Consider the following 144179-nt stretch of genomic DNA (forward strand, 5'->3'; position numbering starts at 1 on the left):
TTCTAAAGAACAAAATTGGGCTAGTTTTTCCTAAAAAAATCAAACCCAACTCATTTCCATATTTTTCATTTTTTTCTCTCTCTTGTTTTCCTTCATCCAACGGGTCCCACAACTCGATTTTGAGTCCAAAGGACCTAATGGTGGTTCAAGCATCAATTGGAGCTTCAAACGTAAGTTTTTCCTAAAAACCCTAATTTTAACCTTTTTTCGGTTTTAGGGTTATTTTGTTAATTAATTACAATTAGAGTAATTATTCAATCCTATTTCCGTTGAATTTGTATGCTTTTCTATCATTTTTTTGGAAAAAGAGAAAAGTTGATGTGATAGAGTTTAATGAGGAAAGAGAAGGAATGAAATTTATTTAAAAGTATTAAGAAAAGGAAATAATAATAATGATAATGATAATAATATTATTATTTACAATTATTATTACTACTACTACTAGAGTTTAATGAGGAAAGAGAATGAATGAAATTTATTTAAAAGTATTAAGAAAAGGAAATAATAATAATGATAATGATAATAATATTATTATTTACAATTACTACTACTGCTACTGCTACTACTATTGCTGCTGCTGCTGCTACTGCTGCTGGCTGCTGCTGCTGTGCTGTGCTGCTGTTGCTGCTGCTTGCTACTACTACTACTACTACTACTACTGGACCTCATAAGTAAGAGATTATACTACTGGGCCTCAAACATGAATTTAAAAGCTTGGATGTATTTAATATTATGCATCGAGGTAGAAAAAATGTATAATGTGATGATGTAGTATAATCTGGACCTCAAACATGAATTTAAAAGCTTGGATGTATTTAATATTATGCATCGAGGTAGAAAAAATGTATAATGTGATGATGTAGTTGATGGTTGATATATTTATGATGATGATTATGCATGATACATTAATTACATGATTATGGACTTTATAATTGATATTTCATGTCATTATTATGATATTTGCTACGCGTTGGATTGCGGTGTCTCTGTTAACTTTGGCTGTTAGGATGTGTACCTACATATATGGTGTCCTTGAAATCACCACTTTTTACAAATTTATGATTGTGTACGTTTGATGGGACCACTTACAGCATGATATCATGTGTGTTCCTCCAAGTTCATCGACTGATGAGAGTGTTCCTACATGATCACTAGATTGCGTGTGTTCCATCAGACACACAATAGTTTTTAGTACCTTCTAATGGGAAGTTAACAGCCACTTAGCGGGACTAGTAGTAGGTCCCATACTAAATATATGTTATACTCACTCTTTTCTATGTTTAATATTTCAGGCAAAGTTAGAGGTTCAGAAAAGCTAGCGAGAGACAGAAATGACCCATGACATGCCACTAAATTGTTTAGTTAATTATTTAAATTAAAATTAATTTTTAAATTAATTTAATTTTTTAAAAAGATGAAAGTTCGAATTTGGAAAATTTTCAAAACGTCAAAAGGTTGATTTTTTGGTCAAACTTTGATCAAGTCAACAAAAAAGGTCAAAATGTTGACCTTTGGCTTATTTGGTGGAGAACTCCCTTAATTAGTGAGGTTACATGACTAAGCTAAAAACTTGTTGAATCAAGTTTGTCGTTCTTGCTAAATCAAGCCACCAAATAACTTTTTTTTTTTTGTATATGTTAAATGTCAAATTAAAATGCAAATTGGATTTGCATGAGACTAAACGATCGTGTTAAGTATGGTAAACGATCGTGTTAATAATAGTAAATGATCGTGTTCATCATTTAAACGATTTTGATATTCTCGAATATGAGGAAGATAAAGAAAAATATTGAAACAATCGTGAAATAGCTTCAAAGAATCTTGTCAAAAATGAAGATTTAAACAGAAAAATAAATCGTTTAAAAATATAATAAAGAAAATTTGGAAGAGGAGGAGAAAAAATCTAGAAGAGAAAAAATAACAAAGAAGAAAGAAGAAGAAAGAGAAGTGATAGAACTATTCGCAATATTCAAGGGCGAATATGGAAATTATGAAAGTATTATACCGGATTCACAAACTTTTGTTTTTTTGTTACATAGGCCGTAAATAAGTCTATGTTTTGTTACATTTATGTTAATTAACTCCAAAATTGTAATATTTTAAAACCTAAAAACTAAAGGGGTCTTTTAAAAAATATAACAAAGCGGCAAAATATTTACACCATATAGAACAATTCCCAAAATGGAAAAAGCCCACAGGCCCACTGTGAAAAATACCAAAAAATGTTCTGTCAACCACGTCATCAATAACACGCGCGTAATATATTTGATATACGATCGTTTAGATTTGACCACAATTTATTTTTTCAATTCTGTCGTTTAATTTGGCTACGTTTAAATTTGGTTACACATTGTTTAGATTTGGCCCTAAACGATGTGTAACCAAATTTAAATGTAGCCAAATTAAACGACAGAATTGAAAAAATAAATTGTAGCCAAATCTAAACGAATTTTTTTTCAAAATTTGGTACACGATCGTTTAAATTTAGTTGAACGAATTTTTTCAAGATTCTTTTGGTACACGATCGTTTATTTTTTTTTACATGATCGTTTACCTTTTTTACACGATCGTTTACATTTGACTACTCTAATCTAAATGATTTTCTTCAATATTATTTATACACTATCTTTTAAATTTTTGCAATTTTTTGTACATGGTCGTTTAGATTTGGTTACCCAAATTTAAACGATATAAAAAAAAAAGAAAAGAAGAAAGACGATGAAAAGAAATCACAGCAGAAAAAAAAAGGAGAAGAGAAAAAGAAGAAAAATGATGGAAAGATTAAACAACGTAAAAATAAGAAGAAGAAAAGAAGAAAAACGATGGAAAGAAATTGCAGTGAAAAAAAAGAAAGAAAAAGAAGAAAGACGATGAAAGAAATCACAGAGGAACACGATGAAAGAAATCACAGAGAAGAAAGACGGAGGGTAAACCTACGATATTTAAAAAATGGTAATTTTATAGGTTTTATTACACGACCGTAAATATTTTGATATTTTTTTACATTTATGAAAATTAACCCAAACTAAATAGATACAATATCCAAAATTTAAGGAGCAACTAAGTTATTTTTCTTAAAAAAACTAACAGTTTAATAACTACCTTAAGAGATTTTTGAACATTTTTAAGTAGTATTAAATAGAACTATTGACACTTTAAAAATAATTTTGAACAAAAGTACAAAATTCATAAATATTTTCAATATTTGGTATTAAGTGGTTACGGTTATAGTTATAAATAGCGAATAAATTAATAAATCATTTGATTAGATGTCAAATATAAATTGATAAATGTCCAAAAAAAACCTACTAATTTATTCTATAATTTTTTTTGTTTATACAAAAACATAATCAACACATTTGAATTAAATAAATCAAAATATTAATTTTGTTATTTTTTTTCTTAAAAACTCTCGCTTCTCCTCCGAGCTTCCACCCTTTATTTTTGTTTTTAAATTAGAATCTTGAGGCAAATCAAGAAAACATTAAGTATAATAACAAAAAAAATGAACATATCAAAATAAAATCCGTGAGATAAACTTAAAAAAAGAACAACCCATATAGAAAACAAACTTTACAGATAAATATTCTTACAATAAATAAATTTAACTAATATGATAAATTTAGAACTAGTCATCCAAATATATAGGTGACATCTAAGAGGCTAACTAAATATTAGAATTAAAGTAGGCTCTTTTCAAAAGTTAAAAAATGAAGTAGAACAAAAATTATAGAAAGAAATAGAGCGCGTGTGTGACAATCGCCAGACATGAAAACAGACTGTTGAGGAGGGAATCGAAAGATGTGTAATGTAATCCAATTTGTCGTATCGCATCGCATTTAACTCCGGGTGTTTCGTTTGTATGGTCTCAAACTCAAATGGCTGCTTCTGCTTCTTCTTCTCTCCAGATAGGAATCTCCCCTTCCATTTCCTCCCACCATTTCTCCTCCGCCATGCCCAATGCTCTTCTTCCTCATCGCCTCTTCCTCCTCCCCCGCCGCTCTCCTTCTTCTCCCAGCCGCTCCACCGGCTTCTCCTCCTCTCGTTCTCCTCTTCTTATTCGCCCTCGCGCCTCCTCCTCCTCCTCCGACCTTCCTCCCTCTCCAGGTTTCTTCCTTTTTTTTTTTTTTTTTCCTTTTTCACTCCACTCTCTTTATCTCTCTTCATCTCTGTATTTCTTTTGTTTGTAAGTTGTGTGACTGTGTTTTCAAGTCGAGCTCAAGTTTCGTGCGCCTTATCTCGATTTTGACGATATTCGACATATGAATTTTAATTTTATGTTCATGTTTTCAAATGTGAAATCCTACGAGTTTTCCAGCTTTTGGATGTATTATATTATACTCAATGGCGCATGTGTTTATTAGATTATTTGTACAATGTGTTTATTTGTGCTCTACTTCTGTTTGTAAGTTCGTATTTTCATATTTCCGGTGTTGTGTGTTTCTTTTGTACTGTCTGCTGCTGTGGAAGCTTCTTGAGCATATCTTGTCTAAATTTTCTGTCATTTTGAAGAGAATCGAGTTAGGACTTATTTCTTTTTTCCTTTCTATTGCTCGAATTTGATATTGAAATTTTCTGATGTGAAGTCCGTGGTTTCCTCTTGTCCAACAGAAAGTATGTAGCACGATTTAGCATAGGAACGAAGGTGGCTTGAGTCCCTTCAACTTTATGTACTTTATGTTATATATATATAACTGAAATAATACCAATTTTAGAAGTTAGCCTGGTGGTAAAACTGTTCCCAGCCCCCTTCAAACATAGGTTCAAGCATACTACTTGCATTTTTTTCCAGATTATTTTTACTAGTCTATAAAGCCCCCGTAAATAAGATTTCTGGATCCGTTGCTGGTATGTAAGCTGATGTATGTAACTTAGTTGTTGAGTAGTTTGGATAGTTGTTCTTTTCTAGCTGAAATGAGTTGTTGTTCTAGACTTACCTGTGCTTGTTTATTTTATATATCTCAATGCCTGTACCGAAGGTGCCCGAAAGCTGACTCCAAGACACATAGATATCAAAATTATTTTATTCATACCAGCATTTGATTTAGCTTTCTCTTCGTAGTTGTAATGTAGACATTGTAGTTGCAATTTAGTTGGTTGACATATAAACTTAATAACTATCATACATATGATATTGCAATTCTACGTAATATTTTGGTTGGAATTGTTCTACTTTGCAAGGTTTTTCTTCAATCACTTTGCATAATATAATTACTCGATTGAAATAAGAGAGAAAAAAAAGATGTTGAGGAGTTGGAAGTTCGAATTCTGAGGTGTAATTGGCATAAGGTAGTGAGAGTGACCATGTGTTTCTTATAACAGGAGTTGAGAATCTGGTAATCATAGGTTCTGGTCCTGCTGGATATACTGCAGCCATATATGCAGCTCGTGCAAATTTAAAACCTGTAGTGTTTGAGGGTTTCCAAGCAGGTGGTGTTCCTGGAGGGCAGCTAATGACTACTACAGAAGTCGAGAATTTTCCTGGGTTTCCGGATGGAATTACTGGTCCAGATCTGATGGACAGGTAAAGTAATATGAAGTATGGGAAATACTTCGGTCCTCTTTGTCTTCTATCAAAATGGAAGAGACTTTGGGTATACCCATGGGTAGAGGTTTTATTGGTATAATTTTCATATTATATTTGATAGGATGCGGAAACAAGCAGAACGATGGGGAGCCGAATTATTTCAGGAAGATGTGGAGTCTATTGATTTAAAGAATAGACCGTTTACTGTGCAAAGTAGTGAACGCAAGGTGATGGATTATTTTCTATCAAAATGTATGAATAAACTCTGAATTCTTGACTTTCTCTTCAAGATGTTTTATGTTTATTTTATTTTGAATCATCAGCTCATTCTTTATCTATTACTTTTCCTCCACTTTTTCATATTGTTACCAAAGAATCAAAGAATAATTTCAACTTCAGTCTTTTTCCTGTTTGGATGCATTTCATTAATTATTTCATGTCATTAATCTGTGTTGGTGTTAAAAAAATGCACGGTGTTCCTTTTCTTTCTGATTTTCTTCTTTGGCTTTTCCTCCTTAAACATTTCAGGTTAAGTGCCATAGTGTAATATATGCAACAGGAGCAACAGCAAAACGACTTAGGTTACCTCGTGAAGATGAATTTTGGAGTAGGGGAATTAGTGCTTGTGCGATTTGTGATGGAGCATCACCCTTGTTTAAAGGGCAGGTACTTGCTGTTGTTGGAGGAGGTGATACAGCAACTGAGGAAGCCTTGTACCTGACTAAGTATGCTCGTCATGTTCATTTACTTGTACGGAAGGATCAACTTAGGGCTTCTAAAGCAATGCAAGATAGGTATGTCTATTAAATATTTTGGCAATGGATCATTTTTATTTTGTAGTAGTTGGTTAACGTGTACTTTTAGGGTAGGAATTTCTTATCTTTTGAGTTTCGACATTTTCTCTGCATGTCTGTCTTATTATAACGTGTCTCTGGAAAGAGAAAAACCAAAAGTGTTTAGAAATTATTATGGGGTTTCCTTGTGGCTACTACTCCATGCTAGTGGATTGTAGTTACTGGTCACTTCAAACTTTAAATTTTCAAAATAGCATAACCATTTCCTGTAGCCTGTGTAATGTTTCCTTTTAATAAATATTTATAGATGCTGCACATATTCAAGTTTGAATTACAAGTTCAATTCCCAAGTTTTCAAGTTTGTGTCTATTTGGTCTCTAAAGTTTAAAAAAATATTTAATAGGTCTTTGACTGTTCTTCAATTTTGTGTCTAATTAACGGATGTCCTATTTGAGACTTTCTAAAATAAATGGGCACGCTAATGAGAGGTATCAAGCTTATTAAGAGGAAATGGATCGACAATTACAAACCCTAGACATCAATCACAGGAGATTGCCTGTGCCCTCAACCTCTCACTCTCGAGAAGGTTTCTACCAAAGAACTCACTAACTGCTGCATTCCCTAAAACTCTCTATTTATACTCTTCCCTATTCTCATTTCTGGTGGTCCCCTCCCTCAACAACTTCTTTCCCCAAAACACCCTTACCTCTCCTATGATATTGATGCACAATTGGGGGCCTAATGGCTAGACACCAAATTTAAAATTTAGGATACTACGAGACAAAAATTCAATTTTATGTTTAAAAGATGAGTTAATTTTTAAAGATTTCAAGTAAGTCTGAGACTTATTAGTATTAAATTGGAAGTTCAGGGTATTAATAAATACTTTAAAGTTTAGAGAACTACTAGACAGAAAATTGAAAGTTTAGGGATCTATTAGATACTTTTTAAAGCTCATAGATCTATTTGATACAAGCTTAAAAGTTGAAAGTCTAAAGACCAAACTTGTAATTTTACTATAATTAAAAAACACGATGAAATATTCATAATTGAAGGATGATGGTGTGTTTAGTTATTTGTACAACTGGTTTGTATTGACTTGGTTTTTATTACTTCTATATGGCTTATTTGGTTATGAATGAGGATGGGTCAATTTGACATTTTTTTAGATTATCAAGTGTCTATGGAAACAATGTATCATGTACGTTAGAATGGGTGACTTTTTGAGCTATAGGAAGTCCTACGATTACACCTATTAAGTGATCTGATAAGCAAAGAGAAGAAAATCAAACTTTATTGGCCAACTCTGTGCAGAGTCTTTGGAGGATAGTGAAAATCTTGGAAACTCATTAGGTTGGGTACGTGTTAGAGTGTCTTTAAAACGTAACTTTTGATTCCTCTTCACAGTTCTATAACAATAATTTCATTGTTTTGTAGGCTCTTCTTTCTAATATAAATTAAACTCGTAATAGTCTCGCCTTGTACTTGGACTTACAAGTTACAGCCTTTTTTATTGACTCCCAACTGTCTCTAGGTTTACCAATAAACAATTTGTATGTGAGTTTTCAACTCCCTGAATGTTTGTTTAACAGGTTGATTATCGCGAATGTTTCAGAGTGTTCAACTGCCCAAATGTTACCTTGCACTTTAACACGGAGGCTGTGGACATTGTCAGCAATACAAAAGGGCAAATGTCTGGTGTTTTAGTTCGAAAAGCTGACACTGGGGAAGAATCTGTGCTTGAGGCAAAGGGTTTATTTTATGGAATAGGTCATCTGCCGAACAGCCAGTTACTGAAAGGCCAGGTTGAGCTTGATAGCTCTGGGTATGTGTTAGTGCAAGATGGTACTGCAAAAACTTCTGTGGAAGGTGTATTTGCAGCTGGAGATGTGCAGGTATTCTCCTCCTGGAAGTGCATTCTTGATTTTATTGCTATTGCTTATACAAGGGTTCTTTAAGACTCTTGTTTGTGTCAGAATTGTCTCCAGAGGCATATGGGTATATTTGATGTTTTGTAGTACCCAATGGCAGTTTTTGATAGAACAAAAATTGAGGAAGTTTCTTTTTTGAAAATGAAAGAGACTTTTCACCGATATGGTGAAAATAGTTTAATGCTCAAAGATACACAAGGATAAAACTTAAAAATAAAGAAAAAGAGTACATAATTAAACTGGAAAAAAAAAAAAACGCTCCAACTTGAACAAATATCTTAAATAGAATAATTAATCAGCAAAAGACTTGGATATAGAACACCAGGAAGAGTCAAGAAGACTGGTTAAACCCAAACAACCAAACCAAGAAAATGCCGATTAATTTAAACATGAAATTGAAAGTAAAAACATATATATCTGCAAAAACAAATATAGTTTACATGGAAATCGTAGTAAAAATTCAATTTATTTTGGAAGAGGAAGAACTATTCATTGAAGGTTGAGAGGAAAGAATACAAGTTGATAATCAATTTAACCTTTTCATAAAATAGAGTTGATTATTTTAGTTTTAAGATCCACATATAACTCTTGCTTTCATAGACAATGTGAACTTTCTGTTCTTTCTGTTCAATTAATCATTTATGCAATTAAATCAATATGGCTTAGCTTGTGACATGGATTTTGAGAAGAATGAACGTGTCACTTTTATTGAGTTTCCAGGGAAACTCAAAACTTCTCCAGGTAGTAGATTTGCATGCTCTTGGAATAAATATATTAGTTTCAGGATCACTTCGTCTTAATGTATTGTGGTGTGCATTAGCTTTTGATGTTTGAAAATCAACTAAAGAGGTAAGGATAACATTTCTTGGAGAACTGTGTCAGCAACTTGAGCATTTTCATATTGTCTCTTGTTCGGAAAAAAAAAAAAAAAAAAAGGGAAAATTGAGCATGTTCATATAGTGTTAGTCATGATGTGAGATAGTGGCACAAAAACTGTTTTCTAGTTAAGTTCATCGAATTTCAATCGATCTTTTTTCTTTGAAAAATGAGATTCACACTTACTTGTATCTGTCTTTTGACTTTGTTTCTATGTAACTTCTCAGGATCATGAGTGGAGGCAAGCTATAACTGCTGCTGGTTCAGGATGCGTAGCTGCTTTATCAGTTGAACGCTATCTTGTGAACGAGAATCTTCTTATTGAGTTCCACCAGGTATTGAAACCTTTTGAAGTGGCTTGGTTGGTCGATTTCTTCTCAAACCTTTTTGACCTTTGAGTGACTTAACATGTGACGAAGTTTTGTTCTTGTGCATATTGGGGAAGGCATTCTGTTCTGCAGGTTTATCACAAATAGCTATTGACACTATTCCACTGACATGATCCTCCATGTATTGGCTTTTGCAGCCACTAACTGAAGAGGTTCAGAAGAAGGAACCAACGGACAGAGACGTTCAAGAAGGTTTTGACATCACTCTTACAAAGCATAAAGGACAGGTATGCATTTTTTTATCTCCTGTTTTGGCAATTATGTTTCAAATCTTTTGATATATAACATTTTATTCTTCTACGGTTGAGGCTTTCAATGTGTTATTTGTCATTAACTCAGAATTTTTAATCTCTTTTACGTCCTGTTTTAACAGTATGCTCTTCGGAAACTATACCATGAAAGCCCCAGGCTTATATGTGTACTATACACATCACCAACGTGTGGCCCATGTAGGACTCTGAAGCCAATTCTCAGCAAGGTAGAAAATGCCCAACTGCTCATTGTCTGAGTGTAGGATCAATCCATCCAGCCCACATTATTATTTGAGTGACTGCTATAGGAAATAATTTTTTCATTTTTGTGCTATAGGATAAATTCAAATGCATATCATGTTCTGATTGTCATAAATTAATCTTCTACATAATTTCACCATTTCATGTTTTAAGATAAATTGAGGATCTTCACAACTAAATTTTGTTGGATTTGTGGATCTCGCATGAGATTGGTCAAGGTGGGCATAAGCGAGTATTCATACTTTTAGAGGTTAGAGAAAAAAGGAGAAAGAAGCTTGTATTGTAGGTAGAAACATTCCCATAAAGTTGAAGAAGCTTGTATCATAAATCTTCTTCATTGAACAGTATCTGGCTATGTAGCTCAAATAACGGCTGTTAAACTGAGAAAAGCTACCAATTGGTTCGGGTGGGTTAGTGTAGTTTTAAAAATTTGTGACTTTAAGAACGTAGGTTCATTCATTTTTTTTTTTTTTTTTTGGTATTTCTTACAGCAATCAGCAATAAGTTGAATGAGTATCCCCATTTAATTAAAAGAGCTGTCTCTAACTGAAATAAACAAAAGAGATCTGTTATGATTTTACATGTGTAGCAGTAGCATCTATTGATGTTTTTTTTTTCTTTTTCCTTTTCTTTTTATTTCTATTTTTGTGTCTAATCGATCAATGAGCCTTTTGCAAACAATGATCTTCATTCTAGTTCATGTACTGGTATAATGACCTAAATTTGCAATTAAAGTGAAAAGTTGGTGACTGGGTACCTCTCAAGTAAAATTTGAAGACCAGACAGCTACTGCATTTGATACTTTCCAATTTTCTGGAAAATGATATGGTTAATTCTGAAAGACTAGTTGCTGTAGTATAATGAGGGTTTGAGAGAGTGTGTAGTTGATAAAGTTTGCACATGTAGAGAGAATGAGCAGTTGATAAACTGCTGATTATTTGTTTCGACATGCTTGGCAATAAAATTTATGGTTCTATATTGGAGAGATTTCTTGTAATCACCTATAAAAGAGTGGGTTTTCCCTGTTTCATTCATTCAATGAAATCGTTCTTTATTCTAAAAAAGACAATAAATTGCACTGATATCTGTTTTATTATTCTGAGGATGTTCATGGCAAATTATTGATGCTTGGTAGCCTTCCTCACGAATGTGATCTTCCAGGTGATAGATGAATTTGATCAAAGTGTGCATTTTGTTGAAATTGATATTGAGGAAGACCAAGAAATAGCAGAAGCAGCTGGGATTATGGGTACTCCATGCGTGCAGTTCTTCAAAAATAAGGAGATGATCAGGTCTGTTATGAATATATATAATACATATATGTTAATTATATACATATGCATGTACACACAAACAGATTTATATGCATGTATATATACATATCATATCTGATGCATAAATGGTGCCATTATATGATGAACTCCACATGTGGATTCACATTGCCTTTCTCTTGACCATTTTTTTAATGTAGAATGAGATCATGTTGGTGGTCACTTTTAGATTTTACTGCCCTATAAAATTTACTGTTCACACTCGTTTATGCCCTTTTATCGTATCTTTTCACTGAATATATACTTCATCATTTATTCATCCTCTAGATGTGAGGCATCTGTGCTCCTTTTACATTTTTCTTTTCTTCTTTTTCTTTCTTACTTTGTCCTCCAGTTTTCACTTCTTGAATATGACATCTGAGACTTAGTTTAGGTTTTTTTTTATTATTATTTTTAATATTAAAAAAATATATTGAACTTTTCATTAAGAAAATGACATCTTTATTCTTTAGGAAGCAGGGTCGTGCACTATTCTGTGGGTGTTGTGGTGAGAGAAATAAAAGAGTATTTAGAGATTTGGAGATGGACCCTAGTGACCGTGAAGTTTTATGTCTCCGTTTGGACTTGGATTTCAAAGTCTCTCGTGACTATTCGTTAGGATATATCTTAGTTAGCTCAGCTGAACCCTGTTTCTTTGAGGGTCCTTTTAGTATGCTTGTGTTCTTTCATTTTCTCTCGGTGAAAGTTGGGTTTTTTAGCAAAAAGAAGAAAATAAAAGCAACTGAACATCAGAAACTTCTGAAAATAGGGTTAGAGAAAGTACCCAAGAAGAGAACAACTCAAAAGAAACAATAAAACTCCCCCCCATTCAAGTCTTGGATGGAATAACCCTTTAACTTCTGGATAATGAGTATCGTGATGGAGATATTAGCTGGGCTGAATCAAAACACTCAAAACCTCAGCGTGATGAATTTGCTTAGTTCTAAAAACATATTTGAAAGTAGATTGTGAATAAAAAAATTTTGTTTGGTAAACAGTAACACTAATTCTTTAGTTTTTTGTTTTTTGTTTCTAAATGTAAAATACTACTTAACAATTTAAACTAGAAAAAGTGTATGTCTGTGTGTATGTATAGATGTTTGACAACATATAAACTTCTCAGTGGTATTATGAAAAGATATAAAACTGTTCAAAAGGAAAGAGACCCTGGAAGTGGAGTTAAAAAATGTTGGATGATCCAATATTAAATTTACCTTCACCCCTAAGTTTAAGTTTTTGGTGGATTGGTGATTTAAGATAGTATCAGGAACTTGAACACAGGACCAACCACTTACTCTGGTATCATTTTAAATCACCGGTTAACCCAAAAGCTTAATCTGATAGGTGAAGGTAAGCTCAAGTAACAAAAGAAATAAGGGAAAATGAAATCATCACAAATTATTAAAACCAAAAAGATAAGTGTTAAAATTTTCTCTTTTGCTTTTGCTAAAACGCAAATTATTTTTTTTTTAACAAGAGTGAAAATATCAAAGAAATTATGAGGAGGCAAGTATAATGTTTAAAAGCAAATTCCATATCGAACATAGTACATGATTTGAAAATCTTAGGCTGTAAGGATTCAAGGACTTTATTACAAAAATAGCGATAACTTCTTTACAATTATATGACTTGTAGATATTTAATTATCACATAGTGGTCTAGCTCTAACCGATGTTCCGTTTTAATGGTTGGTTATGTAGGAATATTCCTGGAGTCAAAATGAAGAGCGAGTACAGAGAATTTATCGAGTCAAACAAATGAGGTTATTAAGTTCATTGCCCTTCTTCTTCTGCCTTCAATTTTGTTTCATTTGTATTAATTAATAAGCCAAGTGGAAAAAAAATTTCTTTTAGAATATTTCATGTCCTGTAACATTCAAATTTTACACTGTAGATTTTAGATACAGAGTTGAAAAAAGGGCAACCAAAAAAAAAAAAAAAAAAAAAAGAAGAAAAAAAAAGAACTCTCTTCATGTGCAGATACAGGCATTCATTGGAGGGGATGACTTTGTGACTGATATGTTTCATCCTCATATTCCTTTTGATTGTAGATTTTGGATGAATAAGGTTCGATTCCTTCAATTATACATGAGAAATTCATTCTTCTATTTGGCTCTTGATCATTAAAGTTAAACCTGTTAAAATATAATGCTCATTCACATGCATAAACATTGTTGTAGAATACATAAAAGGTGTTACGTATAAGCTTTTTTGGTATTGTTTAGTTTATTGTAGGTTTAAATATTACTTTGCTCCCTATTATTGTAGTTCTGGTTTATCTTTTACTCGCATAGTTTTGGTTTATCGTAGGTTTAAATGTTTACCTTGATTTGTATATTTTCAACTTTGATTCATTTTAGTCCTTGAACTTTTAAAGATTGATTTTTTCTAATTTTTTAAAAATAAAAATGAAAGGACGAAAATGATTTGAAACCAAAAGTACAGCCACCAAAGTGGTATTTAAATCTTTATTCAACTAATAGCTGTCTGCTTAATGCAATCCTTTACTCATCAAGCTTTCGGTCTTGTTTCGCTGGATTTGGGGCTCATTCTTGTTATTTTGCCTCTTTTATAGGCTTTGTTTCTGTGTTTGTATATTCCTGAGAAAGTTTTGTCATTCATTTTAAGTGTTGAATTGCAGGCTTAACTTTCATATTCGTGTAGTTTTATGCATTTTTAGTTGTGTATTTTATAGGTTCTTGATTGATTTAATATGTTTTAAACTTCAGACACACATACACATACAAGGTTGTATTACACAAAGAGTTTTAACTCATGTAACCTAAATATATAGGTTAAATTATATAAAAAGTTTAAAATAACAATTTTTTACATAAAAGAGAATGGACTTCTATTTTATACAAAAGTTAAGTCTAGATGGCTATTATAATCTCGCTAATTTTAGTTGTTTTTTAAATTTTATTTTAAAAAATAAGAAATTCGTAATGACACAAATATAAGAAAAAAATGAAAATAATTTTGTTATTTAGTTAATTTTAAATTTGATTGAGCATTCTATAGGGATCTTTTAAAAAATATAACAAAGCAGCAAAATATTTATGCTGTATATAATAATTTTAAAAACGAAAAAAGTCTATAGGCTCATAATGGAAAATATAAGAAGTGAACTATCAATCATGTACATAATATATTTGGTATATGATCGTTTATATTTGGTTATTGTTTGGTACAAGATTGTTAGTTAAATCTAAATGATTTATTTTTTTTTAACTATATCGTCTAATTTGGTTACACAATCGTTTAGATTTTTTGTTTGGATTTGGCTACACAATCGCTTAGGATCATTTAGATTTGGAGTCAAATTTAAACGGTTTGTTTTAAAAATTTGGTACATGATTGTTTAGATTCGACTGAACGTAATTTTTTGTATTTTTTTGGTACATGATCGTTTAGATTTGTTTACAAGATTGTTTATTTTTTTAAGATTTTTTTGTACACAATCATTTAGATTTGGTTAAATTTTTTTTAATTCTTTTGGTATACGATCGTTTATTTTTTTTACACGATCGTTTAGATTTTGTTATTTCAATTTAAACGATTTTTTTAACATTCTTTATACACGATTTTTCTATTTTGTACTCATTTTAGTTTGGAGCATTTAATGTGAAATAATACACATTTTTTTTAATTGTATGAGATTCAATTTATTTAATGTGAAACAATACATATTATTTTTCTTGTAAATATTTGGTTTATTTTTTTCATATAAATTCCATTTGTTTTTATTTTTTGTTGTCATTGTTATATACTTTTTTACATGATTTTTTCCTCTTTTTTCTCGTCGGTATGTTTTTCTGTTACTCGAGTTTTGTACTAATTTAAGTACGTTTTTACCATTTTTGTTTTCTTATTCTACCAATTCTATAGTTTTTCAAAAATATACAATAGTTTTTTTTTTTGGTGTTGAGAAACATATTAAAAAAAGGAAAATATATCTGTATATAAGATGATATACTATAAAATTGTTATATCGTGCACTTATTTTGTTTAGTTAATAATTTCAAATATATACCATGTTTATATCAAATATAATTATAATAATTATATATTTTTAGCAAGTTACATAATAGTAAAATATATATTTTACGTACTTTCTCATATATACAAATAGATATTAATTATTTTGCATGTATATATATCATATTATACAATAAACAACTGTAATAATGTTATATATAAAACTTGGTATATTTTGAAGACCCAATTAATCTGATCCAATAATATATGATGTAATAAAACTAGTTGTTAATGATCATAAGATATTTGTTTTGAATATATCACTACAAGAAATCTGGCCTTTAATGTCGGTTTAAAACCGACATTAAAGGCCTTTAATGTCACTTGGCGACCGACATCTTTGCGAGCGTTATTAAAGGGCTTTAATGTCGGTTGGGCTTTCATGTCGGTTTATAACCGACATTAAAGACATCTTTAATGTCGGTTATAGGCCTTCAATGTCGGTTATAAACCGACATCTTTGAAGGTGTTATTGAAGGCCTTTAATGTCGGTTCATCTTTAATGTCGGTGGATAACCGACATTAAATATGTCTTTAATGTCGTTTATGATACATCTTTAATGTCGTTTTTCCACCGACATTAAAGATGTCTTTAATTTTTTTAACCGACATTAAAGTTGTCTTTAATGTCGTTTTGAAACCGACATTAACGATGTCTTTAATGTCGTTTTTTCAAATTTATTTTTATTAAATCCTTGCATTATTGTCCATTTTGTATGACACCAAATAGTTAAAAATGAAATCTTTTACTTGTACATATACAAAATGAAATCTTAATAATGTGTACATTTATATACAACATGGATCCAAACACAGAAATTATGAAGCTTAATTATTACACTGATCATCCTTTGAAAAAAAAAAAAAAGAAAAAGAATATATTGAGAGAGCAATAACTAAAACTGCAACTAATAGCAAACTAGAACGCTTCTCAAATGACTAACTTCAAGATCTTGTCACAAAGATGAGGGTCTGGCTAATTTTACTCACTTGCAACCATTTCTTCTATTGCAGTCATTTGTTTAGTGATAACTCCCTGTAAAAGACATCAAAACAGAAAAACCTTGTAATCCAAAACTGAAGAAACAAAACACAGAAAGGGAAAAGGAAACAAACAACACAAATGAAGCAAGATTCAGATCATGTAAGGAAAACAATTGAACTTCATCGACTTCTTAATGGCGTAACAAGTATTCTTACATTGTACTTCAGGATATAAAATGATGTATCACTGGCTATTGCCACCAAATCACCACTATCAGCCCAATAAAGGTTCTGAAAATAGTCAATTAATCGTAAAAAAAATTAGAACCATATTGTAAAAGAAATGGAAAACCAGCTAACAACTGCAAAATGTACCAACCTTCACATTTACATCAATACGGCGGATCAGTCTGCTCTCTGCTCAATCATAGAAACATATAAAATCATTGGTACACATGGCTAACAGAGTTCCTCCATAGATGTGCTCGGCTAACAATGGAACAACATAAAATAATGATAGTTCCTTACTTTTCATGGATGTACAGACCACCTAAGTAGAACATAAGTTAGTAAATAGAAAATATAGGAAGAATCCACTAATAAATACATGATTCAACATCAGCTTTAGCATAAACAATATGCACATTCATGGGGGTTCAAAGTAGAAACAATGAAGTTGCATTACAACACAGTTAAATAAAAGATACCCCACATTATAGGAATGTTTACATTAGCATATGATTCCAACACATTACAAGTAAGTCATTGTCCATACTGCAGCAGGCCCTAAGTTGCAAAAAAAAAAAAAAAAACCATACAAGATGCTCAGAACTTTATAGGTAAGTTCTATATTTTAGAATTCAGAATATATTAGAATAACAACCAATATTTAGAATATTCATTGAACTACCATAGCCATGTATTGAGTAAAAATTGTATTCACATAATTACAAGGAAATGAATTGAGCAAGAACCTCATCTTGGTTGGCAGGATTCCACCGTACAAAGTCGAGCTGTTCATTTAGGGAAAGGTGCAGTAATTGTTTGTTCTCATCTTCACTCAAGCCTATTAATAGAAGGAAGGTACTTTAGCAATCAAAATACTCAAATGTTCTCTGTTTAGAGATATATATGTACTGTGTAAAAACATGCATACTATTTTTCCTATGAAGCATAGAACAAAAAGAAAAGAAACGTAGACAAACTAACTGAAGAACAGAACATGAAGTACAATAGTCACCTGTTTCAATAGTCTGCAAATAAAGACTCTCAAAGTCGTGTACTGTTAGACAACCTGTTTTTGTTGCTGAAACCAACTATATTCCCTCAAGACCTTTTTCAATCAGGAATACTTTGATGACAAGTGTGGGATCTCGTTGGAATGTTGTAGAGCAAAAGAAAATAAGCTACAGCTGCCTCTCATTATAGTGTCCAAATTAGCCATTTAACGGTTTCTTTTGTTGCTTTTGCTCTAAACTCGTTCAAGGCCATAATTTAATGTATTTTCAAGCCTGTAAATCAGAAATAATTACAACTAGTGGAAATGCCAATGAAGCAGACAGAATTCCACAAAATATAGATACAAAAAGTAACAAAATATATTAACGAAAAGCAACTGACAGCCCATAACAGACCAAGTCGTCTGTCTCAAAAAGAAAAACAAGCAGACCTGCGTAGTGGCAGGTGCTGTTTTGGATTCTTCCTTTGCGGATTTATTCATCTCACTGCCACCCATGATTCTATATCAAGTAGATGCCACCTTCCAATAAAAGTTCAAAACATCCTACATTAAGAAGAAATACATCATATCAGTTGTTTTTATCCCTCACTTCACACTAACCAAACTATTGAAGTCTTACTTTCCTTTGATGCATGAAAGTATGATAATTCTTTACATCGGAATATTATATTTAAGCTCCTCCACCATATCCTCAAAATTTCTACTCAAATTGAATCATACATTAAAAAAAATCTGGAAAAATTTCCCACAAACCGTCATAGCAAATGAGCACAAGACTGCTTCCTCAGTAAAATTAACATTTGATTTTAAAAAAGCGAAGGTGGGTGGAACACGTCTGGAATCCTTACTAGAGAAAGATACAGATAAGCCAAATGGCCGGAATAAAATGGCAAAATGAATGAAGCAAAACTACATTTTTTTTCTATCAAGTAGTTTTGGCTGGATGGAATTAGACAAAGACCCAAAAGTAAATTGGTAGGTAGAAGATAGAATCCCACGTAGATTCACTCCAGAGGTAAAAGGATCAGTTGCATTTCAAGGGATATGTTAACTTTTATTGTTGCATTAACGAAACTCGGTGGGAAATTTCCTTTGATTGATTCCTGTAAATCAAAACAAATAAAAACAATTACAAAACCAAAATGTTCAATTCCTAGAATTTGTGCATACATGACACAAATAAACATGATTACAAGCGATAAAGTAAAACAAACATCACAAATTCATTGCAAGTAGGCATGAAAGTTCAATTACAAAACACAACAATTTGTTTCTACTACTGCCAGCAACTTTAACACCAAATCTGCTATTGCCACCAAATCACCACTATCAGCCCAATAAATAATGATAGTTCTTTAAAGAAGCACAATAGTTGTTTGAAATTCAAACACATTAAATAGTTTTTATAAAAAAAAATAGACTTATTTTACTGAGTAATTTAGTATCCTTGCAGTTGAATGCTATAAACTCAGATGTTGCAGTAAAACCTATAGTACATTTCTAACCACATTCTCTATGAGAACTTCGCAGCTCCATCGGAACCCCCAATCTCCTCATCTGGTACATATGATATATGAATCGTACGGACAGGGATGAAATCCCGGTTTCTGAGATTCCGAATGGAAAAATGATCCATACCAAGTCACAAGAAGAAGAGGCTTACTTGGACCGAACTCGAGTACCTGCGTATGGAGACTGATTTCTTGTGCTTGAGATCTGAGAAAGGCGACGGCGGAGGCGTAATCGGGATCTGGATGTGCGGTTTAGATTCTGAGGTAGCGTTGAAAGCGAGAGACCAGAGAATCTTGATCGGATTCATCATCAACGTATTGCGAATGGCTGAAAGAGAGAGAAAATGAAAGGAGAAGAAGATAAAGAGTAACTGAAAAGAAGCGATAGTGAAGACGGAAGTTCGACATGGGCTGTGCCGGTGGTTGCGGTGGTCAAGTAGTTCAAGTAAGTGGTAGAGCCGGTCGGAAAGTGATGAGATTGAGCAGCTATCGAAGAAGAGAGGGAAGAAAGTGATCGAGATTGAGAAGGGTGAAAGAAATTTGAGGAAGATGAAAAATAGTGTGGGGGAGGGTTTGAGAAAAGAGTAAAGTAAGAGAGAGAAAGTTGAATTTTTACAAAATTAAAAAATAAAAATAAAAATAAAATAAAAATGGGCTTTAATGTCAGTTCTAAAAAAGCAGGGTGTTTAATGTCGGTTTTAAACCGACATTAAAGCTCTATCTTTAATGTCGGTTTAAAACCGACATTAAACATCCGCCTTTTGAAAAACGACATTAAAGCCCATTTTTCATTTTTTTCACCCGACATTAAAGGCTAGATTTCTTCTAGTGTATCGAGTTTTTCATATGCTAGTGTATATTGAATGTGTAGTTTCAGATTGACTTCAACAAATAGTATGAAAAATATAATGTGTTAATTTAGAAACAAAACTTTAAATATAAGAATAATACTGCCCCATAAATGTAATATATTTAGCTACAATTCAACGAAAATTAGGAACAATATACATTGTTGATTTCAAAAACATAATTTTTACTAAAAAAAAATAATATTGACATATAACAGAAAATAAATTGAAAAAACAAAATACCCATGTATAGCTCTAATATAAAATGAGCAGAATATATATAGAACGAAAAAAAAAAGTAGAAACTCACTAGAAGAAATAAAAGAGATGAACAATACAATAAAATGTCATTTGACTGATAGAAAAAGAATAAGAAAAATTGGACAAGTGAAATGAAATGGAACGTAGAGAGATATTTTGAAATTATGATTTATTAATGTAACAGAAAATCAATTGAAAAACTTAAAAAATCATAATAAATATGATTTTAAAAACATATATAAAATGAAAAATGGGCACGATATATAACATGCAAAAATTTTAAATTCTCTAGAAAAATTGAAAGAGATGAACGATAAAAGAAAATGAGTTTGATCGACAAAAAAAAAAAAAAAAAGTCTTTACATGGAGTGTGGAGAGATTGGAGATATATTTGTTAATTAAATTTAATTAACTACCTTAATTGTATGCTATATATACCACAATTAGTTAGTTAGGATCATTAATAAATGCAATCAAATAAATTAAATAAAAAAATAAAATATTACATAATTAGTAGTTCATATATGTCCGTTTTAATGTAAAAAACTATTGATTGCATATTCATTGGTTATGCTAGCAACAATTGTGCATATCGATTTCTAATTCATTAATCAGATATCTCAGATATACATGTTGATACGATCATGGAATCAAGGAATGCAACATTCTTTGAGAATGTTTTTCTACATAAAATGTCTTGTGAAACACAGTTACAAAAACGTTCTTTTGATGCTATAACGAGTGAATCTCAAAATAGATCAAATGATGAGTTAAACAAGAATGAGAAACTCAAAGGAAGTAAAAGGATGAGGATCTCAAAATCATTTGAGCCTGATTTTTTAACATATTTGTTAGAAAACAAACCTCAAACATTTAAAGAGGCCATGTCTTCTCCAGAAGCTCCATATTGGAAAGAGGTTGTGAATAATGAAATTGAGTCAATTATGCATAATCATACTTGGGAGCTAGTTGATCTTCCAATAGGAAGTAAACTACTTGGTTGCAAATGGACTTTCAAACGAAAAATGAAGACCAATGGGTCAAATAGATAAATATAAGGCAAGACTTGTCGCTAAAGGTTACAAGCAACAAGAAGGACTTGACTATTTTGATACATACTCACCAGTTACTAGAATTACTTCGATTCTCATGCTCATAGCAATATCAACTTTGCATGGATTTGAGATACATCAGATGGATGTCAACAATATTTTTAAATGGTCATTTAGATTAAAAGATCTACATGCAACAACCTGGAGGGTTTGTTTCCCTTGGTTAAGAAAAGAAAGTTTGCAAATTAATTAGGTCTCTTTATGGACTAAAACAAGCACCAAAACAATGACATGAAAAATTTGACAGTGTAATGATGGTCGATGAATTTAAAATCAATGAATGTGACAAATGTGTATATGTCAAAAGCAATGAGAATGACCATGTCATTGTGTGCCTATATGTTGATGATATGCTAATTATAGGTAGCAATATCAACATTATTAAGACTACCAAACAAATGTTGGCCAATAAATTTGAGATGAAAGACATGGGTGTCGCACATGTTATTCTAGGTATTAAAATTTCTAGAACCTCACAAGGGTTAGTTCTGTCTCAATGACATTATGTTGATACAATATTGAAGAAATATAGAAAACATAACATTGTGATTGCAAAGACCCCAAATGATGCTAGTCTCCATTTAAGTAAAAATAATAGACATAGTATAACACAATTAGAATACTCTCGCATCATTGGTAGTTTAATGTACATCATGAGTTGTACATGTCCTGATATAGTGTATGTTGTAAGCAAGTTAAGTCGCTATACAAGTAATCCAGGTCAAGATCATTGAAAAACTATCTTGAGAATTTTGGGATACTTAAAGCACACTAAAAATTATGGATTACACTATACTCGCTATCCTGCTATACTTGAAGGTTATAGTGATGCCAACTGGATATCGAGTACTAAAGACTCCAAATCCACAAGTGGTTACATTTTTATCCTTAGTGGTGATGTTGTATCTTGGAAATCTTTCAAACAAACATGTATAGCATGATCCACAATGGAATTTGAATTTATAGCTTTAGACAAAGCTGGAGAAGAAGCAGAATGACTTTGTAATTTTTTGGAAGATATTCCAAATTAGTCTAAACCGGTGCCTGCAATATGTATACATAGTGATAGCCAGTTAGCTATTGGAAGGGCACGAAATATTATGTATAATGGTAAGTCTCGACATATATGACGGAGACATAATACAATCAGGCAACTGCTCTCTAGTGGAATTATCACAATTGACTTTGTGAGGTCAAAAGATAATATTGCAGATCTACTTACTAAAGGCCTAACTAGGAAGTTGGTTGAAAGTTCATAAAAAAGAATGAGATTAAAGCCTTTAATATGAAGTTACCCAGAGAGGCAACCCAACCTAGTTGATTGGAGATCCCAAGATCTAGGTTCAATGGGAAAACCGATCTCTAGATAACATAATGAGTACTGCATTAAACTCTTTCACCCATTCTACAAATGATGAAGTAGAGCTAGTATGATTTCAGGGTAAGCATCATGCTTTTAATGATTTCTGTAAGTGATAATTAATAATAATAATAATAATAATAATAATAATAATAATAATAATAATAATAATAATAATAATAATAAGAATAATAAAAAAAGCATATACGATGAAAAAAATTGAAGAACCCTCGACTGAAAATGTGCAAAAGCACGACCGAAATGTGGGAGATGAAAACGAAGAACCTCAGACTACGATTGGAGTTGTGATCTGAATGTGCGAAGGTCGTCGAAATGTGAAGGCCGCCAGAATCTGAATGCCGAAGGGATTGTGAAATGCGAAGTTGCGATGCTGAAGGGTGGATGGGGTTGAGTTGTGTGCAGGCCAAAATGAAAATAAAATATGTTAATTTAGGTTATGTATATATATATATATATATATATACTCCTAAACCGGGTTGGGTTGGATTAACCTAAACTTTAATTCCCCAACCCGGCAACCTTTACGGTTTGGGTTAGGTAGTTCGGATTGGTTGGGTTACGGGGTTTTTTGAACGCTCCCACCTAGGTGATAAAACTAGTGTTATTCATATGTGTTTGGAGGAAGAATTATGATAGGCAGTGTTATGAAAATATTTGTTTGGAGGAAGGATTATGATAGTAGTATTATGATAATATGTGTTTGTGTGTTATGACAATATGCATTGGGGTAAGGATTACGATAATAGTGTTATGCTAATTTTTTTATTATATAAAATAAATAAATTAATATATATAATTTAAATAAATCATATTGTTTTTGGTAAATATGTTTTGCATTATTTTTCTTACATACCCTGTTTATTTGATAATTTGGCTTTTAAATCGTTATGTTGCACCCTGTTTCTTATTTTTTTCTTGTGTCGTTCACACGTAAGACGTAAACCTGTTAAAGAAATGCAAATATAAATTTGAAGACGACATTCGCGAAAGAACTGGATTACAAGAAATTTTCACTCACATAACAGCAGAATAACAATATGTATGAAAAGTAGAAAAACAATAAACAAAGAAAATGAAGCAACAGACACACAAGACAAACAAAGGAAATGGAGAAGCACTCAAGAGTTTTCTTGGAGAATGTCCGTGTAGAAGTTGAACTTAAGCTCATCAGGTACATCCATGAATGCTTTCATGTTGTCGACATTGTGCATCAGTATACACATACAATGACACCTATCGATTCTAGTTAGTTTGGGGATGGCCTGTAATCGTCGAATGACCTCTTATCGTGTTGTGCTTACATCTTGCCATTGTACGATTGGCTAGTCTATAATGTGGTAAAGCTGGTCATTGGTGTACTCTATGGAATTGTAAATTATTTTCACAGTTTCTACCGTTTGGCCGACCCACTTCCTCTTGGACCTGCTTGAAGCATTCCTACCGTCACTTGCTTGCCTGGGTCGTGTGCCCATTATGTCATCAGACGACATGTCTAGTCCCTGACTGTACATACTAGGGATCTCTATATCGTTGCCATCATTACCGATAAATCCCTCGTACCCTCCAATCACATTTGACCCGACATTAACGAATGTCTCTACGTGCCCTCCCGTTCCATGATCTCTCCCAAAGACATAGCAAAGTTCGTCGTAATGGGAAAATGATCTGTTTAGGAGGCCCTTCGCAGCAAGATGACTCTGTTCAAGTGTTGCATTAAAGTGTTTGTTTATTTTTTATTATAAAAGAATAACGGTTGACATAAGGAATAACGTACCTTCACTCAATCGTCGACCACATCCTTCTCCACAATGATGCACTTTAGTTCATCGTTCCATCTGAACCCACTGCACAACGGGCCCTATATCTTGGCTATAACATGGAATGTTCTCTTCAGCATTTTTATCCGACTATCGATAGTCGTAGCTTGGATGTTACGCCTTGACATCTTTTGAGCCATCATTCTTACAAAGCTGACTATGAGATCAACTCCACCAGGCACTCGACAAGGGTGGCCTCCTCCTCTTAGTTCATAAGTCCTTCAGGGCCCTTGAAGAACATGTCATACAAAAAAAAATGCAATCATATTAGTTAATTGAGTTTCGCTAGAAAAAACCACATAATAACATAATACATTGTACTTCCAGTCAACTACTAGTATGTCATTCATATCGTTGGTAAACAAATACATTCACTAAAAGAAACACTGAACCGTATGGAAAAACAAGTAAATGAGGTATCATTAACAATTAAATTGAATGTAAACACTAAACTACAACTACATTAGCCGTACTACTGATTACGCAACTCCCAATCCTTGAACATTTCTTCAGTATCAACTTCCAGAGCTTATAGTTTTTTATCTTACCATTAAGATGAAAAAGTTCCTTCTTCAATCTTTCTTAGAATTGTCTTAACTAGCTTTTTCAAATTTTAGCTTCAAATTCGGAGTGATGCACTATGTAGCCTTCAAGAAGTCTACATTGCTTAGAAATCCTTTGAAAATGGTCTTTCTTCCTTCCTTCAATTTTGAAGAACACCTTCCTCACGCTACACTCTTTTAGTGTTCTTTTGAGAAAAATTTAAGAGAAAATGAATGAGTAATTCGAGACTCTTTATTTGAAACTGACCTATTTATAATTAAAAATCCCTCATAGGATTACCATAAATCTCTGAATATTTCAAGTATAGATTAAAACATGCAAAAAAAAAAAAAAAAAAAAAAGAAAAAAAAGAAAAAAAAAAAGAAAGAAAAGAAAATCTCATGCCTAAAACATTATCTCAAACTAAAAAATATGTTATATAAATCTCTTGTATTCAACAAGTCTCAAATTTGTAAATCAAACTTTGCTTAAACAACATTTAACTTAAATGCTTTCAGAAACTTAACATACATATGTTTTCTCATAAATCTCATATGTAAAGAAGCGTTCTCAATAAACTTATTAGTCAAACAATGACTTTTACAACTCTTTTTAAACTTGAAACTCATGCTTTAAAAATCAACTATATAAATCAAGTATAACTCAAATATTTTAACTCAAAACATGCTTTAAGCATAAACTTAGTAAATCATAGTAAATCATGTTTATAAATCAACTTTAAATTCATTTCTGTCACTTACAGGTGGTAGCTAAAGCCTTGGCTTATAAATTTTTCCATTCGTCTCTTGCCTTGAAATTAGAGAATTTAACTCTAATTTAATCTTCTAATCTTCTAAGATCAGAAAAGATCCAAACTTAACTAAAAAATTCCCAAAAAATACCTAAATTGCTAAAAAATGGTGTTAAGGCATGGTTGACCACTAGGCATGGGCGACAAGTAGCACACATGCGTTTACAGGCCCCTCAAGTGCCTTGCTGAATGCTAGCCCCATGCTTACCATGTCGTGCGTGCCCTTAGCCTCTACGCATACATGGCTTGTCGCACTGTCTTAGCATGTGCCTCATCCCAAGCTTATTAATCTGTGTAGCTCAAATTCTCTTACCATCAAAACGGGCGCAGCTCAAGACCTCTCTTCCTTCACCCTTGCCTAATAATCTATGAAATTCTAGAAAACATCAATCACCTTCCCAAGCTTATAACTTTTAATCCAGCCATCAAAATGGAAAAATTCCTTCTTTAAACTTTCTTAGCATTGTCTTAACTAGCTTACCTCTAAATTTCACTTCAAATTCGAAGCTTTATGTTATGTAGCTTTCAAGAACTCCACACTACTTAGAATTCCTTCGAAAATGACCTTTGTTGCTTTTCTTCAAGCTTTGAACTTCTTCCTTGCGTTCGTTTTGTCCGGTAGCCATACCTCACAAACTAAACTCCTTTAGGGTTCTTTTAAGACAAATTTGAGAGCACTTTTTGTTTGAAATTGACCTATTTATAGAGCTCTTACGAGGCCAAGAGTGACATCTCATGTTTGCCATTTTTTGAGTTTGCATGCCTTAAAACACTTTTTCTCCACTCCACCAACCTCCTTTGGATGCTTAGGGTCACCCTGTTCGCACAACACATCCTCTTGGCTCTAAAAAAACCTTCACAAGCAATGTTGCATGCCTTAATCCCGCTTGCCGCCTAGCTAACCTCACGAGTCTTGACTTGCTGTTGGCCGCATGGCTTCTCACTTGCCTTTGTCATGACACCTAGCCTTGCTTTGCTTGCTTCCAAAACACATAGAGGTTCCCTTAAAAATCTTTGACCGCAACACACATGAAGCTTGTCTTGGCGCCTAGGCACTTGGCCGCCTAGGACATGCCATTGGTGGTTCACAAGGCATCCTTGGCCGCCTAGCACTATGTCAAAACATCTAGCTCACCAACATTTAGCAAAAATTCCACTTAACTTCCTTTCTTTCCTTTTATTGGCCACCAACCTTAAGCTTTAACACTTAGGCAAACATTTCTTCAACTTTTCCTTAACAAAGTCACCTAAGCCACAAAACAACTATAGGTTTCTTTCTAACTTAGAAATTCTAAGGGAATAATAAGTTTAGGGTTTACATGTGCTAACCTCTTTGGCTGTGTCACAAGCCCTATTCTAGGTTGTGCACCAATTTTCCTTTGCCATGCCTCACTTAGCATGTCTAACATCACCTTGGCTACCTAACCACACCCAACTAACCTTTTAAGTGCCTTGTTGCATGCACACGCTTTATGTTACATGCTTCAACCTGTACATACATCACATATAGTGATGCTCCTTGCTCGTGTGCTAACCTCTGAACACATTTGAGTGCTTGAGATATACCTCACCTTGCCTAGTGTTAGGATGCCTACCAAACACTTACTATCCGTCCTTAGCTTGCAGCTACTTGCTTATTCAAAGTTTCCATATTTCACTTCTGACTTGAATAACTAAAAATCCATTCATCAAATTGAAAAATTATTTTACAAACTTACTCTAAATCCTCTCAACTTACTACCTCAAAATTTCAGTTTCACATTCCATTAAAAACTCCAGATATGCTTAAATATTCAAGTGTTGCTTGAATTGATCCAACATCTATGTAATTTAGAGTTTCTTTAGGTTTTATGTACTCTCCTCGAACTATCTCTCCACAACAGCCCTCGCTCGAATTCTACACTCAATTTTTTGTGCTCTTGGGTATGGAGTGTTGAGGCAACACAACTGTTCTACCTTGTTAGTTTAAGCAACTTCACTTTTTCTCTCATTTTCTTGGTAATATTGACCCAATTTTGACACAGGTTGGTTATTTTGCTTTCTAACACTCAATTTCATAAAAATGTCTTCGAATACACTAGCAAACATATCAAATCTAATAAAAATAACTCCAAATATAAGGTTAAATACACACAATTTAAGGGTGTATCACCTTCTCGCATTCTCATACGATTTTAATATTTTCCTTTTATTTTTGCATTGCAATTGTTTGTGCAAAATTCCTTATCAATACTAAGAGAAGGCTTCTAGGTCCCAACAGTTGACTTCTGCTTTTTTTTTTGTTTAGTTGTTTGGATATCATAGTAAGCTATTAGCTGACGATGAGTCAATATCTGGTTCTTCATTTGTCTTTCATTTGCCCTTGATTAAGGTTCGTCTCGATCTTCTCCTAAAAGTAACTAATGATAAAGCTATAATCGAAAGAGATTGGAAACTTTAATTGAAAACAATTGAAACAAAGATCTTTTTTTCGAGCTTGGTTTCTGGTAACATTGTATATAGTAGCATTCTCTTCAAAGTTCTTTGGTTGATCCCTTAAATCACACTCACATTCTTCATCTAGTTGAAACTTTATACTACGAGGGTGAGCCTGATGGCCCATGCCATTTTTTTTTTCTTTTTCCTTTTTCATTCATCCATACGTTAACGTTGTTTATGCCAATTTATCCAAAATTACCCATAACACAAATTGTGTTGACATTTTAACCAAAGAAATTATAAAGAATTGAGAATTGTTTAAGCAAATCAAAACTCTCTAGAATTCAAAAATTAAATTGAATACCATCATTCTCTCAAAATTCAAACACAAACTTTTGTTTAACCTTGAAGAAATTCTTTAGTTTCACAACCCTCCAACTCACACTTTTGACAAAGATGTTTAGTCAAACACAAACAATATGAATGAGTCAAATATATATATATATATATATATATATATATATATATATATATATATATATATATATATATATATATATATATATAACAGCAGAAATAAATTCCATTTTCTTACTTAAACTAATCAACACGCATCAAAATCAATAAAATTATACATCTATTCCCAAAGCTTTAACAACACACGTCATCAAAAACCAACCATACCTTTTTTATTTCTAATTGTTTTTAAAGATTTTACAAAAACAAGCAAAATGCATTATTTTTCAACACTCAACAACAAATAAATGAATAAATAAATAGGTAAGCACCCCCAAATTAAAATTTTACTTTTGATTTTTGCTCTTGAACTCTTTAATTATTGATCTTTTGTTTTCAAATATATAAAAGTGTTAACTTATTTATAAATATAACAAAATATTTTGTTATATTTAATTATTCTTAGTGTTTCTATCCTTTAAAATAATTATTTTTTTTTTGAAAATGAGGCCTATGCACCTTTTTACTTTTAAATTTTTTTTGTTCCACTTGAATCAATAACTTTTGAAAAGAAATATTTCTTATCTTTATTTTTTAAATTTGGTTAATTGAACAAATTTATTTAAGCTCCAAAATGATGGTAAGAAATGTGCATTTTCATAAATAAAAAACAACAAATCAAGTGGTTATTAAATTCAATTTTTATTTTTTATAAAAAAGAAAAATGAATTCTTCCACTCAATCACATGATAGAAAATTAGTTTACATAGTAAAGTACTGTTGATCAGCGAAGAATTTCTGACTATAGAAACATAGAAATGGTCATCCATTTCTTCAGAGAGAGAAACACAAGAGAGAGAGAGAGAGAGAGAGAGAGAGAGAGAGAGAGAGAGAGAGATTCTTCATCTACCAAAAGCATAAAAATTAAAAATCCATTTTCTTTTCATTCATATATATATCTCAGCTGTGTGTATTGAGTATTGAATGGAGGCTGGAGTGAGTGATAATAATAATAATAGAAATGAGGAGAAGAAGTTGGAATCATGGCCGCCGTGGACGGCGGAGAGTGAGATTAGAATGAGAAAGTCAACGACGGCGCCGTTTCTGATGAAGACTTACCGGATGGTGGAGGATCCAGGGACGGACGACGTGATATCGTGGAACAGCGACGGCACGGCGTTTGTGGTTTGGCAGACGGCGGAATTTGCTAAAGATATTTTGCCAAAGCTCTTTAAGCATTCCAATTTCTCTAGCTTTGTTCGCCAACTTAATACCTATGTACGTTTTTCTTTTTGTCTTTTTCTTATTTACCTATTTCATACAACTTTATTTATTTATTTATTTGTTTTTGTTGTTGAAATTACACATATGAGGTGGAAATTTGTAGTTATGATCTATAATTAGAATTAAAAGAGCAGTACAAATAAGGAAAAAGGATGAAGAACTTGTAGCAAGTTCACTTTTTATCTTGGTTGTTCAAATTATCAAAATTTAAAGATTATGTAATGTAAAATTGGGCAACTTAATTTGGTTGTGTTTAATGGGTTTGTTCCCAGTTGAACTAATCAATTTGTTACATAGAAAAGCAAAGACACTATTGGACACACAAAAAAATAAAAAAATAATAAAAATAAATAAAAAAAAAAAAATAGAGGAGTAATTACAATGGGTAGTTCTTTTAGACCTAATAAGTATTAACGAGAAAAAAAAACCCTTAGAAGTAAATCCCAACCTATACGTTTGTGTCTAATTGAATCTACTAAAATTAATTTATAAAAAGATAAGAATATGAATTTAGTAGACATATATATTAAATTATATATATAAAAGAAATCTTCTGAACTTTTTTCTTTAGAGTTTAGTCGTTAATTTTGACATTCCTAAGATTCTATGAAAGATCGTAGATAATATAGCTTTGGTCATGGACGTAGAAAATACCATGACGCATCAATTTCTCATGGTTGTATATTGCCTAATTATAAATCACCACCCATTTATTTGAATATATTAATACTTTCAAAAGGCTTTTAAGAAAACTAAAATAAACAAATAATATCTTCTTAAAATTCAATCTTATTTAAAAATGCAAGAAAAAAACACTTCGTTTCAATACAAAATTCAACTCAAACTTAATCTTAAATCATATGTGTTTAATTGTTTTATTCAATTTTGAATCATATGTGTTTAATTGTTTTATTCAATTTTGTTTTAATTTCTTTTCTTGTGATGACCCCAATATATGTCTATTACAATATATCATTGATAGAAAATAAAATATTTATAAATATTTTAAACAATTTTATCCTCTAACAAAATTTCTTTCATTTTTCACTTTTTAATTAAAACTTAACAAAACCTAAACCCCTTTTCCAAAATTGTATTTTATTTTATCTCAATCATATAATTGTTTTTCCCTGGTATTTTTTTAAACAAAAACAGAAAACAAGTAAATATACTTATTGAAAAAAGAAAGGTTGCATATATATTTTAACAAAATAACACAGGACTTTGATAATTATTAGTTTTAATTAAAGTAAATTAATACTTAATTTGTCAGGTTCAAAATAAATTGAGAATTTTTTTCTTATCTTTTTGATTTTGACAAAATTCATATTTCTGGTCCTACTTGAGACTTTAGGTGAGATTTTGACATCCACAAATTTAGTTTGCTAATTAAGTTTGATTTGCATTCATATTTCAGACCCAAAAAAAGATTAAGTTGTAGTTGTCTGACCTAACTTGATTTGAATTTGCATCATAAATTTTTTTTATTTGACACGTTTAATTAGCTTTTTCACAAATAAATTAATGAATCATATTTGTTACCCATCCAAAAGAATTAGAACAAAAGAAGACAAACTTCAAAGCCTTAAAAAATCCCTATTAAGTATTAATTGAGCATTCTCATATATATATATATATATATATATATTGTTCTTTTTTAGTTATCCAAATTATTCTTCATTGAATAAGGGATTTGTATATTCTTCCTTCTTTATGCAAAGTTCCATTTTTTAGTCGTCCTTTTGTATTCAAAAGTTAGGTGATAAGAATTTTAATTATTATTTAATTTTTCAAAATATAGTATCTTTTACTTGTACAATGTTGTTGTAATAAAATGTACAACATTTCAAACAAAATAATATTTTTTTTCTCACAAAAACTTGTTTAATGTGTGATATACATTTAAAACTTGTTTACTACGTAATAATTTTTTTTCAACTCTAATACCAGAAGTTAGCCTAATGATAATATCGTTTCTCAATACTCTCTAAATCAATGTTCAAGCCCCACTTTACATTTTTTTCCAAATTATTTTTACTAAACTATAAAGCCTCCGTCAACGAAACATATGGATCCGCATTACTAGCAAGAATAGTTGGCTAAATAAAATCCACTAAGCTGATCTCTTTATTTAGACTCTTGAGTTATCAGATTTGTAAAACATACTAAGCAACCAAGATTTCAAACCATTTCTAGGAGGTTGAAAATTAAACTAGGCATAAATCTTATTCATTCAAAATAGAGATTCATTTGTTTTTTTTTTCTTCTGAAAAATAAATCTATAAATTGTTCAAGCCTTTTCTCATCAAGTTGTAATTTTTTTTGTTTGTGCTTTTCTTTTTTGTTGAAGGGATTTCGGAAAGTGACGACAAAAAGGTGGGAGTTTTGCAATGAGAAATTTCAAAAGGGTGAAAAGAAAAAGCTTTGTGAAATACAAAGAAGAAAGAAATGGTCGAACAAGCAACAACATGGGGTAGATGAAGATCAAAGATCCACCTCATCAAACTCATCATCTTCACAGTACAATACTCTGATGGATGAGAACAAGAGGTTGAAGAAGGAAAATGGGGCCTTAAGTTCAGAACTTGCAAGCATGAAAAACAAATGCAAAGAGCTCTTTGATTTGGTGGCTACGTATGAAAATATTTCAAAGAAAGATGAAGATGAGAGGCCAAAGCTGTTTGGAGTAAGGTTGGAAGGAGAGAGAGAGGAAGAGAAAAAGGGGAGAAGAGATTAGTGAAACTACAACTATTTTGCTATCTCAATCATGCAAATGAAGGTCAAAGTGGAGAAAATTGGCAATATTATTATTATTCTTAATATTATAGTTTAAAAAGGCCACTAAAAAGTAATGTGGCTGATAGAATTATTAAGCCGGACAATAGTGCATTATGAAGAAGTATACATCTCGTGAAAAAAAAAAAAAAAGCTAATAAAGATGAATGACTAAGATGTAAAAATGATGGGCACAAGCTGCATCTACCAATTTATATGATTGTAGTTAAAACTTCTTTCTATAAAGGTTAAAAAAAATAATATTATCTTTAACATTATTTTCATATCATCTAAGTAGAAATACACTCATTTACCACCTACTATGTCTGTGTCTTACACGTCTATATGTTAAACTTGCACGTCACTTAGTAAACTAAAAAGACATCCAAGACAATAATAATAAATATTGAGAGTGAATATTTATTATTATTTTTCTTTTTCTTTTAAATGAAATGTGGCTATGTCTATTGCTGGCATGGATGTATCTATTTATGCTTCTTAGGTGGTGAATTAAAACAATACAATGCGACAATATGCAGAAAATAGGAAGATCAGTGAAATAAACAGTAGATTTGACTTAAAAATGAAACATCCAAACAATTTTTGCATGGACCTTAAAGCAATAACATGCATTTTTTCATTAACATAAGTAATCGTCAACAGTGAAACATCCAAAGCAATCTCATATAACATTGTTACATTTACTCAAGCTATGACGCATGAAAATTTCCTGTATTCGAGGAGATATGCCCATCATGTAATGTAAGTATGAAATGACATCTTTACTTTTTTGGATTAAGAATCCGATGCAAAGTGATTAAAAATCGTCTCTAACGTTGATTGGCTGAGACTGTATTCGGCAATTCCAAGCTGCTTTCTGGAGCAAAGAAAACATCACAACAGAAAAAAGATCAGATTGGTAGACGAGGGAAGTGAGATTAAGAACAATCAAGGAGGAAAAATGAGATAATGAAATGAAAAGATTTTACCGGTTTCTCTCTATGTGTCCAAAAGCATCTGCAAGCGAGAGGCCATCCTCCCCATAAGGCAACTGTATTTGAGAAATTTTGCAACTTAAGTTTATTTATACATAAGAAACCGAGCTTCATTTAAGAATGAACATATGACATCTTATGAGTTATGAATATCTTATATGAAAAGGCCATGAAAAAAGAAAAATCATGCTTGTTAATGTTATTGATTTAGCATGGTTGGGTAGGCAAGAGAACAATATAATAGGCCAAATGGTGATTTAGCGAAAACATGAAATGCAAGGAACAAAAGAACGTGCAAATTACCATCTTTCAAGGGAACCCTCTATTTTACTTGCACTAAATCCTACACCTGTTTTTAATAAAATAATTTTCACAAGTGTTACTTCCTTTGAGGAGATTATTGTTGAGTTTTTTTAGGCAAACAATGAAAGAAGTACTGAAATATGTACAAGTTTTAATCCTCTAAAATCTATATACACGTGGGCACTTGCGACTGCGAATGCCTGCAGATGGAGACTTCAAGATGTTTTGGTATTAAGCTCACTTGAAGGTTCAAATTTCTGATGGAGAGGTCAAGATGCTTTGTTATTAAGCTCACTCGAAGATTCAAATTTGGATAACGATGGTTCAAAAATCTCATGCTTGTGATCTAATTTTATCAAGGGGATAGAAAATTGAAGATGATGGTTATATAAACAAGTTCCAATATTCAGAAAGGCACCACTGGTCATACCTGATATTTCATACTTAATCCATTGCACCCATGGAATGTTGCACCCGAAAATGAAGAGAGAATAAACGAGTTAATCTCCGAGAACTTCTCTGTCGCTAACCACCATTCGGAAAATATAGGCAACGGTATGCTGCCTACGAAATCCATAGAGAGACATTCATAAGCTTCAATACCATAAATGAGTGAAAAAGACAGCTGATTTTTTCTCGTAATAAGCTATAAAATTTATTAGATTATCCTCAATTAGCTTTTTAATTAACTTAAACTCTTCAATGATTTTGATGCGAATAAGAATACAAACAATGATTTTGTACCATCTCGAAACAATTTCTCTGTTAACTGTTCACCAAAAACTCCAGGAGCAGTAGACGAGGATACAAGTGTTTTTATCCTTTCTTCATTTCCAAGCCAACGTCCGATTATGGTTAACATTTGCCTAGACAAAGTAATCTCTGACACTGATTGGTTTTCTGGTGTGATGGGTTCAATAGCTCCGATACAAACTTCAATGTCATTCAATAAGCTTCTCGGGTGTGAAGGAAAATCAAAAAACCCCTCACGAATATGTTGGCAAAAGTTATACAGGTCCTCTGAGTGGATTTCATGAGGTTTGACCTGTAGAAAGTTGAACGAAATCAAACTATTGATGACATCCAAGAATTAGTATGGCCTGAAGTACCTCTAGCTCAAGATGATTGCCAAATCGTGTTTTCAAGTGTTGGGGACTTCCTATGCAGCGTAGCCGTCCTCCAACCTTCAAATGAAAATATGCAAAAGTATGAATGCTGGTCAAACCAATAATTGATTTAGATTGTAGGAAAAAATCTCCTTCTACCATTATCCCAATACGAGTGCAAAGTGCTTGAGCTTCATTCATGCTATGTGTGGTGAGGATAACAGCTGTCTTTCCTCTCCTGGTAGATATTCGGGATATAACATCCCACATGAATCGTTTGGCAATAGGATCCATCCCTAGAATATCATCATAAAAAAAATGGCAGTGATTGATTTGTGTCGACGATATTATAGAGCAATAAAAAAAGAAGAATAATATGCTAAGAAATTGTTTTCTGATTTATATACCAAGAATGCATATGGAGAAATGAGAGCCATTCTAATTTCATTTTACTAATGTTGTCTTAACATGCTTAAAAGTATTGTTATCCCCGGCCTCAAACTGAATTTTTTCTGGCTTATATCAATGGTAGCAAGAGGATAAGTAGGATTACAACGATTCAAACAAAATTTTGAATGGGCACCCCACAGAACCTTTCCACTTCTATATTTCCTGGCTTTCAATTGTAATTGCATAATAGTATTTTTGAAAACTTATACAATTATTTTAATAGTATTAATGGGACACCTATAAAAGAGCAAACACTATCGGAAGAATCGTTCTATTTTAGCTTTGAAGTTTTAAATGATCTAATAATGTAACCAACAATTAGAAGAAAAAAAAGTACCTGTGGATGGCTCATCAAGAATAACGACAGGTGGATCTCCAATCATTGCAATTGCAACGGAGAGTTTACGTTTGTTTCCACCACTGAGTGAATAAGATGGTTTATTGGCATGCTTCAGCAAGTCAAAGTCCACCAATTTTTCCAAAACGACCTACCCAGAAGGTTATACAATTTTAATTTTAGTCTTACGTATCTATTTGTAGGAAAATTAGTTAAACTTCACTTAAGCTTGATTCTTAAACGGAACAATAAAGGAAATCACGTAATCCTGTTGTCAATTTATTAGTTCGTTTCTAATAGTGGTACATATTTAAAGAAGTTGAACTCTTTACTGGTCTATTTTATTCCTTTTTTTTTCCTTCTTTGCTTTTTTTAATTGAGATGTTACCCTAGAGTAAATTCATGGCATCAAAATTAAAAATTACCTAGATGTAAGACATAATATATTCACATCTTAAAAATTCGAATCTAAGTAGTTGATGTTGACTAGGGAAGATAAAGGAATTTGCATTAAATTCCTGATATAAATGCATCAACAATTTAGAAAAAAGACTATACTAAAAATTAAACTAAAATACGTACATCATCTATCTGCAACTCTGGAACACCTTTTATTCTAGCATAAAGTTCTAGGTGTTCCTTTGCAGTAAGGAACTCTAATAAAGCATCAAACTGTGGGCAATATCCAATCTGATCACAGGTAGAACAATGATAGTTAGGTGTAATATACATTGACCACTGCAAAAACAATTGAAGTGTAGTAACAGACAACAGTTCAAACTAATAGAAAAACAAATTCTTTTTACATACATCACAACGAGCAGCCTTAGGATTGGTTCGTATATCTTTTCCAAAAATGAAAGCAGTTCCCTCACTGGGAGATTCTTCTCCTGAAAAACATTAAGGTTGTTAGTGATACAGTTCAATAAACAATGAAGCTACATTTGATATTAAAAGACTTTGAACCACAAATATTGATAACAAGGATAGAAAACTAAAATGACCACTTAAGGCGAAAATTTCTTTTATACGCAATTAGCTAAAGTTATATGCATTTAGATAAGTGTTGGACTTGTTGATCAACGGGAACTTTCATAGGTTGAAGACTTGTTGTTCATCCTAAGGTTTTTTGCACTTAGATAAGCGTTGAACTCAGAGAGAAGCCTAAAATTTTTCTTTGGCAGGGGCACAATGGCAGCAAGATTAACCATTTGGTAAAACGGTCAATTGTTAACAAATCTACAATGGATGGGGGACTCTGCTTAAGTGGTCTAAAGAGAAAAAAATTTGACTCTCCTTGCAAAATGGGGCTGGCGCCATCTGGAAGAAGATTCTATTTGGCATAAGGTAGTCAGCAGCATAAATGGTAAAGGGACCTTTAGTTTGTACACAGCTTAAAAAAAAAGTTGAATTGGGTTCTCACTACGAGAAAGAAATAGCGATAATTTAAAAAAAAGAAAGAAAGAAGAAGAATTGGGGCTATGAAATCTGAAGGAAATCTCAAAAAGTAAAAAAATAAAAGTCATGCAATGCTTTCATGTAAAGAGGAGAAGCGAATGCTTTCATGGAAAGAAATCAAGCTTTCGAGAAAGCGTTTTGTTAGGGTTTCCATAAATTGGAAACTTTGAGAAATGGGACCAAAAGAGTGGAAAGTTACGAGAAAATGTTGTTATTACTTGAGGGTTTGGAAGAAATGGTATATTTGCCATCAAGATGGAACGAAAACTCCAAAGGAAATCTTTAAAGTACACTAAACCTAAGTTCAACTACAATGCCATCACAATAGTGGAAAAGGTTAGTTTATCTACCATACCTGCGGAAGAAGGTGAGAAGTAGTAAAGAGACGATTAATAATATGGTATCAATGCATGATCATTGTACTCAACGGTGGAGGGCATGAGTCTAAAGGTTGCTGTGGAGGATGCTTGGATTAGACAAGACGAATAGGTGAGCCTGAGGGAAGAGACATAGGGGAAGGTGGAGAAGAGGATGATGTGGAAGAGGTAATCTAATAGATAAAAAGATCTTTATTCTCCCCCTGACTTGGACTTGACAATGGTTGACTAAAGGGCAAAGTTTCGAAAAATATAATAACACAAGGTACGAGATACTTGTTTAGAGTAGGACAATAACAATGGTACCCCTTTTGAACATGCGAATAACCTAAGAAAATGCATTTCAAAAACTTTGGATCCAACTTAGTACGATGAGGACGAATATCCCAAACAAAACAGACACAACCAAAGATCTTAGAGACTATGGGAAACAAAGATTCCGTAGAAAAGAGAAGACGATCAGGAATCTTACCATTGAGGACAGAGGAAGTTATTCAATTAATTAGGAAGCAAGCAGTGGAAACAGCATCAGCCCATAAGGGCTTCGGAACATTCATCTGAAATGGTAAAGTGCGAGCTGTTTCAAGTAGGTGCCTGTTCTTTCTTTCAACAATTTCATTTTGGGATGGAGTATCTACACGAGAGAATTGTTGAATGATGCATGATCATGTAAGTAAGAGCCAAGCACATGAGAGAAATATTCACCAGCATTATCAGTGCACAAGGTTTTGAGAGAGACCTTAAATTGAGTTCGAATTTCAGCACGAAAAGCAAAAAAATAAGACAACTTTGAACGATTTTTCATTAAATATAGTGAAATTACACGAGAAGTAATCATCAACAAAAGTAACAAAATAACAAAAACTTGTTTGAAACACAACTGGACAAGGACCCCAAATATCGAAATGAAAAAACTCAAAAGGAGCATTGGCTCGTTTATGGACTCTAGGACTAGTACTAAGATGATGAAATTTAGCAAACCGACCTGAATCACAATTCAAAGATGAGAAGGAACAAATTTTCTTCAACATGAACAAAGATGGATGGTCCAAACGATAATGAACTTCAAACGAAGATGTAACTCTAGAGCAAGCCACAACTTTCGGTATTGAGTGAAAAGAAAATGTAAAGGCCCCGAGACTCATGTCCTCTACCAATAATCTCCCTTGTCATATGATTCTAAAACAAGCAATAACTAGGAAAAAACGAGACAAAATAGTTAAGATCGCGAGCAAGCTGGCTAATAGAAATTAAATTGAAGGACAATTCAGGCAAGTGTAATACAAAGGACAAAGAAAGGAATGGGGTAAGAGTAATGGTGCCAGATACAAGCATAGAGGAGGTTGACCCATCTGCCAAGGTGATAGATGGGGATAAGGTAGGGAGTCAATGACCCCTTTTGGTGGATGATGTAAGAAGACATTTCGTATTACCTATTTTGGCAACGGTGGCAACAAAACTTGACGAGGAAAATGACTACAAGGACTCTTGGAATACATGAAATTTAGCAAAGTCGTCGGTAGAAATGGTAATGGAGAGCAAAGCTGTTAAACGAGTATTTTCATAGGCACCTCGTAGTCCTAACGAAGATCATACAACACCTTCTGGAGAAAAATTTCCTCACAGATTCCCAAACTCATAGTCCTTTATTCGACTTTAGAGCTCCTTCGAGCCACAACTCCTTGCTTCTTACTTCTCCAAGTAACAATATTGCCCCACACAAAGGTGCAGTATCTCGAGGTGGATTGTCTAACAATAGACCCCACCCAGTTAGAGTCAGTATAGGCCTCAATACACCTTCTGTCAATCTTTCTAAACCTTAACCCTTTAGCAAGAGTTGCTTTTAAATACCTCATAATTTTGTTAACTGCCTCCACGTGGTCTTTATAAGAAGCCTGTATGAACTGACTGGCAATACTCATAGTATGCATAGGAGATGTCAAGTCTAGTGCGAGACAAGTAAATCAGCTTTCCCATAAGGCAGTAATATTTCTCTTTATCAACCGAAATCCTGTCACCTGAATTTCCGAGTTTGGCATTGAACTCAATGGCCGTATCAGCTGGACGACATCCCATCATACCTGTTTCAACTAATAAATCATGGTTGTACTTTCTTTGGGACATGGAGATGACTCTGGACTTAGCAACCTCCACATCCCAAGGAAGTACTTCATATTCCCCAGGTTTTTAATTTCAAACTAATCCCCCATTTTCTTTTTTAGTTGGATGATATCAATGGTATCATTTCCAGATAGCACAATGTCATCAACATAGACAATCAATACTGTAATTTTCTCAGTTTTGGAGACTTTTGTGAACAAAGTGTGATTGAAGTGCCCTTGATTGTATCCTTGAGACTTGACGAAAGTGGTAAACCTATCAAACCAAGCTCTTGATGACTGTTTCAACCCGTACAAAGATTACCAAAGCTTGTAAACCTAATTATCAAACTGAGCTTCAAATTCTGGAGGATGACTCATATACACTTCCTTTTTAAATCTCCATTCAGGAATGCATTCTTAACATGAAGTTGATATTAGGGGCTAATCTTTATTTACAACAACTGACAACAAGACTCTAACTGTGTTTAACTTTGCAATAGGGGAAAATGTCTTAGAATAGTCAACCCCATAAGCCTGAGTGAACCCTATAGTAACTAACCTTGCTTTTTCTCTGTTAGGGGTACCATCTACTTTGTACTTGAGTGCAAACACCCATTTGCATCCCTCAATCTTGTGTCCCTTGGGGGGTGTGCAGAGATCCTAGGTTTTGTTCTTTTCTAGGGCTCTCATTTCTTCTATGATAGCAATCTTTCACTTTAGACACTCTAAGGCAAGGTGAATATTCTTGGGTATCGTAGTAGAGTCAAGGCTGACAGTGAAGGCTCTAAACTGGGGTGAAAGGTTCTCGTACGAACCATAATTAGAAATAGAGTAATTTGTACAAGACCTAGTACCTTTCCTCAGCGCAATAGAAAGATCCAGAGAAGGATCATACTTACTGATGTTTCCTGGATGGTCCAGCTTGGTTTAGTTTTCACTAGATTCTACAACCTTATTCTCATCAACTCTGTCCACTCTATCTGTAATAACCTCATTAGCACTGCCCTTCTCAACCATATCTTTAGGGACAACTGTTTTGGACTTTTGTTATTTTCAGACCTGTCATTTGCAACCACCTTTCTGTGGTATGTATGTTAGTGGAATTCGTCTCTGTCCTGTCATTCTCACCCATTCTATTATTAATATGTGAGTCAATGTAGTCAGTCATACCTTGATCTTGTAAAGGTTCAGAATCTTGGACCGGAGCCGGCTAAATAGCAAAAGACCCAACTTCCTTTTTGAAATTCCTCTTATAGTAGATTTTCCAGAGAACTCGGTTTGTATGTAGATCTATAGTGTGAGAATTTTGGTCAGGTAAGGTAACCAGAGTAGGATATGTAGATTCTAAGAGAACCACATAGTTAGACTCTTCACTCACACTCTCCCCCTGAAGTAGGCCTAGGTAAGAAGAGACGATTCTTAAGAAAGTTGACATCCATGGAGACAAAGTATTTACGTGAGGATGGGAGAAAGAATATATAGCTTTGTTGGTGCAGAGAGTATCCAACAAACACGCAAGCTTGAGCCTAAGGGGTGAATTTAGTTTGGTTAAGACCATGGCGATGAACATAGGCTGTGTACCTGAACACCCAAAGGGGGTCTGATAGAACTCTACCTTGATATCTATCTTTTATTTATTTACTCAAGATGTTACAAACTGAATTGATAAGGAATCAATTCAAGAGGCTCATTGTTGATCTTCTCTCAAGTTTCAACAACTAATTTCTTACAGAATATGAATACGGGGTTTGTTTCAACTATTAAAGCATCAGTGCACTGCCACTCTTTTTTTTGGTCATTTGTAACTTCCATTACTCTACATTCAACTAAATAGCCTTCATCCTGTTCTCCCCATGATCATACTTTTCAGACTAATCCGGGATTTAGTTAAGCTAGGGTCTCCCTTGATACTTACTTGTTTTCCTTCAGCAATGAAAGTGAGCATCAAATTCTTCCAATCTACTACTGTTATGCCAAGTGAATGTAACCACTGCATACCAAGTACGACATCAACTCTCCTAGCTCAAGAGGTAGGAACTCCTCCTTCAGTTTCCAGTTTTCTAACTGAATTTCCACACCTTCACAGACTCCCTTCCCTTGAATGGCTGTGCCCGATCCCAGGATAACCCCGTAGTGAGTTGTTTCTTTGGTCGGTATTTCAAATTTTTCAACTAATTTTTCCAATAGGAAGTTGTGAGTCGCTCCACAATCAATCAATATGATTATGTCCTCATCGTGTAGTTTTCCTTTAACTTTCATTGTGCCCGGATCGTCCAACCCTATGACAGAATTGATGGACAATTCGGCATACCCCTTGTTATTCTCTTTTACTACCATCATAGCCAGCTCCTTCTCCTCGCCTTCCTTCTCTTCGATTATTTCGTACTCTTCATTCTCATTCACTACCACAAACATCCGTAACTCACATAACTCCTTCATCTTACATTTATGATCAGCAGAATATTTTTCATTGCATCGGAAGCAAAGTCCCTTCTCCCTCCGAGCCTGAAACTCAGCATTCGGTAACCTTCTGGTGTTAGTTTCTCTGTGAACTTCATTGGCATTCGAGCTTCTAAGTGTAATGGTTTGAATAGGAAACGTAGTATTTCCTTTGCTCTCTGCCACCGTCATAGATGTTGTTGCTTTATTACTGACAGTTGGGTGTGGAGAATATTTCCCGCTCATCAAACTATTTAAATTTGCTTCGTTTCTGATCAGCTCTCTATTTTCGACTAATTGCACAACCTGCATCATTTCGGCTAATCCTTTCGGTCTACAAAAGGCAACTTCGGCTCTTATCCACGGAATTAGTCCGTTCATAAAAGTGTCTTCGACTACTTCTTCTTGAACATCAGACAGTGGTGTGACCAATTTATCGAAAAGGTTGCGATATTCCTCCATTGTGTTCTCTTGTTTAATTCGTAAAAACTTTCCTAAGATTGTTCCATCTCTACTTGATCTGAATCTAAAACTAGCAGCCTTTCTTTTAGGTTCGTCCAGCTGAGGAACTTATTTCTTTCCTCTTGGGATCGGTACCAATTTAACGCTGGTCCGTCGAAACTTATTGTCGAAACTAGCATTTTTTCCGATTCATTAGCTTATGGATTTGGAAATACCTTTCTGCACGGAACAACCATGAATCCAGATCATCTCCGACGAACACCAACATTTCAACCTTTTAAAATTTGCTCCGATCGTTTAGAGTTTCTTCGATCTCCGATTTCTTTTCATTTAGGTCTTGCCCGATATTTCGGTCCGATTCGGCAGCTTTACGCGATGTCGCTTCGCCTTCTTTTCTTTTAGCTATTGCAAACTCTCGTGCAACGGATTCCGTCATTCGTTCAGCTACTGCGGTTCTATCCTTCGCGATCATTTCCATCATCATCGTTAACATTTGCTGCTGTTTTTCGAGATTCTTCGCGATATCGTTTAGGCTCGATTCAATCGCTGGCATTTTCCCGATTTCTTTCTTCATTCCGGCAATTTCTTGATCGATCAATTCTAATCTTTCCTCTCTCCTCGTTTGAACCATTTTTTCAAGATCATGGCTCTGATACCAATTTGATAGAACTCTACCTTGATATCTATCTTTTATTTATTTACTCAAGATGTTACAAACTGAATTGATAAGGAATCAATTCAAGAGACTCACTTGTTGATCTTCTCTCAAGTTTCAACAACTAATTTCTTACAGAATATGAATACTTCTTCCTGCCTAGCAACCAGCTATTTATACTAGAAACTAACCAACGTAACTAATTATGCCTACTGCACGTGTGGCTAACTGACTCAACTAACCAGGCTAATTACCTTAACTGTCTTAACTAATCCTGCCTTCTTTATTCTTCCTTCTGCTATAGACATACCTAATGGGAGGTCTAACAGGGTCGTAAAAAATGAGACGGATGGAGGGATGCTATTGACTTTTTCTTATTTTTCTCTTAGTATAATACTCTTGTACTTTGAGTATTAGTCTCATTTATTATTAATAAAGAGGCTTGTCTCCGTTTCAAAAAATATATTAGCCATTCATTTCATGTGTTTGCCTTTGGTGGCCAAGGTTGTTTAGATTTTGCTTGGTCTATTTAGTTCTATTAGAAAATCGTGGATATGATGATGACACTCTTGGGGTATCGACCTAATTGAGATACCCAAGTGTGCCTCTTGATCCATTTATTTTGTATTGCTCATTGTATAACTGTCTTGTACTATGAGCTTTAGTCTCATAATTGATATCTATCTTAATAAAGAGACTTGTTTCCTCTTAAAAGAAAATAAGTGTCGAAATCCGTAACAAATGTTGGTAAGTATGGTTTTCAAATAGCTTCTTTATAAGCACGGAAGTTTCTGATCTTCCTCGGTTTGGTTGTTATCTTTCAGTTGTTTCAAGGTTAATGATTTCCATGGAAAGCACTTTTGCTCATGGTTGTGTAAGAGAGCCAGAACGTTCAGGTTTTTATCTTATTTATTTATTTTCGTTACTGGCTTTGTAGACCGATTTTGTTTAGTTTTGAAGACTTAATTGGTGATTTAGTCCATGTAAGTTGATCACGAGTTAGTTCAGGCACGTTGGATTGATTAGTTTTCTCAGGCAAATGGGATTGTTTCTCAGCCTAATTGTATGGCATTTGTTTCCTATTAAGTTTTTTCTCATTATTTAGGTGGCTTGTAGTTTGTTTCAAGCTTTCAGCCTGCGTGGTCCCGGTTTTCCATCAATGAAAAATTACATTTTTTTTAAATAAATAAAAAAAATCCCAATACTTTTGTCCAATACTTATCTAAATGAAAGCTTGGACTCTCATATCAAGTTTGTTACAGTTCCATAAAAAGAGAAAGGGCAGTGACGTTATACCAGTAAGCATTGACAGAGTTGTTGTCTTCCCCGCACCATTTGTGCCTAAAAACCCAAAGCATTCTCCCTCTTGAACTGAAAAAGTTAAAGAATCCACCGCAATTTTCTTGTGGAGATAATTTTCTCCAGGATATACCTGAAAATGGATTTAAAGGGCCAAAATACCACAATGATGTTTAATTCTCATTGCCACTAACCCTCAGGGAAAGGAAAAGGAAAAGAAAAAGAAAAAGAAAAGTAAAGTAGAAAAGTGTTCAAGCAATGACTTTAATGCTTCTAATAATCTCAAGTTCTCCAAATCAAACTACCCATCCCTCCTCAGTCTGGCTTGCTCTAAGCACTTCTGTGGTTCAACAACAATATTTTTGTGGGAATTAATTGTTGTGGTCACGTTTGATGTTTCTTAGCTTGATTTTGATATTTAATTGTTAACTTTGAGTAATTAAAGTCAGTTACACGATGAGTATTTTCATAGTTCAATTTGGACACTTCTATGATTTCATTTAGAGTATTTTATTCCTTGAATTTTACTGTATTTATTGACTGAGATGACACTAATTTCTTATGTAATTTTGAAAAGATATTAATTGATTATTGATCTTTGATGAAGTTGAAAATTCTAAGTTAAATTGCAGAACTAAGCCAAGTATTGAGACAAATAAAAATTTCCCTATAAAAACTATACAAAAGAGCATGCATAAAGTAGCTGCCTTTTTTTATTTTTGAAATGTTGGGAGGAACACCAAGAAACACAAATTAATGTTGTTGAAGTTGAAGTATTGATATAAAATTAAACATACTAGATCAGTCTGCTGTAAATCTCTAAGCCCATGAGTAAGAGGAAGTGTTGAAGTAAGGATAACAAATTAAATTTATTGTACCATCAACTTAAAAATTTGGGTTCCGTTTTTTTTTTCTTTTTTCCTTTTTTTTTTTAATAAAAAGGGTTCTGTGGTGATTTAACAAATTTGATGAGTAACAAAAGGTACTATGATTTAAGATTAACACATAAGATTTTCATTAATCTAATCAAGAACAATACATCATTGCAGCTTCGTACAAAAAACCAAGGATCAAGATAGAAATATTCTAACAACAAAAATTCTATCATAATTAGAATAGAAAAGCGATGGTACCTTCCGAAGATTACTCAAGTAGATAATGGCATTGTCAATAGAGCCTGATAGGACTCTATTTCTTTCTGCTGCCACGTCTACATCGAGATCAAAGTCAGGAATAACATAATTCGAAGAAGGTGCAAGAAAAGGTTCCAAGCTGGGAGATGAAGTTTCAGCTTTAAGATTTATGAGATTGTTCCTCCAACACTTCATCCACCATTCCTTGACTGTAATGGCAGTCAATTTATGGAGAGGCAACAGTTCGAGACCAAGGGTTAAGAGAAAGTAACACAGGAACTGTCAAAAGAAACAAAAAAAGAAGAAAAAAGAACCAAATAAGATCAAATCTATTGCATACACGAGATTTAGTTGTTGTAAATTAACAACTGAGATAACATTTAACACCATATCTGTTAGATTGTAAGCCAAACCTTGTCAAAATATCAACCAGCCAAAAGTAAACGCAATTGAATTATGAATCAAATCTTTCTTGATACTCAAAGGGAAATCTTCTGGATTTAATATCGAGGGCATTTCTGCCACATTAATTTGCAACTACATATTCCATAATTTTTCTATACTCATGGGCATCTATCTTTATCATTTTTCCATTCTATAGAAATTTAATTATCCTCGATTTAGCCATTTGGAAGAACTTCCTAAATTATCCAAGTCATCCGTACTTCCCTAAAATTAGTTGTGAGGGCAGTTCAATAAATTGTCACATAACCTTCAATTGAAGACAGACATTACAAACCTGTATACCGAGATAACAAATTGAGGCACCGGTAACATTCCAATCATAAACCCCCTCACTTGTTTTATCTTTCATCCCCTGCCGAAGAAGAGCCAATGAAGCAAGTCCATCAGCGAAACAAAACCCAGGTGATATTCTGAAAAAATTCTGCACCAACGCCAATACGGGCAAAGTCAGAAAAAATAAATGATAAATCGATGCTTGCTGATTACAGAACAAAATTCCAGAGAACAGAGAACAGAGAACAGAGATAAGCAGATGTGCATCATGATGTCTAGACTATGTACTAGTTACTAATGCCACCGTTGCACGCAGACGTGAAATCAGCGTTAATGAAAGGGAAGTTCATAATTCTTATTGAAAATAGTTCACATTTATGCACAACATACAGATAAGAAAGTTGTGGTGATGATATAGTTGGTTAATTAAATAGAGCAAGAGATAGTCTAAACTTTTCTTTCCTGTCAATGAGTCAAGACTATGTGGTCTCTGTAGCAGACAGTAAATAAATCCTTCTCTTATTTATGAAATTAAACCTCAAATCTGTAGATTTGTCTGAAGTATTATTAAGTTCAGATTAGATTCTTTTCTTTTTTAATTTTTACTAATTATTTAATATTTGATAATCATGGGTTCCATCTCCATCTCATAACCAATTGACTACAAGGAGATACTCACGTATGTATCTTATTTGTTTCCTTAGTTATAATCAATTGCATTTTGGTCCTTTGTTTAATGAGAAAAATTATTCGATGAGCGTTGAGAGTTAGTTTATGATCTCACCTACAGGGAACATTGGGATGCTGTACAACTAATTCTATGTTACCTTACGAATTGACGTGGGATCTTATATAAAGATCATGGTCATATGAGCATTAAATTTTCTTCAGATGTTGATTAGGCATGATCAAATGAAGACAAAAGATCGACTTTTAGGAATTGTGTTTTCGTGGGAGGCAATTTGGTTTCGTGGAAGAGTAAGAAGCAAAATGTAGTTTTATGTTCAAGTACTTAGTCAAAATATAGAGCAATGGCACAATCAGTGTGTGAAATAATGTGGTTACATCAACTCTCAATTGAGTTGGGTTTTAATACTACAATTACAACTAAGTTGTGGTGTGACAATTAAGTTGCTCTTCATATTACATCTCACCCGATATTTCATGAGCATTAGTAACATCTCATTATTTCAATGAAGAGACTTCTTAAGAAGAATTTCTTTTAACCAATTCAGGCCCAAGCTTAAATTCTACTTACAATTTAGCTTAGGGTGCGGGCAAACTTGTTCATTATTGTTGTGTTTTGATTAGATACTAGTATCATTTTAGTCCTCTTTTTTAAAGAAATTTAGTACGTCAGCAAGATAAAACTTGTTGAGTTGGTCAAATGCGGTGAAGGCTTTACCTGATGAAATTTGGTTTGAACGCAATCAAAGGTTGTTTCATGGTAAAAAACTTGGATGGATGGAATGATTTGAAGCGGCAAGGATGAATGTCTCCACTTGGTGCACTTTATCCAAGCCATTTGAAGACTTCTCCACTCAAGATTTATGTTTAAATTAGCGGGCTTTTATTTTTCCAGCTTAAGTTTTCCCCTATTTACTTTGTATATTCTGCTGGTGCGACTTATATGTGTAACTTTCCTTTTTGGTTTCAAACTGTTTTTGCTGTGTATCTTTGGATGTATTGCTCAAGTTGTTGTGGTTGTATTTTGTGGTGGTGAAACATTGTTAGGCTTGCTTTAGTTTGCTTTGGATATGATGAGAGTGCTAAGAAGGTGTCAACTTAATTCATATGTCTGGGTGCACTTACTGATCTCTGGGATTTATTTGCTGTTTCTTACCATTGTATTGATCTCTAGGATTTAAATCAATGAAAAGGCTTGGTTCCTTTTATTTATTTTTTTTTAAGGAAAAGAAACATTTAAATAAATATGAAAATTTTCAAACATTAATTTTTTTAACAACTAATAACCCACATTCACCACATGATTTCTGTAGATGTATTGACAACCAAAATAGAATATAGGAGATCTGAAAAACAAACCATTTAAAAGAATATTCATTATAAACAAATGCGTAAAGAGAACCAACCTTAAGAAAAGAATTTGTTTTTGCCATAGTTTCAATAAGCCCCATAATGAATGAAATAACCATAAGAATAAGTCCAGTGAAAAAGTGCACCGACAAAACCACATTCTGCACGAAAAATGAGACAATATTTTGATAAATAATGATGGTTGATACAATGTGTTTCTAGGTACGGTTAAGAAGGTGATTTTTCTTCTACCTGAGCCACAGTATGGTCCAAAAAGAAAAATGTAAGGCAATATGTTGATGATGCAATGGCCAGTCCATATTCCAAAAATATAATAGCCGTTGCAAGAAATCTACCTTTACCAATGAATTGATCCATACCTGCACACATTTTTTTCAAATAAGAAAATGTGAGAAGAATAAATATAAGATCCCAAAGCCCTCCACAAAAGTTAATTGAAGTAACCGACACCAATTTTGAAGAAAAAGGAAGCGGGAGAAAGAGATGCAAAATAATGGAACAAACTTACTGGAATAATAAAAACTTATAATAGTCAAAAGTCTGGAAAATGAATAATTAGAAGAGAATGGATGTACCAAAGATGTAAAAGAGTACAAGTGCTAAACAAGTAGGAACCAAGAAACTGATTGCATCCCATAGGTAAGTAGATATCCAGTATGAAAGCATTGAAACCTGGTAACATAATGTCGTTTGAAGACCAGTCAGGCTTATAGATTTTACAAATATGGAAAAAAAAAAGAGATGTCTTACCCCACTGATCATTTGCTGGTGTTTAGCTTTTGTTTCACGTTCCTGCATAAGTTTAGATATTTTTATCATGTGGTATATTAAAATAACAACTAGTCTATTTGACAAATAAGTTAAATGTGAATTTTTTTAATATACTTTATCTCTATTGAAATGATTTTTTCTAATGCAATTTGAGCATGTCCCAAACAAGATAATCATTCAATCAAATAACAAATCCTTTACAACAAAATAAATTAGTTCAAATGCATTTATATAGATTTTTGTTATCATTTTCTATAATTTTTGTTCCCGTACCAAGTCTTTTTTGCTGACAATTTTTGCCATTTCCCTATTGGTCAAAGCATGCTGGAGATACAACAAAGGAAGGACACAAACTAAGACCACACAATCGCTACCAAATGGTTCCTCATTGGGGATAATTTGAACAAATGAGGAAATAAAAACTAGACGGCTTTGTTCATCCCATCCCCAAGATGTTAAAGAATGCTTAATGTGGCATCTTAAGCACTCTGATAGTTGTTGGATCATTCCTAGATGTTCTTTTGGTTTCTGTTTAGCTATTTAACCTTTATCTCGCAATAAAGGTTCATTTAGATAATATTTTGTTAAACCACCAGTTGACCGAAAAGTTTAAGTTGATGGTTGAAGACAAATTTAGTATTATATCATCTAATATTCTAAGAATAAAAAGTGGAAATCAATGTTATATTAAATGAACCTTTATTGCGAGATAAAAAGTGGAAATCAATATTATATTATATCATTTAATATTCTCCGTTACTTGTGGACTTGACATATGAAAAATAATATTTTTGTTAAACCACCAGTTGACCGAAAAGTTTAAGTTGATGGTTGAAGACAAATTTAGTATTATATCATCTAATATTCCCCGTCACTTGTGGGCTTGAAATATGAAGAATAAAAAGTGGAAATCAATATTAATTGGTGAAGAAATACCATTGCAGAAGTTTGAACATAGAACACATATTTGGATTACCTGTTTTTATACCATGATAAATCACCAATTGACTCAAGGTTAAACTAATGGGTGACAAGATTTAATATTATATCATCTAACTATTTCTTTACGGCTTTTCTATTTTAGCTTTTACCCTTCAGATAAAGGGTTAACTCATTTTGCAATTCTTACTTCCATCCCATAAATATGGCTGATGCTTTTGAGGCTGACAAGAAACTCAGTAGCGTTCTGAAAACTTAGTGCACCAATGCAAAGAAAAATAATCTGAGTCCACCACCAAAATTTATATGGTCTCAAACAATCTCCAAGAGCTTAGTTTGAATAATTTGAAAAAGTAATCACTGACTACTGATGGGTTTACTTGGTTGTTGGACAATATGAATTCGTACCAACCCTAATATGAAGTTGCAAAATGGCAAAACCAAAGGACAAAGACCAAGATCAAAAGCTAGTGCATAGACTGATCTATCTATCTTGCCCACTCATTTTAAAGCTGTGTATAAAATCATCAGATGTTTGAAAGAAACATCAGATTTTGTTCTATATATGTATTTGATTAAAAATGTGAATAAAACCCTAGATCAATGAGAATCATTGAATCAAACGAAAGGAAACAAATAATGGTTTGAATGATTTGAAATGCATACATTAGTCCCTGCTGACCCAACCTTGATTTACCAAATAGATATACTACCTCTAATTGCATATGCTTTCATACTGAGATTTGCACATCATCTACTCACTTGAAAATTTGACATATTTTCTGAAATTTTGTACTCCACCTTAAACCATAATACTCCCTAATAGAGCAAACAAATAAATTTAGCCAAATTATAACATTAGCTTATTCTCACGAAAAATTCTTTATGGTTGGAACAATATTTGATGTTTGACTACATCACCACACCATAGGAACCGAATTGGGACTTGTACAATTACACATATAGAGCAAATGGAAATTGGAAACCAAGCTCAAAGAATAAAGATTAAATTGAAGATTGGCCATTGAGAGTCGAGACTAAAATGGAACTGTCAAACCATGACGAATAATATGTAATTTTTTAATTAAAAACAATATTCTATAATTAAAAGGGATCTATAATTATTGCATTACCTTCACAAGAGAGACAGCAAACGATGCAGGAATGAAACAGAATGCTATATTAATGATGATAGCAGCAGAAAAAGCATCCAGATCCTACAAAATGATAACATTCTTCTTGATTGAAGCGTATACAGACACTGACATAAATAACTGGAAAGGATAATACAGCACATCGTTCTCACACAGAATTTAATAGATACTGTAAGATTTGCAAAAGACCCCAGTGTTCAGTACATTCCACAAGCTAGGGCAAGTTAGTATTCGAGAAAGATGCATGTAGGAGCAATGAAACAATCGATAGTAAATATATTTTCTTTAATTTACCACACACCACATGACAAGTGTGTTTGGAACTTTGAACCATCGACAGAATTTTACTGTATGTGTGAACAGAACAAGCAATCTCTATAAAAGAGATGTAACCTGCCATCATCTATAAACAAATTCGGATTTATAAATTCGAAACATGCAATATTCAGAAAAGGTCTGGAAGAGGAATTCAAGATGAATCTATGATCCAAGTTATTTTTAATAAGAGCCTGTTCCAGAAACCTCAAGTGTATGAGAAAGAAACATAATATCAATCAAGTTACAGAATAGTAAATAACTCATCCCAATTTACCAAACACAGGTTAAATGAATGCCCTTCTGTGAAAATCATTTCTGTGATGGACAAATATTCCGGTCCGTCTAGAGCACGGGGCCAGAAGACACGATTCAGGACTCAAAGACCGTTTTAAGATTTTATTTATATACTGTTATTTTGCTAAAATAACATAGGACTTATTTTTTTTGTTTTAAACAAAACCAACACTTTCATGAAATGAAAAGACTCATGTTCAAATTACAATGAGACATAATAAACAAGGAAACTAGAAGACTAAAGACTCGGGATCACCATGTAGACCCAAATAATTCAACTAGGTTGACACACCGAAAGCACCCTCATCACCCGGATATCTCAATAGGATTTTCTATTAAAATTTTGAAAAGTATAAGGGATGAATTGGGCAGAACATCTAATCACAAGGTTAATTTATTTATTTTTGTTCTTGCTAAGAAACTAATAAAGAACTTTCCATTATGATTCTGGAAACTACAGGAAATGGATGCACAGGACCAAGGACTAGCAGAACATACTAATATATTGTCATCCTTATCTGAGTATTAAAGCAAATGTACACATACTCATATCCAGAGGAAGAAATCACATACATGTCGCTGCAACCGCTGGCTTTTTGTCATGGGGAGAGGGTGATTTCGTGTTTGAATAGTCATATTCTGGTCACCAGTAGCAAGCCTTAGAATTGCAGCATTCACTATATTGATAAAGGTTGGAGCAGAATGCTGACAAGAACAATTGTGCAGTACTGTATATCCTATACTGCCATCACTATTCTGATCATCCATTACAATCGCTCCATACCTAAAAGACACAAGAGGAATCATAAATGGAAGGTGGAACAAAAGGTGCTGCTTTTGAGGAACCGTGTACACAAACACAGCACATGTTACGATGTTCTATGCTAGGATAGACGTAATGGTAAGACATTTATTTAAATATATAATAGGGAAACTAGAAAACTAAACTCCCATGTAAAAGACTTAAACAATAGACTTAGCAAACAATAATTAAAATTTTCCATATTTGTATTTTTCCTTTATTAGTATTTTGGTCTCTATTTATTCACAAATGTCAACCTATATATTGATTTATTCAACAATAAATAAAATTATCTATTGAAAGCAATAAAACACGAAACACCAACTTACGTGGAAATCCCAATATTGGAAGAAAAACCACGATTTTTATGTTCTTATTATTTTCTAATAAATTACAATAGGTACAATGTGGGAGAATAAATAGAATACACAATGAGATAAAAACGGAAAAAGATTTAGGGTAAATCTCCCACAATCTCCCTATAGGCCGATCCCACTAATTCTAACACTCCCCCTCAAGTTCGAACATAAATATCAACGAGAAGCCCATGGGTGAGAACATCAGCAACCCGTTGGCTCCAAGGGATGTACGGAATGCATATGCTCCCACTGTCAAGTCTTTCTTTGATAAAATGTCGACCAATCTCAACATCTTTAGTTCTATCAAGTTGAACTAGGTTGTTAGCAATACTAATGACAGCTTTACCATCATAAAATAGCGTCATTGGTGTCTCATACTCCTGATGAAGATTTAACAATTCTTTCTGGAGCCAAATTTCCTCACATATTCCCATACTCATAGTCCGGTATTCGGCCACAGCACGACTCCTAGCCACAACATTCTGCTTTTTACTCCTCCAAATTACAAAATTGCCTCATACAAAGGTATAATAACCAGAGGTAGATTTCCTATCAACAACAAATCATGCCCAGTTTAAGTTAGTATATGCCTCGATGGTCTTTCTAAACATAAACCCTTTACTAGGTGTAGTTTTCAAGTATCTTAATATTCTGTTGACAACTTCCATGTGTTCTTCATAGGGAGTCTGCATAAATGGGCTAACAACACTCACAACAAAGGAAATACTATGACGAGTATGGGATAAGTAAATCAATTTACTTGTTAAAAGGAAAGTTAGGGTTTATGAATTATTAGTATTTTCCATTATTATTTTACTTTTTGGTATTTTCCATTTATGAATTTTCCTTTAGTGGTTTCTTTAAGGTCTATATATATTCTTATGTAAAACATCATTATATACTTTGAATTATGAATTATTATGATTTATTCAATAATATAGAAATTTCACATGGTATCAGAGCTCTAGGGTTTTATCTTATTGAAATTTAGTTGACGTTACCCCACTAGCCTCGTTCGACCTCTGCCTCCGTCAATGAGAGGTTATCAGATGAGAAGGTCCAGGCGTTCTGAAAGTAGGGAACCTAGCATAGTGAGTGATTTTTTCTAAAGTTAAATTGCTTTAAAGCTTTTCTTCTAAACTTCATGTTGTCTGTAATGTTGGTTTACACCTAAATGTTGATGAACTTGGTGATTTCTAAAGAAAGCTTATAAAGTTTATGTTTAACGATTGTATGTTATGTTTGTGAGTAAATTATTAGTCTTATTCCTATCAATGAGCTAACTATTATGCACATATAATGATTAAAGACAACCATGTAGAAAAGATCTGCATGGTGGAGCGAAGCTGGCAAATGCATAAAAGATCCGTATTGAGCTTAACGGCCTGAGCAACTGGTAATGAACCAGGAAATTCTCCTAAGGAATGTTGATGAAAAGGCTATCACAGTAGTCTATGCGTGAGAATGGTTCATGTTCCTGACGAAGGAATAACGAAAGGCTAATGTGTAATTTATGATTTATTGAAATGAGGCATTGAAGCGTGTTTTATGAAAATGGTTTTACGTATTGTATGCCCAAAAAGATTTTCAAAACTATCATTCACTAAGTATTTGACTTACGTGTTAAGTTTCCCTCCCCCAAGATATCAGGCGTTGAGACAAAGTAAGAAAGAAAGGTGAGCAGGCTAGGCGTTTAGAGTTTGGAAGCTGTTGAAGGCGTTTAAGCGTTTTTTTTTTAAATTCTTGTATTTAAGTGTATTGTTGGAACACATGCTTTAAAATTAATAAAGAAAAGTGTTTATTGTATTCTGTTGCTTGTGTGCTACGTTGCCTTATCGCTTAGTAAGTAAGGATTTAAGTTTGAACTGGGCGATAAAGCCAAATTGAAGGACTTAAGTTGAGTTTTCTGGCATTTCATCTTGAGGCAGGACTGCTCAAATCGCATCGCGTACCGCATAAAGAGGTTGGAACACATGCGGGGCGGGCATGACAAGGTGGGATCCTAAAAATTGGTATCAGAGCCTTAACATCCTGGGGGTGACATGGGATATGGTGCAGAAACAAATGGAGGAGAGGTTGGAAACAAATGAGAAAGACATTGAGGAACTAAAAGATATAGTTCTAGGGTTGTCCAAAAGCAAGGAAAGGCTAGAAGAGGAATTAAGAGAAACCAGTGTTAGTCTCCAACATGAAGAATGTGGTACGTCAGAGGGATTTGCGAAAGGGACTAGGGCGCAATTGAGAAAGGAAAAATGGAAGAAGAATAGGGTGCGATTGAGAAAGGGACTAGGGAGCAAGTGCTTAAATGGGTTGCCGATTGCAAAAGTGAGGCGCTTGAGAAAGAAGAGACGCCGTGGACATAGGAGAAGATGCAGAAATGGATTGCAGATTGCAAGAGGGAAAGAATTGAAAGAGAAGTGTGGACAGAGGGAGAAGCCCAAAAGTCACAAGAAACAGAGGGGGAAACTCAAAATGAACGACTAATAAAATACAAAGGAATGTTTGATCAATGCATCAAAAGCTTTCTGAATGGCTACAAAGAGATAAAGAAAGAGAGGAGAAGAAACTAGCAGAAATCAAAATTGGAGAACAAGCACCAGAAAAGAAAATATCAGAAAAACTGGAAACCATGGTAGTGAAAGTTAAATATGAAACTGCTAGTGAGCTTCCACTGGGAGTTCATTTGTGAAAGGAGCCTTCCGAACGTCCAAAAGCATCATGGGAGAAGGGATGGGGTTTATTCCAACAAACTCCATTAAGAGGAAACTGATTGAGAAGAACGTAGGGAGGGAAGGCGAATCAAACAAAAATCGTGAGATTGCTAGGGAGGTAAAATTTATGAAACAAACCAAAACAAAAGAGATGAGGAGGGGCACCACAATGGTGGAGAAAAAGAGAAACGGAACAATGACTTAAAGATGAAGGAATCGAAGAGCGGCCATGAAAAAGATGGAGGGAAGAGGAAGCCAAATCTAATCGTGCATGCCTATGGCCGACGACAAAAGGCGAGATGGTCGGAGACAAATATTTAGTGGAAACAGATACGCTGAACTGAGGAGGCAGAATCATGGGAGAGGAGATGAACATTATTGACGAGAAGTGGAAGAGGCTGAGAGACAAAGAAACGGTGGAGAAAGCTATCATTAACAGCTAGTGGTAGTGAAGGATACAAAAAGAAGAGTCAAACATCAATGCCTATGTGGAACAAGTCGACCAAGATATGGTCGATGAAGGTAGAAACGGATCATTGGAGTGGCACTGTTGAGAGGTTGATCGTGTACATGGGCTATCAGTTTTTTGAGTTACATACTTTATTCGCTATTCTTTTATGTCGTTCGAGCTATATCAAATTAGGGAAGGGACGAGGAGGTTATGCAACAGAGAAGATGAACGAATAAATCTTTACGGTCAAGGTTATCGGAGGAAGATAGAAGGGGTGATGATAAGGAAGAAAGAGGCGCTGGAATTAGTAGAGAGATCACGAAAAGACTGGCAAATGGAATCGTTTAGGGTCATTACGGAAAATCGAGGTGGTGAACAACAGAAGCCGCAACAGAAGAAAGAAACTGAGGCGTTCATCGGTGGTCGAAGAAAGAAGAAGATTGGTTTCCGAAAAGCCCAGTTGTGGGAAAAGGAGATGGAGATAGGGTGCGTTGGCGGTAGTCGATTTAAGGCACGAATGGGTTTGTCGAAATTCGGATAGCGACGAAGCCACAAGTGAGACCAGAAACCTTCATGAAGGCTGTTTTTGAAATTTGCGAGGGAGGGGGAAGTTTTTGTGAAGAAGGAAAAAATCTTCTAATCCATGTGAAGTGTCAGAAGGTGGGGCTAGGAATTAGAGACAGCTGCACAATTCTGGTTTATGAAAAGGCCCTAAATGAAAAGTGAGACAGCTGGAACTAAATGAAAAGGCCCAGATTTCCTCAAATGAACTAGGCTACGTGGAGAAGTTGGGGCTCAAATTTCTCGTGAAGGTCGGATTTGTTAATAAATGGCTGGAAAAAAAAATTATAGGCTGGGAGAAGGATTGACACAAGCAAACCACAGGGTGAGAATAGTTAAATCATATCATATTGAACAACAATTGGGAAAAGAATCTAATCAAAACTGGACCAAAAAGATGCTTAATGGGCTGAGTGCAAAATTGAAAGATGAGGCCCATTATATCTCAAAGGAAAAGAAGTTGATGGCTTTATCTAAGGAAGTTAAATCCATATTGGAAAATGGGTGGTGTGCAAGACATGAGATGCTGAAAACAAGGAAATGCAGCCTTCATAAAGAAAGAAGAAAGGGAATTAATAGGCTTAAATTTGCTAAATTCATTGAGACCCATTTGTTAGAGTGGCAGAAAAGGAATTTGAAAATGGACTGGATATCCTACAAGTTTTTTGATAGTGAGCCAAAAAAGAAACTTGTTTGGGATATCATACGAGTGGGTGTCCAAGGGTAATTGTAGGGAAGATGAGTAACTTTGCACTTTAGTTTGGTAGCCTCTTCAACAACCTTGTTTTCTTCAACATCGATGCCACAAAGTGCTGATTTTTCCCAATTAACCTTTTTCCTGGAGCACGACTCAAAAATTCAATTGTCTTTCTTATATTTTCCAGGATACCATCTTCATATTTGCACAATATTAAAATACCGTTTGCAAATTGCAATATATGAAAGTGAATTTTATCTCTTTCCACCAGCAGCCCTTCAAACTTTACTTTCTCATAAAGCCTATTCAATATGGCACATAATAGCTTAGTGATTAGTAAGAAAAGAAAGGAGGTCAGTGGGTCCCCTTGTCTAATGCCCCTGAAGCTTTGATCCTCCCCCTTGGCCTTCTATTTATAATATTGAGAATTTTGGGCTACACACAAGCCAAGATCCATGAAACCCCACCTAGTATCGAAGCCTCTTTCTTAGTAAGGATTTATTAAAAGAATCCTAATCTACTGTATCAAAAGCCTTTCCAAATCCAATTTTAGAACCCTTTCTTCTATTTAGACCAATAATCCTCCACAACTTCGTTTGTATAAGGATTGGGTCTAATATTTGCCTTCCTCTGATAACAGCACATTGTGTGAGGGCAATTATACTTGGCATGACTTTTTCAAGGCGTTCAGTTAACACCTTTGCAATTAGCTTGTAAGTCAGAGTAGTTAAACTAATTGGTCTAAAATTTCAAATGCAGACTGCTTCTTCTTTTTTCTGGATTAAGCATATGAAATTTTCTTTAACACTTGAGCCTCCCATTTGTGTAAAATTCCTCCAACATTTTTTGATGTTTTCTTTGAAGTAATCCCAAAGTTCCGGTAGGAATTCCACCGTGAAACTGCCAGGTCCTGGCGCCTTGTTTCTTCCCAATAAGTTTAGAGCATTCTTAATCTCCTCACGCTTAAAACGAGCTATTAGGAACTCGTTTTTATGCCAATTCACTGAATGCCGCTGCAAGTTGAGGGGAATTACTCTACAACCCAGTACCTTACTATATAATGACCTATAGAATTCTAGAATAAGGTCTTTAGGTGTTCCTTGATCGCCAATTAACTCCCTAATCAAATTTTTCCTCTTCTTTGCTGTCAAGAACAGATGAAAAAATCTGAAATTTTCGTCTCCCAGACTAAGACAATTAAGTTTACTTTTTAGTCTCAAATTCCTGTCCTCAAATGCGGAAGAGTGAAAAAAGATCTGCTTTCAGCAACATTCTTTCATCTCTATCCATGATAATATTTTCATATGATTCCACTTGAATATCAAATTTCTCTATTTCCTTGAGCAATTCTTCCTCATCTTTCTTCCTTTACTTTTCGAAATCCGCCTTCCTCTGCTTCAATGCCATCTTGATGCTTCTTAGTTTGTGGAAAAGATAAAACCAGCCCAGCCCTGCTGATCATTAATGCTCAATGACCTTTCAATGCCCTGACAACTTTCTTTAATATAACCAGCTATTGCAGAATCCGAATGGAGGTGGACCCCACTTAAAGGATCCTGCTTCAAGCAAAATAGAGAAATGATCTGACACTGCCCTCGCTTGGCGAGAGACTCTTGAATTCGCAAATAAATAATCCCCAGTGTTGGACATTAAGAATCTATCAAGGAGTGTGAAACAGTAGTTCCTTCTTCAGACCAAGTGAAACGGCCATTGTTAAGTGGAATCTCCATCACTTGGCTGCTGCAATGCAATTATTGAATCTCCTCATGCCCTTTGTAACTCTCCCAATTGGAAATTTTTCCTGGACTCCTCTGTAATATTAAAATCTCCTCCAATTTTTTGGACTCGTCACTTACCCTCTTAAATTCCACGATAAATTCTTCATGCTAATGTGGTAGCATATCAATCTTAATCATCAACCAAGGATTAATTCACAATCATCTACCACCGACTTTTACTTCTGAATTTGGAGATTTTGACCCTTCCGTTCTTGACTTTTTCTTTCTTGTAGAAATAAACTTCTTTAGAAATCCGATTGAATTCTTTTACTGATTCAATGAACCACCTAAGTTGAAAGATCGATAATGACATAAAAAAATTAACTTCAGCGTCTTCTATGTGAAAAGCTTCGTCTGCATGCCAAATGCAGAAAAATAAATTGTCAATTTTGCAGCTTTTTACTTCCATCTCTGTAATTTAAGAATGGCTGCCAGGTGGGCCAAACCTTCTTTAGAAAGACGAGGAGGATTGTCTGGATGAAATTTGACGTACAGCAGTGTCTACAGGGAGAGGAGAAGGGGCCGGTGATACGTTGACAGGAAGGAGGAGGAGAGAGGAGAGAGAGAACTTACCTGGATGCTTTTGATTACTTGAGGGTTATGATGGAACACCACCTTTTGGTATGAATTTCCTCTTCTATTTAGATTCTGATAAGGGGTACATTCTGGAATTGAGTGACTCAATTCCTTTCTCTCTCTACTGCCTTTCTCTCTTTCAAGAAATTACAGTAAATCTTCTTACAAAATTCTCATATCCTTCCTCCTGAATTCTATTAGTATTTATACTAATCTTGCCAGCCTCTAACTAACTCACATGTGAGTGTTATTACAACTAATATAACAAACTAATATAACAAACTAATGTAACAAACTCCAGCTGGTATAACTAACTTTTCCTTCTGCTGTAAACAAATCTAATTGGGGGTCTATCAGGTTACTTATCATTTGGTATCAGATTTTCACTTCTTTTCATTCACCTACTATCGTAGGACAAGTCCTTGGTTAAACACTATGGATTACTGGTTTGCTCAAGGACATTAGAAATGAAGAAGCAAAATAAATAGCATAATCACATAGGAATAAAATATTACTGAGGTCAAACAAGAATAAGAAAAAAGAGACCTGCAAAGCTTTCTTTTTATTTTTTATTTTTTATAAAAAGAGATCTGTTGAAAACCAGAAACGGAAGAAACAGAGCAAAATCTTACACTGAAAACAAGTATATAACTAGACTCGACGACAAAAACCCTAAACATCATCATGCTTACTTCATATATTTCATAAAACCTGGATATATTGAAATATAAACGATAATGAAAATACAAGATAAACCAAGTGTTTGAGGTATTTGGACCCTCCCAATCTCGAGATAACTCTTAAGCCTAATTTACTCACCCAATATTGTCCATCTTTCCTATTCCCAACTACCTGTTGATTACACTGCATTTATAATCAACTTCCCCATCAAATTATTTAACTAATTATTAATATACCCTCAATTCTCCAAGGCCATCTATTAAAATTCTCTCCACGACTGACAAAACCCCATGTCATAATCTCAAAAAAAAAAAAAAAAAAAAAAAAAAGAAAAAAAAAAAAAAGGGAAGAAGAAAGAAAAAAGAAAGATAGCCATTTAAGTAACTTAAGCTGAAATTTCTTAGCAAACTATTAGCAAAAAAACAAACGATCTAAAGTGCAGTAAGCATTGAAACTGGATACACACACGGAGTAATAGAGAAGTAGATAATTTAAAGAGTCAATCTCAAGTAAGAAGAACAAGACCATTAACATAGGATCCCCATTGTCAAGCTTAATCCAAAAGCTACACGAAGAATAAGCCAGAATTAAAAAAACTTATAGATATGTGTCAGCACACCTTGATTGGTAGGATTTGTTGAAGCTAGACATCAGATATTCGCTCATGGATAGTAGAGTTGGTCCAAGCGTTTCTCCTGCTGCTTCTATTGCATTGGACAATGCTTTTTCAGTATCAGGAAACTTATAAGCACTAGGTTTATATTTTTGAATCCAACCACCTTCAATATAATGTGCAACCTGTGCCATCAAATGCCAGAGAGAAGTATCAGTTTCACATGCAAAACCCATGAATGAAGTTTAGCCCAGAAGTATTTAATGCTGTTGAGCGAGATAACCTTATACACAGAGCAAAGAAAATAATAGGTTAGCATGATAACTGATAACCTGCTTGGAAATATGCCACTGCAGATCAAAAGGAATTGGACCACCACCACCACCACCAATTAATTCTGGATTAAATTCTGAAGTTGTCAAAGTCACCGACTGCTGGTCTGGATGTGGCTTGAGTTTAAGAAAGAGAAGACCAACAAACAAGAACAGAACAGGAATCAAAAGTTGGAATACAACTGTTCTGCGGTCTCTACGAGCAGTTATGGCCCTCTTAATAAATAATGCTTTTGTATGTTGCCAGAACTTTGATCTCCATAGCAAATCACACTCACAGCATCCTAAATTCAGAAAGTTAATAATACTGAAAACTGTTGAAAATATCAAACCACACGCTCTTTTTACTGCAAGAGCCAAGAAACCAGACTTTTCAGATTTCCAAAAATGCTGGGACCCAGAGATTTTGCTAGGCACGTGATGAACAGAAATATCTGTAACCACAGAACCCGTAAGGAGGGAGCTTTCTTTCTGCTCACAGGGTGCAACATCCAAATCACATCCAGCAACTCTTAGGAATACTTCCTCAAGAGTGGTAACAGATATACCGTAACTATCAATTCCAAGATGGTCTTTTTGAACATCAGTACTAGTCTCCAAAGAATAATTAATTGCAGAATTAGAAACTGATCTTCGCATGTAATTTTCAATTTCCCGAAACATGCTCTCAAATGAAGAAGAGGATGATATTGGAAGCTTAAAGGAGACCTCGGTCCCAACCTGAGAAGCACGGTAAACAATCATATAGGATGTAAAATTAAAAAGTATAAAGAAGGGTCAAGTTTGCTTTAAATGAAACTACGAACTTCACAAAAGAAGTCTGTGCCCATCAATTTTCCTTTTCACCTACCTATTTTGTCTGTGCATTCAACAAACTTTCAACACATGTTCTTTATGGCCAAGGCATAATATGCACTAAAATAATACACCAATCCTTGAAGTAAAGCATGCTCTCTGGAAGCAGGGTTGCTGAAACCTCAAGTACTTTTTTTTTCTTTTAAGAAAAAGGGAGAGAGAGGGAAAAAATACTTGGGAATAGAAAACTAATCAGTAAATAAGAATCAAGAAAGCACGCTCATAAGTTCACAAGTGAACTGCCAACACCTTATTTTGAACATTTTTCACTAGTGCTCTCGGTGAACAAGGAAAACAACGAATAGTTCTTGCATGAATCTTCCTTCTTCAAACGATGTCAACAAGAAGGGATGTTGTAGCATCTAAATACAAGAGCCGCTATATACAGCTCAAGTAAAAGATCTGATCAATCGCAAAAATCCTTAAAATGCTTTTTAAAAGATCATTACGAATAATTGGATAAAAAGCAATCAAAAAGCTGCGAATTGATTACCTCACTCACACAAACTGCTGATGGAATGTGGCGATAGATGATATCTGCAGCAACAGAGACAGTAGGTGCAGACTGAAAGACGTTGAGAATGAATGAGAGGCAAAGGTTACAAGTTAGGAAAACAATCATTAACTAACTTCAGAAAGAGAAGCAGAAGTTGGTGGAAACCTTCACCTTCACTAGAGTAAGAGTATAACCGACTCCATACTGATGCTTTAAGAAAAGAGAACTGTCAAAAAGAAAAAAATGAAAAAAAAGAAAAAAAGAAAAAGAGCAAAAAGAAATGAATAAATAAGAAGTGTAACATTTAAGGTTGTGTAAAATTTGTAGGTCAATAATTGATTCCAAGACCTTTGTAATTTATAGTTGAACCCAATGGTCGTATGATAAACACACTATTATATTAAGAAAAAGTGTAAGATAATTATAGATGAAGATTTGCAAATACGATGCTACTCATTACATATTTAACTCTGTTTCTACAGCTGAAACTTTAGTGGTTCATGATTTTATACCCTTGGACATTTAAAAGTGTTAAAATCATCAACTGACCCAAAAAACTTAAGCTTATGGGTGGAGGTAAATTAAATATTAGAACCCCCCTCGCTTGTGGAGAACTCATATGGGGCTCCTTTCCAGCCAAGTGTGAACACGAATAAAACATTATTGAGGAAAGAGAATGTGGATGGAAATTATTCTCTGCAAAGTAACCTTTCAGCTTACATCCATAACGGCATGAAAAAGAAATTTTAAAAAGAGGCTGTTGCAGTTCCTCTGTTAGTCTCCCCAAAGGACAGCTCAGCAGCAGTAACTAATCACTCAAGAACCCTTCCATCTTCCAGTTGTGAGCTCTTATCTTCTTTGGCCTCGGAATCCGATTCTTCCTTGCCATTTTCCAACCAATCAAACAGTAAAGTGAAAATAGCATTCCATTTGTCCAAGGATAATACAAGTAAGGTTGAAATACCTCAGAAGTTTCTGGCTAACATTTCCATGCATCAACAAAGGAAGAGAAACAAGAAGTGCATGATTTCTAAAATGTCTTGAAGAAGTTCTTATTTGTTTAAGCCTTTTCGGAAACACTTCGCCAGGAAAAGGACTTCTTTCAACAATTCCTGGACAAAAATCACAAACCCCGACTTGCTTGAGGCGAGTTGTGTCAAGATCCAAGTTCCTGGACTAGAACAAAATAGGTCAACTTCTTTACCTTTATTGAATAAACTCATCTTCCATTCCGAGTGTAATTCTCACGAGTCTTACAATTCTTCTGTGCGAGGAATACATTGCATTTTTCAGACAGCTTCTCAGTTCTCATAAAGCTCCAAAAGACTTCGATGAAGAGTCATTGGTGTTATAACATATATTTATATTATATGTGTCCTTTATTGTAATTGTACGTATTGTCTAGGTTCTCTCTATATATATATAACTTTATTCTCTCTCTCTCTATATATATATACTTTTTTCTCCAATTCCCTTTACTCCATTGGAAAAGAAAGACATACCTCAAAATTTGCATTCCATATTGGAAGCCTGTGAAATTTCCTTAGCTTAATCCAAAGGAAAATAGGTCATTCAATGGATATCCTTCAGGGCTGAAAAATGAAGATTAGCTATTGAATTACTTGAGGCTTGGACAAAAATCAATGTGGCTGATTCTTAAAAGATTTCTAAAGAAATTAAGCCGGACATTGTACTAATTCAATAAACTAGAAGAGATAGCTTCGATAAACCATTCATAAAAAGCATCTAGTGCTCAAAATTTGTTGGCTGGACTTTTGTTGGAAGCTTTAAGAAGTGTCAGGGGCATTCTTACTAGGTGGATTGAAGGTTTTTTCAGAGACTGACATTGCTAAAGCATATTTCTCTTTGACATTTAAGTATTTGAATATTTGCAAAAAGCAATGCAAAGGATCCAAAGCTTAAGAATATTTAGCATTTTCCCAAAGGCTGGAGTAATGCATTGAAGGCAGTGCTGACAATATTTTGTGGATTGGAAGATTGTGTGAGGATTCTCACTTCTTTCTTATATTCTTTTACTAACTCAAGGGCAAAAACAGAGGCAGCACTCTGTGTTTATATATTTATATTGCCAAAAACAGTAGATACAAGATATATGATAGAAATAACTAGGAAATAAAACAAGGAAAACAGTAAAGAACCAACCAACCTATTCTCCTAGGCTAAGGTAGGGTTCCCCAGCCGCCAATCTCTCTTCCTTCTCAAAACATTCTTCATAAATCTCTCATACCTAGAATGCTACCCTCCCCTTGCTATTTATAAGACATTTGGCCGAATAGGACAAACAATATGATCCTGTAGGGCCCACTTGCTGCTCCACTAACCCACTATTTCATTTCCATTCTCTCTTTCCTCCTTGCTGTCATGTAACTTTCCTTTCTTACCCCTCCTCTTATACACATTAATAATAGGAGGTCTTACAATACCCCGGGGTTCCAAAATCACCTTGTCCTCAAGGTGGAATGAAGGAAACTGTTGATTCATTGAGTAAACTGATTCCCAGGTGGCTTCACTGTCTGGCAGTCCTTTCCATTTCACCAGCCATTCATTGGCTCCCAATTCAGGACTCCAACGTATGCCTAAGACTGTCTCCGGCCAAAGTTGTAATTCGAACTCTGCTGTGAGCTGTGGTTGTTGGATTTGGACGTTGTGTTGGTTGCCTAGTTTCAGTTTGAGCTGTGATATGTGGAAAACATTATGAATTGATGCTTCGGGTGGTAAATCAAGTCGGTATGCCACTTCTCCTATGGTCTCAGTGATGCGATATGGGCCATAATATTTAGGAGCTAGCTTTTCTGCTCTTTTTCTTGCTAAGGAGCGCTGCCGGTAGGGTCTTAACTTCAGATAGACTTCATCTCCTACTTTAAACTTAAGTTCTCTCCTCTTTGAGTCCGCAAACTTCTTCATTCTGTTTTGAGCGATCGTGAGGTTTTCCTTGAGCGCACTAATAGCCAAATCTCTTTCTTTCAGCAATGTTTCAACTTCATCATTAGGTGTCTTCTTATCTCCATAGGATATCAGGGGTGGTGGGGGTCTACCATACACAGTCTGAAAAGGAGTTGTGCGTGTTGACGAATGGAATGTGGTGTTGTACCATAACTCTGCCCATGGAATGAACCGATGCCATTTGTTTGGTTGCTCATTACAAAAGCACCTTAAGTAGGTTTCTAAACACTGATTGACCCGTTCTGTTTGGCCATCCGTTTGAGGATGAAAGGCAGTGCTTCGTTTAAGGATGGTATCCATGGCATAAAATAGTTCTTTCCAAAAATTGCTTACAAATATTTTGTCCCTATCTGATATAATTGACTTAGGGATGCCGTGTCTTCGAACTATCTTATCAATGAATTCCATGGCAACTTGCTTTGCTGAAAACTGATGCTTCATGGTGACAAAGTAAGCATATTTACTCAGCCGGTCTACAACCACCATAATCACGTTCATACCACCTGCTTTAGGCAATCCTTCGATGAAGTCCATAGTCCAATCTTCCAATATGCGGTCGGGTATGGGTAATGGTTGTAGAACCCCTGCCGGTTTGGTTGCTTCACTCTTATTTCTTTGGCAGATTTCACACTGTTCAACATACTTCTTGATGTCTTCTTTCATACCTTTCCAAAACAGCTCACCACTCATTCGCTTGTAAGTCCTCAAAAATCCTGAATGGCCCCCCAAAATCGAATCATGGAAGGTGTGTAAGAGGCTGGGTATAATTGAAGACGATTTAGACAGCACCACCCTTCCTTTATACATTAGCGTGCCATTTGTTAAAGAGTATTTTCCCTCCAATGTTGGGTTATTCTGCAACTGTTGGATTAGGAGTTGAAGTTCTTCATCTTTCTCGACTTCCTTTGTAACTACTTCCATGTCTACAATCCCTGTTGTTGACAACGCCTTCAATTCGATTGAATGATCCATCCTTGAAAGTGCATCTGCTGCCTTATTTTGAAGTCCCGGTTGGTACAAAATTTCAAAGTCATATCCCAATAACTTGGTTAACCACTTTTGGAATTGTGGTTGTACCTCTCTCTGCTCCAATAAAAACTTTAGAGCTTTTTGGTCTGACATAATGGTGAATCTCCTTCCTAAAAGATAATGCCGCCACTTTTGCACGGATAATACTACAGCCATCAATTCTCTCTCGTATATGGACTTGGCTTGAGCCCTTGTAGACAATTTCTGACTGAAGAATGCTATGGGATGGCTGTTCTGGGATAGTACTGCTCCCAATCCACTGCCTGAGGCATCAGTTTCTATCATAAAGGGTAAAGACCAATCGGGTAATGCCAGTACTGGTATGGTAGACATTGCCGATTTCAGACTTTCAAATGCAAGGGTGGCATTATCATCCCATTTGAAAGCGTTCTTCTGCAGTAGTTTAGTCAGGGGTGCTGCAATCTCACCATAACTTTTGACAAAACGCCTATAGTAGCCCGTCAGCCCCAAAAAACCCCTTAAACCTGTCACATCTTTGGGTTTTGGCCACTGTAGCATACATTTAACTTTATCCTGATCTGCCTCTACTCCATGTTTTGAAATAACATGGCCTAAGTAATGTATTTGTGAGTGAGCGAAAACGCATTTCTTGCGATTAGCATACAACTGGTTGTCTCTTAGTGTTGCAAACACCATTCCTAAGTGTTTCTCATGTTCTGTTATGTCCGAACTATAGACTAGTATATCATCAAAGAAAACCAAAACACAACGTCGGAGAAAAGGCTTAAATACCTGATTCATTAGGGATTGAAAAGTGGCAGGTGCGTTGGTTAGACCAAATGGCATCACCACGAATTCGTAATGGCCTTCATGCGTCCTAAACGCAGTCTTCTCGATATCTTCTTCTTTCATTCGTATTTGATGGTAACCTGACTTTAAATCTAATTTGGAAAACACCGTGGCCCCATGTAACTCATCCAAGAGTTCTTCAATAACCGGAATGGGAACTTATCAGCTATTGTAATCTTATTTAGCTTCCTGTAATCGACGCAAAACCTCCAGCCCCCATCTTTTTTCTTGACTAATAGCACTGGACTTGAGAAAGGGCTGTGACTTGGTCTAATGATTCCGGTCTGCAGCATTTCAATGACTAGCTTTTCTATCTCTTCTTTTTGTTGATGGCCGTACTTATAAGGTCGGACATTGATTGGCTTCTGCCCCGGTAGAGTGAGTATGCGGTGATCGATGATTCTCTTGGGTGGTAGAGTGGTCGGACTGTTAAACACATCAGAGTATTGATGGAGTAAGAACTGAATCATTGGTAATCCCTCTTCATCTCCTGTTTGGCTCGTGTTTTTGCTATCAGCATCCTCATTTTCGATCTCATATCTTTGCCAATCAAGCAAAAAAACTTGATCTTCCGCTTCCCATGTTTTCTCTAAGGTCTTGAGTGAACATTCTGCCCTTATCAAAGCCGGGTCTCCTTTTAAAACCACCTTATTCCCTTCTTTCCAAAAGACCATTGTCAACGATGGCCAATGAATCTTCATGGTGCCTGTTGTATCCAACCATTGCATTCCCAGCACCACGTCTATTGTCCCCAATCCCACCACCAACAGATCAGTTACTACTCTTAGCCCTTCAAGCTGGATTTCCACTTTGCTACAAATGCCCTCTCCTTTACAACTTGTGCCATTGCCAATAGTAATCCCAAACTGAGTGTTTCTATTGATGGGGATTTTCCTTTCCTTGACTAGCTCATGATGAATGAAATTGTGGGTTGCCCCACTGTCAATCAATACAACAACCTCTTTTCCTTTGACTATTCCTCTCAGCTTCATAGTTCCCTTAGTTGTCAAACTGGTGATGGCCCGGTATTCGATCATAGTTTCTTCTGGCTCTTCCAACTGATTGATCTCTACTGGTCCTGTGTTTGGTGCCTCTGAACCTTCCCCTTCCTCGGTGCTTTCTTCTTCATTCAAGATAAAGAGCATGAGCTCCCTTTTTTCTTTGATTTTGCATCGATGTCCATGAGAATATTTCTCATTACACCTAAAACAGAGTCCCTTGTCTAAACGTGCTCTAAATTCGGCATCAGACAGTCTTTTAACGGGGGGCTCTCCTTTTTGATAACTTCCCTTGAGGGGTATAGTTATTTGCTTCATTTGGAACTCATTTTTCCTCATCATCCCTTTATCGTTGTTCCCTTGCACCTTATTACCAACTGATTCGCTTCTTTTTGGTTCGATAATACCCATCTCTGCTTGTGCCAATTTGAGTGCTAAGTTACGGTCATTCACCAACTGGGCTGCCATCATACAATCTTCTAGTGTTTGAGGGTGTCGACTCATCACTTCAGCTTGAAGCGCAGGTTCTAAGCCAGTTAAGAAGGCATCACGGAGCACGCTTTCAGCCATGTGTGGGAGAGGTGCCGAGTAGTTCACGAACTTCTTAACATAATCACTGTAGGAGCCTTCTTGTTGAATGCGTATTAGCCTAGCCCCCAAGCTTTTCTGTCCAGTATCCCTGAAGAATTCAAACATTCTGGTCTTCAGATCTTCCCACGATTCCACCTTTCTCCTATTGTGGCTCCACCTGTACCAGTCCACTTCATCTTGTCCAAAGCTCACCACTGCCACCTTGACCTTTTCTGCTTCTGGTAAGTTGTTGATCTCAAAAAAATGCTCTGCCCGGTAAACCCAGGATTTTGGATTTTCTCCCAGAAACATGGGCATTTCCAGCTTCTTATATTTGCTTCGATCGATCTGGTGGGTATGTATTTCTCCAGTTACATCTGTCTCTTCCATTTTTCCTTTCATTTTCATAATGGACCCGTCGGATATGCCAGATTCTTCTTTTTTCTTATAAGACTGGTCCCTCAACTCATCGGCCAATCTGTCCATACTCTTCTTCATCTCCAGCATCATTTCCTTGAGGCTCAACACCTCTTTTTCCGTTCCCTCCAGCCTTTCTTCCATTTGTCGTTGTGCCATCAGTCTTGTAATCACTCCCAGTTTGACAAGGCTCTGATACCAATTGTGAGGATTCTCACTTCTTTCTTATATTCTTTTACTAACTCAAGGGCAAAAACAGAGGCAGCACTCTGTGTTTATATATTTATATTGCCAAAAACAGTAGATACAAGATATATGATAGAAATAACTAGGAAATAAAACAAGGAAAACAGTAAAGAACCAACCAACCTATTCTCCTAGGCTAAGGTAGGGTTCCCCAGCCGCCAATCTCTCTTCCTTCTCAAAACATTCTTCATAAATCTCTCATACCTAGAATGCTACCCTCCCCTTGCTATTTATAAGACATTTGGCCGAATAGGACAAACAATATGATCCTGTAGGGCCCACTTGCTGCTCCACTAACCCACTATTTCATTTCCATTCTCTCTTTCCTCCTTGCTGTCATGTAACTTTCCTTTCTTACCCCTCCTCTTATACACATTAATAATAGGAGGTCTTACAGATTGCTTCGAGTTCCTCAGGGCATTGGATTGCATTAGCACAATAGTTTGAGAAGCTTCTTGGCTTTCCCTTTCCCCTTTCATCTTGAAGATTTGGATGGGCAAGCTTTTAGATTCGAGTGGGCTATTTTGAGAGAGTTTAAGTTTTGCTTTGTATTTAACATTTTATGGATGTATTGTCTTCTAGTGGCTTTGATTAGCTCGTTATTTTCTGTTTCAGTTCATTTTCAGGTTTCCATCATATATAACCCAAGTATAGTCTTTGTTCAAGTTTTAGCTTGTATTTTCCTCCGTTCTTTTTGCTCTTAGTATAATACTCTTGTATTTTAACCTTTAGTCTCATTATCATTAATAAAGAGACTCGTTTTCGTTCAAAAAAAAAAGAGCAAAATAAGAAAAATACAATAGCATCAAAACAAACTAAACAAAGATAAACTCGGGCAATAAAAATGTGAAAACGACCTACAAACAATCAAAAAGGATGATTTTTGTTTTTCAGTTAACTCTTTTTTACTAATTTCCAAATTTACTTTAAAGCATTAGTCTTTTTTTCATTTTCTGGATGAAAAGTCAGTATCCTTCTCAGAAAAACCAAATTATTGATTTTACTCTTCTTTCCTTTCTTGCATTGGTTTTTTAATATTAATGATTAGAAACTATAAATCTTTCGGGATTTTTTTTAAAAAAATAAAGGAGACAAGCTTCCTTATTAATATAGAACTCAAAAAACAAGAGAATTATACACGGAGAACAACAAAGAAGCCAAACAAGTAGAGAGAGAGGATCAGGAGGCGCTTTCAAAAATCTTAACTAGATTGACAGCCCCTAGTGCCATCATCATATCCCAGATGCAAAAATTCCAAGAGAAGATATAGAAACCAAATAGTCCAGCGACATACAGCCGCATGAAAACAAACCCAAAACCAAAGTAAAAAGAGGAGTACATGTAAAGTGTAATGTCAATGTCAACATGCTTTCAATCCTGATGTATTTAAATCTTTGTCAAAATAACTATGGAGTCGTCAAGGCAGTATGGTTGCCTTCCTTCACAGGTTTTTTCTTAGTTTTGTTTGGACATGCAGAGGACGTCAAGGGGGTGTCAACCTAGTTGAGATATCTAGGTACATCTGCTGATCAGAAATTTCTTTTTTTGCTCACTGTATAAACCTCTTGTACTAATGAGCTTTAGTCTCACTTATTAGAGATTTGTTTCCCTTAAAAAAAAAAAAAAAAAAAAAAAAAAAAAAAAAGAAAAACCTATGGAGTTGTCATCTTTCAAGAGGCTATACCTTCCACAACATTTTAGAGATCCGTTAGCCATAATGGCTATCCGATCTCCCAGTTCATCAGCTTCATCCATCGAGTGTGTTGTTAGCAATATGATCCTACCTTTTTTTATCTTTTTAATTAATTGCCATGTCAAGCGCATAGAATATGGATCCATTCCACTTGTAGGCTCATCAAGCACGATAACCTGCAACATTAAAATATTAGACATGTAGGAATGATTGAGAACATACTGTAGCTTAATTTAACACCTTGCTGTCCCCTATCAACGCAATTCCTAGGGATAGTTTCCGCTTCATGCCACCAGAAAGAGCATTGACAGGAGTGTTAATTTTATCAGCCAGGCCAACCTGCCCACAAGGATAGAAATACAGTTCAACTCTCAAGCCGATCCCGATGAACCAAGAAATACAGAGGTAATAATAATAATACTAATACTAAAAGGCTTATTATTTTCTCATAGTAGAAGTAGGAAAATTGTAAAGTTTTGACTATTCATACAAAAGATCAGGGCTGGGGTAGTATTCATTCTCATTCTATTAAAAAAACCATAATGTTCTGGGACTGAAAACCCGAGTAACGAGGAAATAAAGAATCGCTTTATTGCAACATCTTCAAAATATTACTCACATCATGACGATGTACTTGAAGAATCTTGTTTAAGACTGTTGCTTCGTATGGAAAAGCAGGGGAAAATAGCAATTTTTTGTCAAAAAAAGTTCCTCAAAGGAAGCGACTATTCAGCAACACTTCTTAGAACTTTTCAACTACTCCAACTTAATGGGCAACTTGACATTAATTCCCTCGCTTGATGTTAATGTATATATTCTTTCCTATGTTTTTAAATATTTCATTTATCAAGGATTCTGAAATTTTAGTATTTCTCCGTTGGTGACCAAAACTAAGTTCTACAACATGCAAATAGTCCATTCTTCTCATAGTGCTTATAAATTATTATGAAAATGGAAGTAGAACACTCTTGTCTTAACAATCTAAGAAAAAGGGAAAAAGAAATGTTACCATATTTTTTACGCCAACTCTTAGAAGTATACAAGGTCACACAAGGTCAGCATGTAATGATAAAATTGATTTTATTGACCATGAATAGCTTTAGAAAGTATTGAAAAAATTTATGCTATGAAGTATGATACGAAAAATAATAGCAAAAATTATACATCAAATCACGCACAAAATTTCCATGGTCATTTCCATCAAAGGATGTAAAGGTAGAGAATACGTATGCCATTCCAATAGAAGCATGTTCAAGCAACACCTAAAAGTTCTTACTTCATTAACCATATCAACGACAGTCCTTTCCAAAAAATCTTCTTTTACTCCTTTCAATGTGGCAAATATTTCCAAATGTTCTCGTACCTGGACGAAGTAATGAAATCAGATTCATCCAATAAAAAAAATAATACCAACCATTAAACTATGTCACGAGAATGAGATGAGACAGCTAAAATGTAGAACCATGGATATAATGATGCAGTAGGATTAGGGTCAGATGGTGTGAAGAATTCTCTCAAAGAATCAATCAAAATGTTATTATAAATCAAAAGTTATGAATACAAAAAGAGCCAATTGTCTATTGACAAATTAATCAAAACCTTAATTAATGAAGAAAACTAATCCTAAACCTAATAAGCAAAAGAACTAATCCTAATCCTAACAAAGCAAGAAAACTAATTCTAACCCTAATCTTAACTAATCAAGGATTTGACCAAGATAACCCAATTTACCCTAATCCTAATATGTTCTGGCCCTACTTTGCAGTTGTTCTTGCTTCGACCCCTCATCCGGTACAGTTCTCAACATTACGAGTGAGCGCTGATAATTAAGATAATGAATAGAGATGAATACATCATAAACTCGGTCTTAGGCTACCTTTACTGGGCCAAACAGAGACTTTTGTTGAATTACCTTGAAGAATGAATGGAAGAGAAAGAGATGAAAGAAGCCTTTTCATCCGTTTCACCCTTTGTCCTCTCCCTGTAAAAGAGAGGAATACACTTGGGAGCTTCTTTGTGCAAGTATATCTTAGTTCGCGGTTTTGGTGGCATCTGTGATAGCAAGATCGGAAACTTCTCTATGATCTTCCTCAAGTCGAGTTTGTACGAGCTGATATTCTCAGCTCTTCGAGAATATACTATGTAGTGGGTTACGGACTTCTTCATCCTTATTTCTTTCATCTTACTTGTTCCGAATTAATGAATAAATAAGAGTTGTTCAAGCAAGGGAAACTGGCCGCCCAAAGACCCTTGAGTGTCGAGTTGACAATTTCAACATCCTCTTTGGTAGAAACCTTAGCTTCCATTTCAGACCTGCCTTAGAACCAATGTTCGCCCTTCTTTCAGGTGCCCTCTTACCTTTGTTACCCTTCTTTATTCAATAATCAGCTTTGTGGAATAATGGACTCGTTCTTCCTCAGTCAGTGCCCTCCAACCCTTTAGCCCATGAAAAGTAGAACTCGATCTCTAGGTCCCTGTATTCTCGGTCAACTTTCTTCGCCCTTGGCACTCTATTAGTAGCTTTTCTCGTCTTCGCCGCCAAGGGAGCTTCTTCCTTTTCTTTACTTACAGTCAATACTAATAGCATTTTCGTCAAATAAAAGGTAAAAACAAGAAAGCCTAGAGTCAGAAAACAGTCTTCGATAGTAAGAAGGAGCATTTCCACCATACAGAAATCTTCTAGTTACGTCGGTTAGTAATATATAATTAAATTTGCCTTTAACCACAAACTTAAGCTTTTGAGTGAATTGGTGGTTTAATATAGTATCAGAGCAGGTGGCCTAGAAGATCATGTGTTCAAGTCACTGCATTGTCGTTTCCTTCCCAATTAAAATTGATTTCCACTTGTTGGGCCTTTCAAATATTTCAACCCACAAGTGAGGGAGAGTGTTAGTAATATAATTAAATTTGCGTTCAACCACAAGCTTAAGTTTTTGGGTGAAGTGGTGGTTTAATAACGTCATTATGCAAGCATCTCTTCTCATCCTCTCCTATGGATGAGGAAGTCTACTCAGCTTTATAAAAATCTAAAAACCTTAAACATGTCGATAAACTTATATGGATCGTGCTAAAGTGTACCTTATTATTGAAACAAAAACAAAAATTTAATTCTTCAATATGATGAAAAGGGACTATTGTCCCAAGGTAAATAAAAGAAAACTATAGGAGTCAAACACAACAAATGCAAAACATAGGTTAAAAAGAAAATCTTTCACCAAGAAGCACACAAAAAACCTTAGAATTGTACTCTGAATTAAAGGAGGAAGCTCCCATTGCATTTAATTTCTTTGTTAGCTTGTGCTCTTTGTTTATCAATTTTTGATTATCTGCATTGAATTTCATTTATATTATAATAATATTAGACGTATATTATGAGTATATTCATCATTAATGTTGTAAACTCTTTTTCCTTATTGGTAGGTTTTTTTTTATTTATATACAATTTTGTATTTAATGTTGTTTTGAAAATATTGAAAATATTAGTTTTAGAAGATTGTGTGCATAATAAGTAAAGCTGGGTCGAGAGGGATTTAACAATGGAAGCTCATTGATGTTATCTTTCCATCTACCACCATTAGAGTTCTTTTTTCTTTTATTGTTTATATGAGATATAAATGTTGGAATTTCTATATTTGTATATACTTATTATTGTTTTTTTTATAAAAAACATGTATATTCATATAACAAAAGAGAACAACCTAAGGCCAAGGAACAAGAGGACCTTCCCCAAAAGAAACTAGATAATGATGGTCTTCCAATCGTTGAAAATCATAGGAAGGCTATAATTACTGTATTTTACTTATTATGGTTCAGATACTTATTTTTTATGCTGATTATTTCCTTTTTTGTATTATATTTTATTGTATTGGTTGTATTATATTTGCCAAATTTATTTTTTCCTTCATTGTAATGGGTATTTAAGAAAACCCTTCTCTCCTTATGACATACAAGCTTCTTTATTATTAATAAACTCAAAGTACAAGAGAGTTATACAATGAGAATAATAGAGAAGCATAGAAATGGGGGAGATAGAGGATCAATAGGTGCATCCGAACATCTCAACTAGGTTGACACCCCCTTAGCACCCTCATCATATCCAAAATACAAGAACAATACTAAGGTCATGATATGACCAAGATAACAATATAAGCTACCTATGGTAAACAGAAACAAAGTTGAAAAGTAATAACTCAACAGTAGAAATACATATTAAAGCCCGTCCAAACTACAAAAGCACAAACTCTGAACTAGCAAACAAGGAAAGCTGTGTTGAATCTCTTAAGATGAAGGCAGTCCAGTTAAGGCAAAAATCCTGTACGGAGTAATCTTTGAATTTTGCATTTGAAGAGCACCAAGCTGTAGCATTTCTTTTAGAAGTGTCTACAATGTCAACCTAAACCCTTTTTTTATCATGCAAGATGCGTTGGTTGCGTTCAAACAAAATCTTAGTAGAAGCGCTTTTATCAAGTTAACCCAAATTAGAAAAGGTTTTTTCGATAAATAGGGCCCCTCAATAATTGGAACACATCGATACTTAGCAAACCATCAAAGACCCAAGCTGTTTTGAGCATAGAAAATATGCTAAACCAACATTTAGATGAGAAGGGACTGAAAATGAACAAGTGTATTAGGAGCACGTAGTCTCTCAAGCAAAGGGGGCACACTGATGGCAACAAACTCATATTAGGAAGCTTCCTTTGCATAGTCTCAAAACAGTGGCCATAATCCAAACCAGGACATTTATTCTCTTTGGACCGCTGGTTTTCCAAAGTGCTTTAAAGCAATCTTTTTTCAAAGGAGAAGAGGGAGAGAGGTGCTTCGAAAGGGACTTAACTGAAAAATGGCCCGAGAATTCTAATGACCAAACTCTCCTATCATCCAAATCTATTAGACCTTTCAAAGATATGAGTGTGTTAATAGCCTTCAGAAATCTTTGATTTCTTCATCTTTTAGCAATCTACGAAAGACCAATGACCAAGGATTAGAGACATAATCCCAATGGGCAGCAACTGAATCATTGGGCTACTCAACTAATCTGAACAGATTTGGAAACTGAGATTTCAAAAGGGAGGTCACCAACCCACGAATCTATCCAGAAAGCTACGCCTTTCGTTCCCTGTTTCGAAAGCTGCCAACTCATCCACCTTTTCCCATTCTCTAGAGATACTGATCCAGGTTGTTTCCTGATTAGTTTAGAGTCTACCAATCAAAACTTTGGCACCCATGGATACTTTTAATTACTTGCCGCCACAACGTAGAATCTTCTTTCAAAAACCTCTAGCCCCATTTAGCAAGGAGGGCCTTGTTTTTACTTTTTAAGCCGCCCAAACCTAGCCCCCCATCTAATTGACAAGGCTTGACCTTTTTCCAGGAAGCCAAATGATTGATCTTGCTAACCGAATTCCTCTCCCAAAAGAATTTTTTAATTAGCTTTTCAAAATCAGAAATTACCTTTTCTAGAATGGCAAAGATGGACCGGTAGTAAGTTGGGAGGCTAGCTATACTGAGTTGCAAAGAATTTGTCTTCCACCTCTCGAAATATTGAACCTTTTCCATTTATCCAATATTTTGTAATCTCTGTCTACAACTGGCTACCAATTTCTACCTAGGATATCCTCCCAATGGAAGACCCAAGTACAAAAATGGAAGCTTTTCCGTTTTACAACCCAATTTTCCAACCATGCAAGAAAGCTCATCAAACCCCAAATTTATTCCACTTAATGCTGATTTTTCCCATTTCACTTTCAGACCCGAGCACCATTCAAACAGATTAATGGTCTCCTTGAGCTTAAGTAGCATGCTTTCATCATCTTTACAGAACAAAATGGTATCATTGGTGTACTGAAGTATGGGGATGTGTATCTTGTCTTTTCCCACCAAAAAAAACCCTCAAAATGACCATTCAAATGCAGCTTATTTATTACTCCTACTAGTACTTCACTGACTAGCAGAGGGGGAAGAGGATCACCTTGACGAATTTCCCTTGAAGTCACTATCCTTCCTCTTGGTTTACTGTCGATGAAAATGGAGGACTTGATATTTTTTATACAAGCCATAATCCAAGAAATCCATTTTGGGCTAAACTTCTTACGGTGCAAAACCTTTTCAAGGAAGCCCCAATCAACCCTATCAAAGGCTTTTTCAAGGTATAGTTTCAAAATACACCCATTTTTCTTTTTGGCACGATGATCTTCTACGGCTTCATTTGCTATAAGAATGAGGTCTAAAATTTGTCTACCTTCAATGAAAGCGCTTTGAAAAGGGCTGACTATTGAATCCATAACCCCTTTGAGCCTATTTGCTAGAACCTTGGCAACCACCTTGTAGGTGATGGTTGTGAAACTAATGGGTCCGAATTAAGCAAATGAAGTTCTCTTGAATGCAAACATTAAGCTTTCCATTTATGTGGCAGTCATCAAACAATCTCTTGAAACTTTCTTTAAGATTTTGCCAATGTTTCACTAGAAATTCTATGGTAAAGCCATCCAGTCCAGGAGCTTTAATTGCCTTGAAAACCTCCACCTCTGAGAAGCTATTGACTAGTGATAAATTTTGAGAAATAGAGACAAAAGACCAATCTGCCATAAAAGGAAGATATCTGACTCCTAAAATTCTTTTATAAAGACCTTCACAGAACCCCAATATAACCCTTTCAATGTCACGACAAGACTTCGTTATCACCCCTTGCTCATCCACCAATTCTATGATTAGGTTTTTCCTCTTTTTGCATTAAGGAATCTGTGAAAAAAGCCTTTATATTCATCTCCTATAGTAAGCCAGTTTAGTTTACTTTTCTGTATAAAGTTTCTTTCTTCAGTTCTGTAAATACATAGCAATTCTATTTGGATGGCTGATATGTGAGTCAATTCCACTTCATTCAGACAAACTCTTTTTGCAAGCCCATCGCTGATTTCTCTGCAAGCCCATCACTAATTTCTCTCTCCAAAGCCTTTCCTCTTTCTGCTTTAGATCAATCAAATGAAAAGCATGTCAATTTTTAAAAGCAAGTTAAACTTTACGAAGCTGCTCATGAAGAATGAAACCAGCCCACCCAATGCCTGGGGCACTTTTCAAGACTTCCTCAATGACTATGTTGCACTCTTTTATCAACAACCAACTATTGCAAAATCTGAACAAGGACGGCCCCCATAATACTGCACCTGCCTCTAACAATAAAGGGAAGTGATCGGAGAAGATCCTTGCTTTATGGGTCACTCTTGAGTTCTCAAATTCATCATCCAATTTACTGTTGATAAAAAATTTGTCCAGCAAAGATCTTGCAACAGTGCCACCATTTTGAAGGGGAATTTCCATTAAATTGGCAAAATCTATAAAGTTATTGAAATGTCTCATCCCTCTTGGGATTTTGCCAACTGGAAACCTCTCATATGCCCATAGGGTGATATTAAAGTATCCTCCCAAACACCAAGCCTCTTCTCCGTATACTGTGATGGTTTGTAATTCTGGCCAAACAAGTTTCCTTTCTCTATAACCACACGGACCATAAACATTGGTAACCCAACAACTCTTCTTGCACAAAGTTACAAATTTTATTGAGGGAATATCGCCCTCTTATGGTTTCCATGACTGTGATTTTACTTTTATCCCATAAAGTAAGAATGCATTCCGGATGCACAAAATGAATCAACTAATTCCCAGCCTTATATCCATAAAGCTCCAAATTGTTTTAATCAAATTTAATTATAGAATTTCCATTTTTGATTCTTGAATCAATACCACGTTCGGGTGATGATTTTTTATAAACTTCTTAAGAGCATAACGTTTGGATGGGTCTTTTAGACCTCTTGTTTTCCAAAAAATGATCTTCATGGGTGAAAATTTTGAACATATGAATTACACAAACTTACTTAAACAAACACAACTTCACAGTCGTTAATAATGGGCAACAATTCCTCTGGCATTTCTGCTAATTTGATCGGGGAGAAGCAAGGGAAATTACTAAAATCACCACCTTCCACTTTGAAATGGGAAATCAGGTCCACTGCTTCAACTTCAACATTTGCATTTTCTTCTTGAATGTGAGTTAAACCCAGAGAATATTCACTGCTGACACTATAAGGGAAGATAATTTCTGTATTTGAGAGTTTCTGTACTGACTTAATAGAATGGCATGGAAGTCCTCATAATAAAGTGACTAGTGTTAGAATCAATAAAGCTTGAGTAATTAAAACAAACAGAAGCGAGGAGGGGAGAAACAGACTTGATATTATCTGAGACTAATTGAATTTTGAGGCACAAATTTTCAAGAGTTCTGGATTTTCTTATGATAAAGAGGCCTTGCTTGGCTGATTCTTTTTAAATTCTTTTTCCAGATCATTAAAGGAATATGTTGCAAGAGCTTCAGACTTTAGTAAAGCTGTCCAGGCATTATCCAAATAATGTGTGCGATGTGTGCTTTCTAATAAACTGTTACAATGGTACTTTTGGGGAAATTTTAATCTTCTTTCCTTTGCTTAATCTAATGATTTTTTGGGGTTCCTTCCGTGGTGGAAGAAGAGGCAGCACCAACTGTATGATCAATTTTATTGGAGGGAAATTTGAAAATCTGATGTGAGCTGGCAGGACTGGCCGAGTAATTTGAGGCAGAAGAGAACCTTGCATTACCTGACTCTTTATATTTCTGTTTTTTGATAAAAGTGGGGCCCACCAAGTTAAAGCTGTTTTGGGCTTGGTGAGATTAATTAAGTGTGACTGTTCATTTAACGGCTCCATTAATGCTGCGTCTACACACCTAAACATCTCCCTCTCCTTTTCTAGCCCCAACAACTAATTGAAAAAAATCTTCAAGGCTTCAAATGGGTTTCTTGCAATGATAGTGCTTTGAAGGTGGATTTAGGAACATTTTGGACGGGGGGAATCCTATAGGGTCTTCCTCTTCATCAAATAACGTTGTTTTGATACGTAAAAGATCTATGGGATTTTTAAAATCATCGACCACTAATTTTTTTTTATCAACTTCGGCGGATTCATTTGTTCAATATCCCTAAAGTGCAAAAAAGTATTACCTCGTCTCAGGTCTTTGATTTCTATTGTTGAAGGAATAAAGCCACATAGATTTCTTTTGACTTAAATTTTTTCTTCTCTATGATTTAAGAGATTGATAGTAAGGCAATGGATTCAAGCCCCCCAAAGTGATCTATGACCATGAAAGTTCTGCTACTCCAATAATCTAAAGGAAGATTATTGATTTTTAGCCAACCTCCAAGTCCTTTTGTCACAATTGGTCTGCTATGTTTAATTTTATCCCATTTTTCAAATTTGAGGTGGAAAGAACGCTTCGGTTGCCAACCCCCTTCTCCCCTTATGTGATCCTTGATTTGGCCTTGATCTAGACTAATTAGAGCATTTTCATCAAACAAAGGATTTAACATAACCTTAACTTGTAGTTCTGTCTCCAACGTTTTGCAAATTCTGCTCCAATCATCGAAAGCAAAAAGCTTAGTCACAATCCACAACTATTCGAAATTAGCAGAAACTACCTTCAAATTTTTGATGACCCAATGCTTCTGGATTTCTGCCTTTGGTTTGCTGTAATAGTGGGGAAGCCCCTCACAAGAACAAATAACGACGTAGGCTCTGCCACGTGGGGAGACCTTAAGTGGGCAAGCCTCCAAAGTGCAATGGAGGTCACACCAACTTAGGACATAGACCTTAGTGATCACCCATTGATCCCGTCCAGGTAAGTATAAGAAAAAACAGAGTACTTAAACTGTGAAAACTGATAAGAATGTCAATCTGACTTGGAAGAAAGGACTGGAACTTGTATTTGGGCACAACTAACTTCCAAGATGTCAAAGCTTGAAATATGGAAGTAACTTGGCCTTGGAAATTTTTTATTTTGAAAATTCCTTTGCTCTCTTTCTTCTAACAAAGTGCTCTAGGAACGCTTCAAGGAGGTGCAGGAAATATCTTTCTTCTGAATGTCTTTTGGATCTCGCTCTGGACACTGATCTGGCTGAAGAAGAAAGAGATGAAGGACCTGAGACTAAGGAAGAGGAGAAGCTTGAAAGTTTTCAAGAGGAGAAGATGGTGGGCACGAGAACGACAGAAGGAATAGGAGCTAAGGACTCTAAAGAAACAAGGGATATTGACCTGTTGCTGAAGGAATTTGGAACAACCACTGTGGGACCTTTGCTGAAGGATATATGACATGTTTGTTCCAAAGAATATACATAGGGATATTGACCTGTTGCTGAAGGAATTTGGAACAACCACTGTGGGACCTTTGCTGAAGGATATATGACATGTTTGTTCCAAAGAATATACATGAGGCTTTAGATGATCCGAATTGCAAATTAGCGATTATGGAAGAGATGAATACTTTAAAACAAAATGGAACTTGGGAAATAGTAGAGTTGCCTAGAAATAATAAACCAGTGGTTGTAAATGGGTGTTTACCATAAAATGTAATGTTAACGGTAGTGTTGAGTGATACAAGGCTAGACTAGTAGCTAAAGGATTCACTCAAACATACGGAATTGATTATCAAGAAACATTTTCTCTTGTTGCAAAAACTAACTTTATTAGAGCTCTTTTGTCTCTTGCCGTTAATTTAGATTGGTCACTTTACCACCTTGCCATTAATTTATTAGAGCTCTTTTGTCTCTTGCCGTTAATGTCATTCTGAATGGTGATCTCGTGGAAGAGGTCATTATGAGCTTGCCATCAAACTTTGAAAAGGAGCTTGGATTTAGTAAAATTTGCAAATAGAAGAAATCTTTTTATGGTCTTAGGCAAAAAAGGTAAGTTCTCCCCACTCTCTCCTCCCTCCTCCCCTCGACCTCTCCCTCTTCTCGGTACCCAAATTCTCCGGCAAATATCAAGACAAATTCATCAACAACAAAATAGAAGTGAAAAGCTCCAAGATCGCTGAACCTTACTATTGTATTTGGTCGAAAATGGATTTTCCAAAAATTGAAGAGGTAGACTTCAGAAAAATCCTGCAAATTACAAAGAAACAACTAATTTGGTTCATAGACTCTCCGAACTCATACCGCTTCCGGTGCAAAAATACTTCCTTAGAAACAGCATGGACAAGAGTGGTTCTACGAGATTGACGAAATTTAAAGCTAATTAAGGATGGATTCTAAGATGTGTTATGCGAGATTGTTCTAGAAAACCTTCCTTCCTTCATGTGTTCCCAGGGGATGCAAAACAGGGCCGGGTTTCTTTCTTGAAAATGTTGAAAAGCTTCTTACTGAAATATGAATATCAATCTTGGCAATCCGATTTACAACAGGCTCCAAGCCCCCGTATTCAAGTGAAGAAGCACAGTCCTAGCTATACAGACAAGGTGAGACATGTGAAGAAGCCCAGTCCTAGCTATGCAGACAAGGTGAAGTCTCACGGCTCTTTTAACTCCTCTGTTTCACTTAACAAAAAAGAGAGCACTGAGTCACAAAGCTCTGTAGAGCCTGGCCAGGAGTCCCTTTCTACTTCTCATCTTGAAAACCTGAATACGCATCAATACTGGGTTAGAAAAAGTGATGACGTCCTTCGGGAAGATTTCAATAATTTATGGATCATATCAAGACTTTTTGTTTTTGATGACTGGAAAGAAATCACAAGTTTCTTGCAAGATTTCAATAACTTCATACCACTTTTTTTTTTCCTGTTTGTAAGGAACACCAACTACACTAGTAGTATGAAATTTCTCTTCACTTTGTTTACAGACTTTAAATTCTACGTATGCAATGGCATCTCGAAATCACTAGTACCGAAGTCCAGTTACTCACAAACTAAATAGAAGCATTTATCATCCTCGGTGATAAACTGTTATAATGTTTATACGATGAAAAGGAAAGGAAGGCTGCCTATCATGCAAGACTCCGGTCTCGAACCAAGTTGATCAAAAATAAGAAATACTCATGTTAAAAGTTGAAAAATAATATGGTTATGTCATGGCTAATCAACTCCATGGCAACAAAAATTGGCCAAGGATTTCTGTGCTTCCCAACTGCTAGTGAAATTTGTAAAGCAAATCCTGGAACTTACTCTGACAAGAAAATACTTATGAATCCTTGAAATTGAAGGCAAACTCGATGAGTTAAGGCAAGAGGAAAAGCAAGTTACTCATTACTTCGACCAACTCACTCATCTTTGGCAACAACTTAACATATTTGAAAGCCACAAACGGCCTCTGCGACGGACGGAGGAGCCACATCAAGTTTGACACTTCTCTCCTTGTATATTACAAGGGTTGCACATTTTGTGAAGTGAAGAATGTAAGCACTTAAAACTCATTAAAACATAATAATAAACTTCATATGTTGGTAGTGACAAAACAATAAGCTAATATTTTTCCTTACAGTCAACTCTGGGAAGAGAATATCATTTTGGGGACACACACCCAGCCCTTTCCGTATCTCTTCCTACAGAAAAAGTTAACCAAAATAAGTTAGAAGATTGGAGAAAATACATGTTGTACAACAATGTCAATAACAAAATCATCATATTCCAAAAAAGATATGACGTAATAGTTTAGAAAAGAGACTGAAAGGCAGAAGGATCTACCAACGGACTGACCATGTATTCAAACGGGAGCAAAACTGATGTATTGAAAATGGTAGCAAACACACCACCATTTTGTTTACGAAAAGAAACTTCTGTTTGATACAAATAAAAATGTGTTCAATGTCTCTCGTCATAATATTAAAATATTAATTGAAGATTAAATTTACTGTAACAAGCTGATTGGTTTGATTTGTGTTTTAACATTGTATCACATCAAGATTGTGAGTGGACCGACCTTTTGATGTGAAGAGTAGACACTTGCACCATTACACAATGTTCCTCCAAAAGGTCAGTGTAAACTATAGATGACCTCTTATTGATGAAGGAGGTTCTCTTTCTATTGTAATATTTAGAAAAAGGTCTGAACAAATATGGGCATCTTCTATAAATTGAGTAGGAATTGAAGGGCTGCTTCCTGTGGCATGTTTCAAGATCCTCCTTTGTTTGAAACAAGGTATTGAAATCAAATTCTAAAGGATCCTTAATCGACTGGTCATCCTTCTTCAATGTTTTTGGAATATGTTGGGCTTCCTCTCTACTCACACTAATAGAGAGAGTCTAAATCTGAGACACTTTTCTTTCGTTAAGCTAATGGAGTTTGGGTATGAGAAACTCTCAAAAATTTTACATTTGATTAGGTAAAGAGAAACTAAGTATCTAAAATGAGAATGAAATGATCTCTGAGGAACTGACTTGTTTGATTGAGAAGGGGCTTGCAAAAGGGCACAATTTGCTTTCAAAAAATCTGGATTCTGATCAAAATTCATTTTTTCTTTTGTAAACTTCTTTTAGAAGGCCTCCTTAACCCTTTTCCTTCTAACAAAATGCTTTGGAAAAGTCTTGAAGGGATGGGGGAGAACCCTTGATTTTGGATGTTTTTAGACTTGGCCTTTGACCCAGATTTGGTTGAGGAAGAGAGGGAAGAAGAAGAAAGTGCAGCAGAGGAAGAGTTGGCAGATGCGCTTTTACAAAGGGGACTTAGGGTACAGAATCTGCAATGGGGATGAAAGCAAAAGACTTTGACGAGGATGAGGGAAGTGACTTGCAAAGACCTGCCTTTCCATCTGTACTGATGCTTGGAATTCCAATTGGCAATAAAGTATGTTCAGCCAAAAATTCTCCTTCCTCTCTAAAGGCTGCTTTTCTACTTCCCATACATTTTTCCACTTTTGGAGACCTTTTTCTTTCTCTCCCCTCTTTAAAAATGGCTATTTAACAGCCCGTGACTTTTGGACTACCTTCTGGTGGCTTACAACTGGCAAATTTTGAGAGGGGCTTTTCATGCCAAGAGGATTTCCGACCCTTGGACTACTTTCAAGAACTCCACGTGTCGTTCTAACCTCTCTCTTCCGACAAGAATGAGTTTGATCGATTGCCCTTAAATCTTCCATCATCGGCGGGAATAAAGCAGTCAGGGAGTCTGTGTTTTTAGAATCTGGTGGAATCTGAATTTGGCTTTCTTTGTGAAGTATCAACAAACAGGACGTGAATGGATTTCTTGAAAAAGTTTCTGGGTTACAAGGGTAGCTTTACAAGCCCCTTCTAATATGGAACAGAAAGAACCTAACTCTTCATCAACCAAAACTTACTCTTCATCAACCAAAACTTGCTTTAGACCAGCCAAGCCGATTGGATTGGAGAAATGTTTTATAAATAAGGCACCTTGACCTTTGATCAGGGGTTCCAAACATTCAACATCTCCAAAATTCAGAAAAACGTTACCTCTTCTTTCATCTGATTTCAATAGTAGATGGTACAAAAGCACATAAAATTCTGAAATTATGTTTCTTGTTCAGTAAATTTCTTTTCAAATATACAAGTTCCACTTGAAAATTAATTTCTACAAGAAAAAATTCTCAAATTTGAAAGAAAATTTTATAGGACTATCTTCAATATAGCAAAATGAACCAAAATATTTACAAAATATATCAAAATATCAGTTCATCTATGATGGACCACGATAAACCAACATTAGACTACTACCTGCATCTATCTGATAGAGATAAACCAAGAAAAATTACTATTACAGATAGACTATAATATTTTGTTATATTTTCATAAGTTCTGTCATTTAAATAATTTCCCAATGTTATATAGTGCATGCAATATACGATTCAAAACTAATTTTACCTATGTTCTCAAAGTTCCTTTTCAAAAAAAAAATGTTCACAAGGTTAAAAAAAAAAAAATGCAACCATTTCAATATATATATAATGTTCAAAAATGGACCATTCCCGAATGAGATATATCCATAAATTAAAATCGTAGTAGTTCTGGGGATGTTTTCCCCCATTTAAGAAAATGTGACATAACTAATTTTCTACCTTGTTTAATAGGTTCAAAAGATGTTTTCTAAAAAAAGGTATTCTAAAAAAAGGGTTAGGTCCTAAATAATTGAAGTGTTCAGTATTTTCAATTACACATAAAAGAAGTGGTATTTCTCAATTATCAACAGTATTTTTTTTGTGAGCAGTTATGAAGAATTATAAATGGACACAAAAACGTACAGTTAGATAGAAATGTTCATAAGAGGAATTTCACGGCATAAAGCACAACTTACCATATCTGTTATAATATTCTTGCCAAGCACAAGAGCATCCCCAGCAGTAGGAGGAAAGAGACCTACAAGCATGGATATTGTCGTACTCTTCCCAGCTCCATTATGCCCTGAAAAATAAAAAATAATATTCAGTGATCCTATTCATTAAAACAAAATTACGTAGGCACAGTATTTTTTTTATTGAAACGGAGACAAACTTCCAGATAGAATCTCATTAAAAGTGCCTCTTCAAGTTCCTGTCTTGTTCCTTTCAAAACTAAAGTTCTTATTCTCTCTCCTCCTTAAGTGTGGCTCTTTGAATCCAACCATGTTCACACTGCTCTCCTTGGAGTCCAAATTTAAAATCATTGTCGCTTCAGGGGAGGTATTCGACGTCAGCACCAGCGTTGGCGCCAGATTTGAAAAAATTTGGTAAGGGCTGATGATTGAGTCCATAACAGATTTGAAAAAATTTCGTACCAAATGGACAGCTTGGATGATGGGTTGCTTAAAGAATCCTAAATTCTCAATATTCACTAATGGGAAACCAAGGGCCCGCATTATAGCTTCAAGAGGCATCCGCCAAGGGGACCCCCTTTCTCCCTTCCTTTTCCTTCTAGTAAGTGAAGTTTTAGTAGCAATTATCGATAATATTCACTTTAATGGGAAATATGAGGGTTTTCTTGTGGGTAAGAACTCAATCCATCTTCCCCTACTCCAATTTGCTGATGACACCCTACTTTTTTGCAAGTATGATGATCAAATGCTTCTCAAGTTAAAGGATGCCATTAGACTCTTTGAATGGTGTTCGGGGTAGAAGGTTAACTGGGAGAAATTAGCCCTTAGTGGTGTAAATATAAGTGATGATGACTTGTTTTAAACAGCAGCTCGTCTTGGTTGCAAGGAAGAAAAATTACCCATTCTCTACTTAGGTCTCCCCCTTGGAGGCTACCCTCAGCAAAGGGAGTTTTGACAGCCAGTCATTGATAGAATTCATAAGAAATTAGACAGACGGAAGCGATTTAATATCTCTAGAGAAGGAAGACAGATGGAAGCGATTTAATATCTCTAGAGAAGGAAGGCAAACCTTATGCAATGCTGTCTTGGCCAGCCTTCCTAATTACTATCTGTCTTTGTTCCTTATTCCAGTTCATGTGGCAACTTCATTGGAAAAAACCATGAGGAACTTCTTTTGGGAAGGATTTGCTGGCGGCAAGAACAATCATTTAGTAAAATGGAGCTTGGCTTCCCTTCCTTTAAAAGATGGTCTCCGTCTGGGGGCATTAAAATTCAAAATTCAGCTTTGCTTGCTAAGTGGGGTTGGAGATATTCTAAGGAAGATTCAGCTTTATGGAGGAGAATTATTTGTAGTATCCATGGCAAAGATACATTTGATTGGTTCACTTTGGGGAAATATGGAAATAGCCTAAGGAGTCCTTGGGTCAATATCTCTAGAATGTAGAGGCTAGTGGAGCATTTAGCTTTCTTTAAACTTGGCAGTGGCAACAGAATTTGTATTTGGACAGATTTCTGGGTCGGTCCCTCTACTCTTAAGAAACTTTTTCCTTTGCTTTTAAGAATCGTCCTATTACCACAAGGCTCAGTTGCTGATCATTGGGATCATACTACCCTCTCCTTTAAAAGAAGCTTGAAAGAAGAGGAAAGAGTAGCCTCCGGTTCCTTATTAGCTCTTCTTGCACAGGAAAAAGTGTTTGACATTGATGACTCCAAGGTTTGGTCAATTGGACAGTAAGGTAGATTCTCTGTTAAGTCTCTCTCAGCCGACCTGAATTCTGCCACCTCAATGGACAAAAAACTCTTTAAAGCCCTATGAAATCAAGCTGCCCTCGGACAGTGAACATTCTAATATGGACCATGCTTTTCGGGTCCCTAAATTATGCATAAATTCTTCCAAAAAAAATCCCCAAACAGGTGCCTCCAACCTTCAGTTTGCCCTCTCTATATGATTGCTAATTAGTCATTGTTGTCTTCCTACTTTGCCCCTATTCCTCTTTTTGTTGGAACAGTTTCTTTTCCATCTTTGCTATTGCTTGGGTCTTTAATGCCTCCCTCAGCTCCTCGGTGCTTCAGCTATTGAAGGGTCCGCCTCTTCCTAAGAAGCCTCGAACGATTTGGTTAAATCTATTAAAAGCTCTTTTAGCGGAATTGTGGTTTGAACGTAATCAACGGATCTTTTTTGACAAAAAAAGATCAAGCTCGGAAATTTTCAATTCAGTGCAATGTAATGCAGCAACTTGGTGCTCTTTAAACAAGAATTTTGCAAATTACTCCACTCAAGACCTTTGTCTCAACTGGGCTGTTTTTCTATCTCAATCAGTTTCCTAGGACTACTTCTAGAGTGGTGTTTCCTATCTGGACTTACCTGGAGCTTATTTCTATGCTTTCTTTTTTATTTTCTCAGTAGTATCTTAGTTGTACTAAGAAGGCTCAGCCATTGTCCTCACTTACTTTCTATTTTTGCCATATTTTCTTTTATAGTTCTCGGTGATTTTTTAGTTTTCCTGTAATAGGCTGGATTCTGCTCTCATGGTAAAAGGCTGGATTTTGTTCTCATTGTTGTAATAGGCCAGTCTTATTTGGGATATGATGCTTTGGTGCTAAAGGGGTGTCTACTTAATTGAGATGTCCGGGTGCACCTTCTGATCCCCTAGTTCTTCTCACTTGTTTAGACTTCTTTAATTCACTCTTTGTAAAATTCTCTTGTACATTGAGTTCTTATTATTAATAAAGAACTCATTATTAATAAAGAAGTTTGTCTCCGTTTCAAAAAGAAAAATTAATGTGTCATCAACGAATTGAAGGCAGTCAGACAAATGCTGTTTTTGCCCACCTTTAACACTTCAAGCTTTCCTTTTTTTTTTTTTTTAATGTTGAAACGAAGATAAACTTCTTTATTAAAATAAGAACTCTATGTACAAGAGAATTATATAAAGAGTGTAATAAAGAAGTCTAGACAAGTGAAAGAGAAACTAGGAAGATCAGAAGGTGCACTTGGACATCTCAACTAGGTTGACACCTCCTTAGCACCAAAGCATCATATCCCAAATAAGACTAGCCTATTACAGCAATGAGAATGAAATCCAACCTATTCCAACAAATCTAAAAAAATCACCAAAAACTGGAAAAGAAAGTAGGGCAGAAACACAATGTAAAACAGTACAAAGGCTGAGCTTTCTTAATACAGCAAAATACTACTGTGAAAGTAGAAAAGAAAGCATGAACTGGAATAAGCTCTAAGGAAGTCCAGACAGGGCACACCACATCAGAAGTAGGCCTAGGAGACTGACTGAGATAGAAAAACCCCCCAGTTGAGAGAAAGGTCTTAGGTGGAGTAATTTGCAAAAAAAACCAGTTTAAAGTGCACCAAGTTTCTGTATTATATTGCACTGAGATGAAAATTTCTGAGCTTGATCTTTTCTTGTAAAGATCCATGGGTTATGTTCAAACCACAATTCCGCTAAAAGAACTTTTAATAAATTTAACCAAATCAGCCGAGGCTTCTTAGGTAGAGGCGGTCCCTCCAATAACTAAAGCACCGAGAAGCTGAGGGAGGCATCAAAAACCCCAGCAATATCAAAGATGGAGAAGAACTTGTTCCAACAAAAAGAGGAATAGGGGCAAAGCAGAAAGAGATGAAACAATGACTCATTATCATTCATACAGAGGGCAAACCGAAGGCCGGAGGCACCTGCTTGGTGACTTCTTTTGAAGAATTTGTGCACAATTTAGGGACCGAAAAAGCATGATCCATATCAGAATGTTCACTCTCCGAGGACAGCTTGATTTCCATAGGGTTAAAAAAAAAAATTTATCCATTGGTGAGGCAGAATTCAGAGACTTAGTAGAGAATCTACCTTGCTGTCCAATTCATTAAAACATAAACATTAGTAATCCAGAAAATCTGATTACTTAAGGAGAGACATTTTGTTAATAAGGAAAATCTCCCATTAATCACCTCAATAACTGAAATTAAACTGTTGTCCCACATTGTTAATATTCCTTCAGAGGCCACCTATTGGTTCCACAAATTCCCAGCATATGTCTTTAGAACTCCATAATGATTTTAGAAGGACAGAATTGATGACTTCCATTTTTTATTCTTGTATCAAGACAATATCTGGATTATGATTTTTTTTATGAATTTCTTCGAAGCTGCTCTTTTTGTGATGTCATTTAAACCCATGGCGTTCCAAGAAATTATCTTCATTAAGCTAGATGAGAGGGAGGAAGGTTATCAAACTTTCATTAAACCAAAATGATGCCACAATCATTGACTAAGGGCAGCTGATCCTAAAGCAATTCCGAGGGAACTTTGATGGGAACAACATTGGCTTCATCAAATAGAGAGAAGCATCAGCCCCTTCAATTTCTTCATTATTCTTGAAATTAAAACCATTTGGAAACCCCAAGGACTCCTCACTACTGACTAAATGGAGATTCCAAGGTCTTGGAGGTCAGTTTGTCAATGGCAGCACGACAAGGGGAGCCTCGTAACAAATTAACTTTAGAGTTAAAAATGGGGAGTTAGTATTTGAAATGCTTGATAGGAGAGCCTAAGTTTACTGTCCTGGAAAGGCAATTAGAGGTCTGGATTCCGGAGCTACATACCTTCAAAAGGTCAGGATTGTTTGCTGAAATAGAAGGCTTTGAATTATTCTTCCAAGAGGGGGCTGAAAATGGTAATTTAATGTCACAACCTCCATTCAACTCAGACTTCAATAAGGCCGTCCATAAATTATTAAAAAATGTGTGCTTCTGAAAATAATGCTTCAGAATTTTCGGTGTGTACTTGAAGAGCTTTTTTACCTTGGGAAGGATTAGTCTTTTTGTAGAAACCATAAACGGAAGGAGAAGGATTTGTGGAGGCCAAGTTAGGAAGTTGTCGTTGATTGGAGGGAAAGTTGTTATCTTTAATTACTTTTGAGGAAATTTTACAATTCTGCGTCATAGTAATCAAAGGGGATTTACCCTTTTTCTCTCTACTTTAGATCTACGTCTGCCGAATTAATGGGAAGTAGGTTAAACTCCGTGGACTCCAGTTTCTTTTTAATACAGCTGTGACTAATAGGATTTTCATTAATTAAAAGTGGAGATCGTTCAGGTTCCCACCCAATGGAGTTGGCTGCCAGCTGTGTAACGAAACCTTTCATCTTCTCCGGCACTGGAGAGCTGGCCGGAAAATGTTGCAGAGATTGAAAAGGGTTTCTACACTTGGGTAAGGTTGCAAAAACTAATCTTGGTACATTAAGTACTAGTGGGAAAGAGGAGAGATCACACCCCTCATCGAGCAAAGCTTCTCTTACCCTCAGTTGGTCAATGGAATTTATATAAACATCTTGTTCACCGGGTGATTTTCTAAAAGGAGGGTTTAGAAACTCAAAATCTACAAAATGTAGAAATATGTTTCCCCTCTTTTGATCTGAAATTTCGATCGTTCAAGGAACAAAACCACATTGGTTTTTCTTGACCTTAATATGAGCTTCACTATAATTGGTAAAATTAAGAGTTTCAATGGTTATTTCTATGAGTCCTCCAAAATGGTCTCTGATTGGTTCGAAAATACTTCTACACCAGAAATCAAGGGAAAGGTTCTTCACTTTAATCCAACCTCCATAGTCTTTCAACACCAGTGACCTACTATGTTTCGTACCGTCCCATTTTTCAAATTTCAGGTGGAAATTGCCCCATTCCTGCCAATTACCTATTGCACCAATGAAATCACTAAGGGACCCTTGATCAAGAATAATAAGGGTGTTCTCATAATAAAGGGGGTTAATAACACTGCTGGATTGAAATTTCAATTCCAGAAATTTGCAGATTAACCTCCGATCATTAGAAGCGAAAAGTTTTGAAATAATCCAAAGGTTATCAAAGTTAAGCTTAGCCATCCCATCGTTTTTAATTAACCATTGTTTTTGAAATGATGGGGGATGACGAACTGAAACCTGAGAATGAACTTTATGATTGGAAGTCGGCTATGGTTCCATTTTTCCAGACCTAGGTACTAATTGGTAGGAGATTTTGGATTTAACAGTAGCAACATAACTTTGTTTTTCCACCGAAGGCTGGAAGGGACCTTTAATAGAAATGGCTGAGAACCAACGGAAGTAGCCTACTATATCTACATACTTTTCCAGCATTCTACAGAAGGAGGACCAACCTTGCATATTGACTCCTGAGCAAATTCTAAGGGTAGAGTGACCTACTGAATAAGGCCAAATATCACAACTGAGGATCCACCCCGAGTTGGCTTGGAACTTGAAGATCTTCATTCGCCCTCTGTCAATTTCACCATCTCTATTGAAGAAACGGTCTACTGGATTATTAAGATGATCAGAAATAGTATTCAAAGTCTATTGGAGTTGAGCTTAGGAGATTGATATGGATTTGTTAGCTTCCACATCTTCAATAATAAAATCTTCTTTCTCTTTCCAAATACAATAATGAGACTGATTAACTTTGCAGCTGGCAATTTCCATGTTTAGGGGCTCGTTGGATAGGCTTGGCTAATCCTGGGAGAAAGGTGGAGGAGGAGGGAGGAGAGAGGACAGAAGAGAGAGGGGAGAGAACTTACCTCCTCTTTGAGCTTTCCTTTTTCATAAAGCCTATTTAACAAGGCACTTAACAGTTTGCTGATTAATAAGAAAATAAAGGGTGAAAGTGGGTCCCCTTGCCTAATTCTTCTTGTAGCTTTGCTTCTTCCTCTTGGTCTCCTGTTCATGGAAACTGAAAACTTTTTATTAGAAATACAGCCCATGATCCATGTGATCCATCTAGTGTCGGTTTTTTCCTATGAGAATTTTCTGAAGGAACTCCTAGTATACTCTTTTTTTTCCCGAAACAGAAACAAGCCTCTTTATCAACGATAATAATTGAGACTTAAGCTCAAAGTACAAAACTATTATACTAAGAGCAAAGAACTAGAGGAGAGTGCAGTCAAAGGCTAAAACAGAACCTATACTTAGGCAACAAAATATGGGAATCTAAAAACGAACTCCAACGGAAAATAAACAAACTAAACAAAACCATCGAAGATAAAGACAGGCCTTTTCCAAGTCCAGTTTTAGAATCCATCTTTTTTTTCTTTTTAGTGGGGTACTCCTCCATAACTTCATTTGCTATAAGGACTGGATCCAAGATTTGCCTTCCTTCAATAAATGCACTTTGTGTGGAGGCAATTACACTAGGCGTGATTCTTTTGAGGCTTTCAGTTAGCACCTCAGCAAGAGACTTATGTGTTAAAGTGATGAAACTGATTGTCTTGTATTTTGAGTATTAGCCTCTTTTCATTTAATCAATGAAAAGTTTAATTTTCCTTAAAAAGTGTTATTTCTTAATTGAAAACAAAAAAACACTCAAACATACTGTAGGAACAATATAAAAAATTTATAGAATGCTTAAACTAAGTTGCAGAGGTAGTTGAATGAAACTTGAAAGCACTAAAGAAGCTAACCTAAAAGCGCTAGAATCTGACTTTCATAGAGGGTGAGTTGTAAATTGTCCACAGCACAAAATTTCCCCATCTTTGTATCATAAACTTTATGAAGATTTCTTATCTGGATGCATCTACAAAGTAAAATTATGGCGTAAGTTGAAAAATTGGAATTAATTAAGGGCAATAACCAACAACAATGTAATAAATGACCTGCCATCGAGCTCTTGTTGCTTCATTTCCAAACTTATAGCCTCCACTACAGAATCAAAGGCATCATTTCTAGACGCATTAGCAATTTCTGCATCAGCAATTTTACATTCTACAGGAGTCTGATTTTCTACAATAGTCCTTTTTTTCGAGAAGAAATTGCGGAGAAAGCATCTCCATGAACAACCAAACCCATTTTCCCTTAAAAGAACCTAATTAGTAGAGAATAATTTAGATACAATTTGGGAATCAAAGAGAATGTACCAAAGAGATTCCATAGTTCACAAAACAAACTATGTCTTTCCAACAGAGAGAAAAAACATAAAAAGAAAAATAACAAAATACTGAAATCATTCTGAAAATAACTAATGAACAGGAGACAGAAAACCGAATCACAAGAAAATTCTAGAAAAAGTCGCAAAAAGTACAAATGAACAATTAAGAGTCACAAAGAAGGTGACTATGAAAAACTATAGAGCTCTCCCAACTCTTGTTCAAGTATTGGAAGGTTAACTTTCACATATGCCATCGTGAAGACTTTAAATGAGATGAATCAAAACATTTAGAATATTAGGAACTCTTAAATGACCAATTGATCCAACAGCTTAAGATAGTAGATGAAGCTAAATTTAATTATATATCATCTAACACTTTCTTTCACTTGTGAGCTTAAAATATGTGAACGCCTAACAAATGGAAATCAAATTTAATTGGGGAGGAAATAACATTGCAAGCGCTTGAACACAAGACCTCCTTGGACCACCTATTTTGATATATCTTAAATCACTAATTAACCCAAAAGCTTAAATTAGTGGGTGAAGGCAAATTTAATTATATATCATCTAACAGGAATATTGTTGGCAATCATAAGAGGACGAGCGACCTCAAGAAGGTGCCTATATTTTTTTCTTTTGGCAATTCCATTTTGTTGAGAAGTGTTCACACCTAATAATAATTATAAATGACTATACACAAATCTACAATTTGAGTTGAAAGTCAATACCTTATCCATGTAAAGACCAACTGCACAGTACAACAGCGCATCAAAGAACATCATTAAAAGACACACCAAAAAGTTTACTCCAGAGGATGCCTATCGCAATCAAGCTGCCCACATTTAGTTACCTACCAAAAGAGATCTTGCAATTTATTGTTAAAAGCACAGATAAATCCTAGACTTTACCCTCCACAGGTTGCTCCATCGAAGTCCAACACGAGCACGTTCATAATCTGCAAAGTTAATAGAACCTAGAGCAAAGGCCGTTGGTGAAAACAATGAAGCAGTTGTCTTCACTATCCTGAAGTAGAGTAAAAAATTGGATCAAACTTCAATCTAAACAATGAAATCTTGCATAGTGGCAAAGATACTTACATGGACACAGTTTCATCATTTACGGTATAGTAAGGAAAATAGGCACCTAGAAATGAAAGTGTTCCCACTGCCACAGCAGTTTTCGCTCGATTGAAGAATGTAGAGATCAAAAATGAAAACATGATTGCACTTAATCCAAATGAAAAGAAATAGATGAAGACCACTGTCTTATCACTGTACTTGAAAAGGTTATGCATCGTGCAGAAAGTGATAATTCCAGCAGATATTGAAAACTGTAAAAGACATCAGACCAAGCAAAAATCAAAACCACTGAAAAACAAATAGAATCGATAATTTTATATAATATGTTGAATAAATTGAAGTACTTTGGAGAATAAATAGAGACCAAAATACTAATAAAGGAAAAATACAAATATGAAATAGGATTAAACCCAGTAAACCCTAATTTCCTTTAACACTCCCTCAAACTCAAGGTGGTAAACAAAATGAGTTTGCAAAGAAAACGCCCGAATCTAATCAGTAGATTTGGGATAGAACCAAAAACTTGCCAGAAGACAGGACAATAGCTTTCCAAAAGATGCAACTTGGGAGCAAGTTGATCTGATTCAAGCTCAATTTTTTTAATTTCACTTTGAGGACTAGGTAACTCTTTGGGGGGCGGGTAATAATAGACCCCCAATACTGAAGGTATATTCCCATCAAAATACGAAAGGTTAATATAGGGGTGAATAGTATGTGTTGTGGGCCAATAAGGAGTATTGTTAGTTAAGGGCCAATTAGTTTGTTATTTTACTTGCTTTATATATTGTTTGGGGGTGATGGAGAGCCATCTTTTAGCCATTTTTCTTGTAATAGACTCTCTATAGAGAACTGTGGAGAGATGGGAAAGCTCTCAAATCCTTCCCCAGCCATTGGCAAGTAAAATTGAGGCGAGGGCTATCATCTTCACTATTATTTTTTAACTGAAAGCTATTCATTTGAACTGTTAAAGCATCTTTCGCAGCATACAGTCTTGTTGGGCATTGGTTCTGTTATTGGACATTGGTTCTCCTTTTTTACATCCACTGGGTGTCTCATAGTTCGTTCATACGGTTCCCCATTTACTTTAGTTGAGACCAATAACACATTGTGTCATTACAATATTATGGCTTTACACAGGAGTAAAGCAAATAACGCATGATGTCATTACCTGCACAGCATATGAAATAAACCAAGAGAGATGAAATATCCAATCTTTCAGACCCATCATGTAGAGGCCTTCTTTGATCTTCTCTTCCTATAATATCATAAAAATTAGAATTGAGTCAAATCGTGACACCTATAACAATAAAACATGACTAAAATGTTCTGACCAGAGCAAATAACATTGTTTTCTACAAGAAATGCAGAATAATATCACACTAAACAAAATCATTATCATTGAACCTTCTCAAATGCATAATAGCTGATAAGGCGAGAAATTGGGTACAGAAATCCCAACAGATACCTGCTCAATGAAAAGGTTGATTAAACACATTTAAAAAAAAACTAATCTAAAAATGTGTGCACAGTGGGATCAAAATAAATTATAAAAAATTGTAAAAGTAGAGATATTCCGGTGCTACTTACAACACACCCATCACTTTCTTGACAATAGATTGGAATTCATCATCAACATACTCCCGAGTAGGGAAAGGGGCAATTCGTATTTTTGAAGGGCTAAATTGAGTCCAGGGCATGTTCAGCAATGAAGTTCTACTAGAGAAGTTTGATAAAGTATGTTTACTATTTACATGGAGAATATTAGTTTCCATTTCCTGGGAAGCAAATATTATAAATGAATCCATGACTTGCTGAAGCTGCAGAAATTAACTGGCATCAGTCATTCGAGTAAATTATAAGAAAATCAAAAAGGAAGAGAAAATACAATTCTCTTTAAGTTTTTTTTTTTTATTTGGTGGAAATATTTCAAGTGGGAACTCATCAAGCGGATACAATTCAAATCACCGACTTTAGGGACCAAATGGAAACACATATACATATATATGTACATATGTAGTATATATACTACACATGTGTATATATACTATTTGTGTGTTTTTCGTTTCAAACAAAAATGAAAAAAGACTAATGCTCAAAGTACAAGCAAATAATAACAAATAAATAATTACAATAACTACATCACAATAAATTGACTAAGTTGGAAAAACAAAGGCAATCCAATTTAACAATAAATCTTGAATGAAAAATTCTGGAAAAAATAATTTTGTTTCTAAAATGGAAACAAGCCTCCCCATTGAATTAATGAAATGCACCTATACTCAAAGTACAAACAAAGAAACAATTTTAGAAGGAGCTAGATGATCAACCGGGCCATTGGGGTATCTCAACAAGTTTGACATTCCCTAGCATCCTTAGCAAGACCAAATACAAGAACAAGCTATCATCGACGAGGGTCAAAGAAATACAAAAGAAAATACTAAGATCAAACAATAGTAACAATGATGATGATGGTAGTGAAAAAAGGTAAGTTCTCTCTCCCTTTTCTCTCCTCTTTCTCCCCTTCTTTCCACAACATGGAAATGAAGAACCGTAAAATAGCCGTCTTTTTTTCTTTTAAACGGAGACAAGCCTCTTAAATTATTATTAATAAAAGAGCCTTAAGCTCATAGTACACGAGTATTATACTAAGAACAAGAGATAGAGAGAAAAGTTCGATCTTCAACTACAACAAAAGCTAAAAGACAAATTCCAAACAGAAGAGATCAAGCTAAACAAAACTATAACCGTAGAAATCTAAATACAAAGCGTATGGAAATTTGTCTCATAAAGAACTATTTTGAAGAGTTTGGGTATTTCTATTTTAGTGGAAGTACTGTAATTTGTGTCTTTGAAAAGAACAAAACGCAGCAGCTTAGTGCTCTCTAAACAAGGAGTTTGTGAATTACTCCACTCTAGATCTTTGTCTCAACTAGGCAGTCTTTATCTCTCAACCAGTCCCCATAGGCCCTGTTCTGTTTTGGTGACTTTGTTTTGCATTTTGACAGCTTCATTTTCCCCTCTCTGGCCGGCCTTCTTTGGAGCATAGCTTATATTTTCTTTTGGTCTAGCTTACACAGCAGCAGCTTTTGCTTTTGTTTATAGGCTCAGCCATTGTACTGCTTTGTTTGCCCCTTTCCCCTTCCCTTATTTTTCTTTACTTCTCTTTATTTCTCTGTATTAGGTTGGACTATGTCTTCATTGCATTTTGGCATATTTTATTTCTAGCTTTCGTTGGGATATGATGTTTTGGTGCTAAAAGAGTGTCAAACTTAACTGAAATGATCGAGTGCACCTTCTGTTCCCTCTCGCTTATTGCTCTTTTTTATTACGTTCATCGTATAACTCTATTGTACTTTAAGTTGTTAATAAAGAAGTTTGTCTCCGTTTCAAAAACAAGAACTGATTGAAACTAAAAACTTGCAAGAAGATGCAACAAGCTGCCTCGAATCTGCCTAAAGGAAGCTCGAAAAAGTCTTCCACTATTTCAGCATAGGCATGAAGGATTTGCTTGCCACCCACATGAAGGGAAATCCAAAAAAGACTGAAGTTGGTCCAACATTGAGGAGGAATACATTAAACGGCTGAAGAATCAAATTAGAATAATTCCACAATCAACAACTATTGATTTTAAATGATCAGATATTTCACAAGACTAGGGGCAATAACGATTAGCAGAAGGCAAATTTGCAGATCTTGGCTCTTCCTTGCATTGAAACAGAGCATTGAGATCTGTTTCTAGAGTCTTTCTACTGCATCTGGTTTAAGAAGGAGCGGAGAATGTCGATTTTCGAAAAGTGTTGCAAGTAATGAAGGAACAATTGAGATGGTTTATTGATGCTTTATCATAGCTAGCCCATGATGCTGAACACAGTTCCTTCCTCAAAAACAAAAAAAAAAGATGCAAAAGGAACCACGAGATTGTCAAAGTTCAAAGCCTTTCAGGCTGAATAACTAGATGTGTTGCTCGAGAATCCTCAGGGTATCAGTCTTTTGTGCACGTCTATTCTGGAAAGCAAATAGGGCTGGTTTTCTTTCTTAAACATGATGAAAAGTTTCTTAATGAAACATGATTACATGATGCGGCATTCATCTCTTCAATCAGCCCCTTGCTACTATGGGAATCACATGAAGCATCATACTCGTCCAGGCAAAGGAAATTATATTGATGATACTAGTGAAAAAAAAAATTTCATGACAATTTTCTTTTGACGATGAAAATTTGCTACTTTTACGAAAGCTTGTGGTTTCCAGATGCATGAAGTCTTTTGTTTCCCCAATCAAGATGCATCAAGTTTCTCCAATAAATTCACAAGGAATTTGTTTTATATTTTTTGCTTAATGTTTGCTTATTCTTTTGAGGTTGGGTTTAGTGGTTCTCCTGTGATAGTTTTAGACTTAATTTTGTTTCTTTTTTCACTCCTTTGCAAACTTCATATCTTTGGGCATTAGTTTCTTGTTTGTTAATTAATTCAATAAAAAGTTAACACAAACACAACATGACACCGCGATATGCCAATTTCAAAAAACTAGGGCACAAACATGTTGGAGATATGCTACTTTTTATTATTATTTTAAAATATACATAAATTTAACATAAAATACTAAATGCACTTTACTAAGAAAAACATAAAATGTCAAGTTAATTAAGAAGTATAGGAGATGTAACATTTAGGTAACTTCACCTTTTTATGTTTTTTCTTTATCTTCGGTTAGAAAAAAATGGATTTTCCTTTTGTTTTTGTTTTTTCTCTGAATCTTAGTTTACAATAAATTTCACAAGCGTGTCCAGAACATGTCCCAAGCATGTCCCCATGAGTTTAAAGTAAAAATAAGACAGAAATTTGTGCGTCGAACACATGCCCAAAGCATGTCTAACGCAGACACTGCCTAAATGGAATGCTCATGCCCTCCAGTTGCTAATAATCGTGAGAAGACTATCATTACAAAATAACTTGGGGTAATTAGTGCACCACCAACCGGTTGTATTCTGAACAAAAGCCCAAAAAGAATCATAAGACATACTTATCTTCAAATATCCTACTATTTCTCTTTCCATATACACCAATAAACCACAAGCAGCACATCTCCACAATACACCACCAATACTCCACATTTCCAAAAGCCACGAGTAGCACATCTCCACAAGATTTTTCCTCGGCCACAAAAGCCTCTACCATCCAAACCTTCCATCATCCAATCATCAATTACTTCCAGCCCTCCTTTTTAGATCATTATTACAAGATTATTCTTTGACTTCTTGGAGCATTTGCATCAATTGGTATCAGCATGTTGTGATCAAAACGCACATTCTCTTCTTTGGATTAAAATGTAATGGAAGTGGAACTTCGTAATCAACCAAAGCCTTGGAGACCCGATTGGCTTCAGTAGAATCAGCCATAATTGACACAAAGAGCGTGATCTTTGGATAATGTTGGCTCAGACTTTGCAATGGCAATATAATCGGGAAGACAAGGGAAGTTTGCAGATCAACAAATATCTTCAAGAAGGGGTGCAAACAGGGAGTGAATTCACAATGCAGGTCTTACGCTACCAAGTAAGACTATGAAAAGAGACTATGGATATCCTTGGTTGAGACATATCAAAACAAAGTTCAGATTAGGTTCTAAATATGTCTATTGGAAGTGAATGCATAATGCAAAGTCTATCTAGTCCAGTCAGGTCTGATTCTTACCCCCCAAAAAATGGGCAACGATGATAATAATGGAATAGTGTGGTTGCAAGTTTCTACAATCATCTCTCCACTTTTAACACAAAAAGAAAACATTGATATCAAAACAACATAATGAACAAAATGAACCAAAAAGGAAAAGGTCACTATGTTATAGGGAATTGTAATCTATCAGTTCCTAACTACAACTGAAAAAATAACACATAAAATTGAGTTGGAATATACCTATTTTTTAGAAAAATAAGCTAAAAAAGGAAAGCTCCCGACAAGTGCAATCATGACCACATTTTTGTGAGGAAAGGAAAAGAAATTCTTTTGAAACAAAAGAAAAGTCCCCCTCAACCAGCCAGCAACCCTCTTTTTGGTGATCCTCTTTCCTCCAATCCTATGAACAAAAAGCTAAAATCTGAAATTATTTCAGCTGCTATTTTCCAAAAGAAACCAATGGCTGCTGCCCCTCCTTTTAACCCTTGATCTTCAGCTCCCATCTCCTCTTCTTCTCTATTTTCCTCGTCAAAAGGCTCCCGAGGAAATTTGAAAAGAAAGAATTATTCCAAGATCTTCCCACATTACATCAAGCCATTTCGGAAGTATTTTATCCGGAAGAAGGAATCAAAGAAGATTATGGTAAAATGGTCTTTAAAAGCCCAGATTTTAGATGATCAAGTACTCGTTTTACTTGAGAAAAATACTGCCCATTCTCTTTCATCAGCTTTTTCCAGCAGCTCCTATCTGTTTGTAGAGGCTAATCCTGATTTATTGGAAGTCAGTTTAACCCAAATTCAAGTCTCAACCCCTTCTTCTAAGTCATTTTCTAATCATCCTCACTCTACCTAGTTAAAGTACTCTGAGTTCTCTTTGCCTAACTCCAAGGTAAAATTTCTGAAGGGCTCTCCAAGCAAAACCCCTCTCAATAAATCTAACAAGAAGAGTGAGCCTTTTTTCGACTTCGCTTTCAATGTTAGTAGTGAGGAATTGGAGCATTTGGATAACTCAACCGAACTTGAAAGTCAGAAACATTTTGAGCCTCTAGATACCGATCCCAATGCGTTGTTTGAATGCAAGGAAGAGCTAGGATCCGCAAAGTTGCATGCTGCTACTCGTTCTTGATCCCAATCTTGCAAAATACCAAATCATTTAAAATCAATAGTAGCTAATTGTGAAATCATTCTAATTTGATTCTTCAGTGTTTTTCCTCTATGTAAGACCAACATCAATCATTCTTGGATTTCCCTTCATATAGGTGGCAAGTAAATCCTTCATGCCGATGCTGAATAGTGGAAGACTACTTTGAGCTTCCTCTAGGTTATGGATTAATTTGGTAGGCAGTTTTGAGGCAACCGGTTGCATCTTCTTGAACGTTTTTAGTTTCAATTTAGTTATTTATGAGAGGATTTTGCATTATGCTACGTAATTAGATTTCTTCGGATATGGTTATATTTAGCTTGATCTCTTCTATTTGGAATTTGTTTTGTAGCTTTTGTTGTAGAGCTAGACTGAATTTTCTCTTTTCTCTTGCTCTTGCTCTTAGTATAATACTCTTGTACTTTGAGTTTAAGACTCTTTTATTAATAATAATTTAAAAGGCTTGTCTCCATTTCAAAAAAATGCAAAAGAAAAGAAATATCATGATTAATATAATGAGAATCCAAGGCTTCAAATTAGCTGAATAATCTAGCAGATAACAGAATATTCTCTTGATCTCAATTGTGTGAGACCGGAAATTAACTGTATTATTGTCTTCTTTTAGTAGGATTGCTTGCAACCTCCCCTTGTATATATCATAAACAAAATCAATTTCTTATAAAAAAAATTTAAAAAAAAAAAAGGTAATACGTCCAAATAGTTTTAAGAAGGCAAAAGGCTACTCACCAAATTCAACGGGACAGTGTCCTTAGTTAGCAGCATATTAACTGAGAAATGAAAATAGGGAGGGATCCTGGGAGACATACAGTTAAAAATCCACTGAAGCTATATTGCATTGTTGGTATATTAGTTGCACCCGGTTCCAAGTCATTGAGATACGGACCATTCATGTCCATGATGGATCTAACATTCGGAAATCCTGAGAAAGCCCAAGTATGATTGAGACGAATGCTATAATCAAATAACTCTGGACCTTGCTCATGGAAAACCACGGCTCCTTTAATTTTGGGATTTGAACAATTCAAGTTCCTGAATTTTGTTGGGGGATAAGAAACAAATTTCATTGATTTCCTGAATAAAGAATGAAATGCTTTGATCGTAAACGCTAATATAAGAATCATATTTTACCAAGTACACAACCCTTAACGGCAGTTTTAAATAGATACTAATGAAATTTTCATTTTATATATCAACCACTTGCCAATGAAAATGCTTATTACAGACATATGTGGAAAACATCTCCAACAAGGGAAAACATTTTAAGAAACCCTTTCGAAAGCCCCCACTAACTAAAGTTGTTTGTAATTTACAGATTCCCAAGCGAGTGCAAGTCTTTCTGTGATCCCTTAGCTTACAAGAGACTAACCACCAATAATGTATTAGATTTTTTTCTAGAAAAATGCACCTCTAAATTTTATAATGAACATCTTAGTCATCGTTGAGAAATAGTTCTAAATGGTCCCTGAAGTTACTTGGACCGTAGTTTTAAGTTACTTGGACCGTAGTTTACTGACAGTAGAATGATGTGACTAGATATGATTAGTCGGCTAGTTGATTTGGCAAAAATTATTATAATATTGTTCTTTTAATGAAGTGGCCTCCTCGTTTTTCTCTTCTCCACCTCTCCTTCAACCTCCCACCACCATGCTGCATCTTTATCTTTTATGTTGCCACAGTAAAACGAATGTTTCTCTACCTTGCTTCCTCACCCTTGTTCTTCTGCAAATTCATCAAATTTCAAACAAGTGAAATAGCTAATCTATTTGTGTTGAAAGTGCTTTTGATTTCTGGATTCCTCTATATGGCCTCCTTCTTATCCTCCCAGTGCTATTATGGTGTTGGTCGGAGATTCAATTTTTGATCTCTTGGATTTGTGGGATAGAGGTTACAACAATTCAAAGTTCAAACCCATGTAAACTTGAAGATAAAATGTCACAAAAGGTAATGACTCTCCTCTCTCCTCCCTTCCTTCCTTTCGTCCCTAGCCACACTCCGGCTCCCTTTTTCTCCTTCGGCATTTGTCATCCTTCTTCTCCGGTAAGTTCCCTAGAGCCTGAATCTTCTTGTCCATCCCTTTTTCAATAGCAGTCTGGTTTTGGTGAAAATGGAAGTAGAAAGATGCAAAGTAGTGAATGCCCCTTACTTTATTTGGTTTGACAAAGATTACTTCCATATAGAAAACGTGGAAGCTCGGAAGATCTTGTCATTATCAGACACTCAATTCAAATGGTTCTTGAAGGAAATTTCTGAATTCTTGCGTGGCCCCAAGAATGGTTTTCTTCTTCGAAATGGTTTCGATGATTTTGGAAGTACAAGGCTCTTAAAATTTAGGTCAAAAGGAGGTTGGGTTATGAGGTGTGTAGCTTGGAAGAGGAACAAAAATTTATCCTTCATCCATATTTGTTCGGGTGTCTCTCGACAAGGTTGGAATTCCTTTCACAAAATGTTGGAAAGATTCTTGACAAAGCACGATTATTCGAGTTGGTACAGAAATCATCTCCAAACCTCCTTGCAGTCCCCTTTCGAGTCAATAAGAGCAAGTTATGTTGAAAAGGTGATGCTTAACAGACCCTGTTCAAGAATAGGTAAAGCAGAGCATTTTTCCCCTGTCCTGACCTCAAATTTTTAGAATGCAACTCAGCATTGGATCATTAAAAATCCGAAAGTTTTAAAAGCAGACTTCGATAATTTATGGATTATTTCAAGATTATTTACATTTGATGATTGGAAGGAAATTAGAAAAACCTTGGAAGATCTTTTTCAATCAAAGATAATCATTAATCCATTGTTTGCAGAGAATGCTTTGATTAAATTGGATGAAGGGTCTCTAAAGAGTTTGTTGGAAAAAAAGAGGTATGGCATGTAATGGGTCCTTTTTATTTAAAGTTTGAGAAATGGAGCAAAAGAAAACATAGCAGACCATAAGTTATTAAAGGCTATGGAGGATGGATTAAAATAAAAAAAAACCTCCCTCTTATTTACTGCAGCAATGAAACATTCAAATTTATAAGTGATCATTTTGAAGGTCTGGAAAATATCGCTTCTGAAACGCTTAACCTACTAAATGTTTCCGAAGCAAAGATTCAAGTAAAAAGAAACTAATGTGGTTTTATATCAGCTACATTAAAAATAACATACTTCAAATGATGGAATTATTTCACACTTTGGTGATTTTGAACAGATTGAGCCTCCTCCATTAACCAAGGGCCATTTATCATTTGAGGATTTTTCAAACCCATTTGACTTGTAGAGATTAAATCAGGCTTTAAAAGATGAAGGAGTTATTGATGATTCATTCTTCCAGGAGGGGGTGGGATACCTAAGATCAATCCAAAAAATTCTTTCATATACAAGGAATCCTTTTGAAGCTTTGAAATAGGAAACTCACCAGTTTTTAGCCCCGTCGCCGCCGATTACCTCCCCTAAAGCGACAGTGGTTTTAAATTTAGACTCCAAGGAAAGTAGTGTGAACTCGGTTGGATTCAAAGAGCCACACTTAAGAAGGAGAAGAATAATAAATTTTGTTTTGAAAGGAACAAGAAAAAAGCTGTTGTAAAGTCACTTTTAATGAAGAAAGAAAAAAGTCCGGGTGTGTGCAGCAGCCCTCTTTTTTGTGATCCTCTTTCCTCCAATCCTATAGCTTGCTAAAAGCTGAAATTATTTCAGCTGCTATTTTTCAAAAGAAACCAACGGCTGCTGCCCCTATTAACCCTTCAGCTTCAACTACCATCTCCTCTTCTTCTCTTTTTTCCTCATCAAAAGGCTCCAGTGGAAATTTGAAAAGAAAGAATTATTCCAAGATCTTCCCTCATTACCTCAAGCCATTTCCAAAGTATTTTATTCGTACAAAGAAATCAAAGAAGATCATGGCAAAATAGTCCTTAAAAGCCCATATTTTAGATGATCAAGTACCTGTTTTGCTTAAGAAAAATACTGCCCATTCTCTTTCATCAACTTTTTCCAGCAGCTCCAAGCTATTTGGAGAGGCTAATCCTGATTTATTGGAAGTCGGTTATACCCAAATTCTAGCCCCAGCCTGTTCTTCTAAATCATTTTCTCATCATTCCCACTCTACCCAGTTTAAGTACTTTGAGTTCTCTTTGCCTAACTCCAAGGTAAGATTTTTGAAGGGCTCCCTAAACAAAACCCCTATCAATCAATCCAACAAGAAGGGTGAGCCTTTTTTCGACTCACCTTTCAGCGTTAGTAGTGAGGAATTGGAGCATTTGGATAGGTCAACCGAACTTGAAAGTCAGAAACATTTTGGGCCTCTTGAAACCAATCTCAATGCCCTGTTTCAGTGCGAGGAAGAGCCATGATCCGCAAAGTTTCCGTTTGCTACTCGTTTTTGTCCCCAATCTTGCGAAATACTAGATCATTAAAAATCAATAGTAGCTGACTGTGGAATCATTCTAATTTGATTTTTCAGCAGTTTATTGTATTTTTCTCAATGTAAGACCAACATCAGTCATTCTTGGATTTTCCTTCATATGGGTGGCAAGTAAATCCTTCACGCCGATGCCGAATAGTGGAAGACTTCTTCGAGCTTCCTCTAGATTATGGATTATTTTGGTTAGACAGTTTCGAGACAACGAGTTGCATCTTCTTGAGAGATTTTAGTTTCAATTTAGTTCTTTATGAGAGGTTTTTGCATTATGCTTTGTAATTAGATTTATTGGGATATGGTTTTGTTTAGCTTGATCTCTTTTATGTTTAGCTCTTTATGTTTAGCTTGAATTTGTTTTGTAGCTTTTTTGTAGAGGTAGTCTGAATTTTCTCTTTTATCTTGCTCTTAGTATAATACTCTTGTACTTTGAGCTAAAGGCTCTTCTATTAATAATAATTTGAAAAGCTTGTCTCCTTTTCAAAAAAAAAATGTCATATAAGGTAGGGCCAATTGTTGAAAGTCATTGTGCATTGGAATAACTTAGGCTGTCAAAGTTTTGCATCTCAACATTACAACCTCAAGACCTGCTCCCACCATGCTTTATTCCTTCACTTTGAATGTATTGCTCTTTTGTTTCTTTTTTTTTTTTTTTTTCATTCTTTAGTGTTAAGATAGAGAAGTCAAAAATTAAATTACTGCTCAGTGCCCTCCATCTGTAGTCAAACCTCAACCAGTCTTTAACTTTGTAACTCAAGCATAGTGCCTCTTGTTCCAACTTCTAAGATGTCGTCTCTGTTCACACTTCTACTTTTTGTTTGTCTTTTTTTTCCAAATAAAATATGAGCAATACGATTTTTTTCACACAAAAAGGAGTAAACTTAGGTAATTGTGAGAACAACGTGAGGAAGCAGACGGATAAAGACCTTCATTCTTCACGAGGGTGACAACAAAAAGGGGTGCAATATGGTGGTGGAAGGTTGAAGCAAAGGTGGGGGGGAGGGAAATGAGGCCATATCATAAAGAAAATTACATTTTTTTTAGTGGCATTGCTATCAATTCTTGAGTAACACTACGATCTTCTCAAAAAAATTGACTTCATCTCAATTTTGCTATTTGTTCACAGCAACTTTCTAGATATCTTCATTATTTATTAGAAAAATTATGCAGAACCAGAGATATGCAGACAGAAGCTAATTAATCACAATTAAGTAAAACATTCATTCTTGAGTGAAATTGATACATCTGTATCATCACAAGCAGCAAGCCTATGATATTACCCACATTGATGACTAACCTGCCTAAACCATTAAAACCTTTCAATTTTAACATATTCAAGTTCCAATAGACTTGATGTCCAATGAACCACGCTTAAAAAGTATCACTGTACTGCTAAATTTCTTCTCTAGATAACCTCTTCCTTGAATAAGCTACTGTGGTTGCTGATGAGAATCTAGAGGGCCAGGAACTTTAATTTATAATTTTGTTTCCATGGTTTAATGGCTTAAAATTTTACTTTTTTAATGAATTACTTAAAGTTACACCATAAATTTAATTTAAAAGACGTCTTGTCTATCAAAAGAAATAATTGCATAATTTTCCTTCTTGTGCTTTTCTTTTCTATAATGAATAATTTAGTTTCTTATCAAATATATATAAATATTTCAATACTTACTTAGCTACATTGCAGTTTCCATATAGATCAGAACGAATGTAGGCTTCGAGCTCTTGTTCATCTTTGTAAACTCTAGTAACTACCTGCCAGCACAAAGTGGTATACATTTAGCATCTGGAAAATAAGCAATGATGGACCCATAATTTAGATTGGTGGACTCGTTGCTATAAAGAAGTGGCCCAACCTTTAAAAAGAAAGCACAATTTTTTTTTTTTTACAATAAGAAACAAAACATTTTCCACTAATAGCTAAAAGCAAGATTTGCTGCTAGCCAGTAGAACCTCCAATGACATCCTAGATTCTTCAATTTATAATGCTCTTTTTAGGTGTAAACATTTAAACCCCTTGGAAACAAAGCTTAAATTATCTTGTTGTAAATTGGAACCATTTTTTGTACTCCCTTTCATAGAGCTCTTTTGCATACACTTTCGATTGGTTCATTTATCAATGAAATTATTTATTATCCAGAAACAATAGTCAGATACTCAAGTCAAGGAATGACTTGAAAAGAAAACACCAATCAGTCTACAAGATACATTTTCAAAGACACGGACATTTGAGTGGGAATAATCTCTTTAATATATGGAGACTTTTTTGTTGAAATTTTCAATACAGAAACTAGACTCCCCTATTATGAACTGACAAAATGGAATCTCAATTGGAATTAATTGCAATATAAATAATGAAAGGAACGCCAAGAAAAACATTCAAACATCCAAAATGGCGGGGAATGATTAAGAAAACTGTAATGAAGAAAATATTGAAGGACGCAACAGGGGAAGAGAGTTTGTTGGTCAATAGATTATACTTTTAGATTTGATTCAACTACCAAGAAAACAAGATCGACTAGTCTGCAATCCTTCACATGGAAAATGAAAGCGTGAATCATTTATCTTTATCTGTGTTTCAGAAAGGGTCTATGATGTATATGCTTCAGGACAACATTTGGTGTATTCCTTTACCTATATGTCGAAGACACCGCCACAAAATTATTTACTTACTGGTCAAACCAAAACAAAACACCACCAGGGTGCAGCTTGAGTTCTCCTATTCATTTTTACACAAATAAAATTAAATAACAAGGTGGGCACAGTATGTACCTCTAAAAGAGGAAATTTTAATGACATCAAATGTAGCATGGTCTTTGTCTCGACTGTGTCTGGTGCAAAAGCCAAATATTCTCCATTTTTCTGCAGTGACACCAAAACTTCTTGGAAACTTGGAGATATGCCTTTGCCAACTTCTACGAACATTCCTTTTTGTATATGCCTGATATCAAAAAGAAAAAAAATATGTGGATGAAAATTAGAGCAATACTTGGGTGCATCTTATTTTTATGCATCACACAGATAAAAAATGAATTAAATATTTCGAAAAAGAAGTAAAATGAATTTGCCACGTGACAAATTGTAATTAGAGAATTTGGAGGGATGCACAAAAATCAGTGCAGCCCCAGATGCACCAAAGTAATTTCATAAAACTACGACCTTCTACATAATAATAAGAGAGCATCCTCAAAACTACCGAAACTAAATACAGAGAAACCTCGACATCAGCGATTATTTACACGCTGAGGATACCCCTAAAAACAATTTGAAAGAGAAGCATGAAACCCATCAAAAATGAAAATAAAAATAAAGCACGATCCACGAGCATAAAATAACAGAGCACTCATAAGTCATAAGACAGAGAGAAGCAGTTTTATGGAACTCACGGTTGCGGAGGATGGACTGTGTTATCAACTTGCGTCCTTACGGCTATCAGTAACAACATCACCACAGTCGGAAGTAAAATCTACAAAAAAACAGAAACAAAATATTAGTCAATTCCATCTTTCATTTCATCCCAAACCATAACATAAATAGAACGATCGATAACAGAACAGTAGAGTAGAAGAACTTCCACCGCGTAAAGAAGAATGACAGTTAAAAAAAAAAAGTCACAATTCTACTAATATCCCATATTCTTTTACAGTCAATACAAAAGACAACAAAATCTCCATGAATTTAACGATGCAGCACTCGATACACGAATGAGAACCACGGTGAACGAGAAAACCCTATGAAGCGACAACAAAAGTGAAAAAGATTAATAGAGAGAGAAAACCTCTGCAGAGGTGATGAAAGGGTGGCGAATTTTGAGGAGCCAGTTCTTGCGGAGCATAACCTTGAGCTGCCTCCATGCAGGTCTCATTTCCGGTTGATCGACGGGCGGACGGAGGGAGATTGTCAGAGAAGATGGAAAGGCAGAGTGAGAGACATACGGAGGGAGACGAAGAAGAGAAGAACAAAAATGAAAGCAGTTGGCGACTTGGCGTTGGTAATGAAGCGTGTTGTGGAGTCAACATGTATACATTTTTTCTTTTGAACTCTTTTTCTTTCCTTAGGAAAATGTAATTAGCTCTAAACAAAATAGCAAAATGTCATTATTGAGTGGAATCAACAATAAATAGCTTTTTGTGATCATCAAGAGACGAAAATAGACTGGAATGGCAAAATTGGGGTCGTATTTGAAAATATAGCAAAAACCCACGAGATTTTTAGCAAAATTGTGACACAAACATTTCTAACTTCCTAAATATCCCATTTTATGCCTTTTTTGTAGAGTACATCATCTTTGACATGTATCTCGATTTTATAATGGTAACGGTGGACATTGGTAAAGTGGTCAATTTTGTGAAACAAGATGGGTTGGATTATATCGGAATAGAGATTTAAGGATCGGATCTCAACGGATCTACCTATCGTAAAAAAAGAAGATAAAAAAAGAAAGATGAAAGAAATCGTAGCTGAAAAAAAAAAAGTAAAAGAGGAAGACGATAAAAAAATCGCATAGGAAAAAAAGATAGAAGGACAAACCTGAAATATTTAAAAATTGACTAACTTTGTTACACGTGCCATAAATGTTTTAGTAGTTTGTTATATTTATGAAAGTTTCACTTGGGTTTTAACAACTATAGCCTAAAATAGAATGTCTTATTACAAGTTTGATCTAATATAGTCAAATTTTTCATAAATGTCCGAATGAGCTTCAATTTTACACAAATGTAGAGCCCAAATGATCAAATTACCCATATTTATTATTAATAATATATTAAAAAAATTAAAAAATGAAATTAGGAAAGTAGACTAAGATTTGCATTTATTAGATATCATATGTAAATATGGTATGTAATTAATTCTATTATGGTAATATTATAATCAAAATTACTCCATAATTAATTTTCTTTTGATGATTTTGTTCAAAAATTCTTCACTCTGTTCGATCTCTCTTCGTCCATTATTTCTTATTCTGTTCATCTCCTTCAAATTTTCTCGATGAGTAAGGGTTTATGGTTATATACAAAATTTGTTAGAGTATATGAAAAATATATAGTATATTACATAATTCATGCTTTGAAAAATTTTTAGGATATATGAAAAATATATAGTATATTATGTAATTCATGCTTCGAAATTTTTTTAGGGTATATGAAAAATATATAGTATATTAATATGTAGTTCATGCTTCGAAAATTTTTAGGGTATATGAAAAATATATAGTATATTATGTAGTTTACAATCAACAAATTAGAGTATATGAAAAAATATATAGTATATTACGAAAAATATATAGTATATTATGTAGGTATATGAAAAATATAAAACGTAGGAACGGAAATGTGAAAAAATTAGATGAAATTTTGAGATATTTATTTAAAATTATCTCTAAAGTAGGTGAGTTTTTTAAATATTTTTTATTCAATTATAATAAATTTTAAAACACGGAATAATTTTTCTTATTATTATTCCAACACAACTTCCTTTTTCATCGTTTGATCTTCATTCTCGACCATCCCGAATGATGATGTTTTACGTGGTGATGAAAATAATATTGATGATTTATTATATGTTAAATCTAATAAATAAAGTATTTCCATATTAAAAAAGATTTTATTTGATAATAATTACAAATCTACCATAAATGATAACATAATATTGAATATGATTAAAATTGTATTTTAATTATTAGCATAAGAAGGGAGTAATAAATTACATAATAAATTTAATATAATGTAAATAAGGAAATATTTTGTATTTAATTTCAAAAATCATTTATAACTAATAATTATGATAAAGTTATAATTTTCCTAAAAATATACTAAATCCTAATCAATCCTAATCAAAATAATAAATTTTATTTTAGGATATTAGTGAAATTTTCTAGCAAAACTAGGTATTTTCTCTAAATGTTTTCAAAGTGCTTAATATCTTTTTTAGTTAGATTTCAATTATATGTATTTTTAATTAGTGTTAAAAGATATTTATTAGTTGTATTATATGTATTTTTAATTAGTGTTAAAAGATATTTATTAGTTGTATTATATGTATTTTTAATTAGTGTTAAAAGATATTTATTAGTTGTATTATATGTATTTTTAATTAGTGTTAAAAGATATTTATTAGTTGTATTATATGTATTTTTAATTAGTGTTAAAAGATATTTATTAGTTGTATTATATGTATTTTTAATTAGTGTTAAAAGATATTTATTAGTTATATGATATATCTTTAATAAATTATGGATATATGTATGTTTAATATATATTTGTGAGGCCCAAATTTGAGAAAGGGAATCCTGTTGAAGAAGAGAGGTGCTAAGGAGTAGAATGAAATGAAAAGATTGATCATTCTAAAGATAAAATTTGAAGGGAAGGAAGGAAGTCACGTTGAGAGGAGGCGATAGAGGGAGAGTTGTCGCAACGAAGGAGTTTTATCTCAAGAGGAGTTAGGCAATATGGTGAAGTAATGGGAAACAAAGTTAGAAAAGAAGTAGATGGTTGTGGTCTGTCGCAAGAAAGAAAAGGCGAGGAAGAATAAGGTGGAAAAAAGAGTTTAGCTTCTCGAGAGGATAAGGTTTGCATCTCGAGGGAATGTCTAATATGGATTTGACTATTGGCTTATGTGTCAAGCTTGGTTTGGTTGCATGGTACTACAAGGCAGTGAGGCGACACGTGTACAGTTGTAATTCAAAACTGACGAGCAAAAAGAGTAATCGATCCAAATGATTAGTAAAAATAAGGGTGAAAGACTAAGAGAAGTGTTGTTCTTTGGGGGTTTTGTTGAGAGAGTGCAAGGAGTTGCCGAGAGAGTTCTAGGCGAGGAGTGGCGTTCGGGGAAGAAAAGGAACAGACATTGTGTGAGTGACCTTCTTAACTAAACACTCCTGCGCAAATGACTTTCTTAAAGCTGAGTTATGTAACATTTTTGTAACATTTTCTAAATAAATTCTTTTTTAGCCTGAGTTATGCATAACGAGTTATGTATCTCTTTGTGTTATTATTATTGTGTTGTTTGAAAAAGAGAAAACTATTGCTTTCTATGTGGTAATTGTGATGAATGTGTGCAAACCATTACTCTTATTCCTATAAAGTGAGCAGTGATTATTGTTGTGGTTGATGTCCTAAATCTCGTGGTCTTATAGTTTTTAATTGTATATATTATACAGACATTTTATTTATCTAATAAAATAAAGCGTTTTATATTATTTGACATTTAGTTGCATTAATCCACAAAACCAATAAACTAACATACAAGGTTATCTTCTGTAACTTAAACGTGTATGTGGAGACATACAAGTGGATCATGTTTAAGTGATAACCTAAATGATCTGTAGTAGATGGATAAGATTGAATACCTTATCCTGATGACATTATGAATATGGCCTGCTTTGTAGTTGTTACAATTGTTCTAAAGTGCTACAAATAATCTGATCTTAATCATTCATGTTGAGACATTAGAGCGGGGGTATTCTATACAAAGAGTTTGTATAAGACCGGTCCATGAAATGAATAGTCTTTCTTATTAACACTGTTACTAGTTGAGACTACATTTCACCAGGATGGCCATAGGTGACTTAACCTAAATCTTCATGCATAGCATCTTAATCACATAGTGATACTTAAACTTTAAAACTTCCTTGCAAACTACCTTAGATATCAACTTCTTATCACCTAACCTTACTTCAAAACGCCTTCTTTTGTCCAACTCAGCCAATTCAGAACATTTAGTCAGAAAATTTACTTCTTAATTCTTTTTCTTAAGTGCGGGTCTTACATTGCTACTTGCCCTCTCTGGTAGTTGGTGTTAAACACTGGCTAGGTGATGACTATAGCTTAGCTAACGCGATAAGAGTTCCCTTCTTATCAATAAATTATCATAAATCTTAAATTACAAATAACATAAGGAAAGGTGAACAATACAGAGATGATGTATTGTAAAGGTATAAAGATGTAATGTATTAAAGAATATAGCCCTTATGCCACTTTACAATATGAACAAATACATTATAATGAAATACAAAGAATGGATAATATAAATGACATTACAAGTTAGGCGAGATGAGGAGTAGGATCTTCTTCACTCAAACCTTAAGCTTTCACTCCTTGACTAATCAAAAAAGATGAAGAAATGCTTTACAAAAGCCTTTCCACCACTCTCTAGGTTTTGGCCCCTTCAGGCACACGGTCCATTTAGACCTACTTGGCTTATTCGAGCCCCCTCTTACTTGGTGGAGATGGATTCCTTTTTATAGGTAGATTCGGACAAAAAATCTAATCTTCTGAGCATGTCAACGTCAAAAGCTGCCTCTGTTGTCAAGTCAAATCGACTCCAACTACCACTTTTGTCTTCTAGTGAATCTCTTCTCATGTTCAGATGTGGTCTTCTCGCTTAGTCTTCACCCGAGTTCCTCTACGATTCATTAGCTTTTTCTTTTGACTGTAATCCTGCATTGAGACACTAAAAATAGGGTGAAACAGGCTTGGATGCTTATGTAAAGTATATTTTTGAATATTTATGAATTAACAACATAAGCTACACGTTTTAACACATTTCTTATGTATTTTGGTCTTATTATTCTATCTAAAAGACTATAACTTGTATTTCTACAAGTTATCAACCTTCTGGATTTGTTTTAGAACTAAATAATTGTTATTTTCTATTTGCTATGAGTAGAAACATTATTTCAATTTCATGTTCGGATTTGGATGGTTTTTGGTTTGTTTTTTAGAATAACAACCTTTCTATATTCAGATGAGACATTTTCTATGGCAATGGTTGTTTAATGAATAGTCTTTATATTCTAAATATTGAATCATCTGATTACAAGTCTATTTATAACATTAATACTAAGAAATTCAAATCAAATGAGTTGAATTTGACCTATTTATGGCATTGTCCTTTAGGGCATATAAATGAGAAACACATTCTCCGATGCCATGCACGACACGTCAGGGATGGTGTCAATCATTCTCGACACCATAAGTGAATTATCGGGAATAGGTAGAACTATTCCCAATTATTCACTTTATGGCATCAGGATTAAGGAATCTTTCGATGTTTTTGAAGTGCATCCGAGAATCCTCTATTTATTTGAGTTCTATGTTCATTGAACATAGAACTCACAAGGGAAAGAAAAGAGGAAGAGGCCGACAGAGAGAGAATGTCTGTTATCCGCTGTCGCTGTCCCTGTCGTTGTCGTCGTCTAGGTTCTCCGCCACTCACCATCTCCCCTTTCCTCGTTGTTTTATTTGGTTGCCACTGCTCTCAATTGAGTTTTTTTATTTTGTTTTAAAGCTAAAAAAATGTATGTATTTAATGAATGTATATTCAAATTGTTTGAATGGATAAAGTTTAATGAAATGGTTTAAAGTTCTTTATTGTTTTTGTTTTAATTTTGGTTTAGTTAATTAGTATTAGGATTAGTTTTAGAATTTAGATTTTGAAATAGTTTTAGGATTTAGATGTTGAATTAGTTTTAGGTTTTAGTATTGAATTTGAATTTGAAGAGTTTTTAGGGTTTAAGATTGACGTTTAGATTGAAGTTGAATTTGAGATCGATAAATAATTTGAATGTGTTGAGATTTGTGGGGGTTATATTGAATTTGATGGGGGATGGGTGTTTATTGAATTTGAGATTGTGATTTCATAGAAAAAAGACATGCATAGCGGAAACCTGATCTAAAAAGTACCTTAATTGCTAAGATAAACATGCATAAAAAAAACTACATGAATTAGGGTTTTCAAGAAATTACCTTTGTAGTTTCTGAATCACTAAAATTTCACCAAACACGAACTCGGACCACCACTAAAGTTGACCCGCTATACTTCGGATGAAGAATCGGGTTGTGGGACACGAAGGAAGAAGGATTTGAGTGAGAGTGTAATGAAAATTTAGGAAAGGTGAAGAAATAGTAAAAAGACTTGGTCATTTATTTTTAAGTAAATTAAAATGGCAAAAAGTTTTTTACATGCAAACTTTGTATGTAATTGAATCACCAAAGCCCAATACCTCACAATCGACTAACCATTAGTGGATTTATTCACCATTCCATTTTTTCTTAGAGGTCGTGGTGTCATCACCATGAGCTTCCACTTAGCCCACTAAGAATTAGTGGAATTATCCAACAAAATGTTGGATTTTTTCACTAACTTTAGTCAAGGGGCAAAATGGTCATGTGATCTTTTTAGTTAAAGTCAAACTTTGACTTTTTAAGTCAAATGTCAACTTTTTGACTTCTTGCCATTTTGACCTCTCGAGCATGAATTCGTATTCATTTTCTCAAGATTCAAATCACATTTGAATATATTGCTATTCAAAAGTCAACATTTTGACTTTTACAACTTTGACCATTTCCATCAATTCCAAGCTTCCGAATATGAATCCATATTCATATTTTTAATATTTAAATCACATTTAAACATAAAGCTCTATCTCAAACTTATAATCAACGACTATATCAAATATATTTTTTGGTTTCTCTCTTTTTACCTAATTCGAACAATTCGAATTATTCTAACATATTGTTCTAAGTTAAATTCATATGAGCTAGTAGAGGAACCTAATGGACCTATAGATCATTGGCTCTAACAAATCGAGATTAACTGGTTAAACCCTTTTAGACTGAGCTAATCAATATTTGTTAGCTAACATGTCATATTCCACTAAAGTTTCGTGGTTACACTCCTTTCTCTATAGATATATTTGTGTCTATCTGATATAACCATGATCAGTAAGTTAATCCTTCAGATATTGTACGTAAGCTTGGTTGGGTCTAAATACCGTTTTATCCCTAAGACTACATCTTGCTCCTTAAGTCTCATTGATCCACTATTGAATAATTGGTTTAAGGTTCAACTTATAAAATGAGTCCCTCTTAGGCCAATGAGAGGGTGGGGTCTCTTGTTCAAGACTTGGATTCAGTTCTTAAGAGAACAACCTATCTGCTAAACCTCAAGCGAGTAGGAGTGAATTTCGTCTTGCACTAAATGTCCCCTGCTATCCACCCGGTTTTATCCCTGAAATTTGAGGTTTATTGAACCAATGCTAATGAGCTGCTCTCACCTATGCAGATATAAGGATAACCTCGTATGAACAAGAGTTCATAGTTAGCTCAGAATTAAGATCAAGTTACCTAGGTCATAAAAAAAATGAAATAATCAATTTTAAACATTAAACGACGTTATAACATAAAAGTGACTATTTCATGGTTTAGTCTTATCTAAACTCTTTACATAAGATTCCCTAATTTTCATGTCTCTACATGAACGTTTGAGGATCACCTCGTTTGTACTAACTACAAAGTGGATGACATCCATAGTGTCTCTGAATAAGGTGCCAAACCTTTATTTATATACTATAGACTATTCAGACTATATACTCGAACTTGATCTATGTTTACATCTCTACATAATGTTCAAGTTTACTCAAAATAGTGTGGGGACCTTAGTTTATTGGATTTAAAATTATAGTATTCAATTTTCAATAACGACTTTATTGAATAGAATATGATTACACACTACAAGTTTTAGGACATAATTTCCAACATGAATTTATTTGAATTTGAGATAGAGATTTAATTTGAATTTGAAATTGAAATTGAAATTAGTTTGAATTTGAATATGAATATGAATTTCAATTTCAATTTCAATTCCAATGTGAATATTATTTGAAAATTTGTGGGGTTATTTGTCACTAGTTTTGTTTGTTGGAAATGTTAGATAGCTTGTAAAAGATTGAAGTAATTTGTGGTTGATTTATTATGGCTATCTTGCAATTATGGTAGCGTTTTTAGGTCAAAATTAGTTTCTAATTTATTAGTAGTTTTTGGGGTTCAAGGTGCTAGGTAGCTTTTATTTAAGTATGTTGGAAGTGTTAGGTATGTTGGAAGTATTAGGTAGTTTTAAATTTAACTTTAGTGAAAGTTGGGGGATTGCGCATAACGTATTCATGGAGCAAGTTTGAGTAAGTGAGAGAATTTGAGAAGAGGAATATAAGACTAATCAAACCTATTTATGTTTTAAGGCTTTTAACAATGGACAATGGTTGAATGAAACTTAGGAATAAGTTCTCGGTTGAGTAAAGAGAAGGAGTGTCCTAATTTTTAGAGCTTGCAAAGTGTAACGTCGATAATTATAGACGAACAAGGTATCCATGCAAGAGATGTATGAACTCAATTTGGGACTTATTAGAGGGTGTGGAGCGACATCTATTAACCATTGGGATATCCCCCTCCTATACACTGGGTGTATCATGGAGAGCTCGTGAACTTACATAGAGATATACAAAAATTTGATTAAAAATCTAGGAGTAGTAACCCTTTTAATGAAGGAACTAACAGTAATCCTTTTCCTAAAGAAAATGAAATGTTAGGTATGCTTCATGATTTGCAAGCTCCAAGTGAACACGTAGAAGAAATAGAGGAAGATTTGGAGAATGACTTGTCGTTTAATGGTGGGGTAGATATAGAACAAGAGACAAGAAACACATTTTAAGACTTATTGAGTGAAACACGTAGTGAGCTATAGCTTTGTTGTTCTGAATTTTCCTCCCTGAATTTTTTGGTTAAGATGATGCATGTAAGGGTTTTCAATGATTGGAGTAACAAGTCCTTCGACATGTTGTTAGAGATATTAAAACGTGCATTTCCAATGTGTAGTACCACTATCCCTAGTTCATTCTACGAAGCTGAACAAAAATTGTGTGGGTTGGGCTTGAGATACGAGACTATTCATGCTTGTAATTATGACTGTGTATTGTATTGGAAGGAGTTTGAGGATTTGCAATATTGTTCATTTGTGGTGAGTCTCGGTATAATGTTAGTCATAACAAAGGGAAAAAATTCCACAAAAGGTATTGCGCCACTTTGCATTGGTACCAAGATTACAACACTTGTTTGTATTGTAAGAAGGCTCACATGACATGAGATGACATAAGGATAAATGAATGGAAACAGAGGATGTGTTAAGACATCCATCTAATGCAGAGGGATGGAAGCATTTTGATTGTGAATTGCTTGATTTTGCTTTAGATTCACGAAACATTTGTTTGGGTTTAACTTTAGATGGGTTTAATCCATTTGCTCATATAAGTACCTTATATAGTATATGACCTTTGGTGTTAATTCCTTACATTTTGCCACCTTAGAAATGCATGAAAGAGTCAAATTTCTTCATGTCATAGCTCATACCCGGTCCAAGATCTTCTGGTAGGGAAATTGATGTTTACCTCCAACCATTAATTGAGAAACTGAAAAAGTTTTGGACAATTAATGACTTCTTGATATATGATGACCTATCTGAGTGGAGTATGAAGGGGTATCAAGCATGTCCGATATGCATTGGAGATAGATCATCGTTCGGGATACGAGAGACAATATCTTTCAAGGGACATCAATGATATCTTCTAGAGAACTACGTTTGGCATAGAAGTAGGCTACATGATGGAAAAGTAGAGCATATGGCTCCTCCAGTGATAATGAATGGACATGAAATCTTGAAACAACTAGATTCATTGGAGTTTCGAGTTATGAGTAAACATTCCTCACTAAAAGATAAGAAAAGAAAGAGTGCTCTTAATTAAAATAAGATAAGTATTTTCTTTGAACTTCCTTACTGGTCTACATTACTATTACATCACTAACTTGATGTAATGCATATTGAAAAGAATGTTTGTGATAACTTGGTTGGTACGTTATTGAATATTGAAGGAAAAACCAAGTATACCACGAATGCTCAAGTTAACCTACATGATTTAGAAATAAGAAATGATTTGCCCTTGATAGAAGTCGGTAATAGATTGGTGAAGCTACATGTGGTTACACGTTGACTAGTAGCGAGCGACTTTCATTTTTCAAGTACCTAAAATCATTTAAGTTTCCCGATGGATTTGTTTCTAATATTTCTCGATGTATGAATGAAAGAGTAAAGGAAAATATCATGTCTTAAAATGCACTATTGTCATGTTTTGCTACATCGACTTCTACCTATTGGTGTTCGAGCATACTTATCGAAAAATGTGTACATTGTTGTTACTGAATTGTGTAGTTTTTTTTGTGACTTGTGTGGAAGAACGATAAAAGTAAGTGATTTGGATCGCGAGCAGATATCATAATCATACTTTGCAAATTAGAAAGAATATTTTCATGTGCTTTCTTCAGCGCAATGGTACACCTTTCCATTCACCTACCATATGAAATTAAGGTTGCTAGTCTGATTTCTTACATTTGGACATATCCCATTGAAAGAAGTTTATGCACATTAAAACAATTTATTCGTAATAAAGCATCTCCTGAGGGGTCTATTGTAGAAGGATATCTAATGAACGAATCAGGGACTTTTTGTTCGAAGTATCTAAGTGGGATTGAGATCCTATTCACTAGAGATGAATGAAATGATGATAACATCGCAGAGGATGAGGTGATTGGTGAGTTCAAAGTGTTCGTTCAGAAACTAAGACCATTGGAAGCATCGAGTTTACGAAGCATATTACAGAAAGAGAAACGCCTTTTTCATTGTTACATTTTCAACAATGTAGATGAAATAGCGGACTTTCGCAAATACACATTTCTAACTTTATACTTCATTTGCTATCTTAAGTATTTGTTATTATCGTCACACAAATTCATAATTATGTACTTTAGGAAACACTTGAGGTTGATATGTCGTTAGGGTCAAAGCATTCTTGACTTATTTAAAATACATCAATGACATTTTCTGATTGGTTCAGGGCTCAGGTATATAGAATAAATGAATTTGAGAATTGGTATATGCTTATTTCATAGATATGTATTTATTTACATCAATTTCAGGTTCTAGAAATGCGTGAGAGAAAAACCTTTCTCAAGATTTCTTCTCACTCGTGATGGATCCTTCACTTGAGGTTTGCTCTTAGAGTGGATGAATTGTTGGTGGGGTATGATTTTGTACGTTGGAGCGTGATTGCCAATGTGTTGCATAGAATAGTCGAGTAATGGTAGTCGATGAAAGTAGTGGAGGTGGAAGTGTCGACAATAATTTTTACGGTGTTTTAGGTGAAGTGTTGCACATTCGATATCCACTGGGATGATGTACCTTGCTATTCAAGTGTAGATGGTTTGACACAGACAATAATAAAAATCATAGGACACACATGGAATTAGGCTACAAATTAATTAGCACGTCCTATTTTTGGTTCGCTGAGGAATAGATGATTCTCGTGACCCAAGCACTTTAAGTGTTTGAGCTTGAGGACTTAAAAAATGGTACCAATTGTTGTTCAAGTGGTCCAAAAAAACTTATATGGGATGTGCTAGAAGTAGAAGGTATTGAGAATGATCAACTTAATGTATTGAAAATCGTTGTCAGACATCGTGTGAATGAACACATTGAGGATGACTCTCTGTCTAGGGCTGAAGTTGATCCTATAGTGGTGGAAAGATCGGATGTGTGTCATGTCACTAACGACTTCATAGACGATGATGATTAACAATTATCGTCACCTCATAGCAGATTAAGCGATGATGAATAATAATATCTTCTTCACATTTACAAATTAGTCATTCTTCTATATATTTAGTTAGAGATACTTACATTTGTTTAACGTTTGTTGGTTTTTATGTCTACAGGAATTATGTCATTTTCTAGCAGTTTTTATGAGGCAAATCTGTATCTAAAGTTGGATGATGTGTTCAATAATGCGGGAGGATCGTCTTCGGTGGGCGACACTTTAGGTTAGTCTCGTTACATAAATACTTGAATCAATAATTAAGTTTCTGCGTCTGATAGTGTTCTTTTTTCGTAGATGCACCTCAACCCACTTCCATTCCCACTCCGAGGAGACGCAACACTCCTGAAACTTGGAGTTAAAACGGTATGTTTAGTAAAATGGGAAGATCCCTATATCAATGGCCCAGGAGTGGACAAGCCTATCTTGCTACGTGTCATTCGGTTCAGCTTCACCATTGATGTGTTAACACGAAACACATTTTCATTCAAACCCTCAAGTGGGCTGATGTACCTCTGGAGTACATTGAGGTCGTCAAGAGTGGCTTACAAGTAAATTTGTAAATTACTTAATATATATGTTAAACCTACAGATGTAGAAGACTAATCCTTATTTATTTTTCTTTTGTAGCGTTGGTTCGTACTCGATTTCAGTGATCGGGCACTTACTCATTTTGTTGAACATCAAATGCTCAACACGTGGAAGGAATTCGTGGCAAATAACCATCGAATTTCAAGCAGTTCAATGACCCTAAAGAAGCACGTTCGAACTCATCGTTGAGATTGATGAATCGCGTGGAAGATTGACACTTCCTTTGCGATCATTACATGACTTAACAATTTCAGGTAATTTATACGTTTACTTTTACTTTACCATATTTCAGGTAATTTAGATATAACATTTTGATTGTTTGAATGTAGGAGCAATCGATGGTCAATAAGGCTGTTAGAGCGAAGCAGCCTTACAACTACAAAAGCGGATCCAAGTCGTTCCTTTAACGGCAACACAAGCTTGCTGAAGAACGTGATCACCCAGTGGACCATGTCGAATTATTCATAGAAGCACATGTGAGTAGGATTGGCAAGTTCATTTCATAGGCAGCAACAGATGCGCATGTAAGTTTTATGAAAACTTTTTATTATACTTTCTACTTTTAATTGTCATCTCACAACTCACAACTTGTATGGTACATAATCAAATGTTGGAACTCTAGTCCTAGGCCATCCGAGAGGATTCTCAACCGCTTTCTGGAAACAAAATATGTGAGACCGTTTAGGGTAGGCGACTGGGTTACTCAAATGGTCTTGGTTGGAGCCTCAAGCCCAAGTTTCGAAAGAGTACTACTTCCAGTTCTTCATCTTCCTATGACTAAGAGATGCACAATAAAGAAGTTAGCGAACTAAAGTCTAGCCTTGAAAACGTTAACCATTTAATCGAAGAACAATGAATAAGTTCGGAAGAGCGTGACCGACAAATGGCAAAGGGTAACCGATAAATGGAAGAGACTGCTCGAAAAATGGAAGAAGTGCTAAAAAATGGAAGAAAGTGCACGACAAATGGAAGAGATGAGGAAGATGGTTGAGGAAATGAGCCGGACACAGAGAGGACCATGAATACTTGGGGTACGTATTTTTCAACTTTTAGTTTGTTTAATTTCTCATATGTGATATTGATGGATAACATACTAACGCAACAGAATTAAGTATCAGAATTTTATCCTAGATGCATCTAAACTAATTTAGATGTTAACATGCTTAAGACAAAAAGCCCCAATTACACTAATTAGGGTTTAGAAAAATAATCATACCTTTGTAGCTTCTCCCGACTTCTCAAAATCTCTTCACAATCACGAACCGAGACCACCATTACTGTTTACCCGCTATTCTCCAGACTAAGAACCGGGTTATGGGACCCGTTAAGTGAAAGAATTAGAGAAAGAGATGGAAATTGGAGGTGGAAAAAAAACAAATTTGAGATTTGAGAGAATATTTTTGTTTTTAATTCAAAATTAAAAAAATGCAAAAAAATCTTTTTCCAAGTTGAAAAATGCCCTTAAATAGACTAATTACATGTAATTAGTTTATTAAATCTCAACACCTAGCATTCCACTAACATTTAGTGGAATTAATTGTCATTCCTTTATATTTTAGTGGGCTTCATGTCATCACCATAAGCTTCCACATAGCCCACTAAGAGTTAGTGGGATTATCCAACAAAATGTTGGATTTTTCCACTAACTTTGATTAAGGGTTAAAATGGTCATTTGACCATTCTAGTCAAAGTCAAACTTTCACTTTTTTAAGTCAAAAGTTAACATTTTGACTTTTTACCTTTTTATTCGTCTTGACTAATTTTGACCTCCTGAGCATGAATCCGCATTCATTCGGCTAGATTTGGCTACACGATCGTTTAGATTTGGGGTTCCAAATCTAAAATTGTTTTTTCAAATATTGGTATACGATCGTTTAGATTTTGCTACACGATCGTTTAGATTTGGATACACGATCATTTAGATTTACCCCAAATCTAAACGATTTTCTTTTTCCAGAATTTGGTATAAACAATTTTTTTTTCAATATTCTTTATAATCTTTTAATTTTGGTTACTCTAATGTCTAACCAATTTTTTCAAGATTCTTTATACACCATTTGCCTAAAAAAGAAAAGAAGAAAGACAAATTGAGGTTCCAAATCTAATTTTTTTTCAAAATTTGGTATAAACGATTTTTTCCTATATCTTTTTTTAAAAAAACATAGGCCTACGTTGAAAAAAAATCAGATTCTCATGCCTCTGCCTTCTGCTTGCGTGAATGGTATTTCACGGCCATTCCATCAAAAATACTACCCATGATCATTTTTCTTTCTTTAAATCTCCTTCCAAATAGCTCCACAGCTTACACATGCAAATGATCATCTAGTACCTGAACGAGCACTTGGTTGACGGTATGTTATTTTATTTTAATTTATATCAAACAATAGTTTAATACTAAATGAGTGATATAATTAAATCAAAGGGAAACTTACACAAATGTAACAAAATAGCAAATCTAAACAATCGTATACCAAATGTAAACGATCGTGTAGTCAAATCTAAATGTATCGCCAAATCTAAACGATCGTGTACTCAAATCTAAACGATCGTATACCAAAATTTGAAAAAAAAATCGTTTAGATTTGGAACCGCAAATCTAAACGATCGTGTAGTCAAATCTAAATGATCGTGTAACCAAATCTAAACGATCGTGTAGCCAAAGCCAAACGATCGTATACCAAATTGTGAAAAAAAATCAACCCCAAATCTAAACGATCGTGTAGCCAAATCTAAACGATCGTATACCAAATTTTGAAAAAAAATTTGGGGTAGCCAAATCGTGTACCTAATCGTTTAGATTTGGAGTAGCTAAATCTAAACGATCGTGTAATCTAATTAATTAAACGATCAGAATTGTTCTATACAGTGTAAATACTTTGCCGCTTTTTTATATTCTTAGAAAAACCCCTAAATCAAAATCTAAAATTTACTTTATTAATACAATTGGAGAGACCAATTTTGTGTAACTAGATCGACTACTCATGCAGTTAGTCAGTATAGGTACATGTTCGACCTTCTTAAGCATGTTCAGGTATGTCGATACTAAAATTTTAATTTCTTTATTCCTTAGCAAACATATATTTATTTATTATTAATGTGTATCTATATATATATATATATGTATGTATATATATATATATATGTATATATATATATATATATATGTATGTATGTATGTATATATATAACTGAAATAGAGTTATGGAACACATTGATTTTCTTTTATCAATCAAATAAATGTAATTTGGTTATTATAAATTATTTTAGTTTATATTTAATTTTTTAATTACGCGTCATTATTAAAAACGGTTCATCTAATTATTTAATTATTTAGAAATATTTATATAAATTTTAATATTGAAAAGCAATAACAAAATTTAAATTTCTGTGACAAAACTATTAAAATGGATACAAAGGGAGACAAGAAATTTAAACAAGAAATTTAAATTAAAAAAAATATTAGCAATGTCTTGGGTTCAACCCAAGACATGAGAGAGACTAAAACTACCACATTCTTCTGAATATTTTCAAAACTACAATATATCAATAATTATTTTCCAAAACTACAATATTTATTCAAATTTCTCAACTCCAAATGCATTTATAATTTATAGAATAAAACATTAAACATATTTTTCGTTTCCAAAAACATCATAATTCTAATTTTCACATTTATACCTTCCTAATTTTCCGAACTCTTTCTCTATTTCTTCCTCAACTAATGAGTTTTATTGGTATGGATCACCATACCTAAATGGATTGCAATTAAATAAAAAAATAATAATTAAAAGAGCATACATTAACTGCAATCAGAAACAAGTAGATTAAAATAACAAAAGTTGAGTTAAAAAATCATAGAATTTAAGAAATAAGAAATAGAATGCACATTATTTGTTTTTCATTCTCTTCTTCCCAATGCAAAAAAAAAAAAAAAAAAGTCCAAACAAAAGATTTTTTTTAAAAAATAAGAAATAGAAAATATATTTAAATAGACTATCTAAATTACTCAAATAGAATTATAGAAAAATGAAAGAGAAAATATTTTGAAATTAGTGGTTTTTTAAAAAATATAACAAACCGACAAAATATTTACACTTTATAGAACAATTTGAAAACGAAAAAAGCTCACAAGCCGACAATGGAAAATACCAAAAATGCCCGTCAACACGCAATTAATCGATCACATGCGTACGTGTAATTATTCTTTTAACTGATCATGATACGCGTGTAATTATTCTTTTAACTGATTATACGCGATCATGTAGAAAATGATACATGATCGTGTAGGAAATGATAAAAGATCGTGTTGGTAGTATCAAAACTGGCACATGCTTCGTGGAATTCTTCTTCTAAACAATCATGATATGCGATTGGGTAGAAAATGATACACGATCGTGTAGGAAATGATACATGATCATGTGGTTCTCTTTTTAACGATGGAAAAAATGCTTCGTGTAATCTTTCTTGTAAATGATCATGATACGCGACTATGTAGGAAATGATATTGAATCGTGTAGTTCTTTGTAACGATGAGAAAAATGATCGTGTTGATCATGTTGAACAATCGTGTTGACTAGGTAAGCGATCGTTTAGATCATATCAGAGTGATATTTAAACGATCTTGCTATTCTAGAAGAAAAGCTGTAAGAAAGAAAGAGAAGATGAAGAAAGAAAGCAAGAAAAAGAAGATGAATAAAAATAGAAGAAAGAAAATCTTGAAGAGGAGTTGAAGAAATCTTGAAGAGAAGATGAATAAATCGCAAAGAAGAGAAAGAAAGAGAAGTGACGAATCCTTCGCAATATCAAGGGCAAATTTGAATTTATGAAAAATTTCTACAGCTTCATGGACTTTTTGATTTTGTTACACGAGCCGTAAATATTTTCGTGTTTTGTTATATTTATGAAAATTAACCTAGAATCAAAATCCATTTTAGTGTCAAGGTTCGAGTTTCAATTAATTTTTTAAAAAATATAACAAATGGGTAAAGTATTTACACTATCTAGTATAATTTTGGAAACAAAAAAAGCACACAGGTCTACAATGGAAAATAACAAAATACCCAGTCAACACGCGATTAATCGGTCACACGCTAGTGTGAGTAATCTTCTTCAAAACGATCGTGTACTATAGTTTAAAAGAATGATCTACGATCGTTTAGGTCATGATATATGTTCGTGTAGTTCTTTTTAACGATGGGTTTAGCATTTCAACTTTTAAAAGCAAAGAGAATTAGGATCGATAGATTACAAGAAGAAAGCAGTCGGAATATTAAGAGCTTAGTGTTTTAGAGCTTGATAATATTTCGCGATGTGCTCTGCACTACAACTTGGAAGTCTATTTATAGACCTCGAATTTCAAACACAATTGAAATTTGAAAAATTAAAAGATAAAATCGAATCAGACAGGACATGACCCTTTATCTGATAAGATTCTCGTTTCAACTTTTAAAAGCTAAATTTTATTTATAAGGGTAGGAAATTAATAAATGATGGATAAGAATCCACCTTCGTACTAAACTAATGTGTGGAAATTTTTTCCACCTAATAATTACATTATTGTTCATAATTACCAACTAACCTATTTATTATTTTTATACACTGACTACTATCATTATTATTAGCTTTATAATAAATAAGAAGAAACATGTTAAATTAAAATTTATCGGCCATTGATCCATGAAGAATATTGAAGCTTTTTCCATCTTTATTGTCCTTTCTTGGAAATAGTAAATCATGTATCTATTGATTGTATTCCCTACAGCGGATTACTGACTGACCAACGGACTCACCGCGCTTCATTTTTACGACTTACGACCGGGACCATCAAACGTAGTCGAATACTCCATGAAATACATAATTTCATTTTAGCTTGTGGACGTGGTCTTTATTGACGCTTGTTGTCTTCAAATTTTTTCTGGATTTCTGGATGACAGAATAATATTTACAGAGTAAACTAGAATTTTTACAAAAGTTTACTCATTAATTACACTAAGGATGAGAATTTACATTTTTCGTTTTTTTAGTTACGTAGATATAATATATATAGAAAGTAATTATATTAATTTTGAATAGAAATCTTCTTTAAGAAGACTCTATATTGAACCTATTTTTCTTTTGAAACATGTTTTTTGATTCGAAGCTCACATAGGCTGTGGGTCGAGAAATGGATCGTCTAGATCATATTCTGGATCTACTTGTTCTTCGTCTTTCTGTATGGAAGAAGATGATGACTCAGAAGAAGAAGAAGCATTTATTGCTGTTGATAATAATCTCTGAAAATCTGCATCGATTGTAGCTTGTGCAAGTGCGGCAAGGAGTTTTGATTTGTCATTTAAGAACTCGACATTCTTTCTTTGATCAATGTCTTGTAGATATCCGTTCTCTGCGAACCATTCCTTTATGTGTTTGATGGTGGCATGCTGAAAATTGTATTTTTCCCACCATTTGATTTTTAGATTTTTAACGACCATTTTATATTGAGGATATGATGCTGTGTTGTAGCACCAACAAAATATCCATGAAATTTGAAAGTAGAGGCAAAATCTCATTGAATTATGAAAAGAATTCTTTTGAATTGTTCTTGAGAAATAGAAATATGATTCTTGAATTAGAGTTGGTAGAATGTCGTCTGTAAGACCAAAATTAGTCCACCATTGAATAAACGACAATGGAAAATCAATTTTGTAGGTGTTTTGACAAAAGGAAATAAATCATGAGTGGTTTCTATTTGAAAGCCAAAATACTCTATACTAAGCTTTGATATTATCTTGGTATGAGAAGAATTGAGGAACAAAAGGTTTTGAAAAGGATTTTTCTGTAAAAATTCCTTTATTCTAATGAGTTGGATTGATTGCTTTAAAAATTTTGAATTTTGAATAAGCAATTTTTGAAGGATCGTTTTTGTCAGGAACATGAGTTATTTCTACAGACTTTGTATCTACTAAAATAAACTCATAAAATTTTCTTGTTTTTGTGAGGTCTTCGGGAAGAAAATTAAAGTCCTTTGGAAAGATTTTTGAAACTGTCTCTTCTAAAGTGAGACTTTGATATTCAGGTTATATGATAGGATCATAAACGACGATAGGCTTTTGAAAATAAGATTTGATTTTGGGTCTTGGCACAAATCGTTTATCGGGAGTGACAGCCTGAGAATAAGTTGTAGGAGGAGTAGAAGACTCCCTATTGGATGAAGGAGAGGCAGGAGGCCTCATTTGAACAACTCCGCCAGAAGGACGGATAAGATTGGCCAAAGGCCTAGGTGGAGTTGATGACTCCGTGGGAGACTCAGTCCGTATGCTGGACGATCTTGATCTGGATCGGATTACTGTAGTAAACCCTAAATCCATTTCATATTGATCTGCACTCATAGGTGAGGGTGCAGAATTAGAAGAAGAAGATGGGCGATTGCCCTTTGAAGAGGTAGAGTTTGTTCTTCCTCTAGCACTTCCTTTTTCCGAACTCATTTTTCTTTCGAGAGAGAGTTTTTAGAAAGGAGAGAAATTTTTGGAGTTAGAAACTCCCTTGATAGATAATTAGCTAAAGGGTTTTGTTCTCCTTTTATAGGCACAACTTCAAAATCAAAACAAGGCAGTATGGGTTGCCATCTGGCAAAAATTTGTTTTGAGACAGATTTTTTACATCTTTTTCTAATACAAATTTTGAGGCTCTCGAATCAGTTTTGATGATGAATTTTTTATTAATTAATTCACCTTGGAATTTTTGAACACAAAGAACTATTGCAAGTAATTCCTTTTTTATCGTTGAGTAATTTTTTTGTGTGTCATTCCAAATTCCTGAATGAAATCGGATTATTGATTCAATCTTATCTAGACACTGTTTTAGGATTCCTCGATATCCGATATCAGAGGCATCAGTTTCTACGATAAGATTTGCTTTTGAATTAATTAAACTGAGGCAAGGAATTGATTTAACTAGAGACTTAATTTTTTGAACAGTTTGGGTATGATTGTCAGACCACGGTTTTGGATTTTTCTTTAGCCTTTGGTACAATGGTTTACAAATGGGCCTGATGTTTTGAATAAAATCGGTTACATAATTAAACCTTCTTGAACACAATTTTGATCAGCACCTGAGTCTATTAATGCCTTTAAAGTAATTTTGAAATCTTCATTTTTTAATGTAATTAGACAATACCATTTTTGAAAACTTATTCTTGAAATTTAATTAATTTAAGAATTTAAATAACTTAAGAAATCTTTTCCTACATCCAGATCTCTTAAATTATCACTTTGTTTCATTTGAGAAATTTCCTTTTTTATTTCTAAAATTTCATACTTATGTTGAGAAATTTCTCTTTTTAAGCAATTAATTTCAAATTTTAAATCATCAATAGAAACTGGTGTTTCTTCTTTTGGAGCTTTTAAAATTCCAGAAAGACTTTTTTCAGGAATTGTTTTTCTTTTTGGAAATGGCTTTGAAGGTGACTCATTTGTTAAAGAGTCTCTAAGTGTTTCCAAAATATTTCTTTTTAATTCTTCATTTGAAACATGGTTAATGGTTTGAAATAACAAATCCTGTTCGTCGGTTAAAACATTTATTTCATTTAAAATACATTTACATGGGTCTTTGATACAACCACATGCTCTTGGCCCTTCATCTGAGGAAGATTGGCTTGAAACTTCTGAATCAGTTTCATCTACAATTTCTTGCAAATTAAAGTTAGAAATATCGATTGAATTTGAAGAATATTCTTCTTCATTTATCTCATGGATTTCTCTTTGAGGACATTTGATGGCATAATGTCCTTCTTTTCTGCATTTGTAGCAAAAAATATTTCTACTTGATCTGCCTCCTTTTTTAGTTTCCTTTTGCTGTTTTTCAGCAGTTTTTTTGTAATTTGAATATTTGTGATATCTTTTGGGAGTATACGGTTTGTTGTACCTTCAAGATTTTCTATAATATGTGGGTTTCATATTATAGTTTTTTGGACGAATTTTTCTTGAAGATGAACCTAGTTCTTTTACTTTGTCAAATCCATATTGAGAGCAAAAAGTCTTCATTTCTTTCTTATGAAGATTCGAATGCTTTTGAACTTTGGTTTGAATTTTTATCTCGTTGCAGATATCTAAACCACACTCTATGTTTTTAGAGGTTAATTGAGCATAAGTAAGGTTTTCCCAAGGTATTTGCTCGGGGTATGCTTTGTTATGAGAGTTGTAGACACGTTCTGCCATAAAGCTAGGAAGTTCATCAATGAACATTTCTTTCCAGTGTCTAGCATTGCAGTCTTTGAAGATATAAATTCTCAGTAAGAACATATCTTTATACCATCTAAAATTTCCCATAGAGGAGCACTTTTGATTTTTTATTATTTTTCTTTGATTTTCTACATCAGTGTCACTTCCTAGGCCGAAGTGCAGGTTAATTGCATAGAGAAGGGTTTCTACAACGTTCTCTATTTCTTCTTTTACCTCTTGAGTTGTTGAAGTTCCTTCTTCAACTTTAATTATCCTTCTGACTTTTGTCTTATGTCTTTTTATTGCTTCTTTTTGTTTAGTACTTAGGGCATGATCCCACCACAATTTGAGACTTCCACTAAATGCATTAATTAGAAGCATGACGACTTTTCTATTTGAATGACCATTTGATTCGTAGGCTATGGCTAAAGTCAACATATTATTTTAATATGTCATAGATTTGAAATTCTGGGGTTCCATCAAGGTTCCAAACATATATAGATTCTCCATTAAACTCATTATTTATTGAATATCTCCGTCTTTGCTCTAATCCTTCTCCTGGAAATGAAGGTCGAGGATAGAAATTAATTTGATCTCTCTTATTGATATACCTTCCAAGATTTATTTTATTGATTTGTTTTTCATCTTCATTGACAGTGAGATTTTCAAAATCTTCCATGAATTGAGCTGCATCTTCTTCATTAATGACATTGATCGAACTTTCGCCCTTTAAGCTTTCCAAGTGTTTGTTAATCTCATCTAGAAGTTTTTGTTTCTGAGTTTTTATTTTTACCTTTTCTAAAGGTTGGAAGAGACTAGGAATTTCTTCTGGAGAAGGAGGATTGATGATTTCTTCTAATTTAAAAACTTGGGTTGCGATTGAAGAAAGCATTCTATTTGAATAGTTATTTTGAACTTGGATACTTTTTATTTTCTTGTTTGTAGGTGCTTTATGCTCTTCTGATTCTTTGATGATTTAAAAGGTTTTGCAATGAAATTCTCGTTATAAAAACTTTTGAACTCAACAACTTCCATTGGTGGAAAATCAGCTTTGATTTCACCTTTTTGAGTTTTCCATGATTCTTTTTCTTTGATAGTACAAATATGGTCAAATTCTTTTCTTTGGTTAAACCATCTAAAAAATGCAATATGCTCTTGAAGTATTTCATGGGTTTTGAAATACTCTTCTCTAAACAGCTTCCTTTCTGTTTCAGAATAGTTCTTGAAAAAAGCAATTCTTTCAGTACGGTTTTCTTTAGACATAAATTCCTTTTGAAGTGATTCTTTGTCAAGCTCAAACTTTGACTCTGAAATAATTACATTTAATTGAGAACTAGTATCCATTTCTGTTTGAGTTGGAGAGTTTGGGAGATTTTCTTTGTAAATAATATTTGGTATTCCTTGATCTATTTTGACAGATCTGATTTTGAGATTAGGCATTGACTCACTTCTACTAGAAGTACTTGGTCTTGAACTCATGAAGTCTGTAGAATTCATGTTTTCTTTAACAACAGGGAACCTGGGTGATTCGTTTTTAAATTTGATTTCTACTTTCCCATCAGGATGCTCAATGATATGGGAGACTTCTTTTTCTTTCTTTTGAGGGACAATAGCGTTGTCTAAAACCCATCGAGGATTTTTTGTAACTTCATCCCAAGAAAGGAGTTTTGGAACACTAATAGACGATTTATTGAGATTTGTTTCTATCAACGTAGTTTTTCCTTTGGTTGAAGACAATAAAGCTTTTGGATGCATGGTAGTAGTTAAAACTTTATAAGTAACTTTGTAAACAAGGGTTAATTTTTTAACTCCTTCAAAATTTAATCCTTGGCCAGTAATATCTAAGCTCAAGGTTTCGAGAATATGTGGGTCATCTAGAGACAACATAAAATTTGGAAAACAATTAAAATATACAGGATCATTGGCCAAATTTGATTCAATTATTCCTAATAAAGAATTTGAAAAATCTTTATGGCGTTTATCGCGTAAAATTGCTAAGAGTGGTGTATCTAGACCTGATCTAAACATTGGAATTAAAGCTACTTGGACAGCTCCTATGTGAAGAAATGAAAATTCTTTTTGATTTTTTCAATATCATTTTTTGGAAATAATTGTATGGAATCAATTTTTCCGTAAACTGAAATTCTTCTTTCAACAATTTTAACACAAAGTTTTTCTTTGAAGTTGAAAGTATTTTGAAAATAAATTGTTTTTGAATCAAGTTTAGGAATTCCCCAATTGAGAAAATCATTTTCTATTTTTGCAATACGAATTGATTCATTTGTCACATCACTTTCACTGGAAGAAGCAGTATGTTGCTCCACAATTTCTTTTTGAGTAAGATCTTTTGAAGAAGATTTAGGGCATAAATTTTTTTTTTTCAGGAAATTAGACATTTGAAAATTTTAAATTCTCATACTATAAATGTCTATTATTCAAAATTTTATTAAATTTAGAAATAAAATTTCATGCGGTGAAAGCAAATAGACAATCCTAGATTATCGCAGAGAATGAACCTGAAGTATGCGGGCTTCAGCTTGTTAGGCATGTCAAAAAAGATTTTTATCAGCGACATCTTCTCTGTCACTACCATCTTGCATTTCATGAGGTATTCAACACTAAGGCCCGGAATAGACTACAACTGCATAATGACATCCTACTACAAAGCGTCTTCCTTTTGGCTAGCTCTATTTGGCCATTCCACAATGGCCCTAAGCTAGTCATTCACACAGTCCATGGAGTTCCGAATGAGGTTGAAAGTCTCAAACGTCTGCATGTCGCGCTTCCTCTTTTGACCCCTAGAATATGGCCTACAGTTGTTGAACCTACTAGAATGGCCGACCATCATGTCTTTAGATGACATGTTCATTCTAGGGTTGCATATATCGGGGAACTCCATATCCAGGCTATCTTTTGGTTGCATACCGTTGCTAGGTCCTAGCACATTCGACCTAATATTAGCGAATGTCTTTGCATGGGCCCCTATCGCGTGGTCTTTCCTAAAGACATACGGCAACTTGTCGTAATACGGGAAAGGCCTGTTGAGGAGTCCTTTTGTTGCAGGATGTGTCTGTACATAATAAAAAAAATCTGATTAGAATTCGATTATAACGATGTAATCATACGGTAAATTTTGCATCTTATCCAGACCCAATTGTCGAACACATCCTTCTCCAAAATCACGCACTTCACCTCATCGTTCCATCCGAAGCCATTGCACGTCAGTCACCTCATTTCTGCAATGGCTTGTAACGTTCTTTTCAGTAATTTCATTCTACTTTTGATCACAGTGGTGGTCAATTTGCATCTTGGCATTCTCTCTCCCAGCATTCTTACCAACTGTGACAGATAACCCGATCAAAAGGTTCTGTTGTCTGACCGCCAACCTTCCGCGAACACTAAGTCAAAAAGACAGTCAACGAGACATGTCTCCTCTGCCTTCGTCCAAGGATGCTTAGGGTTTCTAGACGAACTGACCATATTGATAAACCAATGAATGAAAAAAATATTGTAAGTAATATATGTAGATAAAGAAATAAATTAACGAGGTAGTACATTAATTAAATATCAATGAAATTGGAAAAGAAAAAAAATCCTCATTACATACAAACAAACTACAAAATAAGTGAATCCCAATACACATAGTGATGGGAAAAACAACAAAGAGCAAGCAGCAGCGGAAGAAAAGGATCATGTTTTACTCTATATGCATCTAAACAATTTAGAAATAAACATGCAACAACTAAACGATTGACCTAAACGAAGAGTATAAAAAGTAAACGATAAGCTTACTTTTGTAGTTCTCGACTTCTTCTTCGTTCCAAAAACTTCTCTGCCTGTAGATCACGAGCATAGGACAACCACTAAGTCGGTAGATATAAACTTTAAGTTTTGTGTTTAAATATGATTTAAATAAATATGAATATAGATTCATATTTGGAAGCTTGGAAAGTTTTGGAACGGTCAAAGTTGTAAAAGTCAACATGTTGACTTTTGACTTTGAGAAACAAAACTTTTACTGGGTTTATATTAAAATATGATTTGAACTTTAGAAAAATGAATGTGGATTCATACTCGGGAGGTTAGAATTAGTCAAGACGGGTAAAATAGCAAAAAGTCAAAAAGTTGACTTTTGACTAAGAAAAGTTAAAGTTTGACTTTGACTTAATTGCTCAAATGACCAAAATACCCCTTTGACTAATTACTTATTTAACTTAAAAATTAGTGGGCAATGTGGCAGCTGATTGTGAATTAGAAGCCACTAATTCCATTAATAGTCAATGGATTAATTAGGTGTTGAGATTATATGAAATAATTTGCATGCAATTTGCATGTAAATTTCATATAAATGGCCAGAAGAATAAAACAATGGTCATTTGGGGCTTTAGGATCAATGGGTCCAATAACATTTATTCCCCACAAAGAAAATGGCCAGGGTGCTGACAAGACATGCAATGGAGATGCTGCTGCATGGTTTATCTATATGAATTTGGCACTTTTTACATTCCCTTGCATATTTTATGCAGTCTGATTCCATCGTTGTCCAATAAAAACAAGATATAAGTATTTATCTAGCCATCCTTTGTCCATTAGCATGTGTTCCACATATTCCTTCATGAATTTATGTCATAATTTGTTTTGCTTCCTCTTCAACAACACACCGAAGGAGCACCATATCATGTTTTTTTAATAAAGAACTTCGCCACTTAAGAAAAAGTTCATGGCCAACCTCCTTATTGTACATTTATCATTTTCCGAAGCTTCATATGGATATTCTCTACGCTTTATGTACTGCTTAATGTCAAAATACCATGGCTTGTTATCATTTCCAACATTCATGCAATATGCTGGCACATCTCGCTTTGTAATTTGGATCTGATGAAGTTCAAATTCAATATTAAGATCAAACATCACTACCAAGGTGGCTAATGCTTCTGTCATTCGATTGTCTTCCTTATGAACATGTTCAAATGAAATTTTCTCAAAATTTTGAGATAATTTTATAACGTATTGGCTGTAAGGCACCAATTTAGCATCTTTTGTTTCCCATTCTTCCTTGACTTGATGTGTTACTAACATTGAGTCACCTAAAACTTTCAACTTTTTAATACTCATATCGCATGGTACTTGAAGTTCCATAATGCAAGCTTCATATTCAGCGATATTGTGAGTGCATTCAAAATATAACTGGGCCGTTAGGGGAAAAACCTTTCCTTCTAGAGAAATTAGTACAACTCCAATTTCATGTCCCAACTCATTTGAGGCACCATCGAAAAGCATAATCCATGTCTCATGATCTTTAGCATCATTTTCAACTAGAAATATGTTTTCATCCAGGAAATCAACCCTCATAGGCTCGTAATCTACTACTGGTTGGGTAACTAAATAATCAGCAAGTGCACTTTCGTTTATTGCTGTTTTAGTAACATAAACCATATCATACTTTGACAACAAAACTTGCCATTTTAGTAGTCCTTCCAGATAACGACGATTTCTCAAAAATGTATTTTATGGGATCCATTTTTGAAATAAGTCATGTCGTATGGTATAACATATATTGCCTCAAATGATGAGCGGTCCATACCAAAGCACAACAAATTCGCTCTAACATTGAATATCTTGACTTATAATCGGTAAACATTTTACTCAGATAATAAATGGCATGCTTTTTCTTCCTAGATAAATCATGTTGTCCTAGAACACCACCCATGGAACTTTCTAATACTGTTAAATACAGGATTAACGGTCGCCTTGGAGCTGGAGTTATCAGTACTGGTGGGCTCTACAAATACTTCTTAATTTTGTTGAAAGCTTCTTCGCAATCCTCATTCCATTTTCCTGGGTTTGTTTTACGTAAGAGCTTAAAGATTAGTTCGCATGTTGGTGCTAAATATGAGATAAATCTGGATATGTAGTTCAATCTTCCAAGAAAACCTCGAATTTCTTTTTCTGTTTTAAGGGATGACATTTCCATAATAGCCCTCACTTTATCTGGGTCTACTTTGATCCCTTCTTCACTAATAATGAATCCTAATAGCTTTTCCGAGGTTGCCCCAAATATACATTTGGATGGATTCAATTTCAATTGATATTTTCTCAATCGATCAAATAATTTTTGGAGTGTGTTTGTATGATCTTCATCTGCCTTAGATTTTGCAATCATATCATCAACATACACCTCTATTTCCTTATGCATCATATCACGGAAAAGTGTAACCATTGCTCGCTGATATGTTGCTCCAGCATTTTTCAAACCAAAAGGCATTACTTTGTAGCAGAATGTTCCCCAAAGGGTAATGAAAGTCATTTTTTCTCTATTCTTCTGCCATTTTAATCAGATTATATCCTGAAAAACCATCCATGAAGGAGAAAGTTGAGTATCCTGCACTGTTATCCACTAGCATGTCGATATGAGGTAAAGGAAAGTTATCTTTTGGACTGGCTTGATTTAGATCTCTATAATCCACAGACATCCCCATTTTCCCATCATTTTTGGGCACTAGAACAATGTTTGCCACCCATTCAAGATATTTGGAGATTATGAGGAACCCTACTTCAATTTGCTTCCGTACTCCCTCCTTTATTTTAATTAGTTACATCTGACTTCATTTTATGTAGCTTTTGTTTCACTGGGTTGCATTCTGGTTTTAAAGAAACACGGTGTACTACAATATCCGTATTTAATCCTAGCATATCCTGATAACTCCAAGCAAAAATATCTGAGTATTCACGTAACAAATTGATCAGTTTTTTCGAGATTCACTGGTCAATGATGTGCCAATTTTTACCTCTTTTGATTCCTTTTAAGAACCCAAATTGATTACTTCAACTAGTTCTTGGTGAGGACCTAGAACCTTATCTTCTTCTTCTACCATTCTTAACAATTCTGAGGATATTCCCACAACATCTTGATCGTCACTTTCCTTGTCAGATTCCATAGTGTATATTAAGGCATCAATGGTAGAACTGGAATTACTAACATCTTCATTCTTATGAATATTGTCTATGAAAAGATTTAGACTTTAGTGTTTAATTTGCAAATGCAAGAAAAAAATAAAAGAGAAGAATAAATTAGAATGAATGAAATGAAAATGCGAAAATTTTATTAAATAACAAGAAAAAAGTACATCAATTTTGTAAAGTAAATAAATACTATGGTGTTGGATAGAGCCGTTCGAAAGAATAAAAATTTTACATAAATAAAAGCTTAATCATTACTCTTGAAAATCACTTGAAAATGTAGGTAGATCTACAATATCCCAATTATTAAGCTCAAAATCAGACGGACATGCATAAATTGTGTTGCCTTCAAATGATGCTTCTTGTGCCACTGCTGCAATCGATAAAATCTCTATCCTCGTTAACAAACCATCCTTTAAATCAGAGTTGTGTGATGAGTAACTTATACTAGTAGTCTCGAAAGTATCATATAATTCTGGTATAAGTTTTATACTTGGATCAAACTCCCTCATCTCCAGCTTTGCCAAATGCTTTTTCTTCTTTTCCTCCTGGAGCCTAATCTTATCATATATAGATGGCTTATAGCCCAAACCAAACTTCCCATTATTGCTCGGTGTTTTTAAAAGCATCTCTAAGTTTTGATTCAAAGAATATCCTCCACCTCTCATTATCCTAGTGGTCATAACTTCAACTTTAGACCTATGTGGCTTTATCACTTCATCTACAGCTGCTTTCATCATAGTTGCATAACTAATTTCAAAAGAGCGAAAAGAACACTCTAATGTTTCCTCTTCCGCCTTAATATATAGGGTTGAGACCGATTTTATTATTAAGAAATCTTCCTCTCCCATCATGCAAATCAACTTTTACCCAATAATAAATTTTAATTATTGATGCAACGTGGATGGCACCACTCTTGCAGAGTGAATCCAAGGACGTCCTAATAAAAAACTGTATGTTGGGGTTATCTCCATGACTTGAAAGACTATATTGAAAATACATGGGCCAATTTTAATTGGTTATTCACTGTCACCCATTACTTCTCTACGTGACCCATCAAAAGCTTTCATAACCATAGTACTTGATTTTCTGTGTGACATGTCCACTGGAAGCTTCAATAGTGTAGATTTAGGCATTATATTAAGAGTTGATCTATTATCCACTAAAACTTTTGCGATGACGTAGTCTTTGCACTTCACTTGAATATGCAGTGCTTTTGTTTGGCCGAAACCTTCAAGAAAAGTTTCATCATCCGTGAAGACTATGAAATTTGAAAATGTAATGTTTCCAATAATTCCACTGAACGTTTCCACTGAATTGTCTTGTCCACATGTGCTTTGTTCAAAATATCTAATAACACTTTGCGATGAGGCTGTGAATTCAAAAACAAAGATAATAAAGAAATTCGAGCTTGAGTATGATGCATTTGCCCTATGATCTTATACTCACTTTGTTTTACTATTTTCAAGAATTCATTTGCTTCCTCATCTATGACTTGACAATCATACTACATTGGCACTACTTTTAGATCCTTAAATTTGAAAGGACTTGGTCCTTGAATCGTGAGTTTTTTAGGATTGCAGAAAGTTGACTCATTACGACTTTCTTGATAAAAGAATGTTAAAGGTCTTGGTAAAAAGAAATCTTCCTTTTCTGAAACTTCATCCATCAATGTACATATTTTACTATCTTTCATCTTGTCTTTTTTTTGTCCTCTGTATATCGTGAGTATCTTTGAATCCATAAGTTGTTGTACTTTGGATCTAAATTTTTGGCACTGTTGGACAACGTGGCCTAGAACTCCTTGATGGAATATACAATGTCTGCTTTTATCATACCCTTCATATTTTATGTTAGGGTCTAAATATTCTTGACTAACATATCCTGCTTCAAAAAGACCTTAAAAAAGTGCTTTCATAGGTATCATTATCTCATGGACTTCATTTTTGCACTTTTCAACAAGGCCATCCACAACGTTCACTTTTGGATTTTCATAATTAGGCAGTGGATTTTCATTGACATGCAGCTTCTCACCAAATTTTTTGAAGCTTAACCCTCCAACATTAATTAGAGATTGCACATTCCTTTTCAAAGCCAAACAATTTTTAGTTGAGTGTCCCATTCCTTCAGCATGATAATCACATCGAGCATTTGAATCATACCATTTTGGGTAAGGAGGTTGTATAGGGACCATTGGAATAGGAGCTAACTGTCGATTTTGAATTAGCTGAGGCAAAAGCTTTGTATAAGTCATGGGAATTGGATCAAATCGCCATGTATCCAAATTGGTCTTGCTACCTTAACCTTATACAAATGGTCGAGGAGAATTTGAGTTAATAGGTTTTGGAGTTTTAGAGAAGGTATGGGTTGGTACATAACTATTATAAGGGATATGAGAAACATTGCTTATATATGAAGGAAAATTTTGCTCATGTTTTCTCTAACCAAAAATTGATTTGTGCTTCCTTGAATTAGGAAAACCAATTGCATGAACCTCTCCTTCTTTATTCTTGGATATTGTTCCTTTCTTTATTCCACCATATTCAGTTGTAGCCTCTGTTAACCTCCTGTGCTTTATCCCACATTCAATTCTTTCACCAATAACAATAATGTAAGAAAAATTGGTTGTTGCATTACCAATCATTCGATCATAGAATGGAGCCCACAAAGTATTCATAAACATAGATGTCATTTATTTGTCTGTTAATGGTGGCTGAACCTCGGTGACTATATCTCTACATCGTTGAGCATATTCTTTGAAGTTTTCCAAACTCTTCTTCTCTATCCATTGCAAGTCTAAACGGTCTGGAGCCATATCAATGTTTTATTTGTATTGCTTTAGAAATGCATCAACTAAGTCATTCTAAACATGAATGTGTACTTATCTAATTGAATATACCATCAACTAGCTGGACCAGTCAAGCTATCCTAGAAACAATGAATCAACAATTTATCATTAATAATATGTGCCGCCATCTTTCTACAGTACATTACAAGATGACTCCTTCGACACGATGATCCATCATATTTATCGAATTCGGGAACTTTAAACTTTGCTGGAATGATCAAGCTTGGCACCAAGCACAATTGTGTTGCATCTATATTTCCATAGACATTAGTCCCTTCAATTGCTCGCAACCTTTCTTCCAAAACATCTAGTTTTTGCTTAGTCGGAGTGTTCTCGTTTTGCCCCATGTCTTGAATTTTAGCTTGAACTTCCAATTGTTCTATATCTGGGACAAAAAATGGAACAACAAAGTGTGGATTCGTAGCAACATAGTGTTGAGTGGTTTGAGGGTGGGGAACATTCATATGGCATGGCGTGAATCCTGAAGGATAAATGGGATCATCAGTGTCTTGAACTGAATTGCTTGATTGTGTTGTATCAACAACGACTTTTCCTCTCCCCATTGAAAGCAATTCTAATATTTTTGAAACTTGTTCCCCAAGATTATTAATCTCATGCCTCATTCTATCCATGTCCTTATCTTGTTCTTCCATGATTCGACTTTTATACCTTGTATTGTAAGGATGGTGAATTGGAGTAGGACGAGTTATATTTTCCTTTGAGGTAAAAGAGAAGAGAGAAAGAAGGAGGAAAAAAAAACAAATCTTATCACATGAAGTTTAAATACATTAAGAAAAGACAAAAAAAACCAAACAAAATAAAAATAAAAATATAACCAGAAACTAACAAAATTTAATAACCACCACTCTTATTGTCATTAGTAGCAAAACGAACGATTAATGAAAATGACTAAGCTGCCCCAGTTCTCTGCATATCATTTTCAAGAATCTATTCAAATCATCTGCATGAGGTTGCGTTTAGAAAAAAATAACTCTTAAATCAACTACCTATTATGCAAAACCATTTGCTCTTCTAGACACCATTATGAAAATTCAATCGTCTAATCTACACGTTCCATTATCACCTGAAAATCACTGATACTTGAGAAGAATTGTTTATTCTATCCCTAAATTTTGTTGCATCTCTTTAGCCCATTTAAGAACATCAGTTGGCTCATCGAACTTAGATTCAAAAGATGAATGCATTGACATATTGGACATCTTGGTGTTTCACAACTGTTTCTTTTTGCACAATTATGACAAAGAGAAAGAGAAACAAATAGTCATTTCAATTTGTACAAAAAAAATCAAAATCAAAATAAAAAAAATCAAAATTCAAAAATCAAAAATCAAAAATCAAAAATTCAAATCAAAATAAAAAAGTAAAAAAGTAAAAAAAAAAAAAGTAAATAAGATTTTCATGTCCTTTAGTCATAAAAAAATGGGGTCTTTTAAAAAACATAACAAAGCGACAAATTATTTACACTCTATAGAATAATTTCATAAACGAAAAAAGTCCATAGGCCAACAATGCGAAATACCAAAAATATCCCAATAAACGCGCGATTAATCGTCCGCACGCGTCCGACTAATATTAATAAACGATTATTAGACAACATTGTGTAGAATAATATACAATTGATACACGATCTTGTAAATTACGAATATAAATGATCGTGTAAATTATCTTTAACGATTATCTCATATGTATGTCTGATCATGTTTAAAAATATAAACGATAATCATACACGATTCTATACATTACCATATATATAAACGATAAGGTAATAAACAGTAAAAGATGACAAAAAAGTTTAAGTATACATGATCATGTAAAGAAGTTTCAACGATCGTTTATATAAGTATAAACGAACATTTACAGAAACTCCAAAAACTCGTAATTACAAAAATGCCATCAAAATAAAGGGGCTATAAAAAGGTGAAGGAACTTGC

The 144179-nt window shown here is 34.4% G+C and overlaps 3 protein-coding genes and 1 pseudogene across 13 annotated transcripts; 2 read left to right on the forward strand and 2 right to left on the reverse strand.

Moving 5' to 3' along the window:
• Positions 1-3821: 3821 nt before the first annotated feature.
• On the forward strand, positions 3822-13446 carry LOC103499511 (thioredoxin reductase NTRC). The gene is made up of 10 exons (XM_008462533.3): positions 3822-4107; positions 5323-5524; positions 5649-5754; positions 6056-6321; positions 7937-8216; positions 9356-9463; positions 9655-9744; positions 9891-9995; positions 11191-11321; positions 13040-13446. The coding sequence occupies exons 1-10, from the start codon at positions 3879-3881 to the stop codon at positions 13098-13100; spliced, it is 1578 nt and encodes a 525-aa protein (XP_008460755.1). The 5' UTR covers positions 3822-3878; the 3' UTR covers positions 13101-13446.
• A 16165-nt stretch (positions 13447-29611) lies between these two features.
• On the forward strand, positions 29612-33095 carry LOC103499510 (heat stress transcription factor B-3). Its single transcript, XM_008462532.3, has 2 exons — positions 29612-30036; positions 32393-33095. The coding sequence occupies exons 1-2, from the start codon at positions 29743-29745 to the stop codon at positions 32777-32779; spliced, it is 681 nt and encodes a 226-aa protein (XP_008460754.3). The 5' UTR covers positions 29612-29742; the 3' UTR covers positions 32780-33095.
• A 336-nt stretch (positions 33096-33431) lies between these two features.
• LOC103499508 (ABC transporter A family member 1) lies at positions 33432-111208 on the reverse strand. Of its 11 annotated transcripts, none has more exons than XM_051088351.1 (40): positions 110935-111199; positions 110543-110622; positions 109929-110097; positions 108829-108911; positions 103576-103798; positions 97522-97709; positions 97339-97399; positions 97103-97189; positions 95953-96185; positions 95764-95878; positions 95584-95673; positions 94584-94792; positions 94392-94504; positions 86939-87045; positions 84174-84236; positions 73121-73207; positions 72085-72183; positions 71836-72020; positions 63289-63343; positions 63115-63186; positions 61767-62486; positions 61441-61619; positions 52779-52989; positions 51573-51656; positions 49480-49521; positions 49305-49401; positions 48961-49088; positions 48765-48869; positions 46673-46819; positions 45934-46212; positions 44798-44933; positions 36819-36898; positions 36591-36698; positions 36009-36159; positions 35381-35517; positions 35225-35299; positions 34860-35160; positions 34546-34679; positions 33807-33868; positions 33432-33694 (listed from the first exon to the last, which is right to left on the reverse strand). In XM_051088351.1, exons 1-40 carry the CDS (start codon positions 111019-111021, stop codon positions 33613-33615), a joined length of 5664 nt encoding a protein of 1887 aa, XP_050944308.1. In that variant the 5' UTR covers positions 111022-111199; the 3' UTR covers positions 33432-33612. The 11 variants fall into 11 exon arrangements, 9 of the variants coding, with proteins under 9 accessions (XP_050944308.1, XP_008460746.2, XP_008460748.2 ...); XM_008462524.3 differs by having other exon boundaries at positions 97522-97751; XM_008462526.3 differs by lacking the exon at positions 36591-36698 and having other exon boundaries at positions 97522-97751; positions 110935-111200.
• On the reverse strand, positions 81401-81552 carry LOC127150792 (U1 spliceosomal RNA; annotated as a pseudogene).
• Positions 111209-144179: the final 32971 nt, after the last annotated feature.

The sequence above is a fragment of the Cucumis melo genome, chromosome 8 (genome assembly GCF_025177605.1).
Source record: "Cucumis melo cultivar AY chromosome 8, USDA_Cmelo_AY_1.0, whole genome shotgun sequence".
NCBI lineage: Eukaryota > Viridiplantae > Streptophyta > Magnoliopsida > Cucurbitales > Cucurbitaceae > Cucumis > Cucumis melo.

Coding starts and splice junctions, on each gene's coding strand:
- LOC103499511 (XM_008462533.3), top strand. CDS start 3,879: ATGGCTGCTTCTGCTTCTTCTTCTCTCCAGATAGGAATCTCCCCTTCC. Junction 4,108..5,322: donor CGACCTTCCTCCCTCTCCAG/GTTTCTTCCTTT, acceptor TTCTTATAACAG/GAGTTGAGAATCTGGTAATC. Junction 9,464..9,654: donor TTCTTATTGAGTTCCACCAG/GTATTGAAACCT, acceptor TGGCTTTTGCAG/CCACTAACTGAAGAGGTTCA.
- LOC103499508 (XM_008462524.3), bottom strand. CDS start 111,021: ATGAGACCTGCATGGAGGCAGCTCAAGGTTATGCTCCGCAAGAACTGG. Junction 108,912..109,928: donor TAAAATTTCCTCTTTTAGAG/GTACATACTGTG, acceptor TTGTGCTGGCAG/GTAGTTACTAGAGTTTACAA. Junction 49,522..51,572: donor TTGCTGTCTCTCTTGTGAAG/GTAATGCAATAA, acceptor AAACTTATGCAG/GAACGTGAAACAAAAGCTAA.
- LOC103499510 (XM_008462532.3), top strand. CDS start 29,743: ATGGAGGCTGGAGTGAGTGATAATAATAATAATAGAAATGAGGAGAAG. Junction 30,037..32,392: donor TTCGCCAACTTAATACCTAT/GTACGTTTTTCT, acceptor TTTTTGTTGAAG/GGATTTCGGAAAGTGACGAC.